This window comes from Ovis canadensis, chromosome 4, assembly GCF_042477335.2.
Source record: "Ovis canadensis isolate MfBH-ARS-UI-01 breed Bighorn chromosome 4, ARS-UI_OviCan_v2, whole genome shotgun sequence".
In the NCBI taxonomy this organism is placed as follows: Eukaryota; Metazoa; Chordata; class Mammalia; order Artiodactyla; family Bovidae; genus Ovis; species Ovis canadensis.
Window position 1 is genome coordinate 81116659 of NC_091248.1, and position 115719 is coordinate 81232377.

The 115719-nt window shown below is 39.9% G+C and overlaps 2 protein-coding genes across 2 annotated transcripts; one reads left to right on the top strand and one right to left on the bottom strand.

Moving 5' to 3' along the window:
- Nucleotides 1–26409: 26409 nt before the first annotated feature.
- On the bottom strand, nucleotides 26410–90986 carry PLEKHA8 (pleckstrin homology domain containing A8). Its single transcript, XM_069588096.1, has 14 exons — nucleotides 90517–90986; nucleotides 66944–67060; nucleotides 65708–65863; nucleotides 62635–62759; nucleotides 57397–57555; nucleotides 56321–56361; nucleotides 54348–54505; nucleotides 51693–51849; nucleotides 51247–51332; nucleotides 47668–47726; nucleotides 47169–47299; nucleotides 46447–46517; nucleotides 33097–33158; nucleotides 26410–27674 (listed from the first exon to the last, which is right to left on the bottom strand). The coding sequence occupies exons 1-14, from the start codon at nucleotides 90554–90556 to the stop codon at nucleotides 27477–27479; spliced, it is 1560 nt and encodes a 519-aa protein (XP_069444197.1). The 5' UTR covers nucleotides 90557–90986; the 3' UTR covers nucleotides 26410–27476.
- A 2282-nt stretch (nucleotides 90987–93268) lies between these two features.
- On the top strand, nucleotides 93269–105274 carry FKBP14 (FKBP prolyl isomerase 14). The gene is made up of 4 exons (XM_069588118.1): nucleotides 93269–93654; nucleotides 96671–96822; nucleotides 99897–100024; nucleotides 102967–105274. The coding sequence occupies exons 1-4, from the start codon at nucleotides 93458–93460 to the stop codon at nucleotides 103123–103125; spliced, it is 636 nt and encodes a 211-aa protein (XP_069444219.1). The 5' UTR covers nucleotides 93269–93457; the 3' UTR covers nucleotides 103126–105274.
- Nucleotides 105275–115719: the final 10445 nt, after the last annotated feature.

Consider the following 115719-nt stretch of genomic DNA (forward strand, 5'->3'; position numbering starts at 1 on the left):
TCCTATTTGGAACCAGTCTGTTGTTCCATGTCCAGTTCTAACTGTTGCTTCTTGACCTGCATACAGATTTCTCAAGAGGCAGGTCAGGTGGTCTGGTATTCTCATCTCTTTCAGAATTTTCCACAGAATGTGGTCCACTGGAGAAGGGAATGGCAAACCACTTCAGTATTCTTGCCTTGAGAACCCCATAAACAGTATGAAAAGGCAAAATAATGGGATACCAAAAGAGGAACTCCCCAGGTCATTAGGTGCCCAATATGCTACTGGAGATCAGTGGAGAAATAACTCCAGAAAGAATGAAGGGATGGAGCCAAAGCAAAAACAACACACAGTTGTGGATGTGACTGGTGATGGAAGCAAGATCTGATGCTGTAAAGAGCAATATTGCATAGGAACCCGGTTTGTCAGGTCCATGAATCAAGGCAAATTGGAAGTGGTCAAATAAGAGATGGCAAGAGTGAACGTCGACATTCTAGGAATCAGCAAACTAAAATGGACTGGAATAGGTGAATTTAACTCAGATGACCATTATATCTACTACTGTGGGCAGGAATCCCTCAGAAGAAATGGAGTAGCCATCATGGTCAACAAAAGAGTCTGAAATGCAGTACTTGGATGCAATCTCAAAAATGACAGAATGATCTCTGTTCATCTCCAAGGCAAACCATTCAATATCACAGTTATCCAAGTCTATGCCCCAACCAGTAATGCTGAAGAAGCTGAAGTTGAACGGTTTTATGACCTTTTAGAACTAACACCAAAAAAAGATGTCCTTTTCATTATAGGGGACTGGAATGCAAAAGTAGGAAGTCAAGAAACACCTGGAGTAACAGGCAAATTTGGCCTTGGAATGCCGAATGAAGCAGGGCAAAGACTAATAGAGTTTTGCCAAGAAAATGCACTGGTCATAGCAAACACCCTCTTCCAACAACACAAAAGAAGACTCCACACATGGACATCACCAGATGGTCAACACCAAAATCAGACTGATTATATTCTTTGCAGCCAAAGATGGAGAAGCTCTATAGAGTCAACAAAAACAAGACCAGGAACTGACTGTGGCTCAGATCATGAACTCCTTATTACCAAATTCAGACTCAAATTGAAGAAAGCAGGGAAAACCACTAGACCATTCAGCTACGACCTAAATCAAATCCCTTATGAATATACAGTGGAAGTGAGAAATAGATTTAAGGGCCTAGATCTGATAGATAGAGTGCCTGATGAACTATGGAATGAGGTTCGTGACATTGTATAGGAGACAGGGATCAAGACCATCCCCATGGAAAAGAAATGCAAAAAAGCAAAATGGCTATCTGGGGAGGCCTTACAAATAGCTGTGAAAAGAAGAGAGGTGAAATGTCTATTTAGTTCTTTGGCCCATTAGACATTTCTCCAAAGAAGACACACGGATGGCTAACAAACACATGAAAAGATGCTCAACATCACTTATTATTAGAGAAATGCAAATCAAAACCACAATGAGGTACCACTTCACACCAGTCAGAATGGCTGCGATCCAAAAATCTGCAAGCAATAAATGCTGGAGAGGGTGTGGAGAAAAGGGAACCCTCCTACACTGTTGGTGGGAATGCAAACTAGTACAGCCACTATGGAGAACAGTGTGGAGATTCCTTAAAAAATTGCAAATAGAACTACCTTATGACCCAGCAATCCCACTTCTGGGCATACACACCGAGGAAACCAGAATTGAAAGAGACACATGTACCCCAATGTTCATCGCAGCACTGTTTATAATAGCCAGGACATGGAAACAACCTAGATGTCCATCAGCAGATGAATGGATAAGAAAGCTGTGGTACATATACACAATGGAGTATTACTCAGCGGTTAAAAAGAATTCATTTGAATCAGTTCTGATGAGATGGATGAAACTGGAGCCGATTATACAGAGTGAAGTAAGCCAGAAAGAAAAACACCAATACAGTATACTAACACATATATATGGAATTTAGGAAGATGGCAATGACGACCCTGTATGCAAGACAGGGAAAGAGACACAGATGTGTATAACGGACTTTTGGACTCAGAGGGAGAGGGAGAGGGTGGGATGATTTGGGAGAATGACATTCTAACATGTATACTATCATGTGAATTGAATCGCCAGTCTATGTCAGACGCAGGATGCAGCATGCTTGGGGCTGGTGCATGGGGATGACCCAGAAAGATGTTATGGGGAGGGAGGTGGGAGGGGGATTCATGTTTGGGAATGCATGTAAGAATTGAAGATTTTAAAATGTAAAAAATAAAAAACTAAAACTAAAAAAAAAAAAAAAAAAAAAGAAGAGAGGTGAAAAACAAAGGAGAAAAGGAAAGATATAAGCATCTCAATGCAGAGTTCCAAAGAATAGCAAGGAGAGATAAGAAAGCCTTCTTCAGCGATCAATGCAAAGAAACAGAGGAAAAGAACAGAATGGGGAAGACTAGAGATCTCTTCAAGAAAATTAGAGATACCAAGGGAACATTTCATGCAAAGATGGGCTCGATAAAGGACAGAAATGGTCTGGACCTAACAGAAGCAGAAGATAATAAGAAGAGGTGGCAAGAATACACGGAAGAACTGTACAAAAAGATCTTTACAACCCAGATAATCATGATGATGTGATCACTAATCTAGAGCCAGACATCTTGGAATGTGAAGTCAAGTGGGCCTTAGAAAGCATCACTACGAACAAAGCTAGTGGAGGTGATGGAATTCCAGTGGAGCTATTTCAAATCCTGAAAGATGGTGCTGTGAAAGTGCTGCACTCAATAGGCCAGCAAATTTGGAAAACTCAGCAGTGGCCACAGGACTAGAAAAGGGCAGTTTTCATTCCAATCCCAAAGAAAGGCAATGCCAAAGAATGCTCAAACTACTGCACAATTGCACTCATTTCACATGCTAGTAAAGTAATGCTCAAAATTCTCCAAGCCAGGCTTCAGCAATACGTGAGCTGTGAACTCCCTGATGTTCAAGCTGGTTTTAGAAAAGGCAGAGGAACCAGAGATCAAATTGCCAACATCCTCTGGATCATGGAAAAAGCAAGAGAGTTCCAGAAAAACATCTACTTCTGCTTTATTGACTATGCCAAAGCGTTTGACTGTGTGGATCCACACAAATACTGGCATACAAATATTCATAACAGCCCCCAAATGGAAATAATCCAAACGCCCATCAACTGGTGAATGGATAAACAAAATGTGGCATATCCATATAATACTTTTCAGCAATAAAGCAAAATGAAGTACTGATATGCACTATAATGTAGATGAATCTCAAAAATATGGCTAAGTGAAAGAAGCTAGACTTATGACTACATATCGTATAATTCTGTTTATATGAAAGATTTAGAATGAGAAAACCCATGGAGACAAAAAGATTACTTGCTGCCTAGGGCTGTAGGAGGGAGGAATGGGGAATGATTGCTTAATGAGCACAGGGTTACTTTTCAGGGTTATGAAAATATTTAAAAATTAGATTAAGGTGAGAACTGCATAACTCTGTAAATGTGATCAAAACCATTTAACTGTGCACTTTTTTTTTTTTTTTTTTTGCCATACCACACAGCATGTGGGATCTTAGTTCCCCAACCAGGGATCGAACCTGAGCCCCCTGCATTGGAAGAACAGAGTCTTAACCACTGGTCTGTCAGGGAAGTCCCATTTGTGCACTTCATGGCAAATAGATGGGGAAACAATGGAAACAGTGGCTGAGTTTATTTTGGGGGGCTCCAAAATCACTCCAGAAGGAAAGTTATGACCAACGTAGCCAGCATATTAAAAAGTAGAGACATCTAGAGATGTCTAGTCAAGGCTATGGTTTTTCCAGTGGTCATGTATGAATGAGAGAGTTGGACTATAAAGAAAGCTGAGCGCCGAAGAATTGATGCTTTTGAGCTGTGGTGTTGGAGAAGACTCTTGAGAGTCCCTTGGACTGCAAGGAGATCCAACCAGTCCATTCTAAAGGAGATCAGTCCTGGGTGTTCTTTGGAAGGAATGATGCTAAAGCTGAAACTCCAGTACTTTGGCCACCTTATGCGAAGAGCTGACTCCTTAGAAAAGACCCTGATGCTGGGAAAGATTGAAGGCAGGAGGAGAAGATGATGACAGAGGATGAGATGGTTGGATGACATTACCAACTTAATGGACATGAGTTTGAGCAATCTCTGGGAGGTGGTGATGAACAGGGAAGCCTGGTGTGCTGTAGTCCATGGGGTTGCAACGAGTTGGACACAACTGAGCAACTGAACTGAACTGAACTGATGTAAATTTTACTCAGTTAGATTACATTTTGAAAAATTAAATGAGATGAGATTAAGATCCTGGATTGGATCCTGGAACAGAAAAGAAACATTTTGGAAAAAGTGGTAAAATCTAAATAATCCTTGTACTAACTTCACTTCTTCACTAACACTAGGGATGATGGGTGATAGTAATATAGGAATTCTATATTATCCTTGCACCTTTCCTATAAATCTGAAATTATTCCAAAATAAAAGTAAAGCAGATCCTTTAGTGCACTTGGTCTAGAGATATGGAGGGGGGTGTAGAGGAAGCATAAATAAATAATGAGGAGTGACACTTGGCATATAAACTATAAACAGTGGAGATGTAATCCTAATATCAAGAAAAATTGTGTACTGGTACTATGCCAGGTAGGTTCTTTCACTGTCACCACTTGTCAGGTCTCTGGGCCCAGGATGGATTCCACAGTGTGACACAGTTTGAGATGAGGAACAAGCCTACTGGGGGGAACCTACAACACAAGGGTCAGCAAGAAGGGATGAGAAACGAGCTTCACTATCTTTCCATCACTGCATGGAGAGTCATGTTAGGACCTGAGTGATGTGCTTGTCAATGGGAGGCAAACAGACTCTTGGCAGAGCGATCTGGGTTCAAGTGCTTGAAGATTGTAGCAGCTGCTGAGAAAGCCAGTTGCCCAGCACCTGGGGACCTGGGGGTGAATGGTGGAGGCCGTGGGAAGTTGCAGCTGCTCCTGCTAAAGGAAGCAAGCTACTGATCCTCTGGGAAGCTGATTTTGGGTGTGACTCCCTCCCTCTAAGAGAAGGTGGGGACAGTCCTGGCTTCTTGTCCAGTCTGTCCAGAGTAAGCTTTCAGGGTTCCTTTTGCATAGCTGTACTTGACATTCACAGTCAATTGAAAATATACACAAAATGCATGGTTTCTTAGAAAAATACAACTTACAAAACCACTCAAGGGGAAATATAATTTAGGGTTAGATTTATAACTTGAACCAGGAATTTTAAAATCCACCTTCCTCTCTTAAAACAAAGAAAGGAAGGAAGAAAGAAAATAATAAAACAGCCCATTAAGCCCAGAAGATTTTACCATTCAGACCCAAACTTCAAAGAACAGATCATTGTTTTCTTAAACAAATTGTTCCAGTGAATATAAAATGAGGAAACACTGCCCATCTCATTCTATGAAGTAAAATAATTCTGATGGCAAAATCAGATAAGGACAGTACGAGAATCCAATCTAATTTCACTTTTAAACATAGATGCAAAAATCCTGAATAAAATATTAGTCATATGAATCCAAAAAGCTTATTAAATATATATCATTACCAAATATGATTCATCTTAGGGATGAAAAACGGTTAAAATGAGAAAGTCTATTAAGAGGATTTATCATATTAACTGGTTAAAGGAGAAAACCATAATGATCATCTCAATAAATGTAGAAAAATTTTGACAATATTTAACCTTGTTTCACAATTAATAGCAAACTAGAGTAGAAAGCAAATTTCTTAGCCTGGCAAATAGTAGCTACGAAAATTATGGCAATTTTCAAAATTACACAGCAAAAATTATAAATAATTGTGAAATGCTGAAAGCATTCCCTTTCAGATCAGGAACACAATGAAGTTTTGTTCTATCACCACCTCTACTCAACATTGTACTGGGGTTTTTCACTAGTGTGAAATTCTTTTTTCTTGTGATAACACAAGAAAAAGAAATAAAAATCATGACGATTGAAAAGGAAAAACTAAGAAATACAAAAGAATCTACAAGCTACTAGAAATAGGGTTTATCAAGGTTGTTGAAGATAAAACAAATATGTAAAATCAGTAACACTGATGTTCACTAGTAACAAAAATGAAAAAACTGTAAATAAAAAAAATACTTTTTTAATGGAAACTCTAAAATATAAAGTAGTAGGAATAAATATAACAAATGATGGGCAAGATTTTTATCAAAAAACTTCATTGAAGAACATAGTAAAATACCTAAATAGATAGAAATAGAAACATATTTATTGATGGGAAAATGCAACTTTGTAGTAACATCAATTTTTCCCCAGATCAGTCTAATCAATTCAGTATGATCACAATAAAAATTCTAACAAGATATTTTTCAGAATTTGAGAAGATGATCCTTAAATTCATACAAAAGAGTAAAAGGTGAAGAACAGCCAAAACTCTTCTTAAGAGGAAACATAAGATATGCGTGTGTGTGTCTAGCGGAGGGAACTGATTCAAGTAGACATCACCACTTTCTTTAGAGAACAGTGTGGCGTCCAGAGAGGGACAATTAAGCATGTGGAATAGAACAGAGTCTGGTACTAAACTCATTTGTATGTGACAGTGGTGGCATTTAAATTATAGGAGAAGGATAACCCCAATGGCACGGAGACAAGTGGCTATCCACAAGGAAAAGGTGACATTATCCAAACCACAAGAAGCTCTACTATTTTGGCCTCCTGATGGAAACAGCTAACTCACTGGAAAAGACCTTGATGCTGGGAAAGATTGAGGACAGGAAGAGAAGGGGGTGACAGAAGATGAGATGGTTACATAGCATCACTGGCTCAAGGGTCATGAATTTGAGCAAACTCTGGGAGACAGTGGAGTACAGGGAAGCCTGGAGTGCCGCAGTCCACAGGGTTGCAAAGAGTCAGACACACCTTAGCAACTGAATAACAACAACAACATTCACTCCATACACAATTTCCAGATGGTTTTAAAGGCCTAAAGGTGAAAAACTATAAAACTATTGGGAAAAACTATCAGTGATGTTCTGTTGTTATCTGTATATGTATACAGAATTATTTTCTAAACCAAATACAACAAACATTAATCATAGAGGAAGATGATATATTTGAGTATGTTAAAATTAAAAACTTATTTTATAACAAAAGGCATAAGATACAATATGAAAAGACAAGCTACTAACCAAGAGGAAATATTTGCTACTCATATGACCAATATAGTAAGCATTAAAAATAGCAGATAACAGCCTAAGAGAAAAATGATTAGTATGAATAAGCAATATCCAGAGAAGAACCCTGAATGTTCAGCAAACCTATGAATGCATGCCCACCAACCCTCTTTTTTTTTTAGACATTTGTATTTCTTTATTTGTTTTCAAACTTTTTTCAAAAAAATTTGATGTTTTCTCTAGGTAGACAGGATCAGAACTGAAATGAATTGAGTTGAATTTCAGGAAACCTGGCTGATGTCAAAGAAGTGCTTTCTGCTGTGAAACACACACAGATACTTGTTGGAAGCATCCAATCAATATCATGTCTTCTAGCCCATAAACGTGGTATAAACTTTAAAATTTAAGTCTTCTGTATCTTGTTTCAGTATTTTTATAGTTTTCAATGTAGAGGTTTTAGACATTTTATTAAATTTATTCTTGATTATTTTATATTTTAAATGGTATGTGGCTCATGTGTTCAGTTGCATTCGACTTTTTGTGACCCCACGGACTGTAGCTCACCAGGCTCCTCTGTCCACGGAATTCTCCAGGCAAGAATACTGGAGTGGGTAGCCATTTCCTTCTCCAGGGGATCTTCCTAACCCAGGAATTGAACCCGCATCTCTTGCACCTCCTGCATTGGAAGTGGATTCTTTACCACTGAGTCATCTGATTTTAAGTGGCACTGTTTCTTTTTTTTTTTGGCACTGTTTCTTAAATTTAATTTTCTAATTGTTTTTTGCTAGTATATAGAAATACAGCTTATTTTCCTACATTGATCTTGTATCCCACAAACATCATATATTCAGCTATTAGCTCTAGTTGTCTGTGTAGAGTCCTTAGGGTTTTCTATATAAATTATTTGCAAATAAAAGGTTTTACTTCTCTTTTCAATCCGTATACCTTCTATTACTTTTGTTGCCTTACTGCACTGGCTAGAACCTCGACTTCAATAATGAAGCAATAATGACAGCAAACATCCTTACCTTCTTCTTGGTCTTTGGGGGTGGAGGGTACTCACTCTTCATACTGTTAGGTATAATGCCACCTAGTGTTATAGGTTGAATTGTGTCCCTCCAAAGGTGAAAAAGTGAAAGTTGCTCAGTTGTGTCCGACTCTTTGCTATCCCATGGACTGTAGCCTGTCAGGATCCTCTGTCCATGGAATTCTCCTGGCCAGAATAATGGCCTTCTCCAGGGGAATCTTCCCAAACCAGGGATCAAACCCAGGTCTCCTGCATTGCTGAGCCACCGGGGAAGCCCGTGTCCCTCCAAATCATAGGTTTAAATCTTAATTCTGGGCAGCTGTTAATTTGACCTTATTTGAAAATAGGGCCTTTGTAGAAATAATCAAGATGAGGTTATACAAAGTTAGGATGGGCTCTAAATCCAATTACTGGTATTATTATCAGGAGAGAGAGATATTTGGAGACCCAAGAAGAAGACAGTCATGTAAAGATAAAGGCAAATATTGGTGTTATGCTGCCACAAACCAAGAAACACCAAGATTGCTGACAACCACAAAAAGAAAGTGAAGAGGAATGGCAGAAAGTGAAGAGGAACAGAAGAGCCTCTTGATGAGGGTGCAAGAGGAAAGTGAAAAACCTGGCTTAAAACTCAGCATTCAGAAAAACTAAGATTATGGCATCCTGTCCCAGCACGTCATGGCAAATAGATGGGGAAAAGTGGAAACAGTGACAGATTTCATTTTCTTGGGCTCCAAAATCACTGCAGATGGTGACTGCAGCCATGAAATTAAAAGACCCTTGCTCCTTGGAAGAAAAACTATGACAACCAGATAGCATATTAACAAGAAGAGACATCACTTTGTCAACAAAGTTCTGTCTAGTCAAAACTATGGTTTTTCCAGTAGTCATATATGGATGTGAGAGTTGCACCATAGAGAAGGCTGAACACTGAAGAACTGATGCTTTAGAACTGTGGCGCTAGAGAAGACTCTTGAGAGTCCCTTGGACTGCAAGAAGTTCAAACCAGTCAATCCGAAAGAAAATCAACCCTGAAATTCATAGGAAGGACTGATGCTGAATGTGAAGCTCCAATACTTTGGCCACCTGATGTGAAGAATGGACTCATTGCAAAAGACCCTGATTCTGGGAAAGACTGCAGGAAGGATGAGCAGGGGGTAACAGAGGATGAGGTGGTTGGATGGCATTACCGACTCAATGGACATGAGTTTGAACAAGCTCTGGGAGATGGTAAAGAAAAGGAGAGCCTGGTATGCTATAGTCCATGGGGCTGCAAAGAGTCGGACATGATTTAGTGACTGTACAACAACAACCAGAAGCTCAGGTAAAGAAAGATTCTTCCCTAGAGCCTTCAGAGGGAGCATGACCGTGCTGACATCTCAATTTTGGATCCTAGCCTCCAGACCTGAGAGCATAAATCTCTGTTGTTTGAAACCAACTAGTTTGTGGTAATTTGTTATTGTTCCAGGGAACTATTATACCTAGTTTTGTAGTAAAAAGGTGTTCATGAATTTTTGAATTTGCTCTCTTACTCTTCTGTTTTTCCGTGGAAATACAGAGACTGAAAACTGTTACTGTTGCCATTCCCGTTTTCGCAGAATCTTTAAGTCAATGACTTTAATCTTGTTTTATGGTTAGTACCTGGTTTAGCTTGATGAGTGTTCCATGTGTACTTGAACTTTCACTTTGTAAATGGATATAGTTTTCTACAAGTGTCAATGAAATTGAGTTGATTGACAGTGTTTCTTGGGTCTCCGGTCACTTGCAACCAAGAGTGCTAACTGGCGCAACATTCCTTACGCTCCCACTTCATTTCCACATTCTCTAGGAAGCCTTTGTGAAGTGCCCTCAACTAAAAGGACACACTCTCCCCTCTGGGATCATAAAGCATTTTGTTTATACTTTTTGTAGAGCTTGTATTACACTCTGATTTATGACATAGTAATTCAAGAACATGACTTGTCTCCATTCCTCAATTGAAACTTCCTGGAGAGCAGGGTGTGGCTCTGACTCATTTGCATGTCTGCAAGGCACCTGTCCTGCACACCACAGGCTGGCATTTGCAGTATTCTGCTTCTTGCCTGGCTGTAGAAACACTTCTGCCAAAAGAACTCAGTTTTACAATGCAGGGACCAGCAAGAGGCTCTGTTAGACAGATCTTAGTTTTGGTGTGTGACTAAACATCTTACTTTCTAAAACATAAGATATTTTAAATGTTTCCTTTAAAAGAAATTTCCTCTCCTCGCAGTCCTGAATATTTAGCAGATCAAAACAAATAACTAAAAGGAAGTTAAAAGAAAAAGCCTTAAGTGAAGACATTTATGGACAGTCAAATGATGTCCTTCCTGAGAATTTTATTTCCTTTGTGTCCTCAGGCAGCTGGAGTGAGCTGAGAAGGAAGTAAGTACCTGTTAGAAACAAGTACCTCTCTAACCACTCTACCACCACCACTTAACTAGTCTCATCATGTGCTGGGCACAGTGCTATGCGCTATAAATATGTTCATCATACATACTCCTCATAACAACACCATATCAGTCTTAAAGATGAGGAAACAAAAGATTCAAAAGGTTAAATGACCCAGAGAATAAATTACAAGAGCAGGATGAGAATCAAGATCTATCTATTCCAGTCCCATTCAGTCTCCATCTTCATGCCCAGGAAGGTAAGGATACAGAAGGATGTGCACAAAACGTGAGTTCCCACCACATGTTCAGGAGATTCAAACGTGGGCCACAATGAAAACATCTACAAGCTTGTACCTATCCAGGTGAGTAAGGCAACATACCAGGGGATTGTCATATGCTGCCTCTGAATCCCTCCAAGGAGCTCAAAAGCAGGGAGTGCCCCTCATTCTCTTGGTTTACAGAGGAGAAAGTGAAGCTCAGAGAAGGTAGCTTGTGCAGAGCCCCGCAGGCAGGGTGCAGCAGAGCTGGGATCCAACTTCAGGTGTCTTCTGTAAACGCATCAGTCACTGAGCACCCAGGATGTGGGCTCTACAGTCTGCCTGTCTGGGCTTCTCAGCTCAGTTCCACCTCTCACACACATGCTCCCTGGACAGATGGAGCAGCATTTCTAAGCCTGTTTCCTCATATATAAATGGTGTTAAAAATAATAGCATGTACTTCCTAGGTAGGGCTTCGCAGGTGGCACTAGTGGTAAAGAACTGGCCTGCCTGCAATGCAAGGAGACTTAAGAAAGCGGATTTGATCCCTGGATTGGGATGATCCCATAAAGAAGGAAATGGCAACCCACTCCAGTATTCTTGCCTGGAGAATCCCAAGGACAGAGGAGCCTGGCAGGCTACAGTGCATGGCGTCGCAGAGTCAGACACAACTGAAGCGATTGGGCACATTCAGTTCAGTCCAGTCACTCAGTCATGTCTGACTATTTGTGACGCCATGGACTGCAGCACGCCAGGCTTCCCTGTCCATCACCAACTCCTGGAGCTTGCTCAAATTGGTGTCTATTGAGCCGGTGATGCCATCCAACCATCTCATCCTTTATCGTCCCCTTCTCCTCCTGCCTTCAGTCTTTCCCAGCATCAGGGTCTTTACCAATGAGTCAGTTCTTTGCATCAGGTGGCAAAAGATTTAGCACATACTTCCTGGTTATTCTGAGGGTTAAATGAGATACTATGTATGAAATTCTTGGCACAGTTCTGGGTGGTACACAAAAATTCACTGCTTGTAACTGAGGAAGGAGGTAAAGGCTAACAGAAAGCAAAAACTCAGCCCAGCATGCTGGTGCTGCTGCAGAACAAAATAGTCATGACTTAATCGGACCTCCGACTGGCCCTCATTTTAGGCACAGTGCTCATTTTCCTTCTATTAACCACAAAAGATCACGTCCATATATTATGTGGAGGCTAAAAGCACTGAGAGAGAATATGGTCATCTAGCCAAAGTCTTGGACTCATTTGAAAATTTCTTAGGCCTCCCACAATTACAAGTGACAGACACCCAACTCCAGTTAGCTCTAAATGAAGGGGGAAGTGACAATTTGTATGTTGATTTGTAGGGCTGGCAGAGATGGCCCCAGACCTGGTCTGACCCAGCACTCAGCAGCGTCTGTCCGCATCTTCTGGCTGTCTAGCCTCTGTGTGGCCATCCTCAGCTCTCTGCTGCGACCATCCCCTCCTGTCACAGGCCTCCACACAGCCAAAGGAGGCAGGCTGCCAATGAGTCAGTCTTCTGCCACCCTAGGTTGGTAACCCTAGAAAAAACGTATGTCTTAGTCAGCTGGGACTGCTATTCCAAAATGCCATACTCTGGCTTAAACAACAGATGCTTATTTCTCCCAGTTCTGGAGGCTGTTAGTCTGAGATTGGGGGGCAGCCTGGTTGATTCTTGGTGGGGGTCCCCTTCCTCCATGGGCTTTCTTGGTCATGGCAGAGGCTCCTTGTCTTCCTTTTATAAGAGCACCCATCCTATCATGAGGGCCCTACCCTCATGACGTAATCTAACCCTAATTACCTCCAAAAGACCCCACCTCCTAATATCATCCCACTGGGGGTTAGGGGTTTCAATATATAAACTTAGGGGGACACAAACATGCAGTCCATAAGAGGGATACTCTCTCCCAGTGTCCAAATACATTGTCCTGGGGAAGTCCCACGATGGGCCTGTTCTGGACCACATGCACTCTGCTGTGGCCGGAGGGCTGGGTACTGTGATTGCGGGCCCAAGCAGAACTCACAGTAGTGAAGGAGCTGTCACTCAAAGAAATAAGTGTTCCAAAGCAAGGGGGGAGGAGATTAGGGCAGAAAAATATATTAAATGTCCTCTGGAGGGAGAGGGAATATCCTATACAAAATGTCAGGTCCACCCTAATGCCCTGTGAGTTCTTCCAGAATCCTCCAACCGGGATATAGCTATGAAGCATCACAGCTGGCTATAGAGCTCAGGCTAGCAGGAGGATATGCCACGGTCTCCATGGAAACGGGAATAGGTGAAGGTCTCCTTTTTGAAAGTGGCGAGACATTCACTGCAGGGAGGGGACCTGCCCTAGAGGCAGCATTGGATCCTCTGTGACAGCAGGGACAAGTGACCCAAGGAAGAAACGGTATATTTGGCCAGGAAAACTCCAGGCATGATGACCTTTTTAATATTTATTTGGCTGCACCAGATCTTGGTTGCAGCATGCAGGATCTAGTTCCCTGACCACAGATTGAACCTGGGCGCCTGAAGCATTGGGAGCATAGAGTCTTAGCCACAGGACACCAGGTAAGTTCCATGATGGCCTTTAAAGTTCTGCCTCCTGTTGAAACAGTAATAATAACAACTATTACTATCACCACTACCATTTTTGGAGCTCTTACCTTCACCTAGACACTGTGCCACCTGACATTAGGCACAATTCCTGATTTGATCCTGATAACAACCTTTTGGGGGTAGTGATTATGACCACTACAGATGAAGGAGTCTTCCAGTTCTACAATCTAGTGATTATCTTTCTATACTAATCAAGTCAAGGATTTGGGGCTTTATAAAAGGGTCCTGCTCTCACACAAGCCATAGTAGAATATCAGGCTCTCATGAATTTCCACTAACATAATGTTGAATGGTTCTGAAAACAAATGCTTACTGAAGACAGGTGACTGCTGCATTCTCCCATCTGCCATCCCTGGCAGCTGAATTTGATGAGCACAAGCTAATACTGAACTATAGCTCTACTGCCCAGCAATTTCACTTGGGCAGAGAAAGGGTTGACATTTTATTTCCAAGCTCAGAAGCACAAAGAAAGAAATCTTTCAGCATCTCCAATGGACTGCAGCCAATTCATGTGCAAAATTCCCAAGTTGCTGAGTCTTTTTGGCTTTCTCCTGTAAGATGACTGTCAGCTACTCCAAATGGCTTCTTTTTCTATTTTTTCATGTTTCAGATGCACTGGGCAAGTCAGTAGGTACCATCCTGCTATTCCATTTTTTCCCCCCCTTAGCCCCAAAGAATATAACACTCAGGAGTTGTATAAGATAGGATATTTAGATGAGTAATATGTGAATAAAGAAACAGCAGCTTACACATGAAAAATAACCAGTGGGAAAAAAGGAAGTGTGGTGATTAAGTGAAAAATTTAAAGTTCCTTGCTTGGAGTTACGAAGCAAATGATGTATAAGGAGCAGCATATACCAGGGGTCCATCCACATTATACAATGCTTTAGATTGTATAAGTCTAGTTTTAGAACAGGCCTCCTGCCCCCTATTTTTAAAATAAAAGGATAGCATAGTTATCAAACAAAAGCAATATAATAAAGAAAAAAATAAAACTAAATCAGTACCTATATAAAACTAACCATCAATAACTTTAGTTAAATATCATTCCTGACTTTTTTTTTTAACACAGACACAGATTTTGCAGAAAATAGAGGACATGTTTATAAACATAGATATATATCCCATAAAAAGGGCTCACGAGTATCGCATTCTTTGAGTTCCTGCATGCTTAAGAGTACTTGATTTGACAACTTGGTTGGCAATAATACACTTAATCCTCAGAAAACTAAAAATAGAACTATCATCTGATCCAACAATCCCACTCCTGGGCATAAATCTAGATAAAACTGTAATTCAAAGATACATGGAGAAGGAAATGGCAACCCACTCCAGTATTCTTGCCTAGAGAATCCTGTGGACAGAGGAGCCTAGTGGGCTGCTGTCCGTGGGGTTGCACTTAGTCGGATGCGACTGAAGTGACTTAGCATACATGCATGCATTGGAGAAGGACCTGGCAACCCACTCCAGTGTTCTTGCCTGGAGAATCCCAGGGACGGAGAAGCTTGGTGGGCTGCTGTCTATGGGGTTGCACAGAGTCGGACACGACTGAAATGACTTAGCCACAGCAGCAGCAAAAAGATACTTGCGCCCCTATGTTCATAGCAGCACTATTCACAATAGCTAAGGCATGGAAACAACCTAAATGTCCATAGACAGGTGAAAGGATAAAGATGTGGTACACAGATACAATGGAATATTACTCAGCTATAAAAAAAATGAAATAATGCCATTTACAGCAACATGGATACAACTAGAGATTATCATAGTAAGTGAAGCTAATCAGAAAAAGACAAATACCACATGACATAACTTACAGGTGGAATCTAAACTATGACACAAATGAATCTCTCTAGGAAACAGAAACAGACCAGAGACATCAGAGAACAGACCTGTGGTTGCTAAGAGGGAAGGGATGTGGGGGAGGGACTAGCAGATGCAAGTCTGGGGTTAGCAGATGCAAGCTATTACATACAGGATGGATAAACAAGGTCCTACTGCATAGCAGAGGGAACTATCTTCAACACCCTGGGATAAACCATAATGGAAAATAATACAAAGAAGAATGTATACAAGTATAACTGAGCCAGTGTGCTACATAGCAGAAATGAACACAACACTGTAAATACTTCACTTAAATAAATTAAAAATTATACCAAGTCACTCTTTTTTCTCCACTCAGAACTTTGGAAACATTTCTCCATTGCCTCTGGCCACTGAATCTGGCAGTAAAGAAGTTTGAGACCCTTTGGAGTTCCTTCCTAATCAGTGAAGAATTTTTTCTTCATTCTTGATGTTCATTAATTTCATCAAGCTATGCTTTGGGGTCAAGCACTTTCTATAAGATTCTCTAGAACATAGTGTAGTTTTTCAATCTGAAGATTCATTCCTTCATTTCAGAAAAAAAATTCTGTATTATTTATCTTTCAGTACTTTTTTCGGTTTCTTTTTTTGGACATTAATGATCGAATATCTTTGTCTTTCTATAATTGTCCACTCAGGAATTAATCTTTGTTTTTTAAATTCTTCATTCACTTGAAATCATCTCAAGCCTTTTCTTGCATGCTACCAATTCCATTTTCTACCATGTTTTTTGCTATTTCTAATTTATTTATATGTTCTATAATAATGCTACTTTGGCCAAGTTGTTTCCTTGGCTCTGCAATCTGACTTTTTATCTCATTCTTGAGAAATCTGTATGCAGGTCAAGAAGCAACAGCTAGAACCAGACATGGAGCAACGGATTGGCTGCCAAATTGGGAAAGGAGTAGTACATCAAGGCCGTATATTGTCACCCAGCTTATTTAACTTATATGCAGAGTTCATCATGTAAAATGCCAGGCTGGATGAAGCATAGCTGGAATCAAGATTGCCAGGAGAAATATCAATAACCTCAGATATGCAGATTACACCACCCTTATGGCAGAAAGCGAAGAGGAACTAAAGAGCCTCTTGATGAAGGTGAAAGAGGAGAGTGGAAAAGCTGGCTTAAAACTCAACATTCTGGTCCCATCATGTCATGGCAAATAGATGGGGAAGCAATGGAAACAGTGGCAGACTTTATTTTCTTGGGCTCCAAAATCACTGCAGAGGGTGACTGCAGCCATGAAATTAAGACACTTGCTCCTTGGCAGTAAAGCTATAACCAACCTAGACAGCATATTGAAAAGCAGAGACATTACTTTGCCAACAAAGGTCCATCTAGTCAAAGCTATGGTTTTTCCAGTAGTCATGTATGTATTTGAGAGTTGGACCATATAGCTGAGCACTGAAGAATTCATGCTTTTGAACTGTGGTGTTGGAGAAGACTCTTGAGAGTCTCTTGGACTGCAAAGAGATCAAACCAGTCCATCCTAAAGGAGATCAGTCCTGAATATTCATTGAAAGGACTAATGCTGAAGCTCCAATACTTTGGCCCACTGATGCAAAGAACTGACTCATTGGAAAAGACCCTGATACTGGGAAAGACTGAAGGCAGGAAAAGGGATGAGACGATTGGATGGCATCACCAACTTGATGGACATGAGTTTGAGCAAGCTCCGGGAGATGGTAAAGGACAGGGAAGCCTGGCGTGCTGCAGTCCATGGAGTTGCAGAGTCAGACACAACTGAGTGACTGAACCATTTTACTGAATTCATGTTCTTTGAGAATACAATACACCTGTAGGAACTTTTGTTTCTTAGGTAACTTCTTCCCTTATCAGTTTCCTCTGCTCCCCACTCTGTTGCCTTTGCTGCCTGTGGCATATTTATGTGGTTACCAGGTCATTTTATTTAAATATGCTCATGCTTAAGGTAGGCAGGTCTGTTCAGACCATTTATTTGCTCTGACACAGTGTTGGTGTATTCTACTTGGCATATTTCCATCTCATCTGACAACTCTTTCTCTTCCCCTGTGTGCGCTTGTATTCTATATACTTTTCTGCATGGATGATACTAAAAATATTTCATAACTAGCATGACACAGACATTGAATAAGCAGGAAAGAGGTTGACCACAGTTCTGCAGCAGGGGCCTTGTTAGGCCACGTTGCCCCTTTACTTTAGATAGTAGAGTGTGGGGTGGTCTGCAGTTGGATGGTTCTCATGAGAGGGGCTGGGGTCAAAGCTAAGACACTTCAGATAGTGATTATTTACTTCCTGTTATAGAAGCATTTCGATATTATAACAGTCAGCACAGTCACACCAGTACCAGCCAAACCCGAGCCCTGCCTGTCTGGGTGCATCTGCATGGGGGAGGGAGGAAGAGCTGTGTATACAGGCTTTTGTTGGAGGAGCTGGACTCTGCTCTGTTCTCTGATGGTTACAGTAAATCCTGCAGCACTGTGAACTCCAAATGGAGAGGAGAGATCTATCATGGGAGACAAAAGACCCTTCAGATGTGGGTTTTTCCTTAAATTAGGAATGGGCTGGTTGCTCCTGTCTCTTGTTTACCCATCTTTCCTCAGCAAAAACCCCTCTTCCTAAACACACACACACACACACACACACACACACACACACACACACACACACACAGACTAGCCCCACTCAGAGGAAGGGCCCAACCCTCCAATCTTCTTTCCAAAATCTGAGATTTTAAGGAAAATTCTGGATTTTGCAAATTTCCCCAATAGGGGCAGCATCAGGAACTCTTCTCATTCTTGCCAGAAAACTTGGTCTTTTTCTTTGGCAATTATATTTTGAAGTTTAGGGCACAGTGACAAGATTGGGCTCCTTCTTTCGTTTCATTGCCGGTGAAATTTTCTACGGGTTAAATTTTTATTTTGGCAGTTCATTTTGTTAGGCTTTAGGGGATGGAGGATATGTGATCCGGCCTTATTTATCCTAAAAGACCCCAAAGCACAATTTTAAAGGCCTAAACCAGCAGTTCTGGAGTTCTCAATCTGGCTGCCTATTAGAATCATTGGGGAGGTTTTAGCAATACAAGCGAAAGGCTGCACTCCACAGATTGATTTAAGTTGTCTGGGAGGGGCCTATACATCAGTGTTTTTAGTTAATTGTTTTTAAATTCTTTTTAATGATTCAGATGGAAGTACTAAACAGGGTTGAGAACCATGAGCCAGATTTTGCCTTCTGATTGTTCATAATTTGATATACATAAGTACTATTTACAAAACATTTTATACCTGTAATAAAGGCAAAATATTTTTTAAAAACAAATTATTTATACTCTGAGTGGTCAGAGTATTACGTGAGCAGCCAAGGAAGCAGGAAGGAATTGAAGATATGTGTATGACTTCGCTTCAAAATATTTTTATCTAACTGGATAACAGAACTAACACACCTGAAGAAAACAGGGAGCACCACTGCAGGTGAGGCCTGACTGCTAAGACAGCTCTGGGGTCCTCCATGGACAGGGAGGCACTGTTGGGTGCTGGGCGCGCTACTGTGAAGGTGAAGGTCATGATTCGGTGAGGGAGGCGGCTAGTCCAGTTCCCATGCAGTCACACTTCCCATCCTTTTCAAGTTCGAATTTATGCGATATTATCTAGAAGCGCAGGATGTGTTTAGAGGTGCAATTGATGGTTGGGATTTATTGTCTGGATAGTTTCTGAAGAGACTCAATCTGGGTTTGCAGGAAGGGGAAAGGGCGTTTCACATCTGTAAAGGAACCTGAACCGTGGCATGGAGTCATCAAGGATCAGGTTTGGAAGACAGTAACAGGTTGAAAGAGCACAGAATTCAGAGATCAAGGCTGTAGCCACTGGGAGTGTAACAAATTAAGTCAAGAAGTGAGGGAGGAGTTTAGGGTGTTTGAATTTCTTGCCTCTGAGACCAGAATAATGGTGGTGCCACTGACTTAGATAAGGGGCAACCATATTTGGAACTGAAGTTTCAGATGAAGGTAGGATATCTAAGGGTTGATGATCAGGAGGTAGGTGGGTCTGGATAGGAGCTCCAAGGCCACAACCCATGTGAGCACCCTGCACCTGAAGTATAATTTCAGGGCTGTCTGCATGGAAGCTGCTCTCTGAAGCCTGGAGATGAGTTAATTTAGCAAGGGAAATGAGTAGATAGCTAGGTCTAAATTAGGAGGAACTAGGCAGAAAATCATCCATCTCCTCTAGTGACTCACAAAAGCCAGAAGAGATTTGGTCAATGAAGCACAAAGGTCAGGGGAATGTCTAAGGTGATCTCATGAAGGCCTCTGAACCAGGATTTGACCCTCAAAACATCCAAAAACTTTTCAACAACAACTTGGACTGTCAAGTCAAAGCAAAAAGCCCTCACACTGATCACATTCAGTGTTTGCACAGAAGTGACAGCCCTGTTATCTGAGGAAGGAAATGTGTTTACAGAGTAAACCATTCACTGTGATCTCAATGCTGATATCAGACTATCAACACTCATCAATTCTTATCAAAGCAAGCCATCCCTGCTCCAAACACACCTCTCCACTGTGTGCTTCTGGAATGATGGTGATGACGAGGGTCAAGATGTGTCTGTGTGAATGCATAGACACATGTGTACGTATGCTCATAAAAAGGGTCTTGGACATCTCTAAGCTACCCATGAGAATGTGAGAATAAAAATATTAACCGTAGGAGGGTTCTCTTCCCACTTGCTCTTTGAGTTTCCCCATTGCAGCCACTAAGCATAGATCTTGCAAGTGTACTCACGTTCTTGCAGAAGGTAATAAAACAGGTAGAAAACGTACCCATATTCGCAGGTTCTGGAAGAAGAGGAAGCAGCAGTTGTTGCTTTTCCTCAGCTGGTTCCTAAAATTAGCACAAGGCAGCTTTACTCCCCCGTCTGCTAGAAATCAGGACAGATGTCCAAACATGGTCTCTTGAACCCACCTTGGTTCATCCTCTAGGAAGCTTGCATTTTCATGGTTTCCAAGTACCCCAGGGTGGAGCTGAGGGTCAGCAGTTGATTCTTCACACTCTCTGAGCATTCTACTCCCAGCAGGTATGGGAGAAGGCAGGAGGTGGTCACCTGGTTATACCACCATCTTCGGCAGAACTGATGCTTATAAGAACAAAGCTATTTCAAAAAGGCTCCTGGAGTTCTGTAGGGGAATTGCACATAATTTAGAATAAGCAGAACCCACAGAAACTGACTTCAGGTCTGGATGGGCATTTCCGTTTTACACAGTGAAAATAATGATAGTGGTGGTGGTTCTTCAATGTATGTTACTTGGGTTTTTGTGGATTTGCCCATATTCAGTGTGGAACAAAGACACACACGCTTGGAACAAAGACACACATGTGCTTTTAGATATACCTCTTAAAAGCAGTGTAAGCAAAAAGGGCTGAGGTCTTATTGTAGAGCCACACAGTTCTCAAGGGGAGGACTTCTGGGGCAGGAGCTAGAAGTGGGAAAGGGAAAGCTGGCCTTCAGGAAAGTTTTGCTGGTGCCTGGTGACTACCTAATTCCTTGTCCCTGCTTCCAGTGTGCAAGCATCATCCTTTCCTTTCCTACTGGCTTTCTCTTCTCCCTTCTCTTCCATGTGACCCAACATGGCCACCCCAGCTCAGACTCCACAGGACCCTTTTGCTCCAACACTACCACACTTCGCTGGTTTCTCTCTCTCTGCCTTCAAACCTCCCTGTCCCAATTCTAAGCAGCCCAGCTCATGTAAAGAGGTGGCTGGAGAAGAGGCCTCAAGTGGGTATAGGCGGGAAGCTTCCCTGAGGAGGTGGTGTGGACAGGGTTGCACTCCAATGCCAGCCACACGCACCTATCTATCTGCAGGCATCCTAACATCCACCAGCAAGTATATGAGAGTGAAAACCTGACAAGTGCTACTTTACCTTAGCACCAACTGATTTAGACAAAAAGAAGTATCTGCTTTGTATGTAAACTAATTAACCAAACAGCAACTCAAACATTTTGCACAGCAAATTCATCTCTTTGGTCTGCATTTGTGGTTTCTCTGAAAACAGAATTAAACCAGGCTGAAGAACACGGCCACCTGTGACAGCAGCTGGTCTTTCTAGCCTGCTTAGAATACCCTGGGCAATGCCATTGTAGCGGTCATTTGATGCTTCAGAATTATTTTTTGTTTAGGTCTAAGTAGTTTGTTATAAAGATTTTGGAGCTAGGCTGCCTGAGTGTGTAGCCTGGCTCTACACATCAGCTGTGGGATCTAAGACCAGGGGCTTCCCCAATCTGCGCCTTAGTTTTCTCATCTGTAACTTCAGGCTAATAATAGTACTGGCCCTAAAGGCTGATTAGGAGGATTAAGTGTATTAATATCTGTAAAGAGCTTGGGATGATGCCCAGCAAGTAGGATGTGTTCCAGTAAATGATACTTATTACTGGTATATTCACTAAACAAAACCCCACACAAAAATCTTCCAGAGAAGCACTTGATAAAATACTTGAAAAATAAGTTTATTATAACTAATGAATATAAAATCTGACAAATGTTTTCAAATACTTTTGCAAAAAAAGTAAATCCCTCCCTTGTTCCCCCCTTCCCACAAAATACAGAGTATGAACTTGGACAGAGTTTTACATGAAACCTAAACATGAAATTCTCATTTATCCAGTTGATCCTTAAAGACTCCAACACATTATATTCTAAGTAAATGTCCATTAAAATTAAGGAATCAACAAACCACCAGACACTTGCTTTCCACTGTCATTATGATGCTCATTCAAAATGTTGAACAAGAACAAGTAACATAGGACTGCCTGTGACAGATATTCAAAGTGCATGGATCTATGAAATCACAACCAACTGAGATGAGAATACTGGGGGCAGAATTAAACATTGACTTTAAAAAGCAATCCAAGGAAATCTATGTACATAGTAGCCTTTGGCATCTGGTCTAATGTGTTTCTTCTTTACAGAGACATTATGTTGTCCAATCTATTAACCAGATTAAATCAACCTTAACACATGTCTCATCTGACACAGATTGTCCACAGCCAATTTTACATGAGGTAGTTGGGCTGCTTACTGACATTCTAGTGAAACTGTCATGACACTGGGGAATCACGCATCAAACATGCCACGAGACTGGCTCATTAGCCTTCTGGGAAGCAACAGAATTACTTCCAGATCACCCTTCTTGTCACAACTGACTCCACAATACACCTATAAATAGACACAGATATGTGGGAATCTGTGGATGAGATCAGCTTTGCTAGGGGTACCAACCATCCCAGAGTGGTTTCTGTTTACAAAGTCTGGGAGGAAATACTGATCAGACTTTAAAATACATAAAATAGAAAGTCTAGTGCTTAGAACAAGCAAGGTCTCTTTCTTGTGTTCTCACATAGTGTAGCTGAGAACATGTGTTCACTCTGAAAGAGAAGTGATTAAAAAGGGTAACCAAAGAACTTGGAAAACTTCTGCTCCGCAGAGTAGTGCTATGTTTCTTCCTTTTGAAATGAAAGGTTATACAGAAACAGTGCAGAAGAAAGATCAATGCTTGTGTCCACTGTACTGCTGAGGGTCACTTCCAAGTGCCCTGAGGCTGCAGTGCGATGAGAAATCGTGCAAATGGCCCCTGTACGCAGGCTACTGCCTGTGCCAGGACAGGTCTGGGGGCATTTCCAGAGGAGGTCCAGTGAACAGTATGCTCATGGAATTGCTGAAAAGACCCTTACACCCTATTAATAGAGAAGCAGTCTTAAAATACTATTAGACAGCTAGTGGGGATTTTTATGTCATTATTATGAACCCCTGAGTAAGCAACTGCAGACAATGAAGGGCTGCCCGGAAGCAGAGTGTGTTTCCAAGTAAAGCATTCTACATGCATGTCATAGGGACGCGGGTTGCTGTTGACACTGAAGCTCATGTACAGATGCCACCAGATCACAAAGAGCGTGGAAGTCAGGCATTTCAAGACAAAACACGTTAGCTCAGCTAACAGAACAATGGCTTAGAATGTACTGTATTCAAAAATTCTAAATCTAAAAAAATTTTTAAAGGTTGACACTTCACTTAAAAAAAAGAAATCAAATGCGAGGTCAGGAAAGCTGAATAATTATTAAAAAAAAAACAAGACTAAAATCAGAAGCAAGTGATTCAGAAATGTACCATCATGGAACCAACTTCTATAGTACACGGTCATTTAGTAGGAAAAAAATGTAAGGACAGTTTTCTTCCAGAAAGCTCCCAAAATCACATCTTGTATTGCTCATAACCCTCTGACTTTCCTTACTGACTTAAATGATATTTCTTCTGATTTTTCATCATCAGATTTGGTTTCTTTAATAAGATACCTCTTGCTTCAGCTCTTTTAGTTTACTTCAAATTTAATAAAGAAAAGTGTAATTTATTTATTGGTCCCTACCACAAGCTTTTCCTAATTAAAAACACTTTTCCGAAAATAGAAAACTAAAAGCATTAACTTTAGGTATGGGTGGGTGGGTGGGTGTGTGTGTGTGTAATTAATAATCAAAAAGAGAAGACTGCAAATCTTTCCAGCAGCATTTATCTAATAACATATCACTTTTCCTAGATGGTACACACCATATGGTCACCTGCTTCACAGCTATACACTGAGACAGGGGTTCTTTAAGAAGCTCTTGCAGACTAAGAGAGAATGCTCATAGGCTGGGCACCTGACCCCGGCTAGGTCTGTGCCAGATGCTCCACATATGTGGTAGAAAGCTGCTGCTGAGGAATGGAGCAAAACAGTTTAAAAAGGGATGGATTTGGTACTCTGATGAGGGTATTATTCACAACAATTAGTAACAGAAGAGGAGAGAGAAGCAACAGGACTGAACTATGGAGTTCAGATAGCCCTCATCATGGAATATGACATTTGGGGAGGATTTATATTCAGAATGATACACAAATAATGATGACAAGGCCCCTGAAGTCACTGCTTATACATCCTAACAAATGCTGCCTTTCAAAGTCAATTTCCTGGGGATAGATGTGCTCAACATTCCAAGAGCCCCGCTTCTAAACTTCCTGTAGAGCTGGATCAAGGGGTGATGAGAAAAATCATCTGCCCTTCACAGACACAAGGTGGTTTCTTCCCCAAAAGGTACCCCCTCTAACTTAGTATTTTTGCCAAGATTAGATATAATGAATCAAATTTGCTTTCAAAGGACAAAAAGTTGCCATCATTGAAAGGATTTTGTTTTGTTCAGTTAGACAAACACACATTAATCCCTCCTAAATGTAAGGCCTGGCTTCTGCCGTGGGAAGAAGTATAGACATGAATGAAATTATATGTATGAAAGTACCCTGTGAGAGATTGTTCAAATGCTACTTATTAGCTTCTAATGATACCTAGAAGACACATTGCCTTCTATTTTCCTTCAAGATCTCTCTAAAGGTTAATCTAGAAAGGGAATCCTAAAAATGTCTGAGCAAGGTGATTACTCCACCAACAACCATAATACCATTTTCCCATCTCCTCTCACTGTCAGAATGAAAGCTTGGAAGCCCCAGGAATCTTGGGAGGATTCTGCAGAGAAAGCCTTAACTAACTCTCTTTTCTCTTTGTCCTCTTCTTAGACAGTAAATGCAAATTAGCACAAATTGTGACTTTAAGTAAAACGGAGAAGCAAATAGTATAGGTTCAGGATAAAGCTCTGACTGTGCCAAGCTTCAGGTCAAAGTGAATTTATCATCTAGTATGATGATAGTTCAATTTCCAGAGCTTTATGCATCTCAGGTAAACTTAACATGCTCCAGTAAGGAAAATGTCTATTAAAAAACATTACCCCCTTTCTGTAGGGCTGGAAAAGTGTTGAGTAGATAATGTGACTTATTCAAGTTACTCAAGCTTCTCTGACCAAAGATCCCAGATAATACGACATCTTCTCCAGAAAACTGGGTCATATATACCAAGGCAGTACCTGTATAAATGTGAAATGGTTACGTTGAGCAGCTTTCTTTTTGTGTGTATTCTGAGCCTCGGTGGAAAATCTGAGGTATATTCCGTGAGCCCACCTCTGCCAGGGACCACAGCAGTTCACCTGAGGTGACACGAAGCACCAGCACTTGCTCAAAATGCTTCCCCACACTTAAAATCTCCAGGGAGCCTCCCCACCTGATGGCACAATAGCTATTGTGCATTCACTCAACAAAGCAAAGGCGGGCGGCTTTTTTCTTCCCTTTAGGAAGCTCTGTGAAGGGCAGGAAGTCTAAATCATCCCCGAGTCCTGCCAGCATGCCCACACTAGCCAGAGAAGGAGAGGCGCATCATTTCTTGTGGGAGTGGAGGAGACAACACACACACCTTGGCAGCTGCCAACAGCAAGTGCTAAGATAAATCAATGTCACTTCAGCACTGTTTCTCTCTCCAGCCTTAAAATACCCGATGCTGTTTTTCTAAAGTTTAAGCATTTTCCACAAGTCCTTATTGTGCAGAGTACCCAATTCAATAATTTGAGCTACATTAACGGCCCACTCATTTGTTTACAGACAGACAAAAAGACCAAATCAGTACCCTTCCCCAAAGCAACCTCTCACCCAAGGAGAGAGTTCTCTTTGCCCTCAGAGCAGCATCCCCTGGGCCCCCTCAAAGGAACACCACTTCCAGCGGGGGAGCTACCTCGTGCTGGACCTTTCCTTCCAGCGACTTTAAGTGAGTAGCCTCTGGCACAGAAGGCACCCATGGCCTCTCCCCCACGCCCACTCCGGGCAGGCTGGCTTCCTGAGGGACTGAGGCCACAGTCCTGGCATCACGTCACACTCTTCGGGTTGTTTCATGAAAGACTTAAAAATCCCACTTTTAAACTGTGACATGATCCCAAAGCTCTTGAGACAGATAAGCATCTGCATTTAGCTCGGTCTGCACTATTGGTGATTAAGCCAAGACTGGTCAGAGAGCACATTCAGAACTGTGGCCCCCGGGGACAACACCAAGGCCTGCTGGTTCAGTTAAGAAAGCTGCTGAGTAAACTCGCTCCACTTCTCACTCTCCTTTTAACTACTTCACTTCAATGATTGCCTCCTACTCCTTGCAAGAAAGGATACAACATTTAGTTCACACAGAAGACTGGGAATTCCATAAACTAGAATTTAATCTCGTAGTTCTTCAACCCTGTTGCACAAAAATACTTTGTAAAATTTATTCAAACTCAAGGTTTATTATCCTGAGTCCTACTCCCACAATTCTGGTTCTTCAGGTCAAGGTAAGGCCTGGGAATTTAATTTTCAAATAAGCTCTCCATGTGATTTTGATGTAGAGGTGGTCCAGGTCACAGATGGAAATCACGTGGTTCCTCCATTTAGTGGCTATGTGACTGAGCCTATCCCTTGACCTCTAAACCTTACTTATGAAGTTTAATAATAATCCCTGAATACCATGGTTTTGCTGTGATGTCCAACTGAGAGGTTGCAGGGGAAAAAGGTGGCAAAGGATGTGTACAGCACAGGGGTCACCTCAGATGACCCACCCACCTCTCCCATACTATCCTCCGGCTTGGGGCAAGGACATACCACTCATCTCTTCAGAGCCAGTCTCCCCACCTGTAAATGGGATGGCACTGCTTGGTCACACCAGTGTACCAGATGTGTTGAATACACAGGTTCTTCTGGCCCACGGAGCCATGGAGAAGAGAATTCTCTGCAGAACATCTAGGAATAGCAAATTCTACATTTTCAATAGCTTCAACAGAGGGGCTTAACTCCCTTGAAAATTTTAGACTAATTCTAAGTTGACTGAAATACCAGCTATGAGTTATAGTCCTTAATACAGAAAATTGCTCATTTTCAGCTTAGGTTTGGGTGACCCATTAAAACTAAAAGCTAAAAACAAAACATTTGTCTAACAAATTCATTTGTCAAATCTGCTCTTATAAATTGCTGTTCATATCTATATAACAGCTACAATTTGGTTTTCCATGAGGCCTTTTGAACTAACTATATAGCACCTTGATTTTTAAACACACAAAACATACAGCATTGAAAAAATTATATATAAAAGCACTAGGCTTTGCCTTCCCCTATCCATTCCCCAAGTAAGAGACTGGAGAGGGCTGGAGCTGCTGCTGGAAATTTAAGTCGGGCAACAAAACGCTTTAGCAAACTTTATTCCCTGAAGTGAGGAGGCAGAGCTACTCTGCAGATGTCATACCACCTCATCAGACTCCAGTCCGTGGACCTCGTATAAAGTGTCCAGTATTGCCAGCTGCTTCTCCATGGCGGGGAGGTAAAGGCTGAGGTCCCTCTGCATCCCAACACTGAAAGCTGCCTTCTGGTGGTCGCCTTCCTTAATGGTTAATGCAGCCACAAAATCTTCATAGGATGGAGCTGCCCTCAGAGCTAACTGCAAAAGAATTGCCTGTGAAAAGCTGCACCATGTCATGCTCTCTTACACATTATACTCAAGCACAAGCACATGCATGCACACACAGTCACACACATACACAGAGCTGAGGCAAGCAAGAGTGAAAAAACAGGCATACATTCTTTCAGTTCATGGACTCTTCAATTATGTTTCAAGAACCAAATCACTTTAATGCTTGAAAAAGCACATATCTTCTTGGGCTATCTTTAGGATGAACAGTCCCATCAAATCAGGGAATGGTGAGAGGAGAACAGTTTGAGAAAAGCTCAAACTTTCTCATTCACAGTGATCCAGACTCTTCCCATGGAGTGCTAAGAATGACCTGCATGCACGCTGCTTGCACAGTCTTTGTTGGCACATGGCCAGCCTGGCGGAGCAGCTCACCATCCTGTTTATATCTCATCTCCACATACTTTCTTTACCTATGTCCCATTAACCCTTATGTAGAGATTTCCTTTGTATTCGTGAATATTTTCTAAAAATGAAGGGGGTTAACACTTATGGTTTGCTTGCATGCTGATGCTTCAACGTATTTTATCCCAGCTAATCTTTGTAAGAACCCTGTACAATCTATATCCCTATTTTACATATGGAAATCACACAGCTAATGAGTGCCAGGGCCAGGATCTGAACTTAGGATCATCTCTCTGCTTTTTCAACCACACCACCAACCACACTGCTTTGCCGAGGAAAGATTTCCTAAGCTCCTTACAGCTCCCCTCTCTCTGCAGGCCAACTGTTCCCTAAGCGTACTGAAATCTGTTCTCTGGCATCTACTGGTTTTGGCTCCACTGAGCTCTCTGGAGGCTTTTAAAATCTTCGATAGATTGTAAAAAATCTTGCAGTTGCTTTCTTGAGCTTCCTTATATTGAAAGTCTTTGAGAATCAACCCTCTCCCTTCCTGCAAGGGGAGAGTGGCTGGCATTATGCAGTGGCTAAAGCATAGCCACTAGGTGAGGAGACCTGGACTTGAACACCAGCTCTTTTGCAGGTCAGCTTGAGGAATTCAAGCAAGGGGGCTAAATCAGAGCCTCAGTCTCCTCGTCTGCAGAAAACGACTGGTAGCACTTTCCTTATTTGAGGGATTAATGGGACATGCAGGATGCGTTTACTCCGCTTCCTGGCACATCATAAACACTCGAATAATGGTGGGGGTATAATGGAGAGCAGAGGACAGAGGAAAAGCAACTGTCTAAAAATATCTTGAGAGAAAATCTTCCAGAACAGAAGGATATGAGTCTCCTGACTTAAAGGCCTAGTCAAATGCTTAGCAAAATGAATGATAAAGACCCAAAGGCAAACATGGTGAAATTTTAGAATGTGGGGATAAAGAATAGATCCTAAAAGCATCTAGGAGGAGGTGAGGAATGGTTTATACACATTACATTTTACAGGTTTTAGAGTAGTAACACTGGAAGCTGGAGGACATCAGAGGACTGCCTTCCAAGTTCTGAGAGAAAATTTCTATTAACCTTGAATTCTGGTGGTTCATGGTAAAGAATCTGCCTGCAGTGCGGGAGACCCGGGTTCGATCCCTGGGTTAGGAAGATCTGGAGAAGGGAATGGACCCACTCCACTATTCCTGCCTGGAGAATCCCACGGACAGAGGAGCCTGGTGGGCTACAGTCCATGGGGTCGCAAAGTGTTGGACACGACTGAGCAACTTTCACTTTAGAATTCTACACCAGCCAAAGCAACACTCTAGGAAAAAGGGGCAGAATAAAGACAATTTCAGGCATGCAAGAACTCAAAAATTTAGTTCCCTTGCACTCTTTTTTTAAGGAAGCTACTAGAGTTTGGATATCATAAAAAAAAAAAAGGGATTAGATCAAGAAATAGGAAGTCACAGGACTTGGGAAATAAAATTAAGGTGAGGTGGGGACTCAATATAGGGAAATTTATGAACAAAAGTTCTAGGACAACAGCAGTACAACAAATCAGACTGGAATAAGAGTTTAGAAAGTTCTGGAAAAAAATTTGTAAGTTCAAAATGATGGTGATGTGAGAGAGTTCATGGTACACGGTGAAATATAAAACTCATAAAACAAAACAAAAAAAGTCACAGAATTTTGGCTCATCACCATCATGCGGACTTGTGATATAATCATACACGGAAAGCAGAGGCAGGGGAGGGGAGGCAGTGGCAGTAAGGTCTGAGATAGCTAAACTCTAATCTATCGCAGAAATCAACATGAATTTAAATGGATAAGGCCACAAAGAAGAGGAAATAGTTCTAGAATTACAGAGGAAATAGCCAAAGCATTTGACAGTTGCAGCCTCTTTTAGTGAGTCTGGGAAGTATGGAACAAACTGCCGTTTTTTGTTATAACCTTTTTGGACCCTGTGATAAAAAGCAAAATAAAACTACGTACATATATTTACATAAAATAAAAAATGTTTAAAGTTTCTCCAGAGTGGAGCCCATGACAATGCATTTCTCAAAGGTTCCTAGGGAACAATGATGCAGCTGAGTCTATTTGGGAAACAATGACAGAACTCAACTGAAGAGGAAGCCAAAACAGCCACAGAAAGAGACAGAGCCTAGACTAGCCATCAGTTCCATAGACCATAACTGTTTGACGATAAAAGTCCAATATTTGGCTGTTAAGTAAGTCAGATTCCGTGAGTGTAAAGATATTTCCCTGAGCAACCAAGATTAGTTAGATCTGCCCCTGATGATTTTAATCAGGACATCAGAAAACTCAATAAACTTCCCGAAGTGGGGATGGCATGGAGGATAACAGGAGAGAGACTGAAAAGAAGCTCCTCTGTTAATAATGCTATTACCAAATGCTCAACAGAATCTATTTCCTTAAAAATCAACAAATTTAAAAACTACTGGCAGTAACATCAAGAGTCTTCAAAATGCTCTTTTCCTATAACTTTGGGTGTTATCACCTCACATCCCTGTGTTTCAGGTTTTGTTTATAAGAAAGGAAAATAGAACCTACTTCAGAGTTATGAGATTAATAACTTTACATAAGTAAAGCACTTCAAACAACATCCAGTGCACGGTAAGTGCTCTAAGTTGGGGTTTTAGTTCTTTGCATTAGACATAGCTATTTACTTCCAGGAACCTATTTTGAGGAAATAACTGTTTTAGTCAAAAATGCATAAAAACAGATGCTATTTCATCTGTAAAAACAAACTTAGAAGCAACTGAAATTTCCAACACAAAGGTTTGGAACAAAAAAATTATGGTACCTCTATACTGGGGGACATATTATGCAATCCCTAAAAATAAGTGGGGACAACTACAGCTAATACTTCTGCTGGATATAGAGCCAACGTGTGAAAAGAGTAAATTCTAAGAATTTACATCACAAGGAGAAAAATTTTTCCTTTTTCCTTTCTTTTTATTGTATTTATAAGAGAAGATGGATTTAGCTGAACCTATTGTGGTAATCATTTTACAATACATTTAAATCAAGCCACCATGCTGTATGCCTTAAACATACAGTAACGTATGTCAATACAACTAGAAAATATAAAAACTAAAAAAGTGGAGAAAAACAATACAAAACTATACAACCAGCTAAGTGTCAAAAAAGTTTACATGCATATACTGAGTAAGTATACAAAATTAAGATAATTATACACATAAAATAAACATAAAAATATAAATATCTAGTAATAGATATTTATATAAATATACACAATGAAATAGAACAACATTGAAAAGAATATGTTAAATATATGAAAATAAGAGCTAAGAAGGTAAAACACAAAAATGTTGAAGATGGTTATTATAGAGCAGTGAGACTGTGGACAATTTTAAGTTTTACCCTTTCTATTTTTCTATACATTTTATTTTTACAATGAATCTAAATTACTAAATTAGATTAATTACTAAATTACTAAATAATCTAAATTATTTAGAAAAATGCTGTAAGTTAAAATGTCCTTTCAAAGACTTATGCTCATGATAAATTCTCTCCTATAGCTTCATTCTTGTTGTCAATGTCTCTTGGATCATCAATATTTCAGGAATAAACTCTGCCCTCTCTACTGGAATAAAAAACAAAACAAAACTACACTTATATTTCTTATAAATGAGGCAACTCAATGTTTCCCTGCTTTTCATCTCACCAAGGGAACTTGGGTGTCAGGCACCTGCAGGCAATCACATATCTACTCAGGGAGATTGATGAATGGAGCAGCATCTTTTGACTAATTTCTCACTAGCAGCTTCTCAGTTATTCTGTCTTCACTGTGGAAAGCTGTGATGTATGGGATGAACACCAGCCTTGGAGACAGATCTGGGTTTAGACCTGGGCTCTGCCACTGCCTTACTTTGGAACTGAAATGAATAGTTCTGAACTTGTAAAACAGTGGGAGCCAATCCTAAGGATTCCCAAAGATAATGAACACAGAAGTACCTGGCACAGTGTCTGATACAGTTAAGTGTCCAATAGCCACACGGAAGCTATTATTACATTATTAAACATCCACTGAAGGTAAATGTGAGCAGTTTGTGGCTGCAACTGGTCTGGCTCCTAGTCCAGTGAACAGTAAAATGTTTCATTTTCACTAAAACTTGATTTCTTCCATGATAAATTCTTCCCACTTTCTTTACCTGTCTCCTAAGAAATCATGACCTGAACAGTTCTTACCTTAGGCAAATTAGTAAAAGACATCATCTGCAAGCTATTTTTAATCCCCTGACATTTCCTGTTGTACCACGACATGAGATTCAGCCTTTTCATGGCTGCATCTCACTGTGGCTGACCTCTCGCCCGACAGGAGAATCACGTAATATTACTGCTGACAGAAAGGGGCCATCTGCTGCAGCTATTTTACAAAGCAGGTGAACTGATCTGTCCACCTGAGAACTACGATTCTCAGGTGTGTGTTCTTCCCAGGTCATGCAAGGAAGGAAGGAATAATAGGTAACAGGAACCAACACACACAAATTCAAACACTCCCACAAGGAAAATAATTGGGGAAGAAGAGATTTCCAGTTCTAGCCACTGGCAACCCAGGTCAGTTAATATTCAAAGATACAATTCAGTTTAGGAAAAAAGACTAACTAAAATCTGAGAATTAACAGGCCTGACCCTGACAGGCAGCAGAGGGAGCTATGGGCTTGAAACCACCCCTGGTTTCCCCTCAGAGCGTGATCTCTAGTCTACACTGACACTCTACTACCTCATCAGAAAGGCAGCCACTTCTGAGACAAACCTCAGGGTCCCTGGAACTAGATAAGGTGAAGCACACTCTAAGTCTTTTCTGTTTATTGCCAACATTTCCACACAACAGACCTACAGATTTCAATGCAATAAGCAACATTTTATTCTTATTCTCAAAAGCAAAGCAAACAGAACCACCACCACACACACAGAGCAAAACAGAACACCTTGCTGTGACCATCAGAACATGAGGAGGCAGAAGGCCTACTTACCGCGAAAACGCCTCGCACTACCCAGCCGTGGTGCTGCCGTAACGTTTTACCATACGCGTTATCTTGAAAAGAAGAAACACTCCATGAGGAACAATGTCATCAGAATTTGATGTGTTATTTGCATCATGTCCTTAATAATGTACATAGCAGCATATTCCTATAGGTATTAAAAACTGAGGGAAAAAAGCTTAATTACAAGATTATATACTCCAAAAGTCCTGAGCAGGAAAAACAAGCCTCCAGAGATTTTTTTTAAAGAAAAATTGAAAAAAAAATTGATATTTCCACTCTTACCCTGTGTCAATATAGCTGGACGGCAGCTTATTATTATGGTTGGAAAATTCAATACATAGAAGGAAGTAAAAAGGGAGGAAAGGATATTGTCATGTGGAGAATATAATTTAAAATACACTATGAAAATAGAAAAATGCAGTTCTTTGAAATGTTGTGTGACCCTGAGCCAGTCCCTTAGCCAACCTCTCTAACCATCTCTTTTCCTCTTTGTAAAATTTTCTCTAAGGTTCTCTTCAATTCTAACATTCTATTCTGGGATGTCAAATGTTAGTCCTAGATGTCCCATGACCTTGGATATACACTGTTAAAGCTAGAACTTTGAAAACTATCATGGAAAGAACAGCTTGAAATTATTAAGCTAGATATAAAGTAACTGGTGAGGCTTATTAATAAAAGTCAATTCATATTCTAGACTTTAAAGATAAAAACCTATTATTTTTTTCCCCAATGAGTTTTAGGAGATTAAAAAACTTCTATATAATAATTTTAATTACAAAAAATAATCTCAAGAACAAGATGACTGCATTTTACACAAGGGATATGTTCCTGAAGGCTTTGAATAATATATTCCAAACTGAAAACTGATTTTTTCTACAGGAATAAACATTCTCTCAGGAGACACAGCTCTATATCACCACAGTGCATTTTTATTTCAATGCTCCATTTTATTTTTTCAGCATCATCTTCAGTGGCCTATAGAGTCCTCACACTGCTAAATTATAGCACAGAATATCATGGGGGTTGTTTGACCTTCTTTATCATGTTTTACCACATCTACATTTTATTCCAAACTTATTTATTTTCATGGGCTAGTTTCAGAACTAGTACAAGCACCACGCCATTTAATCAATGCTTGGGTGACACTATAATAGGATACAAAGACATTTTAAATTGTAACAAGAGCAGAGGTTAAAATAATGACTACAACAACAAAAAAACCTAGACAACAAAACCACAACCACAAGTTCTTATGCAGCAAAACACAGTGTGGCTCACAGAACTGCCGAATGACATCAGGTATCTGCATTTTACTGAGCAAAACAGCCAGGCCGTGTGGCTGCAAGCTTAAACACAGTTTACAATTTATTTGAGCCCTCTAGCTTTGAAATGATGTAATTATTGTCAATGTCTATCGTTAAAATTTGGGTGAGGCTTCATTAATACTTTTAGGATCAGTTCAGTTCAAACTCTCAGTCGTGTCCGACTCTTTGCAATCCCATGGACTGCAGCACGCCAGGATTCCCTGTCCACCACCAACTCCTGGAGCTTGCTCAAACTCACATCCATCGAGTCAGTGATGCCATCCAACCATCTGATTCTCTGTCGTCCCCTTCTCCTCCTGCCTTCAATCTTTCCCAGCATCAGGGTCTTTTCCAGTGAGTCAGTTCTCCACATCAGGTGGCCAAATTATTGGAGTTTACAGCTTCAGGATCAGTCCTTCCAATGAATATTCAGGACTGATTTCCTTTAGGATGGACTGGTTGGATCTCCTTGGAGTCCAAGGGACTCTCAAGAGTCTCCTCCAACACCACAGTTCAAAAGCATCAATTCTTCAGTGCTTAGCTTTCTTTATAGTCTAACTGTCACATCCATACATGACTACTGGAAAACTCATAGCTTTGACTAGACAAACCTTTGTCAGCAAAGTAATGTTTCTGCTTTTCAATACACTGTCTAGGTTGGTCATGGCTTTTATTTCAAGGAGCAAGGGTCTTTTAATTTCATGGCTATAGTCATTATCTGCAGTGATTTTGGACCCCAAGAAAATAAAGTCTGCCACTATTTCCATCTATTTCTGCTTTATTGACTAGGCCAAAGCCTTTGACTGTGCGGATTACAATAAACTGTGGAAAATTCTGAAAGAGATGGGCATATCAAATCACCTGACCTGCCTCTTGAGAAACTTATATGCAGGTCAGGAAGCAACAGTTAGAACTGGACATGGAACAACAGACTGGTTCCAAATAGGAGAAAGAGTATGTCAAGGCAATATATTGCCACCATGCTTATTTACCTTATATGCAGAGTGCATCATGAGAAACGCTGGGCTGGATGAAGCACAAGCTGGAATCAAGATCGCCAGGAGAAATATCAATAACCTCAGATATGCAGATGACACTATCCTTATGGCAGAAAGTGAAGAGGAACTAAAGAGCCTCTTGATGAGAGTGAAAGAGAAGAGTGAAAAAGTTGGCTTAAAGCTCAACATTCAGAAAACGAAGATCATGGCATCCGGTCCCATCACTTCATGGGAAATAGATGGGGAAACAGTGGAAACAGTGGCTGACTTTATTTTGGGGGACTCCAAAATCACTGCAGATGGTGACCACAGCCATGAAATTAAAAGACACTTAACTTCTTGGAAGCAAAGTTATGACCAATCTAGACAGCATATTAAAAAGCAGAGACATTACTTTGTCAACAAAGGTTCGTCTAGTCAAGGCTATGGTTTTTCCAGTAGTCATGTATGGATGTGAGAGTTGGACTGTAAAGAAAGCTGAGCACCGAAGAATTGATGCTTTTGAAGTGTGGTGTTGGAGAAGACTCTCGAGAGTCCCTTGGACTGCAACGAGATCCAATCAGTCCATCCTAAAGGAAATCAGTCCTGGGTGTTCATTGGAAGGACTGATGTTGAAGCTGAAACTCCAATACTTTGGCCACCTGATGTGAAGAGCTGACTCACTGGAAAAGACCCTGATGCTGGGAAAGATTGAGGTCAGGAGGTGAAGGGGAAGAAACAGGATGAGATGGCTGGATGGCATCACCAAGTCAATGGACATGAGTTTGGGTAAACTCCAGGAGTTGGTGATGGGCAGGGAGGCCTGGCATGCTGCAGTTAATGTGGTCGCAAAGAGTTGGACATGACTGAACCACTGAACTGAACTGAACTGTTTCCACTGTTTCCCCATCTATCTGCTCTGAAGTGATGGGACCGGATGCCATGATTTTCGTTTTTGAATGTTGAGCTTTAAGCCAACTTTTTCACTCTCCTCTTTCACTTTCATCAAGAGGTTCTTCAGTTCCTCTTCATTTTCTGCCATAAGGGTGGTGTCATCTGCATATTTGAGATTATTGATATTTCTCCCAGTAATCTTGATTCTAGCTTGTGCTTCATCCAACCTAGCGTTTCACATGATGTATTCTGCATATAAGTTAAATAAGCAGGGTGACAGCCTTGACGTATTCCTTTCTCAATCTGTAACCGGTCTGTTGTTCTATGTCTGGATCTAACTGTTGCTTCTTGACCTGCATACAGATGTCTCAGGAGACAGGTCAGATGGTCTGGTATTCCCATCTCTTGAATTTTCCACAGTTTGTTGTGATCCACACAGTCAAAAGCTTTAGTGTAGTCAATAAAGTAGAAGCAGATATATTTCTGGAACTCTCTTGCTTTTTCGATGATACTACAGATGTTGGCAATTTGATCTCTGGTTCCTCTGCCTTTTCTAAAACCAGCTTGAACATCTGGAAGTTCTCGGTTCACGTACTGTTGAAGCCTGGGTTGGAGAATTTTGAGCATCACTTTACTGGCCTGTGAGATGAGTGCAATTGTGCGGTAGTTTGAGCATTCTTTGGCATTGCCTTTCTTTGGGATTGGAATGAAAACTGACCTTTTCCAGTCCTGTGGCCACTACTGATCTTTCCAAATTTGCTGACATACTGAGTGTAGCACTTTCACAGTTATCATCTTTAGGACCTGAAATAGCTCAAGTGGAATTTATCACCTCCACTAGCTTTGATGCTTCCTAGGGCCCACTTGACTTCGGACTCCAGTATGTCTGGCTCCAGGTGAGTGACCACACCATCGTGGTTATCTGGGTCATTAAGGTCTTTTTTGTACAGTTCTTCTGTGTATTCTTGCCACCTTTTCATAATATCTTCTGCTTCTCTTATGTCCATACCATTTCTGTCCTTTACTGTGCCCATCTTTATGTTCCCTTTTCATTCATTCAAAAGGGAACTTTTGGCATACCTTACTACAATTTTACACAATTAAGACTGCATAAAATACATTATATTTTGTATGAAATACGACTGTACATTTGAATTCTAACAGCAGATTTCCCTGGCTATCTAAAGTTTTAGGAATGGGTTGAAATGCCAGCATCCAGTATTGCAAAGCTAAAGCAGAAATTAGTTAATTCTAGTGTAGAAAGAGCTCTTAGAGAGAGCCTAAAGGAGAAATCAAGAGTAAATTAAATTTTTTTTTTCTTAGAAGAGTCTGAGTAGGCTAAGGCAATGTCAAAGATACAAGACTTCAATGTAAGTCACACTTAAACCCTATCTGATTCTCTAAGGGGACAGATGTTATCAGAGACATTTTAGATGGTACACAAGACCTTAGTAAAGAAAAGGCTGTTAGTACACAAAGCGTACAGGTGCAGATGGGCAGGAAACACTAGGCACAGCCTCTGGGGTAAATCAGCAATACAGTCAACTTTCCAACCATCTACAGAGCCATCTGGGCTGGTAAAATAGTGTACAGGTCCATGGAAAACATCCAGAGGTGAGTCACAGAAGTATAGTGGGAAAACTGTATTTCTTGTGATCCTCATCCATGTAAGGTATTAAATACCATTAAAAAATAGCAGATGAAATTCAGTGCCATTACAATCTGCTCATGGACAGTCACAATGCAACAGCTGCTCCATCAATAAGAATTTAGTGTGAGCCTATCGCATGCCCTTTACTGTGCAAGGCAGCATGGATCTCTGGGTGATTTAAACTCAGTCCCCTATCCTCAGGAAGTTCATGGGCTTTTAAGAGAACCAGCGTTTAACAAATCATTATTATGTAAATTGCCAACTGCTGTAACAGACATCTGTATCTAGTACTACAGGAAAGGAGAGAGGTGAATCCAGCCTGGGAGCATATGGACAGAAAGAATTCTCCAGAGGACTCTCAAAGGCTGGCTAGGGCAGAGAGGAGGGTGGTGGCTGGAGTTGCAGATGGAGGAAGCTACATGGAATTGATGGCAGGAAGGGAGAACCATTCACTAGGGCTGCAGATACTGGGGATGGGACCAAACTGGGAGGACCTTTTAATGCCATGTCAAGGGTTCTGAACTTCCCATCTGAGGCATAGTAGTAGTTTAAAAAAGTATAAAAATTACTGCTTTTTTTTCTGATTTCAAAAATAATGTGTTCATTGTTAAAAATATGGAAAATGTAAAAAGGGAAGGACTAAAGAGATATATAATCATGCCTCCCAGAGATAACCACATAGGGCATTCTAGAGGTATATTCTTTTAAGTCTTCTTTCCTATACAGATAGTATTACTTTCTTCTACTAATAGTCACAATCATTCTAATTTGGAATTGTGGTGAGGAAGTAAAAAGAAACCCACATTTCTTTACAGTATGTAGCAAACACAGGTGCCTCCTGTCCTGGCCTTTGAGCCTTCAGCTCCAGAGCTCACCTGGCACCCAAACTGCCTGTTTACAAGGGCTCTGGATCTAGGACTTCTCCAACCTCAGGGACTTTATACTTTTCCTACTCTTTGCCAGTGAAGGCAAATACTCAAAAAGGCCCAGAAACCTTTCTTCATGCCCCCTTCTATGGGAAAGTAAGGAAACAAGGATGTGTTGAGTCCAAGTAAGAGGGGCAGCCTGGTCTAAGGAAGAGACAGCTTCTACAGCAGCACTATCTCTGTACCCCACCTGGTCCTTCTAGAGGCAGCTGTTCTTTGCTGTGCCTGCATCTTGCCAAGAGAAGAGTTCCACTGGGCAAAACACCTGCCAGGCAGTCTAACAGGAGAAGAGGGAAGCAGAGAATTTTGGCTGGGTCCTGAAACAGGCCTAGGAAGACCACTTCTGCAATTGAAGACCAACAAATAGAACTCATAAAAGATAAAGACTTGACCAAAGTCCTTAGGTGACTTCTAGGGCTGCACATAACCCTGCCAGGTGAGGATGCATTAAATTAGGATGAAGTCCATAAGCCTGACCTATTTTGGTTACCTAGAGAAGATTAGAAAATGAAATACATTAATCTTCACTGAACTACCCATTCATTATCATAATGCATGTTCTATAATCTGGAAGTATTTTTGGCCTCTGAAAGACATAAATGATTCCCTTCTTCCAGTTCTTTTAAATGTGTCAGTTCCTTAGAAACCGAATCAAAATTTCTGAGTAGGAAGCACTGACAATCACCTTGCCCAATTCTTTTCTTTTTATGGATGAAAAAAACCGGAAGACTCAGAGAGATAGTTACCTGCCCAAGGTCACAAAACTAAAAGCAATTAGAACTTAGGGCACTCCTGTTACATTAAAGCATTCTGACAAAACTGATGTTTATTCTTTGTGATAAAACAAAATAATGAAAATGAAAAATGTGCCTTTTCCCAGCCATATCTTGAAAAAAATCGGAAACTTATTCTATTTATGGAAATAACGCTGATCTGATTTTTTTTAATGGTTAGTCAAAACGTTTCTACAAAGTATTTAGAAATGATGCCTCAACCTATTACAGTATCTGAGTACCAACAACCTTTCCATTACTGCTGATAGACAGCTATTCTGTCCCGAAACAGAATGCATGAGAGTGTTTACTGTAAATCTATAACTACTAAGGACTTACAAAGTTACTTTGGATTGGACAAAGGAGAAATACAAATCCAAGTTTTAAGAGAGAGCTCGAGAAGCAGACAAGTAAAGGCAGGAAGTGTGGAATCAATCATTCACTGAGCTCAGGAAACACCAATTATCTCAGTTCTGCAAATGAGCTAAATCAGGAAGTCCTCAGACAAGAATCATGAACGAAGAAAGGTTTGAAAGTGAATAAGCAGTAAATAAATCTGAATATACCGAGTGAAAAAGGAATAGTGTGTATAATGTGACACCATGTATATGAGTTTAAAACATGCAATATATTATAGATACTGTTTATGGACACATAAATATATAGTAAATGTATAAAAACATTTATTATATAATAATAAACTACAAATTCTGGATGAAGATCTTCTCTGGAAGTAATGGGGTCATGAGGTAGTAGGTGGAATTATGTTTATGTATTTGGCCAAATGATAAATATTTGATATAATTTAAATGGGCTTTCCAGGTGGCACAGCAGTAAAGAATCCGCTTGCCAAGCAGAAGACGCAGGAGTCATGGTTTGATCCCTGGGTTGGAAAGACATCTTGAAGTAGGAAATGGCAACCTGCTCCAGTATTCTCACCTGGAAAATCCCAGGGACAGAGAAGCCTGGCCGGCTACAGGCCACAAGGTTGCAAGGAGATGAACAAAATTGAACACACACACCAAAAGACCTACTACTAGGAAAACCCCCCAAATTCTTTACATTGACTAAGTTTCAGGCAAAATGAATAGTGTGGAGAAAAGCTAACTCAATAACCTGTTGACAGAGATGAAACAAGTACCCAGAGATTTCCTCTGTTACCTTCAGGCACCATGGAGGTGAAAACTTGTACTGTAAGCCAGTTCCGCCATTAGAGTACATGCTGTGAATAGTTCTGAAGAGGGCATGACTTCATTCACATGTCCCATACTTTTAGAACAGTTAGATCAACTTATGATTTGATGTCAGATATCTAATTACAAGGTCTGATTTTCTCTCTCTCATACAGCTCTCCTTATTTGTGAAAGCCTTTTATATTAACTGTATAACTGAGTATCCTCTATTTTTTTTTTTTTCCTATTCTGTGCTAGAGATCTTGGTTAGGTTAATGTTTATCTGACATTTATGAAATCATTCGGAGGTGAGGGATGTAGCAATACACTATCCTGCTGAGGGAGTACTGCAGAGCATATAACATTTAGTACAATGGTGCATGAAATGGCAGAGCAGCTTTTCTTCCTTTCACTTACAAGGATGCTTTCTGAAGCCCCTTTTTGATGTGGCATCTGTGAATGGAGGGGCTCAGCTACAAGGCGGATCATTAAACACATTTGCTTTGTGTACCCAACTCTCTCCTTAGAATGATCTCTAGAGAATATCAGAGGACACTGGAGTTCAGAACAGCTCTTGCCATGAGACCACCCAAAACATTCCACTCTGATCATCATTATGGGGGATCTAATAGATGGCTCAAATGCAAAAGGAGGCAGTGTAAAGCTGATGGCCTCCTTCTAGATGCTGAAAACTCATTCTAGGTCACAGAAGAGCAGCAATACAATGACTATACATGCATTTTCCAGAAAGTTGATAGATGTCACTACTTTCATTTTGTCATTTCCAACTTTTACATATCATAAGCCATTAAGACTATGCAAGTTTTATGAGCATTTACCTCAAAACCTGTCTTAAGCAATGGATTTCAAATTTGGGAGTGTCATCAAGGTTTACCCTTAATTTATCCCCACTAATTGTCCTGCTATTCCTAGGTTAGGAAAAACGTTCAGGCATTGGATAACCAGTCCATTATCATGAAAAGGAGGCAAAATTAACTGATACTATGGGTAACTAATTTCAGTACTTTTATTCCTGCTTAATTAATAATCATTTAGAGGCAGTCAAAATTCCCAAGTAACCAAATGTAGCCTAGCCACACATGAGCTTCACCATTCCAGCTCTGGATGAATGGGTTTCAAATTGTAGCATGGATTAGAATCACTTAAATGACTTGGGATCACATGCACTGTTGGGTCCCATCTCAGGAGTTTCTGAGTCAGCAGATGTAAGGTGGGACCCAGTAGTCTGCAATTCTAATAAGTTTTCAGATGCTGCTGCCCTTGGACCACTCTGAGATCCACTGATCTGGATCTGAAACCCTAGGGAAAGTACTTATCTTCTCTAAAGTTTAGTTAATCACTGTAAAAGGGGAGTACTCAGATTAAATAAGATGTTTATGGAGAACCTTGTGTCATGCCAACACTGAGTGCTCTATAAACGAACGGTAGCTGTTATTACTATAACTCAAATTCAATTTTAGAATGAAAAAATGTAAGCTAATTTGCTTATATATGTCATATAAATTACACATACCCACTCTTTAACCTACATACCCAAACCACCTCATTTTAGACAAAAGTTCTATTATAAAGGCTATTATTTAAAAATGAAAAAAAAGAAGCCATTAGTCTAGAAGAAATATGCATCAAGGGGCCTATTGGTTCTGAGTAGTGAATGTGTAACATTTCTTATAAAGCTCTATTTGTTTGTACAAAGCTTGTTGTATCTGTGTTCAGAGGGGAGGGGGTGGTTAGGAGAGCTTTCTCCCTCCACGTTGAACAGCAGCAGGAAACTAGGAATCCCAGTAAGTAATGATGATTTAAATCATGAAAACCTCTGAAATAATCCTAAGCATCAGGATGAAAATCTCAAGTTTACAGTCCCCCTTTCCTTTGCACTAAAAGTAGTCCAGCAGGGAAGAGAAAGAAGGAAAAGCTGAGACTGGCTGTGATTATTTCGGCTTTGAAGCAGCATTTACCCTTCAAGTCTCCTCTCTCCTCACAAAGTCAACATCTCTGGGCCCAGTCTCCAAATAAAGTAAAAGACAGGGGAAAAATAGGAATGGGGCAAGGCAGAAATGGTATATCTTCAACTTCCTCTTGATCTCCAAGGTAAGCAGCCGGGTTCTCCTCTATCTTAGCTCCAGCAGAGGGGTAATGAGATCAGCATCCCGCACTTCCCCTCACACAGCAGTGTGACAATCACAAAGCAGTAGCCTCCTGTGACGAGCAGAGGGCACCACCAGGAACCCAGTGATGAATCCCGTTATCATCTGCATCTTCTTGCAGGTGCAGGTGGTGGCATCTTCCTTCCAGTGTGAAATTTCCATACTAAGTCAGTCTGGAGGGAAATTTCGGGCTTAGCAACTGAGCCTTGTAAACTTTCCATTTCTGATTTGGGAAAAATAAGCCCCATTTTCTGGTAGGTTATTAACTGTGCATATGTCATGATGATAAGAATATAAACAGCAATAGAGTTAACCTCGGTAAGTGTTTACTGGGCTTCCCTGGTGGCTCAGATGGTAAAGTACCTGTCTGCAATGCTGGAGACCCAGGTTCGATCCCTGGGTTGGGAAGATCCCCTGGAGAAGAAAATGGCAGCCCACTCCAGTACTCTTGCCTAGAAAATCCCATGGATGGAGGAGCCTGGTAGGTTACAGTCCACGGGGTCGCAAAGAGTTGGACAGGACTGAGTGACTTCACTTTCACTTTCAAGTACTTGCTATATGCCAAATTTCTAATCTTTTCACATGCACAAACCTACTTAGAAATAGAGTGCCAGATGAACTACGGACTGAGGTTTGTGACATTGTACAAGAGACAGGGATCAAGACCATCCCCATGGAAAAGAAATGCAAAAAAGCAAAATGGCTGTCTGGGGAGGCCTTACAAATAGCTGTGAAAAGAAGAGAAGTGAAAAGCAAAGGAGAAAAGGAAAGATATAAGCATCTGAATGCAGAGTTCCAAAGAATAGCAAGAAGAGATAAGAAAGCCTTCCTCAGGAATCAATGCAAAGAAACAGAGGAAAATAACAGAATGGGAAAGACTAGAGATCTCTTCAAGAAAATTAGAGATACCAAGGGAACATTTCATGCAAAGATGGGCTCAATAAAGGACAGAAATGGTCTGGACCTAACAGAAGCAGAAGATATTAAGAAGAGGTGGCAAGAATACACAGAAGAATTGTACAAAAAAGAGCTTCACGACCAAGATAATCACGATGGTATGATCACTCACCTAGAGCCAGACATCCTGGAATGTGAAGTCAAGTGGGCCTTAGAAAGCATCACTACGAACAAAGCTAGTGGAGGTGATGGAATTCCAGTGGAGCTATTTCAAATCCTGAAAGATGATGCTGTGAAAGTGCTGCACTCAATATGCCAGCAAATTTGGAAAACTCAGCAGTGGCCACAGGACTGGAAAAGGGCAGTTTTCATTCCAATCCCAAAGAAAGGCAATGCCAAAGAATGCTCAAACTACCGCACAATTGCACTCATCTCACACTCTGGTAAAGTAATGCTCAAAATTCTCCAAGCCAGGCTTCAGCAATACGTGAACCATGAACTCCCAGATGTTCAAGCTGGTTTTAGAAAAGGCAGAGGAACCAGAGATCAAATTGCCAACATCCTCTGGATCATGGAAAAGCAAGAGAGTTCCAGAAAAACATCTATTTCTGCTTTATTGACTATGCCAAAGCCTCTGACTGCGTGGATCACAATAAACTGTGGAAAATTCTGAAAGGGATGGGAATACCAGACCACCTGACCTGCTTCTTGAGAAACCTATATGCAGGTCAGGAAGCAACAGTTAGAAATGGACATGGAACAGCAGACTGGTTCCAAACAGGACAAGGAGTACGTCGAGGCTGTATATTGTCACCCTGCTTATTTAACTTATATGCAGAGTACATCATGAGAAACGCTGGACTGGAAGAAACACAAGCTGGAATCAAGATTGCTGGGAGAAATATCAATAACCTCAGATATGCAGATGACACCACCCTTATGGCAGAAAGTGAAGAGGAACTAAAATGCTTCTTGATGAAAGTGAAAGAGGAGAGTGAAAAAGTTGGCTTAAAGCTCAACATTCAGAAAACGAAGATCATGGCATCCAGTCCCATCGCTTCATGGGAAATAGATGGAGAAACAGTGGAAACAGTGTCAGACTTTATTTTTGGGGGCTCCAAAATCACTGTAGATGGTGACTGCAGCCATGAAATTAAAAGACGCTTACTCCTTGGAAGAAAAGTTATAACCAACCTAGATAGCATATTCAACAGCAGAGACATTACTTTGCCAACAAATGTCCGTCTAGTCAAGGCTGTGGTTTTTCCAGTGGTCATGTATGGATGTGAGAGTTGGACTGTGAAGAAGGCTGAGCGCCCAAGAATTGATGCTTTTGAACTGTGGTGTTGGAGAAGACTCTTGAGGGTCCCTTGGACTGCAAGGAGATCCAACCAGTCAGTCCATTCTGAAGGAGATCAGCCCTGACATTTCTTTGGAAGGAGTGACGCTAAAGCTGAAACACTAGTACTTTGGCCACCTCATGGGAAGAGTTGACTCATTGGAAAAGATTCTGATGCTGGGAGGGATTGGGGGTAGGAGGAGAAGGGGATGACAGAGGATGAGATGGCTGGATGGCATCACTGACTTGATGGACTTGAGTCTGAGTGAACTCTGGGATTTGGTGATGGACAGGGAGGCCTGGTGTGCTACAATGCATGGGTTGCAAAGAGTTGGACACGACTGAACAACTGAACTGAACTGAACTGAAATCTACTTAATCTTTACAATAATCTTACTAGGGAAATCAAATGATCATTCCTATTTTATAGATGAGGGAACTTGAGGCACAGAAAAGTTAAGTAAATTGCCTAAGGGCACAACACTATCCAGAAAGTCCATGATCTTAATCACTTCACAAAGTCATAAAATTTGATACTGGTTAGGAGGTCCTAATTGTCATGGTGAATATACTTTTAGTGCTAAAATCAGGATACACAGTGGATAATATAATTGATACTATCTTCGAAATTCAAGGATAAATGAGAAGCCCCCAAATGCAGGTAGCTCAGGGATGGTGGAGAAGACCTTTTGTGGGAAAAATGAAGACCCTGGAGAGAGCAACCCCAAATTGACCCTGCTCCAGATCCTTTGTGGTCTTAGCAAGTCTTTTAATCTTTCAGAATTTCTATAACCTGACCTGCAAAAACAGGCTGATGTTAGGATTAAGTTATCTAAATTTCTTATACAATGTTACAGAAATATCAGCTTTATATTGTTTCATGGAACATCAGCAAGTTTCCAGGCAGGGAAGCCTGGGAAAATTATGTAGGGCTCATGACACATAAGGATTTATTTAAGAAGAACTGACTTCTTTAGAATATTAGGTTTTCCTATTAAAAGACAGTTCTCTATTAATTTAGCTCTTCTTTAAGATAAACTGATTTTTAATAAATTAGATGTAAATTAGCAGGTCACTATCTCAAAGGTTCTTTTTTAACAAAGCACATAAGAAACAATAATAATGAAATAGAAAAGAAACGAAATCAAATCTTGAAAAGCATACCCTGTCTCTTCCTCCAGGGGTCTCCATTCCACATCTGCTTCAATTAATCAATCAAAATGTAAAGAACACTTACTCAGGGCTGTCTGGATGTCCTTTTCTCCATTTTTCACTTCAGTCAAAAATCCTTTCAAAAATTTGAGACCTCTAAAACAAAAAAGAGGAGGAAATATTATTTCCAAAGTTCGCTTATATTGAATGGGTACGAAAAAATGGCAGACCTAAGCTTCTTTTTCAACGGTATCTTGGGCACAGCAATAAACAGATCAAGTCACATGGCTGTCCTTTCTATGTTTCTTCCCTGTGATTTCCTTTTAGCTTGCTCTAGATCATTCTTAGCTGAAATATATAAACAGTGGTTTTCAAAATGTGGTCCCAAGACCAGCAGCTTCAGAATCACCTGGAAACTAGCCAGTAATGCAAATTTCAGGGCCCCACTCGAGACTTGCTGAATCAGAAACTGTGGGGTTTGGGTGGGGCAATCTCTGTTTTTTTTCAATAAGCCCTCCAGGTGATTCTGATGCTGCTACAGATTGTGATCCACTGACTTAAAGACAAATGAATCAGCTTTACTGTCCTTTATGATTGCTATCTTATATATTCTATTAATATAAACAATGTTTCATCACTATCAAGATAGAGGAAAAAACAAAAAGTTGGCATTCTATTCACCAGGCCTTTTGTACAACTGAGTTACAGCCTTCACTTAGAAGTAGCCTCCTTCACCTAACAATTTTATTGCAGGTAACATTTCAACTTGACTAGATTTCACCTGCTGCCCCACCCCAGCCACCTCACCTCTTCAGCCACAGGAGGGCTTCCGTAGCTGAGTTCCTAACCTGGGCTACATCGGCCTCCACTTCGTGTAGCACAATCTTCTGGAGTGTGGTAAACTCTTCTTTGTTGGTGATATACTTCTGGTTTACTTTCTGCAGGAAACGCAGAGACATAAGTTAAAAGTGCTAAAGCTATCAAGCAAGTCTGTTTACATAAGTTTGTTAAGCAGGCCTCTAAGAAATTAAAATAAATTAAGCCTCTATTACCTTCTTCTTTATGTTTTCCAAGTAATCCGTTTTGTTTGAGAATTCTTATTGGGTTTAAGCCAGATTTAAATAGTTGGTTTGAGGATTTTAAGGTACTGTTTTTAAAGTATTTTTTTTTCCTATGAGAAAGGCTCTTACAGCTGACCTATGCTTTTTATCCTGAGTATAAACTCAACAACCATTTGTTTTTGAATATTATTTCATGCAACTACTCCCTCCAAATAAAGTCTTCAGAGACAGGCTAGTATACTCACTTTAATATTTCCAACTAGATCCATCTTAACAGGAGCAAACACCGTAGGGCCAAGTTTGTCTAGAAGAAAAAATTGAGAACATCATTGAAAAAGCAATTTTTTCAAGTGGAAAATAAACTTAATGGATAACACCCCCCAACTTTCATTTTTTGCTTTTAAATCATTTTCTTTGAAACATAAGCTTCAAAGATTTCTGGGACACTGTCATGACTTTTTTCTACTATACTGCTCTTAAGTGAGTAACTACAATGAGGCCTTATGGGCACGTGAGGATAATCTTAAATTGAGAATGTATATTGTAATCCTTAGGGCTGCACTGTCCAATATGGTAGTCGGTAGATACGTGGCTATTGAACACCTGGCAATCAATGTACCTATTCCAAACTGAAATGTGCACGTAAGTATAAATGTACCAGACTTCAAAGACCTAGTATCAAAAAAAGGCTCATTAATGATTCTTTTATACTGAGTCCAAGTTCAGATGATACATTGTATATACCAAGTTAGATAAAATACATTGTTAAAATTAGCTTTATCTGTTTTGCTTTATAGACTTTATATGCCTGCTAGAAAATTTTAAATTATATATAGTAGCTTAAATATTTTTGTTGGATGAGCAAATTAAAAGAAAAAAAACACACAAAGAGTATAGCTAAAAAGACAAAATGTAATAAAATTCTAAAATACTTGACTCATCCAAAAGAAAGGCAGGAACAAAGGTAGCTAAAAAGCTAAAAGAGGAAGTAAAATTGAATATGGAAAAAAAAAAAACTAATTGGCTAGAAATCAAGAAAGGAGTACACAAAGAAAAATATATGAGACAAATACAAAATAAGTCTCCAAGATGGTAGAAACAGCAAGATAGCAGGCTTATTCACCCAAACAATGTAATTTATTACATTAAGTATAGGAAAAAATGATAATTTCAAAAAACACAGAAAATACATTTTATAAAACTAACTCATTCATGATTATAAAAAACTACTCAATATACAAGTCAACTGTATCTGTACACTATTAATGAACAATTAGAAAATGATATACTTCTCCTGATAGCATAAAGAAACATAAAATTTTAAAATCTATTCATAACAAAAGATGTGTAAGAGGCTCATGCCCTACTGACTGAGCTAGCTGGGTGGCTCCAAAAGACGTGTAAGACCTTTACACTATACAAAACCTTGCTGTGAAAATGAAGACCTAAGTAAATGGAGAGATACAGCACATTCATAGAAGACACATTCATAGAAGACTCAATGTTGTTTGAGATATCAATTTCCTAGTAACTGGTTATAGATTCAATTGAATCCCAACAGACTTTTTAATAGAAATTGAAAAGCTAAAATTCATATGGACATTCAAAGGACCTAGAATTGCCAAACATCTTGAAGAAGATGATTTACATTGTCTGATTTCAAGCCTTACAACTGAGGCACAGTAATTAAGATACTATAATTCTAGGGTAACAAAAAACAGATTACTGAAACAGAAGAGTCCAGAAACAGATCCACACTTATGGGATCAACTGATTTTCAAAAAACTGCCAAGTAACATAAAAGGGAAAAGATGCTTTTACAACAACAAAAAAATGGTTCTTGAACAACAAGGTAAAGGAAAAGAAAAAAAGGAATCTCAACCCTTACCTCACACAACATAGAAAACTAATTTCAAGATGGATCATAGAAGTAAACGTAAAAAATAAAGAGTGTAGAAGACAACACAGAAGAGTATTTTCATGACTCTGGGGATAAGCAAAGATTTCTTAGGATACTGCAAGTACTAACTATAAAAGAAATAAAGTAAATCAATTTAATGAAAATTTAAAACTCCACTCTTCAAAAGGCATCATTAAAAAAAGAAGCAAGCAAGCCATAGTCTGGGGGGAAATATTCATAATGAGAATGTCTACAATTAAACATTATTCAGAACACACAAAGAACTCTTTCAACTCAATAATAAAAAGCAAACTAACCAAGTTTTAAAAATAAATTAAAGATATGAACAGACTTCAAGAAGGAAGAGACAGTAATGGTTGATATATGAAAAAGTGCTCAACATCATTAGTCATCGGGGAAATAAAAATTAAAGCGACAACAAGATGCCACTGAACACTCACAGGAATGGCTAAAACCAAAAATACTGACACCATCAAGTGCTAGTGAGGATGTGAAGCAACCAGGATACTCATACATTACTGTTAGAAGTGTACAACAGTACAACCACTCTATGAAATTAGAGGTATAAACCCTAAAAATCAGCAACTCACTGTAAGTTATTAAGAAAAATGAAAACGTGCCCACAGACACAAAAATATCAAGAGCAATTTCACTTATAATAGCCCCAAACAGGGTCTCCTCTGGTGGCTCAGTGGTTAAGAATCCACCTGTCAAGGCAGAAAACACGGGTTGGATCCCTGGATCAGAAAGATCCCCTGGAGAAGGAAATGGCAACCCACTCCAGTTTTACTGCTTGGGAAATTCCATGGCCAGAGGAGCTTGGCAGGCCACAGTCCCTGGGGTCATAGAAGAGTCGGATATGACTTAAGAGACTAAACAACAATAACAAAGCCCCAAATAAGAAATTATCCAAATGTCTGTCAGTAGAAGACTGAATAAACAAATTGGGGTATACTCCCTTAATAGAACACTGTTCAGCAATAAAAAGGAAAGAGTTCCTAATAAACGTAACAACAAAGAGGAAACCTTTACATTGAGAGTGTAACGCAAGAGTACATAACATGATTCCATTTATTGGAAATCTTAAAACATACAAAACTAATCTACAGTGACAGAAAGCAGTACGGTTGCCTTGGGCTCGGTGACAGTTTGGGGACTGATTGGAATAGGGGACATTCTGGGATAATGAAAGCATATTCTGTCTTGATAGAGGAGTGGATTACACCAGTAGATGCGTTTGTCAAAATTCATTAAATTATAACAGTTAAGTTCTATGCAAAATAAACCTTGACTTAAAAAAGAGATACATAGTTAAATGGATTCTACAGCAAACTTTAACACATTAGCAATTCCTGGTATTACTGGCTCTATAAAAAGTCAATGGAATTTAAACTTAAAGTTATATACGTAACGTTTTTTAATCTGAAAACGTTTTAGGTGGTAAAATGCTTTTTCATAGTGTTGTTGTTGTTCACTTGCTAAGCTGTGTCTGACTCTTTGGGACCCCGTGGACTGTAGTGTGCTAGGCTCCTCTGTCCTCCACCATCTCCCAGAGTTTGTTCAAATTCATGTCCATTTTCATACTACTAGTGGATTTGAAGATCTGTTCCTCAACTACTAATACTTTCACTTTTGCTCTTAAATATGATTTCTAGAAAACAGAATTCCTTTTTTTCATTACACACCTCTGGGATCATTATTAATCATAATTAGAAATGAAATGAAAATATGTGATAATGCTTAAGGTCACACAGTTTTAACTGTATGTGGCTGGTGATATGAAGAGGTAGGTAAGAAGGGTCATCTAACTGTACACATAGTTCAATGTATTTCTACTACAAAATAACTTCATTGAAACAGATTCCAGAGACGAATGAATTTAAGGCAAATCTAGCAATCTTACCTAATACTGGAACCACAGCATAACATGATGCTAAGAATGCTTCTGTGGGAATGCCACTGTCTTCCAGAAGTTCAATGTCACTAAAGCTAAACAATTTAGTGATACAAAGGAGGAAAGATTAAAAATACAACATTAGCATGCTCTGCAGTTCAGAGGTAGTCATGAAAACAGCTGCGCCTCTGAGAACAAATCATTTAGCCTTATTCACAAACATGACCCAGTGATTGTTTTCCTATTACAACATGGTCTAATAAAATCACTTTCCAAAGATAATTCACCAAAGCAAGCTAAAACTTATTGACAGCATATATTCTTGCAATCCAATTCCTTCTTATCCACTGCTTCAGACAAGGTGAACAATAAAGCAGACACATGGTACGCCACAATCTCTATTCTGGAGGAAGACTGGTATGCAAGTGTCAGTGATTTGAAAGAGCAGAGAATACCTGGTGTTCATGGTACTAAAGAAAGTTGGGATGACTTCTTGGTCCTCCCAGTGGGATTCTGGAGAGCTGCTTGTGGAGTGCAGTTCAGGCTGTGCCAAGTCGCTGTCATGATTTCCAAGGCTTTCCTCTCCATCTTCCTTCATCATCTCACCTTGGACTGTATAGCAGAAGATACCTATTAGTAACCCTTATTTATTACAAAGATTACGGTATACACATATTCATTGTCGAACATTCCTAACACAGAAAAGTGTAAACAAAGAAAAATCAATGAGTGAAATATTATATATCACACACAAAACTGGGTTTAAATATATGTAGATTGTCACCCAGCTTCTTTTCACTGATATAAATATTTTCATCATCACTCAGTACAATTCAAAACATGATTTTAATGATCATATAATATTGCATCATGCTTATGTGGAGGGCATTTAGGTGGTTTCTAAAATTTTAGTATTATAAATAGAGTTGAGCCTCATTATTAGTGTTTTCTATCTTTGCAGATTTGCTTGCCTGTTGAAGTTTACTTGTAATACTAAAATCAATGCTTATGGCATTCTTGCAGTCATTCGAGACATGTGCAGAGTGGTAAAAAAAAAATTGAGTTACCTCACACACTTGTTCCCAACTGACGCTAAACAAGGTGATACTGCCTTCTTGTTTAACCTTTCATACGGTACACAAATGTGTTTATTTAGTGCCATGTTTTTTGCATTTGTGTGCATTTCATTGTTGATTCTGCTGTTTAAAAGGCTCTCCAAGAGTAGTGCTTTCTAGTGTTCTAAGCAAAAGAAGGCTGTGATGTGCCTTATGGAAAAAACACATGTTATTTAATATGTAAGCTTATATAAGATAAGCTTTGTTCAGGCATGAGTTATAGTGCTATGCTGTGGGTTCAATGTCAATGAGTCAACAATATAAACACAGCCTTTTTTCCCCCTTTGGAAGGAGGGATATTTTTTTCTTTTCTTTTTTAAATTTTTATTGGAGTATAGTTGATTTAGAATGTTGTGTTAGTTTCAGGTATACAAGCAAAGTGAATCAGTTATATATACATATATCCATTCTTTTTAAGATTCTTTTCCCATATAGGCAATGGCACCCCACTCCAGTACTCTTGCCTAGAAAATCCCATGGATGGAGGAGCCTGGTAGGCTGCAGTCTATGGGGTCACTAAGAGTCGGACACAACTGAGTGACTTCACTTTCACTTTTCACTTTCATGCATTGGAGAAGGAAATGGCAATCCACTCCAGTGTTTTTGCCTGGAGAATCCCAGGGATGGGGAGCCTGGTGGGCTGCCATCTATGGGGTCACACAGAGTCAGACACGACTGAAGTGACTTAGCAGCAGCATAGGTCATTACAGAGTACTGAGTAGATTCCTTGTGCTATACAGTAGAGTTTTCTTAGTTATCTATTTTATACATGTGCGTGTGTGCTGAGTCTTTTTATGTCCAACTCTTTGCGATACTATAGACTGTAGCCCCCCAGGCTCCTCTGTCTATAGGATTCTCCAGGCAAGAATACTGGAGAGGGTTGCCATGTCCTCCTGCAGGGGATCTTCCTGACCCGGGAATCAAGCCCATGCCTCTTACGTCTCCTGCACTGGCAGACGGGTTCTTTCCTGCCAGTGTCACCTGGGAAGCTTTCAAGAACCTAACCATGTGTTTCCCCTAGGAGCAACGGTTCAATATTTGCTAGTTCAGGGTCTGCAGTAATGGTATAGAACTCAACTACCACGAATGATGAGAAGTGACTGTAACGTCATAAAGGTCATCCCTGTCCACAGATACCTGTCCTCAGATCGACTATTCCCTGAGGACAGATTCCTAGAAGAAAATTACTGGGTCAGATAAACAAGAGTACTGTCTTAACTGAAATTCTCCTGTCTTTATTATTTACTCAAGGGATAAGACTTCAGTGATGTATGGATTGCTAGGTGCAGATTAACAGCTATAAAGATGCATCTTTTCTTCCCTCTACTCACCAGAGTAGATGAGGAGAAAACTTTCTAAAAAATTGTATTTGCAAACTATTTAATACTTACTATGACACAATAAAAAGCTCTAAGACGGCTGTCATGGACTGATCTGAAGTTGGTTTTAGTGATTAGAGACAATGAAATTAGTAAATCCAAAAGGGCAGCATTTTCAACTACAGGTTATTACTTAAATTTGAAACTTGGTTTGATGAACACAGAAAAGGCCAGGTGAAAATCTGATGGTGGCTGGTGAATTCTGTCATCCTCAGGCCTCATCAGAAATCCGGAGCATGGAAAACTGAATTGCCATAATGTTGCAGACCCTTAAGTTTCACATCATAGTCTATGTTCAAAGGACTGAAATTCTGAGAAGGCTCTAACACTCACACTCTCTAAAAAAAGTCAGCACAGACAGCTACAGCTCACTGAAGCCCATGAACATCACAGCTAAGAACAATGAGTGGGAAAATCCCTCTTCGTTCTGCTTTTTCAAGACGAGGGTCAGACAGGATGGCAGGATGTGTCATGTGACCTGTGTTATCTAACCTCAGGAGCTACCTGGCACACTGTCTTGAGGTCAATCCCTATCAAGGATCACATCATGGATAATGAATCAAACCCCCACGATGCTTTTAGTCAATAGTTTGCTTCACATCTTTTTTGTTTTTACCTGTTATATTATCATCTGTATTTTCTTCACTTGATACGCTGCAATCTGTCTCTGCAGGTTTCAAACATAAGGAGCTCTTGTTTCTCACTAGGATTTCTTCATCATCATTTATTTCCATATTTAAAGATCCATTTTCACAACTGTTTAACTCCATTTGCCTAAAATTTTTTAAAAGGAAAAAAGTCCAATTACTTGGTCATAAATAGACTGCACAGATGATCTTATTCTGAGGCTTGGAAGAAAGGGTTCACAATTACCAACTTCTTTTAACACTGATTAAAAAATAGAATTGTTAAATCAAGCCAAATCTCTCACCCCACCCACCCTCCTGCTTCCAAGACAGGTATCTTCCTGAGTTTGGGAGCAGGCCTGAATCCAGGATGGAGTTCAGAAACCAGGAATGGCTCTTTATGCACCCTAAGCTTATTCAAACTTCCTGCTCCCCACCAGCAACAGGAAATATTCACTGACAGCTCTTTGGTTTTCAAACAGCTTTTCTATAGGTGCCACATTCAACACTTTTCTCACTCTCCTCCGCTTCTCCCTGGGAGGTGTTCCTATTCTCAGGTCTCAAATCACTGACTACTCCCATTTGTTTGCCTAGCAATTAACTGACTAGAAGCCACAAGCTGTGGTCCAGGAAGACAGGGAAAACTTGGGAAGACACAACACATCCTGAGACTCTGCTGCTCTTCACGGTAACACAAAAGGCTACTCAAAATGCAAGCAAAATAGCTGATTCTGTCTAAGGGACAATCATTAACACCTTATAAATAACTAAACTCAGCCAAATTAGAACAGAGACACTTTCTTGTAGGGGGCTTCCCTGGCGGCTCAGATGGTAAAGAATTTGCCTGTAATGCAGGAAACCGGGGTTTGACTCCTGGGTTAGCAAGATCCCCTGGAGAAGGGAATGGCTATCCACTTCAGTATTCTTGCCAGTATTATACTAATAAAATTAAAGAGGGAAAAAAAGAATAAAGGGAAAAGGTCCAAGCTATGTGGTGATTCCAGAAAAACCATTTGTTTTGTAAAAAAGACACTATATTTCAACTCAGTAATTAAAAATATGAGTATATATTGATGAAATACTTTCAAAAGAAAAAAAAAACTACAAAATGTTTCTTGTAGAGATATTTAGGTCAAGAGAAAATTGTTAACCAAACTGAGGAACAATCTTTGTACTAAAGAAGCAAACAGTATATAAAGAGATGAAATATTACATTATAACTTGAAAAGACAGATACACAGACTATGTCAAAATATGGAAATGCTTATATGAAATAATAACCAAGTAAAAACCTTATTTAATAACTGGAACACAACTGTGTAAATATGTACTTTTTTCCAATAATTCAGATTTTTATATTATATCCTTTTTCCAACCTGTGAAGCTATCTTTTTATTTTTAAACAAAATAGCACTGTTTTTTTCTGATAAGTGAAGTGAAGCCACGCAGTCATGTCCAACTCTTTACGACCCCATGGACCCCACCAGACTCCTCAGTCCATGGGATTTTCCAGGCATGAATACTGTAGTGGGCTGCCATTTCCTTCTCCAGGGGATCTTCCCGACCCAGGGATTGAACCTGGGTCTCCCGCATTGTAGGCAGACGCTTTACTGTCTGAGCCACCAGGGAAGCACACTTAAATCAATGCTCAGCTCCTCCACAAGAGAGGAGGTTCCAACACTGAGGCACCAAAGAGATGAAAAGTTACTAGACAAGATGCACGAGATCCATATCCTGGGGAAATGCAAACCTCTTCACTAGTAGTCAGTGTTGAATGAAGTTTGCATTGCTTCAGGCTCACCCAAAAGAGGAAAATCAGACACTGTTTCCCTTGGTATCATCTCAACCCACGAGAAAAACCACCACATGATAAAAATATTATTAAAAAAAAAAAAAAAAACAAGGAATACCAATATCCTTATTTTTATATTTTTAGAATAAAAAACAGAAACTGTTACTGTACCTTTCCAATGAATTATGAATCGGTACAATAGGATGTTTCATCTTTAAAAGAAGCAAAGAAAAGAAAGTTCACATGTTAAAACTCCCAATAGAATATATTTAGAGTTTTATCCCATATAAGAGTGGTAAATATGATCATAACACACCACCTTACTCAAGAGGAATCATTTTAGGTCCTGCCAAAAGAAAGGAGTCACTGAACCCAACCAGTCTTTCATAGTTATTCAAATAAGGGTACTCAAATTTCCAAGAAAAAGAAAAATGGTCTCTTGAAGGACCTAAATACCATATTCAAATGCTTGGCTTTCTTGTAATTACAATTACACTCATTACAATATTATTAAACACCAAACTATGATACAGTATTTTACGAAACACTGGAAATATAAAGGTTCACAGTATAGAGTTCTTGCCCTCAAGGTAATTTCAATACAGACTGAGGCTAAAACAGGGGTATGTGTAGAGGAAGAACTCTTAGCCCAACTAAGGGATTCAGGGAAAGAGATTAAATTTTGAAAGATGAGTAAAAGCTAACCAGGGAAAGACATGTGAGAAGGGCATTCTTGGTACTGAGAAATGGCCCAAAGAAGTGCGGGAGCTATAAGCAGTTAACAGGTTTAAACTTGGTTATGACAAAAGAAAAAAAGGTTGGTGATGTGGGAAGCAGCTACGACATTCTGACTTTAACCTGTAGGTAACGAGGGAATCACCAAAAGTTTTAGGTGGTCCAATTTACACTGCATGAATAGAAATACTGTAGACTGCCTGGAAGAGTAGGCAGAAGGCAGTTAGTTACAAGGTTACCACCAGTCTCTACAAGACTCACTGGACAAGCAGGCTGGAGAAAAGAGGCCAGCTGTATCAGAGAGAGAGAGACATGTCTAGGTGGTAAAACTGCCAACAGTACCTGAGGGGATATGAGGGACTGAAGGCAGATATAAAAGTGCACAGAAAGCAAAGTCCGCTGCAGTTGCCAAAGGGAACTCATCAGTTGCCTTCCTTATATAGCAGCTCAGTCTACCAATTTCTTAACTTTCCATTATGCCCTGCTGCAGCCAAGCTGAGCTGGTCTGTTACCTTGTTGGACTTGAACATGGCCAGCTGAGGTGACCCTGGAGGCGTGCGGTAGAGCAGCTCAGAAGTGAAGGCTGCGTTTGCAATCTGCATGCATTCTTCCAAAGTCTTGAGAAAAGTGTTACAGGTTGATTTCAGCAGAGTTCCCACATCAATTCCCTCCTATGAAACAACCAGAGTGGAAGGTGCCTTTACTTTGCCAAAAAGGAAAGAGCTCAATCGTGGAACAGTCTTAGAGGTTTTATCCACAAAACGACAATAACAACAATCCCATCTATTTTGCTGGACAAATATGTGTACCAGTTATAAAAGAAAAGGACTAAACAAGTCTAGTTTATCTATTATCCATACACAAGCCTTACCCTTAGCCTGCCCTTCATGCTCACCCACCACTCCAGCTGAAGGCAACAACTTCCCTATGACAGCAATATGTCCGGCACTGAGCCCACATGGAGTTTCTAGTCTATAAGGGATGGCAGACACCAAACAGAGTCACATGGATTGATGACCAGTGGGATCAATAGAGAAACATTTTCTGAGTAAAAAACGAGCTTCAAGAACAGAAGCATTAGAAACCAAATATCACACTGTTTGCTTTCAGAATGGGCTTTCTGGCTTTCAGTACAGATAAGTCTAATAGGTTTTTGCAACTGGAATTCTTTAGAGCATCAAATCCTTTTTTTTCTCCAAATCATTTCACTTTCTCAGGGTGGTACTAGATATTGATACTAATACGTTGTTCAGAAAACAGGCCACCCCTAGATTAGAGAGTATGGAAACCACATCTTAGTGGTGTTAAAGCTATCAGATTTGGCCCAAGATGGAGTCACTCATGCTAAGCCTCACATCAGCAAACCAGAAATGTAGCCCCATTTCTATGCTGGGCCTCCCAGAAAAGGCAGGTCTAGGTCAACCAATCAGTGCCTGCCTGCTCAGTGCAAGTTACTGACCTGGCTCCAAGACTTTCCTTTGCTCCGTATAAGAAAAGTAACCTTGCTTTAACCATTTAGGAAATAGCCACTCTAACTTCCTTGTTCCTGCTCACTTTGGTCCACAGAAATCTCTAGCCTGGTACAGCTCTTCACAGCTCCTTTCTAGCTGCTGGATGGACTGGATGCTGCTCAATTCATGAACTGCTGAATAAAGCCAGTAAGATCTTTAAATTTTACTCAGTTGAATTTTGTTCTTTAACCATGGCCCCTATATTTTTTAAATTTATTATTTCTAACAAGTGAGATGTTAATGGTTATGAACCACTATGATTCAGATACCAATTACAACGTATGATTTTTTTCCCACACCACCAAGAAATTCTTGGACACCAGCCAGGTGTCCTCCAGTTCCACACAATTTACCTGGAATAGTGTCAGGTCTCATAGGTTACATGCTCAGTCCTACAAGATTACTTCCTACTCCCACTTCAGACACCAATGGCAAGTTCAGGGTGTCACTTGTGCTACTGACTGACCTACTATAGACTGAAGATTCCAACAACCCTCTCCTTGTGTTTAACTACTTTACCAGAGCAGCTCACAGAACTAAGAAAAACATTTTACTTACTAGATCACTGGTTTATCATACAAGGGTATAACTCAGGAACAGCAAGATGGAAGAGATGCACAAGACAAGGCATGTGGGAACAGGCTTGGAGCTTCCATGCTCCCTTGAGTGTGCCATTCTCCCCAGTCAACACTATTTACCAACTCAAGAGCTTTCTAAACCCCATGCTTTGAAGTTTCATTAAATGGGCACGATTGATTAAATCATTGGCCAAGGGTGACTGAGGTCAATCTTCAGTCCCTCTCCCCTCCCAGGAGGTAAGAGGGTAGGAAAGAAAGTTGCAACACTACTTGGTAGGGTCTACCGTCAACAAGAACCTCCATCTTTAGGCACTGTTCAATAGTTGCCTTATTAACATAACAAAAGACATCTTGATCACTTGCAGCACAGGAAATTCCAATGGTTACTTTAAGAAGTCTGTGCCAAAAACCAAAGACCAAACATACATTTCTTATTATAAACCACAATAGGGCTTCCCTGTTGACTCAGTAGCAGAGAATCCACCTCCAATGCAGGAGACCCAGGAAAGACAAATATGTCTTCAAGAAAATGGGAGATATCAACGGAACATTTCATGCAAGGATGGACACAATAAAGGACAGAAACAGTAAGGACCTAACAGAAGCAGAAGAGATTAAGAAGAGGTGGCAAGAATACACAGATGAACTGTACAAAAAAGATCTTAATAACTTGGATAACCACGAAGGTACGGTCACTCACCTAGAGCCAGACATCCTAAAGTGTGGGGTCAAGTGGGCCTTGAGAAGAATTACTATGAACAAAGCTAGTGGACGTGATGGAATTTCAGCTGAGCTATTTTAATTCCTAAAAGATGATGCTGTGAAAGTGCTGTTACACTCAATATATCAGCAAATTTGGAAGATTCAGCAGTGGCTATGTGCTGTGCTTAGTTGCTCAGTCATGTCTAACTCTTTGCCACTCCATGGACTGTAGCTCACCAGGCTCTGCTGTTCATGGGGATTCTCCAGACAAGAAAATTGGAGTGGGCTGCCATGCCCTCCTCCAGGGGATCTTCCCAACCCAGGGACCAAACCCAGGTCTCCTGCATTGCAGGTGGATTCATCAGCTGAGCCACAAGTCAGTTTTCATTCCAATCCCAAAGAAAAGCAATGCCAAAGAATGTTCAAACTACCATACAGTTGTGCCCATTTCACATACTAGTAAGGTTATATTAAAAATCCTTCAAGAGAGGCTTCAGCAGTACAAGAACCGAGCGCTTCCAGATGTACAAGCTGGGTTCAGAAATGGCAGAGGAACCAGAGATCAAATTGCTAACATTCAATGGATCATAGAGAAAAGCAAGGGAATTCCAGAAAAACACCTACTTCTGCTTCACTATACTAAAGCCTTTGACTGTGTACAACAAACTGAAAAATTTTTAAAGAGATGGGAATACCAAACCACCTTACCTGTCCCGAGAAACCTGTGTGCAGGTCAAGAAACAACAGTTAGAACTGGTTCCAAATTGGGAAAGGATTAAGACAAAGACTGTATATTGTCATCCTGCTTATTTAACTTCTACACAGAGTACATCATGTGAAATGCCAAAATGGAAGAATCCAAGCTGGAATCAAGACTGCCAGCTCAAATATCAACAACCTCAGATATGCAGATGATACCACTCTAACAGCAGAAAGTGAAGAGAAACTAAAGATCCTCTTGATGAGGGTGAAAGAGAAGAGTGAAAAAGCTTGCTTAACATCCAACATTCATAAATGAACATCATGGCATCCAGTCCTATCACCTCATGACAAATAGAAGGGGAAAAGTGGAAGTAATGACAAACTGTCTTTTTTGGGTTCCAAAATCAATGTGATGGTGACTGCAGCCATGAAATTCAAAGACACCTGCTCTTTGGAAGGAAAGCTATGACAAACCTAGACAGTGTATAACAAAGCAGAGATGTCACTTTGCCAACAAAGGTCCATATAGTCAAAGGTATGGTTTTTTCAGTAGTCATGTACAGATGTGAAAGTTGGACCATAAAGAAAGCTGAAGGTATCAGAATTGACGCCTTCAAATTGTGGTGCTGGAGAAGACTCTTGAGAGCCCCTTGGACTGCAAAGAGGATATCAAACCAGTTAATCTCAAAGGAAACCAACTCTAAATATTCATTGGAAGGGCTGATGCTGAAGCTCAAATACTTTGGCCACCTGATGTAAAAGAGCTGACTCACCAGAAAAGACCCTTATGATGGGAAAGATTAAAGGTAAAAGGAAAATGAAGTGGCAGAGGATGAGATGGTGAGATAGTGTCACCAAATCAATGGACATGAATTTGAGCAAACTCCAGGAGATACTGAAGGACTGAGGAGCTTGGCAGGCTGCAGACCATGGGATCTCAAAGAGTCAGATATGACTTAGCAACTGAACAACAACAATAAATCACAATACCATAGCCACAGTTTTATTAGCAAGTTTCCAAGGCACTTACTATAAACACTACTAATACAAACACTTTTGAATTAAACACTTACTATAAACACTTCTGAATTAAAAGTTGCTGCATTCACTTTCTCCTTTCCCTCTAGACCAGGGCTTCTCTTCCTTGGCTCCACTGGCATTTGGGGCTGGCTAATTATTGGAGGAGGAGATGGAGGGGGAATGGCTCTCCTGTCCCTTCCAGATAGCAAGCAGCATCTGGCCATCTGACCTCTCTCCCTTAGAGGCCAACAGCACTCCGTCAGTAGTGATAACCAAAACTGTCTTAGACATGGCCCGATGTCTCCTGAGGGGCAAACTGCTCTGGCTGGATAATCACTGCTCTAGGTTCTAACATCCCAAAAGCAGGACTGAAATGTTTTGGTGGCCCTCCTGCTGCCCTCCCGCAGCACGGTGTCTTGTGCGTAACACGCTGAATTAGTAAGAGACCTCCCCTCACCCCAAAGAATGAACGAAAGTGAGCTAAAACACTTTTATTAGAAAAACTTAGAGCACTATACTATTAGTAGCATAATGCTATATTCCCTAAGTAATTTAAAACTATTAATTATAATCTGCAGATTCTTCATTTTTGTCGGCACCGTTTCTCAGAGAGCTTCTTTGAGAGCAGAGCAGAGACCTCTCCCTGGTTAATGTGAACCATTCAATACATAGATTAACATCAGATACATCTTTTAATATATGTTTTAGAATGAGAAAATAATAATTTCATTAATAAGTGATAAAGGTTTCAATCCTTGCTGACGATGGAGAGAAATAAAGCTGTATCTCTATCTTTGAAAGTGCTAGTCTACACTAAAGCAGAATGTCTACTCTGGTGAAACAAACCCTGTTACAGTCTCAAAAGAGGTAACAGATACACATACCTGACATGCAAGATGCTGTCATCTTAGGAGCCACATCAGTAGCACAGAAATGGCGCTGTCAGACAGTTAAAGCTGTATTTTTAAAAGTTATGCAAACTGAGAAGACACTTATTCGAGTACATTAGTACTAAAATTAAAAGTTCCAAATATTATCAATTAATCCTGAATTTTCTTTCCAGGAAGGAACACTATATGCTTCCATATGCTGAAATGCATACATTTCTTCTCTTTGTTTAAGTCTATCACTTTTTTTCTGTGAAAAACAGCACATTCCGAGGTATGGATTATGTAAGAAGGTGCATCACCAGTAAGCAACACCTGGTGCTACTTTTCAAAGACAAATGGTGTTTTACCTCAGAACTGGACACACCAGCTGCGGTCACTTCTTTCGTTTTATCTACTTGCTGAACAAGAAGATCACAGTAGAGTCTTAATTCTGACATTTTGGTTTTCAAGTTTTCAGTGTTTTCAGCAAACTCTAAATAACAAAATGATGAAAATGCAATTATCAGAATAAATAACTGATATACTAGTTAGTATACTATACAGATAAAATATAATCTATGTTCAAAGTCAGATGTTTATATTATGGGCTACAGATACTATATAACTGAAGTTATGGGAGCAAGAAAAACAGAAAAAAGGAGATTCCTAGCCTTCTGAAGTAATCTACATTATTTCTTGACTCAGCTCAGTTCAGTTCAGTCGCTCAGTCGTGTCCGACTCTTTGCGACCTCATGAATTGCAGCACACCAGGCCTCCCTGTCCATCACCAACTCCCAGAGTTCACTCAGATTCACGTCCATCGAGTCCATGATACCATCCAGCCATCTCATCCTCGGTCGTCCCCTTCTCCTCCTGCCCCCAATCCCTCCCAGCATCAGAGTCTTTTCCGATGAGTCAACTCTTCACATGAGGTGGCCAAAGTACTGGAGCTTCAGCTTTAGCATCATTCCTTCCAAAGAAATCCCAGGGTTGATCTCCTTCAGAATGGACTGGTTGGATCTCCTTGCAGTCTCAAGAGTCTTCTCCAACACCACAGTTCAAAAGCATCAATGCTTCGGCGCTCAGCCTTCTTCACAGTCCAACTCTCACATCCATACATGACCACTGGAAAAACCATAGCCTTGACTAGATGGACCTTAGTCGGCAAAGTAATGTCTCTGCTTTTGAATATACTATCTAGGTTGGTCATAACTTTTCCTCCAAGGAGTAAGCGTCTTTTAATTTCATGGCTGCAGTCACCATCTGCAGTGATTTTGGAGCCCAAAAATATAAAGTCTGACACTGTTTCCACTGTTTCTCCATCTATTTCCCATGAAGTGATGGGACCAGATGCCATGATCTTCGTTTTCTGAATGTTGAGCTTTAAGCTAACTTTTTCACTCTCCACTGTCACTTTCATCAAGAGGCTTTTTAGCTCCTCTTCACTTTCTGCCATAAGGAGGGTGTCATCTGCATATCTGAGGTTATTGATATTTCTCCCAGCAATCTTGATTCCAGCTTGTGCTTCTTCCAGTCCAGCGTTTCTCATGATGTACTCTGCATCTAAGTTAAATAAGCAGGGTGACAGTATACAGCCTTGACGTACTCCTTATCCTATTTGGAACCAGTCTGTTGTTCCATGTCCAGTTCTAACTGTTGCTTCCTGACCTGCATACAGATTTCTCAAGAGGCAGGTCAGGTGGTCTGGTATTCCCATCTCTTTCAGAATTTTCCACAGTTTATTGTGATCCACACAGTCAAAGGCTTTGGCATAGTCAATAAAGCAGAAATAGATGTTTTTCTGGAACTCTCTTGCTTTTTCCATGATCCAGAGGATGTTGGCAATTTGATCTCTGGTTCCTCTGCCTTTTCTAAAACCAGCCTAAACATCAGGGAGTTCATGGTTCACGTATTGCTGAAGCCTGGCTTGGAGAATTTTGAGCATTACTTTACTAGCGTGTGAGATGAGTGCAATTGTGCGGTAGTTTGAGCATTCTTTGGCATTGCCTTTCTTTGGAATTGGAATGAAAACTGACCTTTTCCAGTTCTGTGGCGACTGCTGAGTTTTCCAAATTTATTGGCATATTGAGTGCAGCACTTTCACAGCATCATCTTAATAATCACCAGTTCAGGAAGGAGACATATACCTCTGATTCAATTGTGTCAGAACTGGGAACAGAGTCAAAGGTTCAGAGTTTTGAGCTCAGTTCTGCCACAGTTTTTCTATCTGTAAAATGGGGTCACAGCTATCTATCTGCTGGTGCACAAAACTGGGAAGCAGTGGTCTGTAACATGCAATTACCACTAACAAGGTAGCTCATGAATCAGAGGACTGGTCCAGCATGCTGCCTGGAAAGGCAAATGGCACCCTCTGCACGCCTGCTGCTTCTTCACTAGTTTGGCACTCCATTCACCCTGGCACTAAGGGCTTGGTTATAGTCATTACTGCCTCTGTTTTCTTCTCTGTGAAAAAGCTGGCACATTCTACCTGCTATGAGTCAGAGCTCACAGAGTCAAGATTTTGCTTTTGACTTAGCATTAAAAGGGCTTCCCTTGTAGCTCAGCTGGTAAAGAATTGGCCTGCAATGCAGGAGACTCCAGTTCGATTCCTGGGTCTGGAAGATCTGCTAGAGAAGGGATAGGCTACCCACTCCAGTATTTCAGCGTTAAAAACCAACCAGGAGGCCATTTTACGTGTCTACCTGAAAAGTGAAGCACATCTGCCGTTATGTGTCACGAGAAACATCCTTGAAACACTTTTCCCAGAGGCCCCTCTCTCTCCTACCAATCTTTCCAGGTATACACTCAGGGATACAGGGTCGGAAGGCAGAGCTCAGGCAGTAAGCTCTGGCCCTCGTGACCCAGGACAGATAGAAAGTTATGCCATGGTTCTCAGGAGACCTAATGATGTTGAGTTAATGAGCATTAAGCAGGAATCTGACAATTAAGCAGCCATCCACCCCAGGACAAAGGAGGGGAAAGTGGGGTGTTAGTGCAACAAACACTCAGATCCAAGGCTTCTCTGGCTCAGCTACCCTTTACCAAAAGTCAACTATGTGCCAGACAAGGTACTAGGCAGTTTTATATCATCACTGATCCTCATGGTAATTCTTGTAAGGCAGGTAATTAACTCTTTCTAAAACATAAGGAAACTGAAGATGAGAGAGGTCCTATGCCAAGGTCACAAAGCCAGTACCCTCCAAAGCCATGATTTGAACCCAGTTGTGTCTGGCTCTAAAACCTGCCCTCTTTCTACTATGACATGCTAAGAGAGAAGAGTCAGGTACAGGTTGTTTAAGTTCCACTGAGATGTACAGCACTTGCATGACATAAAAAGCTGGCTGTGGCTAGGTGGTCAGAAGTAAGCTAACAAATATGGGAAGCCAGAGATGCCACCAGGTGATTTCCAGGTTCCCAGGCCAGAGGACAACCAATACTTGCCTTTTTCCTTCTGGGTCCTACTGTCTGTCAGGCAAGCCTTGGCTGACCCCAAGGCTACCAGCCACCGCTGTCTCTCAGCCACACTTCTGGCCTTCAGGTAGAAATACTGCTCCCCAGGGATGATCAGGTCCATGCGTGTGTTATCTACAGAATGAACTGGGAGCAAGGCAGAGGGAGGTCAGAAACCCAGAAGAGCCCTGTCTGGGTAGCCTCCACTCTACCCAAACTCCTGAGCTTTACTGGGGCCAGTCACTGAGGACTTCTTCCAAAAGAGGATGCCAGCCCTCACAACTTCTCCTGGTTTATTTATCTCTTCCTAGAGGTCTCTGCTGATGAAGGAAAACTTTGCAATTGGCTCCAAGGTCTCACCAAGACTTTGGCCTAAAAAAGAAGCACTTAAATTTCCTCAGTATCTTTTAGAAGCGCAGAGAGGAAAAATCTCTCATTTGGCCTGTGTGTGTGTAAAGCATGCTGCTCTGAAGCCAAAAAGGCTTGATGCAAACAAGTAAGGATGTGCTCTTTATCTCCTTGGGTTACTGGAAAGCAACTGAACAGAGTGTTTTTACTCTTCTACCTTCCTTTACGTGTCATATTAAAAATGTGACAACTGGAAAGCAATCAAAAACACAGTACTTTTCCTTTTCTACCTTTCTTCACTCATTATGTAAAAAATGTGACAATTCCCTTAGAGCCTTTAGGAGAAGAAACAAGCAAGCCACACTCTCCTTCACCCTCCAAGTCGTGTGCCCCTAATTCCGTTCTAATCAGTTTCTGAGCCACACCCTCCCAGCACATCCTAAGATTCCTAAAACCAAGAAGTAAAGGCTGTTGGTAGGTCTGCTAGGTGTTTGCTTGTTTAGTTTAGAGTATGGTCGTGGTGGTGAGAAGGTAGGTGTGTGTCCTGATTCAAACACAGAAGTGTTTGATGTTACAGTAAAAACACAAGGTTAGAAAACTGCCTCCAGTGCCAGGTGAGCAGGAGACTATGAAACGGTACTAGATGTGTGACTAATAAACTGCTCTCACTTATTTTCACTACCTCTTAACCAATCTTCCTGTAAAAACTGCCTGCAGTTTGAGGTCTTCCTTGCAAGGTTTTTTTTGAGGGGGGAAACATAACATATCTTTGTCTATACTTTGGAAGCAGCACAGAAAGGCCTAAGAAACCAATGCCTTTTTTTTTTTAATCTTGGGGGAGAAACAAAAATAAACCCTGCAAATCTCTTGGCTTCTCACCTTGAATTTCACAGACTGCCATCTGGATGCTCCCTTTGCAACCTTTCCAGGCATCTTCAGGAGAATCATAGTAAGATAATATCCCTCCACAGAGAAGGAACCACCGAGGCTGCCAACCTGCAAACAGAAGCAAGAGCATGGTCTCAATTACTGCTTCCCAGGACACAGAATAGGACCTAACAAAGGATGCTGGATTCCAGCTCCAAGGAACTTACCTTCTGGGGGAAAATTCTATGGGAAAAAAGAAGCTAGAAGAGATCTGCATATCTGATCTCATTTTTGCATAGACGTCTAGAAGGAGCAGCAATAAATATAGTGATGATTCTCTAAGTAATGGGATTACTGATGATTTTTATTCCTTTCCCCCCCAATACAGTACTAGTAATCTTTGGTTTTTAATTTTTCTAATATTAAAGATAGTTGTTTTCCAAACATTATTGTTAACACACTTGCTCTCTTCCCCTCTGGTTAAGAAAAATTATTCTGAACCTAAAAATGAGACAAAGGATTATACTGACCTTTCAACATTACACAAAGTGCTGTCTAACAGGCCTGCCTAGGGTCATATGATTTCTAGGAAAAGACAACTTTAATTTACTATTTGGTACTGATCCACTGAAATGGAATAATCTTAAAACATTCATGAGCTTAACTGTTTTTACTTCAGAGAATTTCAGAGGACAAATCGTATTCAGTGGGAACTCACATCTTATCTAGTCCTCTTACACAACCTATATTCTAGTCACACCAAACTCACTTGTATTCTTGCTTCAGAGCTTTCGCTCAAATTGGACTTCTTCCTAAAATGTCATCCCTGACTATCTCTTGCGTAAGCCTTGTCAGTCTCCTCTGTCAGATTTTTTTTTTTCTCTCTCTCTCTGAAATGCCACAGCCCTTTAAGGATACATTTCTCTCACTGGACTCTTCTATGGCTGAGACAGTCAGAGAGAAGGTTGGTAGGGACTTTGGGCAGGGCCCCAAGGGCGGCTCAGGTACATACCTGATGGGCCGTTGGGGACAGATTCACACCAAGTAAATACGTAAGTCATCTACTGATGTCAAAATAGTAATGTCAGAGAACCACTGACAGGGAAGGACCTAGACCCTTTACTAGACGTCAGGAGTCCCAAGGCCTTAACTCAACACCCACACAAGTCAATTATTGGATGGAAAACCTCTTGGGATGAACTTGTAAATTTTGTTTCAGAAAGTGATGCTTCCTGGCCCTGGTTTCAAATTCTACGCAAACAAACCTGAAAGCTACTGTTCTTGACACAAACATTACAGTTCAAGAAATCAAACTGATCAATAAGCACTCCAGGAGCTGCATATTACTGGTGATACTGGAGCCCTCTGCAAGTCATTATTTACACCTTATGCATCTCCCCTCACTGAAACAGAAGAATCAACTGCCAAGACTGAGAAATGAAAAGGGAGTTTGAAATCACCTAGTCCAACCAGCTCTTTCACAGAAAAGGAAAACAATCCCAGACAGATTAAGTGACCTACCTAAAGTCACAGAAGAAGTATACAACAGAGCTGGGAAGAAAACTGTCTTTGTAACACTGTCCCTCCTGGCGTAACAACTCCCAAACCCTGACTCCCCATTGCCAGATAGCTATCCTGGTATAGAACAGCAGCATCTTCGCACTTACAACTGAAGTTCCATGATTATGTTCGGTGTGAAACATTCTCCAAACCCACCATGACTCTCAAGTAGAGGGAATTCAACGTACCCTCAATGATCATATTTTATCAAATTTCGGACCTCACCTACATTAGTCTTCATTCTCCAGAGAAAGAGAACCAATAATATGTAGGCATATCTACACACAATTTATTATAAGGAATTTGCTCATCCTTATAGAGCCTGAGAAATTCCAACACCTGCAGTCAGCAAGCTAGAGAATCAGGAGAGCCAACTAGCAATTCCAGTCCAAAGTCAGGAGGCTTGAGACCCAAGAAGAGTTAAAGTTTCAGCGAGAGTGAAAAAACAGGAAAAGACCAAAGTTCCTGCTCAACTGTCAAGCAGGAAGAGCTATTACCCCTTACTCCTTTTTCGTTCTATTTATGTCTTTGGATGGGACCCATTCACGTTAGGAAAAGCAATCTACTTTACTATGTTTACCAATTCAAATGTTAATCCCATCCAGAAACACCCTCAGACACAACCAGAATGATGATTCGTCAAATGTCTGCACACTCCATGGCCCAGGTGAGTTGACACAAAAAATTAACCATCAGATACCAACAACGCGACTGAACTGAACTGAACCATCAATTTTAAGATAAACTGAAGTATTTGCATATGATATGATTGACAAGGCTTAATTTCCAAAATATACAAATAGCTCATACAACAACAAAAACCAAACAACCCAATCAAAAAATGGGCAGAAGACCTAAAGAGGCATTTCTGCAAAGAAGACATATAGATGGCCAACAGGCACATGAGAAAATGCTCAACATCGCTAATTATCAGAGAAATGCAAATCAAAACAGTAATGAGGTACCACCTCACACTGGTCAGAATCAGTTCAGTCACTCAGTAGTGTCCGACTCTTTGCAACCCCATGGACTGCAGCACACCAGGCTTCCCTGTCCATCACCAACTCCCGGAGCTTGCTCAAATTCATGTCTATCGAGTCAGTGATGCCATCCAACCATCTCATCCTCTGTCATCCCCTGCTCCTGCCCTCAATCTTTCCCAGCATCAGGGTCTTTTCCAGTGAGTCAGTTCTTCACATCAGGCAGCCAGAGTACTGGAGTTTCAGCTTCAGGATCAGTCCTTCCACTGAATATTCAGGACTGATTTCCTTTAGGATGGACTGGTTGGATCTCCTTGCAGTCCAAGGGACTCTCAAGAGTCTTCTCCAATACCACAGTTCAAAGGCATAATTCTTCAGCACTCAGCCTTCTTTATAGTCTAACTCTCACATTCATACATGACTACTGGAAAAACCATAGCTTTGACTACACGGACCTTTGTAGGCAAAGTAATGTCTCTGCTTTTTAATATGTTGTCTAGGTTGGTCACAGCTTTTCTTCCAAGGAGCAAGTGTCTTTTAATTTCATGGCTGCAGTCACCATCTGTGGTGATTTTGGAGCCCAAGAAAATAAGATCTGTCACTGCTTCCATTGTCTCCCCATCTACTTGCCGTTAAGTGATGGGACCTGATGCCATGATCTTAGTTTTCTGAATGTTGAGTTTTAAGCCAGCTTTTTCACTCTCCTCTTTAATGGCTATCATTAAAAAGTACACAAATAATAAACTGTAGACTGGAGAGGGTATAGAGAAAAGGGAACTCTTGTTACACTGGGTTGGTGGGCATGTAAATTGGAACAGTCACTATGGAAAACAGTATGGAGGTTCCTTAAAAAAATTAAAAATAAGAGTTACCGTATGATCCAGTAAAACCACTCCTGGGCATATATCTGGAAATAACTCTAATTTAAAACAATACACGCACTCCTATGTTCACAGCAGCACTACTCACAACAGCCAAGACGTGGAAGCAACCTAAATGTCCATCGACAGATGAGCGGATAAAGAAGATGTGGTATGCGTACACAGCGGCATACTCCTCAGACATAAAGAAGGACGAAATAATGCCATTTGCAGCTACATGGTTGGACCTAGAGGTTATCATACCAAGTGAAGTAAATCAGACAAAGACAAACACCATATGATATCACTTACATATGAAATCTAAAATACGAAATGAATGAACTTACTTACAAAACAGAAACAGACTCACAGACTTAGGAAACAAACTTTTGGTACCAAAGGGGAAAGGGGGCGGGGAAGGGATCAATTAGGAGTTTGGGATTAGCCGATACAAACTGCTATATAGAAAACAGATAAACGGCAAGGTCCTACTGTTTCATACAGAGAACTGTTTGCAATGTATTCTAACCACCTATAATGGAAAATAATGTGAAAAAGTGTATATATATTATATATATATAACTGAATCATTTTGCTGTATACTAGAATCTAACACCGTGTAAATCAACTATACTTCAATTAAAAAAAAAACAACTTAGGAAGAAGAAGATGGTGAAGGAGTAGGTGGATGTGAAGTACATCTCTCTCCACAGATACATCAGGAAGACACCTTCAGAAAGTGCATGCAGAACACCAGCTGAGAGTGGACAGGAGTACCTGACCAGCGGAAAAGAATATGCAGACCTACGCAAAACTCGGCAGGATGAAGGAACCAGGTGGAAAAACAGGAGAGTTAGCAGGACTGGACCTGCCCTCGGCGGGTGGGAGAACTGAAGCAGGGGGCAACTGTCTGAGTCAGAGGAGAAACATTAACGCTGAAACAGTTGACCCGGGGCGGCCTAAACGTAATGAGAATCAGACAGTCTTGCCGCAGCCACACATTCCGCGGACAGGGAGGAGGGCCTTCTGGGAGCTGGGGTTTGGGGACTGTGGAGCAACGCCAGGGCAGGGGCTGATGTTGACTGTGGAGAGACGGATCAAGGGGATGTGAAGGAGGAGGTTGTGGTGGGAAATGTCGGTGGAGGAAAGCCTGGCAGCCATGGAAGCAAGGCGATATTGCTGAGTCACGCATAGCGGGTGGAGCCATCACCATAGCCTCTCTCTCCCCACAGGCCAGCATCCGCAGCTGAACAATAGAGAGCCTGGCCTATCAAATGCCTGATGCACTGAACTACAGAGCAGAACGCCACCCAGCGTGCTCCTTTAAGTGCCTGACACGCCAATCTACAGACTAGGACCCCAGCCAAGGGGGCCCCTCTATGTGCCTGATGCATGGAACAGAGAAGGAGCCCGGGCAAGGGAGTTCTCTAAGTGCCTGAATGGGAGGAGCTATAGAGAAAGACTGGCCAAAGACGCCTTCTTATTGCCAGCTACAAGAGGCTCGAAAAAAGACTCTGATAGGGCCGTAACTCCTGCAGCGGAGGCAGTCCCTGTCCCTGCATACTTGGTGCCGCCAGAGTCCCCGCAAGCCAAGCAGCTGCACCACCTGTGCGCTCAACTTTCACTAGGGCAGAGCTGCCACAGGCAAAAAAAAAGTCGAGTCTATGCACAAAGGGTCGCTTTGGTCATGTTCAGCTCTTTGTGACCCTGTAGACTGTGGCCTGTCAGGGCAGGGGATTCTCCAGGCAAGAATACTGGAGCATATTGCCCAATACTGGTTGCATACCCTTCTAGAGCACTATATTTCCTGCTGCCCTATCCGCCAACTCCCCTGAGTACCTGCTGCCGCCAGAACCCCTGTGACCAAGCAGCTGCACCACTTCCACACCTGACTCTCACAGGGGCAAACCCAAGTCTTTCAGGGCAGCCTCAGGAGCAAACCCCAGTGGATGACCCACATGCAGAGGTGGAAATAAAACCACAATTGAAACCCAGGGGCAGTGTGGCTAAGGAAGAAGACCCAACTTTCCCACCAGCTGTGCAAGCTGCAGATTAAATCCACATGACCAACTAGGCAGACTCTGTCCATGGAATATACAAAAGATCATTGCGAGCTCCCACAAAAGAAAACGCGCTAGTTCTGATAGCTGTGGACATCGGAGGCAAGAACACATAGGAGCAGGACCAGATTAGAATCTCAGATGCCCCTATAGCATGTCCAGAGATCAGCACAGTGTTGGAGGGCATCCTAGGGAGGTGAGGTGGACTGTGACTCCCAGTGAGGGAAAGGACTCTGACAGCAGTGACTTAAGAAAAATATTTATTATTCTTATGTTTTGACTTGCTCTGTAGATTCTTTTGGATTTTTTTCTCTTGTTTTCCTTCCCCCACCCCCATCCCGCCCCGTTGTAGTTGATTTCACTGGCACTATGAAATCTAATTAAGCTTTTGAGTTTTCTACCTTGGGCTTTTGTAGTTCTGTGAAGTTTTCCTTTCTTGCTTTAATTTTTAAAACCTATTATTATATTTTAGACATTTATTCCTTTGCTTGCTTTTCCTACTGTTCTCTCCTCCTTGCAGTTAATCTTTACTGTATACAATCTTATTTATCTAACCCTATTTAACTCTGCATATCTATTGTTTCCTTCTTTTCTTTCTTTCCTTTCCTCTCAACATATTTGTTAGTTTTATTTTCATTGCTTTATTCCCCACTTGGCTCCTTGCTCTAGCTTTCTTTTCCAGTTTGTGCTTTAGTTAGTTTTGTTCTGGTAGATATAATTTTTTATTTCCTTTGTTCGCCAGTCAATCTATTCTACTTTATTTTTGTTGGACTATTTTGATTTTGCTTATGGGTGTATATGTGTATATTCAGTCACACTTTTTATTGTTGTTATAAACCACTGCCTCTATGTTGGGCTTTGGCAGTTCTGTGGCGTTTTCCTTTCTTTCCCTTTTTTTCTTTCTTCTTTTTTCTTTTCTATAATTTTAATTTTTAACTTTTTAAACCTATTATATTTTTTCTACATTTACTCCTGTTTGTCTTTCCTACTGTTCTTTTCCCCTTGCAGTTAATCTTTAATGTATATAAATCTTCATCTACCACTATTTAACTTCACGTACCTATTCTTTCCTTTCTTTCTTTCCTTTCCTCTCAACATATTTGTTAGTTTTATTTTCATTGCTTTATTCCCCAATTGGCACCTTGCTTTAGTTGTGTTTTACAGATTGTGCTTAAGTTAGTTTTGTTCTGGTAGATATAATTTTTGGTTTCCTTTGTTTGCCAGGTCGGTCTATTGTACTTTATTTTTGTTGAACTGTTTTGATTTTGTTTATGGGTGTATATGTATATGCGTATATTCAGTCACACTTTTTATTGTTGCTCTAAGCCTCTGCCTCTACATTGGGCTTTTGCAGTTCTGTGGAATTTTCCTTTTTTTCCCTTTTTTCTTTCTTCTTCCATTTTTTTTTCTTTTTTATAATTTAATTTTTAATTTTTTGGAAAAACCTATTATGTTTATTCTACATTTACTCCTTTGTTTGCCTTTCCTACTGTTCTTTTCCTCTTGCAGTTAATCTTTAATGTATATAAATCTTCTTCATCTACCTCAATTTAACTTTGCATATCCTTTCTTTCTTTCCTTTCCTCTCAACATATTTGTTAGTTTTATTTTCATTGCTTTACCAACTTGGCACCTTGCTTTAGTTTTGTTTTCCAGTCTGTGCTTTAGTTAGTTTTGTTCTTAAATAGTAATATAATTTTTTATTTACTTTGTTCACTGGGTCAATCTACTATACTTTATTTTTTTGAACTGTTTTCACTTTGCTCATGGGTGTATATGTATATGTGTACATTCCATTATTTTAATTATTATTTGCCTGATTTTGTAACGGCCATTTGTCTGGGGTTCATCTTTGGTTTCTCGTTGTTGGATATTTGTTTTAATCTCCCTTAATGCCATAACAAACCACTTGTGGAATCTTCATTGCTGACCAGAGATCAAGCCCTGAGCCTTTGGAGCGGAAGCACTGACTCTAAGACCGAGACTACCAGAGAACTAACCCTAGGGAGAATCAAATAGTGAGAACTTAACACAAAGGAAACCACTTGAATACAAGACCCTGCATCACCTAACCACCAGTAGCACCCTGTGCACAACGCCTCATCCATGCAATAAACAAAACCAAAATACAAACCCAATCATCAGCAAACAGGATTACCACCTCACTCAGCCTTGCACATCAGAGGGAAAATAAACAAAAACTCAGCACAAATCTCACCCTATAAGAAGCTCACACAAACCACTGACCATCCCTAGGAGGGCAGAAACCAAAAGGAAGAAAGAATTCAACCTTGAAGCTTGGGAAAAGGAGACCTCAAACACAATTAATTAAAAAAAAAAATGAAAAGGCAGAGAAATGCTACACAAATGAAGGAACAAACTAGAAACAGAGAAGTCCAAATAAATGAAGAGGAAATAGGCAAACTACCTGAAAAAGAATTCAGAATAATGATAGTAAAGATGATCAAAAACCTTGAAAACAAAATGGAGAAAATGCAAGAATCAATTAACAAAGACCTAGAAGAATTAAAGAATAAACATACAGAGACAAACAACACAATTACTGAAATTAAAATATTCTAGAAGGAATCAATAGCAGAATATCTGAAGCAGAAGAACAAATCAGTGACCTGGAAGATAAAATGGTGGAAATAACTTCTGAAGAGCAGAATAAAGTAAAAAGAATGAAAAGAACTGAAGACAGTCTCAGAGACCTCTGGGACAATATCAAACACACCAACATTAGAATTATAGGGGTCCCAGAAGGAGGAGAGAAAAAGAAAGGGTATGAGAAAATTTTTGAAGAAATAATAGTTGAAAATTTCCCCAACATGGAAAAGGAAATAGTCAATCAAGTCCAAGAGGCACAAAGAGTCCCATACAGGATAAACCCAAGGAGAAACACTGCAAGACACATACTAATCAAACGAACAAAGACTAAACACAAAGAAAGAATATTAAAAGCAGCAAGGGAAAAGCAACAAGTAACATACAAGGGAAACCCCGTACGCTTAACAGCTGATCTTTCAGCCAAAACTCTTCAAGCCAGAAGGGAATGCCAGGATGTATTTAAAGTACTGAAAGGGAAAAATCTATAACCAAGATTACAGTACCCAGCGAGGATTGCATTCAAAATTGATGGAGAAATAAAGTTTTTCAGACAAGCAAAAGTTAACAGCATCATGTACCACCAAACCAGTTTTACAACAAATGTTAAAGGGACTTATATAGCCAAGAAATACAAGAGAAGAAAAAAGATCTACAAAATCAACCCCAATTAAGAAAATGGCAATAGGAACATATATATCAATAATTACTTTAAATATAAATGGATTAAATGTTCCAACCAAAAGATACAGACTGGCTAAATGGATACAAAAACAAGACCCATATATATGCTGTCTACAAGAAACTCATTTCAGATCTCAAGACACATATAGACTGAAAGTGAGAGGATGGAAAAGTATATTCCATGCAAATGGGAAGCGAAAGAAAGCTGGAGTAGCAATCCTCATATCAGACAAAATAGACCTTAAAATAAAGAAGATTACAAGAGATAAGGAAGGACACTACATAATGATCAAGGGATCAACCAAGAGGAAGACATAACAATTGTAAATATCTATGCACCCAATATAGGAGCACCTCAATAAACACTAACAGACATAAAAGGAGAAATTGACAGTAACACAGTAATAGTAGGAGACTTTAACACCCCACTCACACCAACGGAAAGATCATCAAATCAGAAAATTAATAAGGAAACACAAGTCTTAAATGATACATTAGATGAGATGGATCTCATTGATACCTTCAGGACATTCCATCCAAATTCAAAAGAATACACCTTCTTCTCAAGTGCACATGAAACATTCTCCAGGATAGACCACATCTTGGGTCCCAAATCAAGCCTCACTAAATTTAAGAAAATTGAAACTGGATCAAGCATCTTCTCTGACCACAACGCTGAGACTAGATATCAATTACAAGAAAAAAACTGTAAGAAACACAAACACATGGAGATTTAACAATACATTTCTAAATAACCAACAGGATACTGAAGAAATCAAAAAGGAAATAAAAAAATTTCTAGAAGCAAATGACAATGAAAACACAACAACTCAAAACCTATGGGATGCAGCAAAAGCAGTTCTAAGAGGGAAGTTTATAGCAATACAACCCTACCTCAAGAAACAAGAAAAACACTGAATAGACAACCTAACTTTACACCTAAAACAACTGGAAAAAGAAGAACAAAAAAACCCCAAAATTAGTAGAAGGAAATAAGTCACAGAGATCTCAGCAGAAATAAATGAAAAAGAAATGAAAGAAACAATAGTAAAGATTAAAAAAACTAAAAGCTGGTTCTTCGAGAAGATAAATAAAACTGACAAGCCTTTAGCCAGACTCATCAAGGAAAAAAGAGAGAAGACTCAAATCAGCAAAATTAGAAATGAAAAAGGAGAGGTTACAACAGACAATGCAGAAATACAAAGGATTATAAGAGACTACTATGAACAACTATATGGCAATAAAATGGGTAACCTGGAAGAAATGTACAGATTCTTAGAAAAGTTCAATCTTCCAAGAATGAACCAGGAAGAAATAGAAATCATGAACAACCCAATTACAAGCACTGAAATTGAAGCTGTGATCAAACATCTCCCCAAAAACAAAAGCTCAGGACCAGATGGCTTCACAGGAGAATTCTATCAAACATTCAGAGAAGAGCTAATGCCTATCCTTCTAAAACTCTTTCAAAAAATTGCAGAGGAAGGAACATTTCCAAACTCATTCTATAAGGCCACCATCACCCTGATATCAAAACCAGACAAAGACAACACAAAAAATGAAAACTACAGGCCAATATCACTGATGAATATAAATGCAAAATCCTCAACAAAATTTTAGCAACAGAATCCAGCAACACATAAAAAACTCATATATCATGATCAAGATGGGTGTATTCCAGGAATGCAAGGATTCAACATATGCAAAATCAATGTGATATACCATATTAACAAATTGAAAGATAAAAACCATATGATAATCTCAATAGATGCAGAAAAAGGCTTTTACAAAATTCAACACCCACTTATGATTAAAACTCTTCAAAAAATGGACATAGAATTAACCTACCTTCACACAGTAAAGGCCATACATGATAAGGCTACAGCAAACATTATTCTCAATGGTGAAAAACTGAAAGCATTCCCCCAGGAACAAAAGATCAGTAACAATACAAGCGTGCCCACTTTCACCACTGGAAGTCCTAGCTACAGCAATCAGAGAAGAAAAAGAAATAAATGGAATCCAAATTGGAAAAGAAGTAAAGCTTTCACTGTTTGCAGATGACATGATACTGTACATAGAAAACTCTAAAGATAGTATCAGAAAATTACTAGAACTAATCAGTGAATTTAGCAAAGTTGCAGGATACAAAATCAATCCACAGAAATCGCTTGCATTCTGATATACCAACAATGAAAAATCAGAAAGAGAAATTAAGGAATCAATCCCATTCACCACTGCAACAAAAAGAATTAAATACCTAGGAATAAACTTACTTAAGGAGACCAAAGAACTGTACACAGAAAATTATAAGACACTAATGAAAGAAATCAAAGATGACATAAACAGATGGAGAGATATCCTATGTTCCTGGGATGAAAGAATCAATATTATGAAAATGACTATACTACCAAACACAATCTACAGATTCAATGCAATCCCTATCAAATTACCAATGATATTTTTCACAGAACTAGAACAAAAAATTTCACAATTCATATGGAAACACAAAAGACCCTGAATAGCCAAAGCAGCCCTGAGAAAGAAAAATGGAGCTGGAGGAATCAACCTTCCTGACTTCAGATTATACCACAAAGCTACAGTCATCAAGACAGTATGGTACTGGCACAAAAACAGAAATATAGACCAATGAAACAAGATAGAAAGCCCAAAAATAAACCCATGCACCTGTGGGTACCTTATCTTTGACAAAGGAGGCAAGAGTATATACAATGGGGCAAAGACAGCCTCTTCAATAAATCATGCTGGGAAAACTGGACAGCTACATGTAAGAGAACGAAATTAGAACACTTCCTAACACCATACACAAAGATAAACTCAAAATGGATTAAAGACCTAAATGTAAGACCAGAAACTATAAAACTCTTAGAGGAAAACAGGCAGAACACTCAATGACATAAATCAAAGCAAGATCCTCTAGGATCCACCTCCTAGAGTAATGGAAATAAAAACAAAAGTAAACAAGTGGGACCTGATTAAATTTAAAAGCTTTTTCACAGGAAAGGAAACTATAAGCAAGGTAAAAAGACAACCCTCAGAATGGGAGAAAATAACAGCAAATGAAACAACTGACAAAGGATTAATTTCCAAAATACAGAAGCAGCTCACACAACTCAATGCCATAAAAACAAACAACCCAATCAAAAAGTGGGAAAAAGACTTAAACAGACATTTCTCCAGAGAAGACATACAGATGGCTAGCAAATACATGAAAAGATGCTCAACATTGCTCATTATTAGAGAAATGCAAATCAAAACTACAAAGAGATATCACCTCACACTGGTCAGAATGGCCATCATCAAAAAGTCTACAAACAATAAATGCTGGACAGGGTGTGGAGAAAAGGGAGCATTCTTGCACTGTTGGTTGGAATGTAAATTGATACAGCCACTATGGAAGATGATATGGCGATTCATTAAAACCTAGGAATAAAACCACCATACGACCCAGCAATCCCACTCCTAGGCATATACCCCGAGGAAACCAAAATTGAAAGACACATGTATCCCATTGTTCATTGCAGCACTACTTACAATAGCTAGAACATGGAAGCAACCTAGATGTCCATCGACAGATGAATGGATAAAGAAGGTGTGGTACATACACACAATGGAATATTACTCAGCCATAAAAAGGAACGCATTTGAGTCAATTCTGATGAGGTGAATGAACCTAGAACCTATTATATAGAGTGAAGTGAGTCAAAAAGAGAAAGCTAAAAATTGTATTCTAACTCATATTTACGGAGTCTAGAAAAATGGTACTGAAGAATTTATTTACAGGGCAGCAATGAAGAAACAGACATAGAGAACAGGCTTATGGACATGGGGAGAGGGGAGGAGAGGGTGAGATGTACAGAAAAAGTAACATGGAAACTTATATTACCATATGCAAAATAGATAGCAGATGGGAATTTTCTATACGGCTCAGGAAACTCAAACGGGTTCTGTATCAATTTAGAGGGGTGGGTTGGGGTGGGAGATGGGAGGGAGGTTCAAAAGAGAGGGGATATATGTATACCTATGGCTGATTCATGTTGAGGTTTGACAGAAAACAAGAAAATTCTGTAAAGTAATTATCCCTCAATTAAAAAAAAAATTTTTTTTTAATAACGTGCCCATTAAGCAATGACATGATCTCATTCCCAGATGCTTCCTGGCTTCAGAGCTGCTGGAATGTGAAAAATGCCTAAAAATTGAAAAAATGTGGTAAAGACTAGGTTTATCTTACAGGAATTTGAAAACTGTTAAATAGCGCAAATACACACACACACACACACACACACACACAGAGCACAGCTACAGTGTATTTTAAAAGTAGCTTGTAAATGATAACAGTAACTGTAACAATACCTTCTCTGTAACAGGTTCTGTATTTATCTAGGAAAAGTTATAACAACAGAAGGGATTCAATTATTTTATTCTGTAGTTCGTAACTAGAAAAACTATGACCAAGAAAAACTTTCCTTTAAAGCATAAAGTTTCTAGAATTTCACACGGCATGTTAAGAGACCACAGAAGTCTCATTCTCATTATCTAAGACTTACTGGCAGAGCAGTGGAGAAACCGTGCTTCCCTGGGTGGCTCAGTAGTAAAGAATCTGCCTGCCAACGCACAGACATGGGTTCAATCCCTGGGTCAGGAAGATCCCCTGGAGAAGGAAATGACAACCCACTCCAGTATTCTTGCCTGGGAAATCCTGACTCTGGAACTAAATAACAAAGAGAGAGCCCAGAGTAGTGTAAAGAACACACTCTTTCAAGATGTCCTGCCTTGGGAAGCCTGTATATACCTTAGGAATGATGGATGAACTGCATGAGATAAGAGGCACGGATGATGAAGAGGCCATTAATCCACTTCCTGCTTTAAATTAATCTGCTGTTACCTTGGTTTACAGTGATGATTAATTTCATATATCAGTTTGACTGGCCTACCGATGTCCAGATTGCTGGTAAAACATTATTTGTGGTTGTGTCTATGAAGAGGTCTCTGGGAGACATTAGCATTTGGATCAGTGGACTGAAGTGACTTAGCAGCAGCAGCAGCCTGAGTGAAGACTGCCCTCACCAATGCAGGTGGACAGCATCCAGTCTAATGAGGGCCTGAATAGTACAGAAAGGAGAGGAAGGCTGAGTCTGCTCTCTACCTGAGATGTGACCACCACCCTCGACTCTCAGGCCTGTGAACTCTGACTGAATTGAGCTACCAGCCTTCCTAATTCTCCGGCTTGCAGAGAGCAGACTTAGGACTTTACAGTCTCCATAACTGCATGAGCCAATTTCTATCATAAAACTCCTCATATGGAAATACACAGTTCTGTTTCTCTGGAAAACCCTGATTAATACACTTGAAAATAATAAACTATTCAAGGTAACAAAAGAGTGGTTAAGAACTATGGGTCTGTACCAGTCCCTGATTCACTCAATTACCATTAGACTATCTTCCCATGGAACCCCACTCCCTTTTTTTGCCATCCCCTACTGGAGATGGAATGGTGTGTCAGCCAAACTTCCTGCTAGGAAGATTAGCTGAGAAACTTCAATGAGTAGGAATAGTTTTAGAACCTACAAGCTACTGCTGCCAGGGATGGGGTATTTAAGTGCCAATTTCACACATTTTGTATTATCTTGGATTATTTCACTGTAGAAGGTAAAGTGGACATTTAGTTTTGGCAACCAGGCATCCACCTCCTACATTTCTGTTACTGAAGACCCCCTTCTCCACACTCTATCCATGTAGTTTCAATGGGGCTGACAAGCCCCAAGGTGGGCATGTGATTCAGGCTTAACTAGAGCTTCACATCCTCTTTCCTCAGAGCTATGTTCCAAGACAGGCAAGTGGCGCAACCAGAAACAATTCTGGGACTTTTGCTGGGACTGGGGAAAGGTGGAAGGAAATGGAGACTCTCTTTTCTCTTTGGTCTCAGGTGTTTGCCTGGGGCCACCACTGGCAGTCACTGTGCCATCACGTGGACATAAACACGTTTACAGGTACAAGGAAAGGGGGTGAAGGGACAGGAGGGAGTCAGGAAAAGGAAGCAAAGCTAGATGACAGTTTTTGAACACCTCAGTCAGACTGTGTCATACCTACAGATAAGATACCTTCTGGACTTTCCAGTTACATGGAATAATAGAAGTCCACTTCTTTCTTCAAACCTGAGCTGGATTGTTTTGCAAATAAAATATTTCTTAAAAGGTATCACATGATTACCTCAGTAAATGTAGGAAACATACTTGACAGAATCTAACACTCTTTCATAAAAATTCTTTTTTAAAAACTAGGTATAATGGGAACGTCTTCAACCTGATAAAGACATCTACAAAGACCCAAGGCTAACATTATGTTAGTCTCTCAATCTTGTCCGACTCTGTGATCCCATGGACTGCAGCCCACCAGGCTCCTCTGTTCATGGGATTCTTCAGGCAAGAATACTGGAGTAGGTTGCATTCCCTTCTCCAGGGTATCTTCCCAACCCAGGGATTGAACCCAGGTCTCCCGCATTACAGGCAGATTCTTTACCATCTGAGCCACCAAAGACCAGATGCTTTTCCCATGAAACCAGGAATAAAACAAAGATACTTACTCTCACCACTTCTAAGCAACACTGTATTAGAGGTTCTAGCCAGGGCAATTAGAGTACAGAATTATATAAAAAGCATTCAGACTGGAAAGGAAGAAACAAATATACCTCTGTTCTCAGACATGCTAATGTATATATATATATATTTTTAAAAAAGGAATCCCTTTTAAAACTATTACAATGAGTTTGGCAAAGTTGCAAGATTTAAGACCAACATACATATATCAAGTGTATTTCTATAAAATTACAATGAATAATCTTAAAATTAGGAAAATAATTTCATTTACAATAGTATCAAAAAGAACAAAACAAGAATAAACTTGACAAAAGAAGTGTAAAACTAATACTCTGAAAACTACAAAACATTATTCAAAGAAACTAAAAATTTGAAGATCATTATTGCAAAACTGTTAGCAGCTTGGTTTTTTCCCCACATAGTGCAGATGTCTTTTTATGTTTAATCGACAGTAATCATTTGCACAATTCATTTTTCAGTTCAAGTAACAATAGATGGTATATATATTTTTTCAATGAGAACAATTTTTCTTTAAAAACATGCACTTATATTTGGATATAAAAGGGCATAGCTCAAGTTAATTCTGCACTATAAATATACATTTCTTTTTTATTTCATAACAGCCATCATTTTTAAATCAAAATTTTTAGAGATCTCATTTCTTTAAAATACAAATCAAATGATTTGTGAGTCAAACATACATCTGACTAAAACACACTGTAGTTTCCCTTATTTTTTACTCAGCAGTCTTGTGACGAGCAGTTCATCCAAACACATCACTCAAAAAAATTTTTAAAAAATTAAAAACTGCACTCCATTAAAGACTTGAATTTTTTAGTATTTTAAAATTTATGCATAGTGAAATTTCTTCTTTGGTTAACAGTTCTGTGTTTCAATAAACACATAGTCCTCTAACAACTCAAGATACAGAAAAATTCCATCATTCTCCTCTTAAAATTCTTTTGTGCTACTCGTTTTTTTAGCCAAGCCCTTCCCCCAATCCTTTACCCCTGGCCAACCACTGTTATGTTTTCAATTTAAATTGAAAATATCCTCTAATTTTCTTGGAGTCTTCTTTGACCCACAGGTTATTTTGATGTATTACTGTTTAATTTCCTAATGTTTGGGGAGTTCCTGCATCTTTCTGTTACTGATTTCTTGTTTACTTTCGGTAAAGACACATAACATTATTTTAAATTGGGCAAGGTTTCTACTATATCCTAGAGACTCCCTACAACACCAATTTGAAACTCTCAGACTTGGTTTGGTTTAATAATCTAATCTAATACTAACAACACCCCAGTATATCCTCCTGCTCCCAGAAAAGAACCCTCCTTTTTAGTCCTGCTGGTTTCTCCACTGAGGGTCTCTTCTGTTCTCTCACACGTACTCCTGTCCAAGCCGATCTCACCAATCCTTTGGTCCCTCCTTTTCTGTGAAGCTTTCCCTGAGGGTGATTGGTAGCATCCAACTACACCAAGGGACCAGTTATATGCAATGTGGTCCCTCTAAGCCTCGTCAAGCCACAGCCTCAGAATAACAACATAAAAGCTTAAAGGTCAAAATCACAAATTTAGCTGGAAGGGCATTTTCACCACCCTTCGGTCCCTTCTTTTCTGTGAAATTTTCCCTGAAAATGATCAGTAACATATAACTATCCCAAGGGACCCACCACATGCAATGTAGTCCCTCCCTCTAAGGCCTGTCAAGACACAGCCTCAGAATAACCATATAAAAGCTTAAAGGTCAAAATCACAAATTTAGCTGAAGGGCATTTTCACAGTTGAGAAAGATTTCCACTAGACCATGATCTTCTTGGGGCTTCCCTGGTGGTTCAGATGGTAAAGAATTCACCTACAATGCGTAAGACCTGGGTTCGATTTCTGGGTTGGAAAGATCCCCTGGAGGAGGGCAAAACATATACCATTTACATGGGGGGATAAGCAAAATTGAGCTTTTTTGCTCAATTCTAAATCAGACGAAAGGGTAACAGCAGTGGTAAGGACTAAACACTGAGAGTGCAGTCTGAGAACAATGGCCCCCAGGCTTCTTTCATCCATAAACCACTTCAATCACATAATACTCCATGGATCACTCTTAGTATATCCAATCAAACACATCCAAATCAAGAGGAAGACAGATATTGCTTCTGGTAGAGTGCTAATGAGGCAACAGTTTCACATCTCTTATGTTCCTTAACAAATTATTAATTAATTTTTGCTGGGAGCAAAAGTACAGAGACAAGTGGTACACAGAACTACGTGATCTGCAATAATCATTCATCCACAAGGATGACTGTCATAGGACTGCAGAGTCAATTCCAAAATTCCGGTGGTTTATTTGAATCTTTTCCTTTATAATTTATACCCTTCCAACTTCCAAAAGAACGATTTAAGGAATTCAGGATACATATTCTCTCAGAAACCATGAGAAACCACAATTTTCATACAGGCAATACAAACTGATTTTTTCCTAGCATTATTAATCAAAACTACTATCCAATTAACCTACCCTTAAGTGAACTATGTACCAGGCAGGTTCATATATGCTATCCATTTCATCTTTATAACAAACCTTGTATAGCTATTATTCTTGCTGTCACAAAGCTAAAACTCATGGAGATTAAGAAGAGCTAAAACTATTAAAAAAAAAAAAAAAACTTCTAGGAAAAAAAAAGGACCTAGGGTTAGGCAAAGTGTTAAGATTTGACACTAAAAGCACAGGCAATAAACAAAAAAATTGATAAATATCAAAATTAAAAAAATGTTATGCTGCAAATGATACCATACAGAAGTGAAAGACAATCTACAGAACAGGAAAATACATTTGCAAATAATATATGTGATAAAGAACTTGCATCTAGAATAAAGAACCCTAACAATTCCAAAATGAAAAATAAATAATCCAATTAAGAATTGGGCAAAGGATATGAACAGACATTTCTCCAAAGATATACAAATGGCTAAATAAGCACGAGATGATGAGCAACATCATTAGTCACTGGGGAAATATAAATGAAACCACACTGATCTATCACTTCACACTCACTAGGATGGATATAATGAGACAGACAATAGCAAGTATTGGTGAGGATGTGAAGAAATAAGAACCTTCTTTCATTACTAACAAGAGTATAAAACAGAGAAGTCACTTTGGAAAAGTTTAGCAGTTCTCCAAACTGTTAAAGTGTTACCACATGATCCAACAATTCTGCTTCTTTGATTAATATTCAAGAGAAATGAAAACATCCACACAAAAATCTGACATAAATGTTCACAGCACCATTACTCATATTAACCAAAAAAAATGACCAGTCCAAATGTTCATCAATGGATGAGTAGATAATCAAAATGATATTTCCATATAGTAGAATATTATTTCTTAATAAAAAGGAATAAAGTACTGATGCATGCCACAGCAATGATGAACCTAGCAAAAACACATTATGCTAGGTAAAGGAAGACCACATAATGTATGATTCCACTTACTGCATTTATATGAAATGCCAGGAACTGACAAATTTATACAGACAGGCAAATGTATACAACCTTGGTGGTTGCCAAGGGCAAGAGGGGGTGGGGTGGCAACGGTCACTAACGGGTACTTCTCTTCAGGATAAGGCGAATATTTTAAAATTGATTGTGCTGATGGTTGTACTCTGTGAATACATAAAAAACACTGATGAGTATACTTTAAATGGGTAAAATTCATGATAGATTAATTAATTATTTTCTTAGTAAAGATATTTAGAAATAATTACAACAGAAAAGGTTGACTAGTGGTTGTGAGCCCATGCTCTGGATCACTCACATTCCAGATGACTTCTTAGTGCTGTCTACCCAGCACAAACATACCTGGACAAGCGTCACCTTCTACCTGGGGGGATAAGCAAGACTGTAGCACCGTCTCAGACAATCATCTGGCGAGCATGATGCAAGCTTCTGTTATTTGTGGAATGCAGTACTGCAATGCGCTCGTGCCCTAACGCACTGGAGGGGCCCAAGAAGCCTGCAGCTGGCCAGAGCTCATGACAGCAGCCCTCCTGTGTGCTGAGTGGGCAGGAAAGCGGACTGGAACTGAAAGCAGAAAGCTCGGAGCACAGTCCTGAACATTTCTTAGTGACAAAACACATGCCCAACACTAGGCATAGTCCTCCTTGCTCCCAGACTCCCCCCCCAACCTCCCATTCCCAAATAAAGTCTGCTATTCCAGGCCAACATACTTTAAATATAGGTACATTATGAATCAGCTAGAATTATATAATGACCAAGCAGGAAGGACCTTTGCAAGTATTATGTAATGAACGGAGCACTGACGCTGGAGGCACTTACTAACTCTGTAACCTTGGGCCAGTTCCGTCCCCCATCCTTCGGTGCCTCAATGTCTTCATCTGGAAATAATAAAAGTCAACTGCTTCCTAAAATTGCTGCAAAGATTAAGTAACTTAATCTGTGCAAAATGTTTAGAATAGTGTCTGGAACATCAGAAGTGTTTAAGTCTTTTTACTATTGTTACAATTATTAGTGGGTAAATCTCATCACTCTTATGGAGGAAGATATTAAAGCTCAGAATGATAAAGTGACTTTGCACCTGGCAGCGACAGAGCTGGCACCAGACTTCAGGTTTCTTTGACTCCTCAACTAGCGTTCTACTATGGAGCATTAACGAATAACCAAGTAGGTGTAATACCCCTGGACTAATGTTTAGAGCTTGAAAGATACAAATAACAAACTCATAGTGGCCTAACATTATGTCTCATACAACAGAGATGTTTGTGAAATGTTTAATCCATTCCCTTTCCATTTCTGGTTTAATCCTCTAATATGTGAAGATAGGGCTGGACACTAAATCCCAGAATACCCAATGTTCTGCTGCTCAAAACTGGGTAGCTCAAGAATGTTAGAGAAAATACACAGACACTCCTTTTCTTTTCCTTTTCTCTGATGGAGCACAGGGTACTTGAGCATGCCTAATATATTAGGTAAAAGAGACTTTTCTCTTTCTGTATTTTAGCAGTACACTCATGCAAGCAATTAAGATACAGCTATTCTCAGGTCTTGATGGATGTTTACAACTTTCAGTAATTGAAACCTAAACAATTTAATTCAAGAGGCAAGAGAAGCTCACGAAATAACTACAGTATTTGACAAAATACAACAAATGTAGCCAACGTAAGCTTTTAAACAATCTCATCATTTCTTTCTTACTTATACATGCATACTCGCACATCTGTGTGCACACACACACACATGCATGAACAATCACTCTGCAGTGCTTAAACCAGCCTATGAGGCCGTGCAATTTCAGGCCTGCCCCCCATCTCTGCAGTCTTGTTGGAGCCTCTTCTCAACTCTCCAGACTTTTGGGTCTTCTTTCCTTAAACTCACCAATCTTTATCCAGCTTTACGGCCTTCACACTGATATTCTCCGTACCTAAAAGGTTTTCCTTTACAGCCTCCAACTGCACCTCTGCCTTGGCCTCACCACCTACCCAACTTTTATTTAACCTTCAGGCTCTGCTTAGATATTTTCCTAAAAGAAGCCTTCCCCAATGACCCAGACTTGCCTTTCCCTTCCTCCCCTCTCAAATCACACACACTTGAGCACCTGCTTCTAACCACTTATCCAATGAATGCCTGTCTCCCCCACCAGACTGTAAGTTTAAGAAAGGCAGGAACACTGTCTTAACACTGCTTGCCCTGTGCCCAGAACAGGGCCCAGCACACAGCAGCTGGTGAATGAAATTAACAACATCCTCCAAGGATTCAAAGGATTGGCTGATAAACTGATTTGCTAAGTCTCCACTCAGATGTGGACATAAGGTATCCCGTATCAAGCTGTGCACATGACAGAAATACACAAATGGGTTAAGTACTCTCTTTGGAGAAAACTCACAACGAACAAAAACTTAGATATTACATGTATTTTTAAATTACTATGTGCAAAACCATAAGAAAAAAAATGTTACTTTAAAAAAACAGCTTCAGGAGAAGAAAATTAATGGTGTCTTCATTAGCGCTTGTCATTAACACTCACACTATGCTCTTTTGGGGAGACTAACTTGCACAGGCGAAGGAAAGAAACTAGGATGCATTTGCTTCGCCTAGGTTGTTACCATTCCTTTCCAGAGTAAATGTATCTCCTAAGGAAAGAGAATGCACTGGACAGTAATTTTAAATATACCTAGGGAAGGCTTCCCAGGTAGCGCAGTGGTAAAGAATTCGCCTGCCAATTCAGGAGACATGAGTGAGAGACTCGGTTTTGATCCTGGGACCAGGAATATCCTCTGGAGTAGGAAACGGCAACCCACTCCAGTATTCTTCCCTGAAAAATTCCATGGACAGAGGAGCCTGGGAGGCTACAGTCTATGGGGTTGCAAAGACACAACTGAGCGCGCACACACGCACCCATGCACGCAAATACACACCCAGGAAAAGTCCCCCGTGGTGTCATGGGCTTTTATGCACAGTGTGTCCACAGTGAGGTGGCTTGTGAGACAGGGGACCAAGCAGCATAATGTAAAGCCAGCCACTGGCAATGGCGCCAATGTTTCTTTTCTTTAGGGCTTTCACCATGATGGCATCACTCACAAAATTAACTTCTCTCACTTGGGGCAGAAAAAAGTAGACTTTTTCCAACAGAACAGATGGTACGGGCACCACATGATGAAGATTCCAAAGATCCTTCCAGAGAAATTTAGCTTTTTTGAAGGATACATAAAGAAAGTCAGGGGGGAAAAGGCATTTCATGAGCAGGAAGTAGGTACAGTAACAACAGACTAAACTTGGTAAAAGAGGTAAACTTGGAGGAGAAGAGTAAAGAAGGAGAGGGGCAAAAAGAGGGCAAAGGGAGACAGGGGGGAAAAAAAGGAGCACTGAGGATGAAAGAAATAAGTTGAAAGGCATGCGTGATGGAAAGGGGTGAAAGAACCAAGACCAGTGACTAAATTTCACTCAGGGGCATAAGATCCTACATCTCAGAGCTTAGAGATACCTCTGAGGCAAATCACTTGATCCAGCATCCTCCCTAACATTCAGCCAAACCCAGTCATGAGGTATCTACATCTAATACATCAAATGAAGGTCCCTGAAGCAAAGAGCAAGTCTTCTAAAACACTTCTCCTCACTCAGTTTCTACTAATGATCACAAGAAAAATAAACAGAATTCACTTGTAATCACTATGCATAGGGAAGAGATTCTGGGTGCCACCAACAGGCACACTTTCAGCTGTGCTTTATAACCTCATCAAAGTCACTACTGCCAACTGATCCTCCCAGACACAAACGTCCTTAAAACACCCCAGAGAATCATACTACGACCCTAAAAAAAAAAAATCCTAGCCTCCACAGGATGGGAAAATACACCTCCACCACTTAAGAATCACTGGGAATATTTCTCATTTCAAATACATTGCTGTTAAAACTGTAAGAGCCTGCCTACCTCATTTTCCATAATAAAAAGTTTAATTTCAAAAAAGTGCCTAGCACAGTTTTCAGCGCACAGAAGGCTTTTATTTATATACTCATTTATGAAAATGCTCCTTCTGAATCATATTCACAGCTGAAAAATAGTTATGATCTTCTCAAGATATGAAGTACTTCCACAAATTGGAAAGGGTACTATTTTTAAGCCGTTCTGTTCAGCAGGGCAAGAAAAGAGTTGCTAATATTTGCATCCTATTTTACGGTCATTTCCGAGTCTGTAAAACAAAAAGAAATGTTCGGTGAGAAAACCAAAAATGTGCATACTTTGGAGCTGAGACTCAGATACCCTGGTCTGCACTCAGGTAACTCTGCAAGTGACAAAAGGAACGTGCTCGTACTGGGGACTTTGAAAAAGAACCTTTGACCTCTGCTCGCATTCACATGAAACCTTCCCGAGGCCAGCTCCTTCGCCAGAATTCGAGACTCCCAGAGGACCCCACAGTCGGAATTAGCATTTCCCTCCCCCTGACACCGAGGTCATTGTGCCTTTCAAGTCACCCCAAATCTCAGGATTCGGAAGTGAGGAGAGCTGCCGCTCCCACCCAGCCCCCACAGGGGGCTGTGTCTGTACCGCAGGGGAGATTGAGAACTACTGTGGAGAAACATTCCCAGTCCACGCAGGCCTCTCAGATCTCAGGAGAGATCGTGACCCCGACACCCAGGAGGCGAGTCCCGACGCCGCCCTCCCTCGGCTCAGACAAAGGACCGGAACCCTGGCACGCCCCCTACTCACCGCTCAGATAGTTGGTCCACTTATACAGCACCCCCTCCATGGCGCCCGCGGCCACCTCGCCCTCGCCTGCCAGCCCCGTCACTGCTCCAGGCTCCAGGAGGCGAGGATCACCGGCAGCAGGGCCATCGCCCGGCGCCGCCGAGCCGGTCTCTCCCGGCGCCCAGGCCCAGTGCGGGGACGCCCCGCCGGCCTCACATCCTGGGCCCGGGGGCGGGGTCACTGCGGCGGCCTCCGCACGTGAGAACGCGGCCGGCCGGTGGTCCCAGGCGCCGCAGGCGGCGCGCTCTCCTCAAGGAGGCCAAGGTACTGGGTGGGTCCGAGGGGCGACTGAAGTCACCAAAGTGTCGCGAGTGAAGTAGCCGGTCGCTCGGCGCCACGGCGCACTACCTGAGTGCTCGACCCACCGGGCTCAGGGCCCGCTCGCGCATGCCCAGTGCACCGCCTGCACGCCGGTTCCCAAAATCCACCCCGGAGTTTAGCTGAGATTCCGGCGTGGCTGACCTAGTGATAGAGGCCCGCAGGGAAAATGAGTCCTGGGAGGCAGGCTTGAGACTTGAGAGAGGGTGAGAAGGGAGTAGGGAGGCCTCTCGGACAAAGGGGAACACAGACTTGACTCTATGGTACCATAGATGGGTTCCACTTCCCGATGTTTGGGAGCAACCGTGGCCCCTTAGGGTGCCCGCTGGATTCTAGTCTTCAGAGTCTCTTATTTCAAGGCTAATTGATCCTACACACTTCCAAGCTATTGAGGGGTTATCCAACCACAGGGCGTCAGGAGATGATGGGAATTTCACTATAGGATACTGTGAGTGACCAGGGAGCATAAACAGATGTTTAAACTCTAAAACCCCCGCTGCACGAAGTGTGGTCCGTGTACAGCTGCACTGAAGGCACCTGGGAGCTTGTCTGAATTGTAGGATCTTGATGCAAGGCCCCAAACTCCTGAAGGAGATCTCCAGGGGGGATTCCCATGCATATTAAAGTGTGAGAAAGTTATGTGCTAAGGATATTTGACTAGGCAAAATGTTAACTATAGATTCTGTGGTAAAAGCAGGTTACAAAAGTGTACAGTAGGATCCTAATTATTTTAGGCATATGTCACAAAACCATGTGCCAAAATGTTTATGACTATTTCTGCATGGTGGTGTTACAGAATTTTTTCTTTTTCTTTAGTGTAATCGAAAGAATTAAATAAAATCTTTTATTTGCAAAATCTGTTGCCAGAGTTCACAAATAAAAACAAAAATTAATTTGCTATTTATCTGAAATTCAAATTTAATTAGGCTCCTGTATTTTTTTAAATTATTTATTTTTAATGGGAGGATAATTGCTTTATAATGCTGTTTTGGTTTCTGCCATATGTCAACATAAGCCATAGGTATACACATATCCCCTCCCTCTTGAACCTCTCTCCCACCTCCCACCCCATCCCACAGATGGGTTGTCACAAAGCACTATGCTGTGACTCCTGTATTTTAACTGGAAACTCGAGTGTTTTCCAGTTTCTTCCATGTCAGCTTCAATGAACAAGTATTGCTTTTGAAATTATGCAAAAAATGTAAAAGAAAATCTTGAAACTTAGCCTGTATAATTCATAACTGTGATTTATATTTCTGCTTTAAAACAGAGGTCTGTACATCCTTATCCTTGATAGAGGCTATTATTGACCCTCTACACTTTTGTTGTTCAGTGGCCAAGTTGTGTCTGACTCTTCAGGACTCCATGAACTGTAGCACACCAGGCTTCCCTGTCCCTCACCATCTCCCAGAGTTTGCCCGTTCATGTCCATTGAATCGATAATGCCATCCAACCATCTCATCCTTTGTTGCCCTCTTCTGCCTTCAATCTTTCCCAGCAGCAGGGTCTTTTCTCATTGTTGACCCTCTACACTAAGGTCATCTAAAATTATTAGTGACCATAATATTGTGTGGTGGTGTAGAATGAATCAGAAGATGGTTGGATGATGGAGCTCAACTGCTTTTGGGGCTGAATAAACTTAAGCAGGACACTTAACCTCTCCTAGCCAAAATATTAACTTATCTTTTAGAGGGATAGAAGAACTTGCCTTACCCACAGAGTCGTGAGGTTCACGAAGAACCAGAAAGCACTTTGAAACCTAAACCACTGTTACATGCCTGCGTGCTCAGTCGCCTGAGTCTCTTCGATTCCAGGAACTGTAGCCCACCAGGCTCCTCTGTTCATGGAATTTTCCAGGCAAGAATACTGGAGTGGGTTGCCATTTCCTACTCCTGGGGATCCTTCCCAACCAGGAATTGAACCCGAGTCTCCAGCGTCTCCTCCTCTGGCAGGCAGATTCTTTACCGCTGCTCCACCTGGGAAGCCCCCTTACCATGCTTTTTGGTGTGCGGGGTTTTGGGGGAAGGGGGCGGGCTCTCTCACCAACCGTAAGACGAAAGCAGTCTTTCCTGAGACCTGTGCCATTTCCCCTGGACCCAGGACTTCACAACCCTGCGGATTCTTTACACCTCTGAATCTGTCTGAGGTTTCCGGTTAGCTTTGCTCCCTACCCCTCGCTCCAGTTCCTAAATTGTGGAATTCTGCACTCCCCGGGCCTTCAGGACCACCCCGGGTGATTTGCTTCTGCGCTACCTCCCCTCAGCGGAACAGAAAATTGCAATACTGTGACATCATTGGCTTGAGAGGCTCCTGAGGGACAGAATCACAAGCCAATGGGAGGCCGTCTTTCCAGGAGCCCCCGTTGTAAGAGCCAGTCAGGGCAGGGTTTGGGCTTAACTCTTTAGAGGTGAGTCCACAGAGCGTGGGAAAGTTGTCCGTGGTGAATGTGCCACGTCTGCTAGGAAGGGGGGAGTCATGACTTGCCAGAGGCTGTTGTCTTTAAGTCTTCAGCTACTTTCTTAACTCTATGAGGTCGGGGGCCCTTTCTGTGTTTTTGTAGCAACTTCTTTCCTGCCCTGGCAACATGAGGCTTTTCTTGTGGAATGCAGTCCTGACACTGTTAGTAACTTGTTTGAGTGGGGCTCTCATCCCAGAACCAGAAGTGAAGATTGAAGTTCTCCAGAAGCCGTTCATCTGCCATCGCAAGACCAAAGGAGGGGATTTGATGTTGGTCCACTATGAAGGCTACTTAGAAAAGGACGGCTCCTTATTTCACTCCACGTAAGTAATTATACCTTCCGGGTAAAATAGTAAAAGAACCCAACCCACATATGCCAGCTCTTGGGCAGGGATAGTGTCGCGTACCAACTTTATCTCTTTAAAAAAACTGAAATATCTAATTTCTTTCTATGGGGAAAGGAAGTTGTTGAAAGCCAATCTTATATAACAAGGCCTTTGAAGATCTTATTGGAAATATGTGCTCAGGATAAAGCAGTAATTTTTTAAATTATAAAAATTAGAACTAGAATTTCTGAAATACTGTAGAAATATGTAGGTGTATAATTAGGCAATAAGTAGAAAAGACTTAAAGGAATTCTCATTTCTCAAACTTTGATCCCAAGGGAAAATAACTTTGGTGTAGGTGAAATTTACTTTAACTTTTCATAGCAACCTCATGAGCAGAATATACCAGCATTTATTTGCTTGTTATAGGATATGTTAACGTTAGTTCATTGACTTATTTAAATTCTGTTCTGATAGATGACACTTTGGTCAAGGAACAGGACTGTGATTCATTTCATTATTTCTTTCTGGAAATCAAAGACTTCATTGACGGGTGTGGGTATGGTTATGGAAGATTAATCCAATACCTACAGTGAAGGATTTTCAGGTGGTTACACTATCATTATTTCTGTTTCATAAAAAAAGAAATTGCAAAGTAGAAATCTTTTACAAGTATAGTGATTTCCAATTAGGCATTGAATCTCTGATTCCATTCCAAACGTATTTACTGAACATTTCTTTATGTTAGCCCTTTTGTTTGATAGTAGAGAAAATTTAAATATCTGACTTCTTTCCAGCCTCATCCATTCATTCATCTATCCATCAATCAAATCCTTACTGAGCGACCACAAGTCAGGCCCTAGGGTACAAAGATGACTAAGAGTGGCTTCTTCTCTAGCAGGACACTGTCTACAGGGGGGAAGGAAGACAAATAACTGATGTAAAGGACAGAATGTTCGAAGTGCTCACAAAGCATAATGGGCTCTAGAATTAATCGTGCTCTAAAGGTGGGGAAACAGAGCGACTTCCCAGAGATCATAATTGAGATGGGTCTGGAAAGATGGATGGAGGTTTTTTGGTGGAGAATGAGGAAGGGAGGGCATCCAGGTAGAGAGAATGATATGAACTAAAGAAGCAAAGATTCATGGCCCTTCCTAGACCTTGTTTTCTGATAAACTGCCTTTACTGGGCATTCCGATCTGGTCTGTCATGACGTTCTGAAGTCAGTGGCACTCTTCTCTGAACTCTGTTAGCCCTTGAAAAAAGTTCCAAGATGGTGGCTTGCCACTGAATTCTCAATAGCCCTATCTTTTTTTATCAATGAAGCCAGTGCCACGTTGGACATTAAACAATATTATGATTTGCATTTGAAACTTTCAATTACATTTTTATTTTAGTCTGATCTGTTTTAGATCCAGCCTTTCAAGTCTCAGAACCAAAAGCCTGTGTGGACTTCAGTGTAAACGACATTATTTAACACTTTGCTACTGAAGTTCTAGTTCCTGATCAGGGGAATATTGTCATGCAGCCTCCAAGTAAATGGCCAAAACCTGCTAACTCTGAGTATTATAATGAAAGTACCACCAGATGATCAGTTTATAAAGCACGTTCATCATTTCAAGAACCGTAACCTATGTGGTAAATGGCCTAAATCCTTTAGCGTGACAGTAAACATGCAAAAACTAAAACAGTACTGGGTACTGGATTCTTTCTTCTTTCTTTCTTCTGTTTTAGCTTTCCTCTATGTTCTACAGTTGCCATTTTGCTACTTTGATCATGGGCGAAATTCAGGAAAAGAAGTGAGGGCCTTTACCTACATTTAGTAACCATGGTACTTGGGAAGCTTAGTAGAACGACTTCCAGTTCTCACCTACAAGAGAATAGGGCAGTTCCCTTATTGCACTGAAGTGATGTTAGTCTCTCAGTCATGTCCAACTCTCTGGGGTCCCGTGGATTATAGCCTGCCAGGCTTCTCTGTCCATAGAATTCTCTAGGCAAGAATACTGGAGTGGGTTGCCTTTCCCTTCTCCAGGGGATCTTCCTGACCCAGGGGTCGAACCTGGGTCTCCCACATTGCAGGCAGATTCTTTACCATCTGAGCCACCAGAGAAGCCCCCTTATTGCACTAAGAGTGAGTAAACTGGGTTAGATACTACTCAGCCCACAAGCTCCTCCAGTAGTCCATCAGATTGGCTTTCTTAGGCTGGCCTCTCGTGAGCCAGGATATCTTAACCATTCACTTCTTCTCCAGTCCTTGAGGGGCCACTCTTCCAGACTGCCTTGCATAGCCCCACAATAAACACCTAGGGAGAGAATTAGGCCAGGGTCTGAGTGGGGATTCAGGGCTGAAGAGCAGCCTCTTGCACCTGTCAGAACCATCAGCAGGCTGTACATCAGGAAAGGTTGTAGAGAGGATTTAAGATGCTGTGCTCTCAACTCTCTGTTGTCTATGGGAGTATTCTTAGCCTCTCATCCTCCTTCCCAAACTCATCCATATTCCATTATTTTATCCCTCTTCTGCACCCTAGTGGTCTCCCAGGGAAAGCATCACTGTGTGATTAGGACTTTGAACTTTGGAATTCAACATTTGTACTTTGACCTTTGGAGTTAAGTCAGATACTGGCACACTTAACCTCAGTTTCCTCCACTGTACAATGGTATAATAATGGTACTTATCTCATATGATCACTGTTAGACTTAAAAGAAGCAAAGCATTTAGGTAATACTTAGTATACAACAAGGCTTCCCAGGTGGCGCAGTGGTAAAAGAATTTGCCTGCCAGTGCAGGAGACGCAGGAGACACAGGTTCCATCCTTGGATTGAAAAGATCCCCTGGAGAAGGAAGTGGCAACCCACTCCAGTATTCTTGCCTAGAGAGTCCTGTGGACAGAGGAGCCTGGTGGGCAATAGTCCATGAGATCGCAAAAAGTCAGACACAACTTAGCGACTGAGCATGAGCAGAAGCAATGATAAGGTTACTAAAGAGCCCAAATGTGTTTTCTTTCTGTTGTAGTCACAAACATAACAATGGTCAGCCTATTTGGTTCACCCTGGGCATCCTGGAGGCTCTCAAAGGTTGGGACCAGGGCTTGAAGGGAATGTGTGTAGGAGAGAAGAGAAAGCTCACCATTCCTCCTGCCTTGGGCTATGGAAAAGAAGGAAAAGGTAATAACAATTCTACATTTGTACTACAGCATTATAATTCTTCCCTGGATTAGGCATAGAAGGTAGTATCTACTGTGTATTTTTTTTAAGAAGTAAATACAGGACTTGTATATCTTAGGAAAATATAATTATGTCTTGATTATCATTTGAAGGGGCCAATTAATCATAATATATAAATGGTCAACTGAACTATCAATGAAAAAATGTTCTGTAATCTCAACTTTGTTTACTATTGCTCACCAACATGGTGGGTTTTTTAAATGGTAGTATTATATACATAACGTACAGTTTACCGTTTTGAAGTATATAGTTTAGTGGCATTAAGTACATTCACATTGTTGTGCCAGTGTCACCGTTGTCTCTCGGACTTTTTTATCCTCCCCAATTGAAACTTACTGATTTGTTTTTTTTTGTTTGTTTGTTTGTTTTTTTCTTTCTTTTTCTTTTTTTCTGATTTGTTTTAATAATGCAAAAAGAAAGACTACTCAATATAAGTGTTTTGATGAGTTGAACATTTGAAATATGGATTATTAAGGCATTAAATGCAATTTTAGATGTGAGCTGTGTATGAGTCACAACTGACATCTCCCATGAGTCACAGAGCTTTTATTGGAGGTTCTTTTCATGTTTGTTTTAAAATTGTTTGATAATTTATTTAAATAAATAATGGAATGACATTAAATGAGTTTAATAAAGCAGAAGCAACTGGGCTAGTTGGTCCAGGGAGCCTTGGTGCTAGTATTCTGGGGCAGGCAATAAAACCTGTTGTTTAGATGGGAGACCATGCAGTTTTCCAAAGGGCTACTTATAAGAAGCCTAAAGATGTGTATATGCATGCATCCTATAACTCCTTCATTAGAGTCTAACCTAAGGGAATAATCTGGTGTTGGGGAAAGATTTATAAACAAAAATGTCCATCACTATGTTGTTTTTAATAGCTAAAAGACTGAAATCAACTTCAGTGTATAATAACAGAGGTATAGCTAAATAAATATGACCCAGTTATTTTAAAATGGCATTTCGGGGCTTCCCTAATAGTCCAATGGCTAAGACTCCAACACTCTCAGTGTGGCGAGCCCAGGTTTGATCCCTGGTCAGGGAACTAGATTCCACACACTGCAACTAAAAATCCTGTATGCCACAAAAAAGATCAAACATCCTGTGTGCTGCAACTAAGACCTGGTGCAGCCAAATAAAACTAAATAAATATTTAAAATAAAATAGTATTTTTAACATTTAAAAAAATTATATCTAAAATATGTATGCTGTAATGTTATATATAAAATTAGAAAACAAAGATATATGTAGTATGATAGTAAGTATTAGGAAAAAATATATGCACATACAAAGTGAATCACAAAGAAATAGAATGTTGATAATGGACAGTGGTTCTGGGAGTTATTTTTATTTTTGGTTCTGTCTTTTCCATATTCTGTACATAATGAAGAAAAAAAGTTTAAGAAGTCATTAGCACTAGACATAAAACCACTCTGATGTAGTAAAAATACAGATTTCATAGCCTCCAAGCTTAACCATTTATGAGGTGGGGACTATGGTTTCCTAGCCCAGTTTCCTAAGAAGAACATAGGTGCCATATATGAAGTATTACATATTCTAAAATGGACCTTGCTATTCAAATCTTCTGCATTGAACAGGATTTATTACAAAATTCAATTCTTGTTTTAATAGTCATCCTTTTGGAGAATAAAATGAAGTACCTTGAAAATGTTTCTCTGATGTTCAACAAAGTTTTAACGTTTCTCCTTTTAATATTTATGTAAATCTTCTGCAAAGAACAGGATTTACTAACAAAATTCAATTCTTATTTTTAATAATGATCCTTTTAGAGGATAAAGTCAAGTATCTGATGTTTAACCTATTCTTTCACTTTTCTGTATCTTTATTGTTTCACCTTTAATATTTATATAATATTAAATGGTATTACTCCATTTCTGTCTATATAAGTGATATTAGTATATTAATATAAATACTAAATGGTATTAGTCCATGTCTCTTTCTCCATACTCCATTTAACTTGACTTTACTTTGTAACAAGTTAGAGATCTGAATTTGAGTCATTTCCTTCAAACAGAATCCCATGAAACTAATCCTGCTAACATGTACTTAAACACGAATTTTGTAGTTTTTTAGTACCATGTTTGCATGCCTCCCTTTGGAAAGATACCAGTTTTCTCCATGACCGCTAGTGCATGCCCTTCTCTGCCTAGATCTGGAATGGTAAGCTTCAGCACATAGTGTAAGTTTTGTTCTTTGGATGCTTACGAATGCTCTTTCATGGGAATATGTGGGATGAGGGAGTGGGGCACTAAGAAATATTTGTAATCTTTACCTAGACCTGTATGTTAATTATACGTATAAGAAAACAAACTGGGGGAAAAAAATAATGTCAGTTTCCCAGAAGTTTTTGGTTTTGTTTAGTTTTTTTTTTTAAGGTCCCTGGAACTCTAACAAAGCTCTTTTCACTTTAAAAGAGTTTTTTCTCCCTTCTCAGCAATTTGTTTTAATGTCTCCCCCTCCCATGGAATTTCCTTAACGTGTTAAATTTGCTTCCAGACGAGAAAACTGAGACTTAGAGAAAGGCAGATGTGTTTTGTCCCAGGGTGAGCTCACCTTGTTATATACTGCCTCCCAGTGGTGGAAATGTCCATGCTTGGTGTGTTTCTAGGCCAGGAGTTTCTGACCCAAAAGTTAGTAAATCACTTCTACTATGATTAACTCTGAATGAAAGCCCATTAAGTCATTCTTGACATATAATATGTAATCTCTTAATTATATTTGAAATTTAATGCTCAGACCATGAGGCATCTGTGTGTGTACAAAACAATCTTTAATTGCAAAGTCAAAACACTCTCTTTTGGATCTAATAATTTGTTCTATCTTTATTCTATTTGTTTGAATAAACTATAAGTAATTTCTCTATATGCGATAGTCTGAGAAATGGTCTTCATTTAATTCAGTTAAAATAGTATTTTGTTAATTACTGCAAGTTTTCTATCATCTGAACTTTGTGATCTTTTTAATAAAACTTAACCCCCACCCTCTCTACGTGTCAGGTAAAATTCCCCCAGAGAGTACACTGATATTCAACATTGATCTCCTGGAGATTCGAAATGGACCAAGATCCCATGAGTCATTCCAAGAAATGGATCTTAATGATGACTGGAAACTCTCTAAAAATGAGGTGACCTTCCCTTTCTCTCTCTCTTCCCTTTTTCCTCCCTTCCCTTCCTTTTTCCTTCCTTCCTTTTAACTCACTTTTTAAGAAATATATTTTTAAATAAAATTTATTTTTATTGTGTAAAATGTTATTTATAAGTTTTCTTAAATACTGATGCTTTGAAAATTGCCTTTTTTTCATAAGAAATCATTGTATTGGAGAAAAGTATATTGAGACTTCCCATTCTTTTGCTTTTTTGCTCCTTAATGTAATAGGATTCGCTGTATCTTGCTCTTGACTTTTTTTTTTAACCTTTTTTTTTTTTTGTATTGTGGTGTAGCCAATTAACAATCAGATAAATAGCAAAGGGACTCAGCCATAAATATACATGTATCCATTCTCCCCCAAACTCCCCTCCAATCCAGGCTGCCACATAACACTGAGCAGAGTTCCATGTGCTATATCGTAGGTCCTTGTTGATTGTCCATTGTAGATATAGCAGTTTGTAGCATATCCTCCCAAACTCCCTAACTATCCCTTCCCCCTTCCCCAGAGTTTTTGAAGATCTGTTTTACCGAGATAAATTCCTGTTTTGCAGTTACTGTGTAAGAAACATAGATGTCCTGCATAATATCACTGGTTATTAAATGAAGTTGTATAGTGATTGCCTAGCAGTTAGCAGCAGCAAGCAGATCACATGCTCAGTTTTGCTCAGGATAGGAGACCCTAGTCTGGATTTTTCACAGAAGCAGACAGACCTTTCCCAGCTGCCTCAAGGTCCTGGTGTTGAGTAAGGGGAAAGGAAGAAGACTTCTCTCTATAATTTATTTAGGCTTTTGCAGCCATTGCTACACATACGTGTCTTAGTCTGGCTTCTGTGGGGAAAGAAATGGAGAAAGATCTGTATCCTTAAATTTTTTGTCTACTCATGTTCTCCATTATGGGCTTCCCTGACAGCTCATTGGTAAAGAATCCACCTGCAATGCAGGAGACCCTGGTTCAATTCCTGGGTCGGGAAGATCCTCTGGAGAAGGGATAGGCTACCCACTCCAGTATTCTTGGGCTTCCCTTCTGGCTCAGCTGGTAAAGAATCTGCCTTCAATGCGGGAGACCTGGGTTCGATCCTTGGGTTGGAAAGATCCCCTGGAGAAGGGAAAGACTACCCACTCCAGTATTCTGGCCTGGAGAATTCCATGGACTGTATGTATAGTATAGTTCGTGGGGTCTCAAAGGATTGGACATGACTGAGTCATTCCGCCCATTCTCCATTATGGCTTGGCTGGTCAGAAATCAAAACCCTTTTTGTCCTTTCATCCACTTCTTTCCAATGACCAGGAAATGATTGAGTCTTGAATAGGATATGTTGTTATAAACCACAGGATCATGATCCACAGTTACTAAATTTATAACACCTCAGAGTGTTTATCAGTCACGAACTTGTTTCTACCCAAGATAAATTTGAATTCCCTTTCATTTAAAAAATCCTGAATAAACAACACATTCACATGGTTCAAAGAAATCAATTCAGTATAAAAAGATTTTTTTAAGAAGTCATTCTCCCACCTATATCCTCTTCTACCATGTGACCTTCCCTTTCCTATCCAGTTTTATTAGTTTGACTCATTGGAAAAGACCCTGATGCTAGGAGGGATTGGGGGCAGGAGGAGAAGGGGACGACAGAGGATGAGATGGCTGGATGGCATCACCGACTCTATGGACTTGAGTTTGAGTAAACTCCGGGAGTTGATGATGAACAGGGAGGCCTGGCGTGCTGCAATTCATAGGTCGCCAAGAGTCGGACACGACTGAGCGACTGAACCAAACTGAATGTATTCTTCTAGGTATTTCTCTATCCAAATACTAGCAAACATGAATATACAGTTTTATTTCCCCCTTGCTTACACAAAAAGCAGCATACTGTGCATACCGTTTGGCATCTCACTTTATTCACACAATATACCCTGGAGACGTGTTCTACATTAGCCCGTCTATTATCACTGCCTCTCCTGCTTTTTTCAACTACATTACATCCCCTTAATCTTAAAAATAAATGTGCACATTATGTTTGCATATTGGTGGTAGGGGGAGGAGAGAAGGCTTGAAATTGCTCATCTAACAGAGGAATAATAAGGGTATGGTTAAAAATGAAAATACAATTGAACTGCATTATGGTGAATCTAGTAGGTAATTGGGGGCAATATTTTGTTTATATATTCAAATATCTGTGTAGAAATGGAAATTTTTAGTCTAAATACTCATCAGTCTGGATTTTGCTTTAATTTCTGACATCAAAAGGTCAAGTGGCATGATCACACCAAGGTCCAGAGCAGCTACTGTTTCTAGTCACCTACTTAAATTGTAAAAAGGCCATCACTTAGTCTGATTTTAAGAGAAATACCTGGAATTCTGATCCTTGTTAGAAAACAAGATCTGGGTAATTGAGTGGATTGAGGGATAGCGGTCTTTCAAATCCTTGACTTTATGTGGACTGGGATTAGTATGCTGTATTGTGTGTTTTTCTCATGCTATAATCCTTCTGTTTGCCTCTGTGCAGTAGTCAGTGTCTCTGCCATAGCACTATTTGTTGTGGTTTACTTGTGTCCAGCTCTTTTGAGACCCCATGGACTGTAGTCCGCCAGCCTCCTTGTCCATGGGATTTCCCAGACAAGAATCCTGAAGTGGGTTGCCATTTCCCTCTCCAGGCAATCTTCCCGATCTAGGGAGAGAACGTGAGTCTCCTGCACTGCAGGCGGATTCTTTACCACTGAGCCACCTGGGAAGCCCATAGCATCGTAGAAACAGCTTTTAAGGGGAAAAGTTCTTTATGACTCTTTTACTATCATATGTAGTTGTTTAGTAGTTGTTATATATAATTAAATGCACTACCCATCTTGTCTATAATATTGATTGGGTCAATGTGGGTGTCTTATGAATCTGAATTATTAATGTGACCCATTATTTTGTAGGTTAAAGTGTATTTAAAGAAGGAGTTTGAAAAGCATGGTGCAGTGGTGAATGAAAGTCATCATGATGTTTTGGTAGAGGATATTTTTGATAAAGAAGATGAAGACAAAGATGGATTTATATCTGCCAGAGAATTTACATATAAACACGATGAATTATAGACACACGTCTCCCATTTTACATGGCATCCATCCTTAAAAGCAAGGGTAATCATCCTGAAAGAAAGTCTTATTTGTTAACTATGTTCTGTTCATGCTTTGTTTTTTTATTTTTATATATTTTTCTGAATATTATTTGAAGAACCCCTTAGGGCTTCTAAGTACATTTATTTCTGGTAAGTTATTGGGGAGAAAAAGTTGATCTGTTTTTGAAGAGAAGACTTCTGGATCATTTTTCACTTTCACATGTGAAGCCGTATGTTTTACTTGCATACATATAATTTTAAAATATTGCAACCAGGAGCATGCCCAACATAAGAACAGGTTACAGCACAGGTCAGCACCCTCTATTTTTCCCTCATCTCCAAGTTAGATGCTGATATTTGAAAAGCCTTTAGCAATAACCCAAGGCTTATTATTTTCATGTTGTAATGAAACAGTGTGCCTGTTACGGCTTTTGAGTCTCTGCTTGAGGAAAACAGGAAAATGGTTGTTGAGCTCTACTTTTAAGTTACTGCTTTACTGAAGACATGTGCAATGCTGAAGTGAGTAACAAAATTCATAATTTATAAATGTTTACATTGAAATATTCTGCCTGGGATTTAAGCTACATAACTAGCAATGAATGACCTACCACGATTAACAGAACAAATTATTTATGTGTTTATTTCTTCATAATAAAATGTGTCAAAATATTGAAAAGGAGGTGAAGAGTTCGATTGAGTCACTGTTTACTTTTTAAGGCTAGCAGATTGCCCTTCCTCATTCTTTAACTGATAAATGTCTATAACTAATGTGTTATACTATAGTAACATTGTCTTATAAGAGAAATTAATGATACAATTTAAAAAATCCCATTTCTGCCTCATCAGAAAAAAAATGAGGCAGACCCACAGCAGCTACTATTTTTTTTAATTTTTATTGAAGTATAGTTACTTTACAATGTTGTGTTAGTTCACAGCAGCTACCTTTGAACAGAGGTCTATCCTGAGTCAAAAGTTGATGATTTTATAATTTTATCTTAAATTGGAATTCTTCCCTAATACTTTTTAAAAATACCCAAACCTCATTTGCTAAGATGAGTAAGTTTACAAAGTGATCTCAAGTGCATCATTGTCTGATTCTCACTAAGCCTATGAAAAAAAGAGATCTTACTGTACCTATTTTTTAAATGAGGAAGTTGTCATTCAGAGAGATTGATTGTTGTGCCCAAGGTCAATCAATAACTAACTTGCAGACCCAGATTTTAGTCCCCAAGTTAAGTATCTTTCTACTGCCCTCTAGTATTGAAAAGGATTCTCTCTTCAGTTTGTTCTCCTAGTAGTCAACTCTGGTTTTTGTCCTTGGATCCTTATCCTTTGAAGATAGTTAACTGGCTGTATGTGGCGCTTTTGAAGTCCCATGATCCAGAAATGTCTCTGGCCTCACTGAATAATCTTAGGGTGAGCACTGAATTGCCTCAAAAACCCTCGGGGCGAGAGGGTCCAGGCATGTGTCTTAGTGCTTTCATTCCTGTTTACCTCTGGGTGGTTTGTACGTTATTTTAATACTTATGAACAATTACTCCATCATATATGGACTTTCACCGATTATATTATTGACATTTTCATCACCAAAACAGGAAGTTCTTGGGAAGAACATAAATAACACCTTTCTCTGATGAAATCACCTATATTTAGAAAACTCTTAAGTTGTCACTGCTGTTTTCGTCAACTTGAAGGACTTACAAACCACAATACAAAAAGCTTTGTATTGTATTATTGAGGGAAAGAAAGTAGCTTGTCATCCCATGCTATATTGTATAAATATTACTGATGATGCTATCTATGGTGAAGGAGGAAAGGAAAAAGAATTTTGGTTATTCAGGGAGCATATTATTTATCTTGTATGAATTTGGATCAATTCCCACCTAAATATTTAGATACAAGTATGAAATGACAGCATGTAAATAGGTTATGGTTGTTTTTATATTATCTGCCTGTTTAGTGTAGCAGCATCTTGGCACGTTTTGATTCGTAAGAATAATCAGACATGAACTGTGACTCCACTTGTATATAATTTGCCTCAGCAATACTGCTGAGATGTGTTATATTTAAATTTCTACAACTCTGTTGTGGTATTCTTTTAAAAATAAAGTTTATTTGGGAAATAATTGGTTTTGTGAAAAATTCTTTAAGCCCCAGGTGACTCAGCAGCTTTATTGATTTTCTGTTATTCTAGGTCTTACATTGAAACTAAGTGAAGAAAATGAACAGGTAAAGTAAGGAGAGGGGTGTGATGACATTTTGAATGTGTCTTTGGTTATCCACTCTGTTTAGATATATTTGTAAAGAAAGCTGTGTTGTGGTTTCAAATGTTTTGAAATTAGCATCAAACTATTGAGGGCAAGAAAATTAGAGATACCAAGAGAACATTTCATGCAAAGACGGGCTCAATAAAGGACAGAAATGGTCTGGACCTAACAGAAACAGAAGATATTAAGAAGAGATGGCAAGAATACACAGAACTGTACAAAAAGGATCTTCACAACCCGGATAATCACGATGGTGTGATCGCTCATCTAGAGCCAGACATCCTGGAATGTGAAGTCAAGTGGGCCTTAGAAAGCATCACTATGAACAAAGCTAGTGGAGGTGATGGACTTCCAGTGGAGCTATTTCAAATCCTGAAAGATGATGCTGTGAAAGTGCTGCACTCAATATGCCAGCAAATTTGGAAAACTCAGCAGTGGCCACAGGACTGGAAAAGGTCAGTTTTCATTCTAATCCCAAAGAAAGGCAATGCCAAAGAATGCTCAAACTACCTCACAATTGCACTCATCTCACACTCTGGTAAAGTAATGCTCAAAATTCTCCAAGCCAGGCTTCAGCAATACGTGAACCATGAATTTCCAGATGTTCAAGCTGGTTTTAGAAAAGGCAGAAGAACCAGAGATCAAATTGCCAACATCTGCTGGATCATGGAAAAAGCAAGGGAGTTCCAGATAAACATCTATTTCTGCTTTGTTGTCTACGACAAAGCCTTTGACTGTGTCGATCACAATAAACTATGGAAAATTCTGAAAGAGATGGGAATATCAGACCACCTGACCTGCCTCTTGAGAAACCTATATGCAGGTCAGGAAGCAACAGTTAGAACTGGACATGGAACAACAGACTGGTTCCAAATAGGAAAAGGAGTACGTCGAGGCTATATATTGTCACCCTGCTTATTTAACTTATATGCAGAGTACTTCATGAGAAACACTGGGCTGGAAGAAGCACAAGCTGGAATCAAGATTGCGAGGAGAAATATCAATAACCTCAGATATGCAGATGACACCACCCTTATGGCAGAAAGTGAAGAGGAACTAAAAAGCCTCTTGATGAAAGAGGAGAGTGAAAAAATTGGCTTAAAGCTCAACATTCAGAAAACGAAGATCATGGCATCTGGTCCCATCACTTCATGGGAAATAGATGGGGAAACAGTAGAAACAGTGTCAGACTTTATTTTTTGGGGCTCCAAAATCACTGCAGATGGTGACTGCAGCCATGAAATTAAAAGATGCTTACTCCTTGGAAGAAAAGTTATGACCAACCTAGATAGCATATTCAAAAGCAGAGACATTACTTTGCCAACAAAGGTCCGTCTAGTCAAGGCTATGTTTTGTTTGGCTGTAGTTGTCATTAATGTTTTGGTTTAGACATTTATTGTGTGTTATGGGTAGGCATTATGATGATTAATGCCTTCTAAGGGACTTGCCTGGAGGTCCTGAAGCTAAGACTCTGGGCTCCCAATGCAGAGGGCCTGGGTTTGACCCCTGAAAAGGAAACTAGATCCACATACTGCAACTCTAAGAGTTCACATGCTGCAGCTAGGACCTGGCACAGCCAAATCAATCAGTAAAACAATAATGCCTAGTGAGTAAATTAGTGCTATACAATTCCTTATGTACTTAAATGAGATTCTGAGTTGCTATAAAGATAACAAGAAAAGATGATTCTGATTCAGATGGGTCATTAGCCATTTGAATCTTTCCTTGTAAAAATGAATTTGTACTTTCCCTATTATTTATGATATAAGATATCGCTTACATCTATAATGCTATTTAGATATCAGCATGCTATCTGTCCATTGAATTGAGGACACAGGTGACTTCTCAGTGTTGTTTGGAAACTACAAGAGGAGAAAAAGAAACTTGGTGAAATGTTATGGGCAAAAGTAATGCCTTTCACCTCTCATAAAAAAGCAAGTTGTTTGGATAGACCTAGAGATTATCATGCTGCTAAGTCACTTCAGTCGTGTCCCACTCTGTGCGACCCCATAGACGGCAGCCCACCAGGCTTCCCCATCCTACTGAGTGAAATAAGCCAGACAGAGAAAGACAAATAGTATGTGATATTGTTTATATGTGGAATCTCAAAAATAATATAAATGAATCTGCATACAAAACAGACTCACAGACATAGAAAACAAACTTGTGGTTACCAAAGGGGAAAGGCAGGGAGGGATAAATTAAGACCAAGGAATTAACAGATACATACCGCTGTATATAAAATAGATAAATAAAGATTTACTGTATACCAGAGGGAATTATATTCATTATATTTGTAATAACCTGTAATGAAGAATAAAAAATATATATGTATAACTAAATCATTTTGCTGTATACCTGAAACTAACACAATATTATAACTCTACATTTCAATTAAAGCAAATTGTCATTACAGTGATAACTCTGGGAAAAAAATAACAAAGGACTTATTTTCCAGAGACACAGAGCACCCGGACATGAGTTTTGTTTTAATTTTTTTCTTACCCACTTTAGTTTGAATTGAAATCTGAAATGTCAAACATTAATATAAATTAATATGCCCATTTAAAAACATTATAATTATAGTACTTCTATCTCTTAATATCTGTAGCATTCTAATTAGAAGGATTTGCATATTCCCTTTTAGTACAAAGAAATCCATAATTGTTACATATGGATTTGGAGCCGTTGTGAAAGTTGCTCAGTCATGTCTAACCCCTTGTGACCCCATGGACTATACAGTCCGTGGAATTCTCCAGGCCAGACTACTGAAGTAGGTAGCCTTTCCCTTCTCCAGGGGATCTTCCCAACCCAGGGATCAAACCCAGGTCTCCCACATTGCAGGAGGATTCTTTACCAGCTGAGCCATGAGGGAAATCCAAGAATACTGGAGTGCATAGCCTATCCCTTCTCCAGTGGATCTTCTCAACCCAGGAATCAAACCAGGGTCTCCTGCATTGAAGTCAAGATTCTTTACCAACTGAACTACCAGGGATTTGAAGGTAAATTCTTTTCTCACTTTAAAACACTATTTTGCCTCTGCTTTTTGCTTTACCTATGCAACTTCCTGCTCCTTGCTCCACACTAGTAACAGAAAGAGACCTTGGCAAACGCTGGTTTCATAGCTCAGTCTTCAGACATAATGAGAGGCATGCTTCGGTTTCTAAACCCTATAGAAATGTAGCAATGATTCACATTTCATGTACACTACAATCATGTGGGATTTGTGTTTAGAGTGCAGATTCCTAACTCCTTCCCTAGAGATTCTGATTACTAGGCCACGAATCTTCGTTTTAGCCCACTTGCTAGATGATACTGATGCAGGTGGTGTAAGAACCTTAATTTGAAAGACAGTTAATTTCATTCATTCTCTGCCCTTGAATATGCAGTCTCCTATATTTTTTTTCTTCTATAAGTTCTGCTTTTTTTTTTTTTTTGCATTTTGGAAAACATTAGGCACTGGGGCAACTAATTGTGCCTAAAAAGGAATATACTGATAAAGGATGAGTTGTGTGGAGATACCACTTTTCCTAGGGTTAGAAATTTTTTATGACTAAATTCTTACAGCAGAATGTTAGATAGTTAGTAAAGCTATTTTATGTACATTTTGTCTAATAAAAGGAGAAAAGAGCTCAGACTTTCCCCCAAATTTATTCTTCTATTTTTTTTTTTTCAGAATTATCTATAACCCCACCCTTTTAGAAGAACATACAGTTGAGATTTAGGGAAAAAAAAATTCTCTTAAATATATATAGATATATATATGTGCATATATATATATTTATATAGTGCAAACTACTGTGTATAAACTATAAACGATGTATATATAGTATGTGTATGTATATAGTGTGTCTGTGTGTGTATATATATGTGTGTCGCTGCTGCTAAGTCACTTCAGCCGTGTCCGACTCTGTGTGACCCCATAGACGGCAGCCCACCAGGCTCCTCCGTCCTTGAGATTCTCCAGGCAAGAATACTGGAGTGGGTTGTCATTTCCTTCTCCGATGCCTGAAAGTGAAAAGTGAAAGGGAAGTCGGTCAGTCGTGTCCAACTCTTCGCAACCCTATGGACTGCAGCCTACCAGGCTCCTCCGTCCATGGGATTTTCCAGGCAAGAGTATTGGAGTGGGGTGCCATTGCTTTCTCCAATATATGTGTGTATGTGGCTATAGTTTTGTACCAGTCATTGAAAGGCTCTGTCTAGTACATGACTTCCTCTCTCTGGAAACTTCTTTGCCATTCAGGCAGACTTCATTTTTGTCAATTTGGAGCCTGTCATTCTCTACTTAGCTCACTTTTCTGTGTTTCACTTATAATTTAGGTAAAATTTCCCAGTAGTCCTCTATGTAAAACCAACAATCATCTTTCTTGACCCCTTTTGCTTGAGGGTTGCCAAAGGATTAAGTGGCTCCTTTTGATATGCATAGATTACTTTTAGGGAAAGGATAAAAACTGCAGAAAGACTTCAGGAGGTCTGTAACACCTAGCAGTGTCTGTGGATTCCTTTGTTTATCAGTTCTTTGTGTTCCTGTACTGCTAATAAAGCCTCTGGCATAAAATGGATGCTTTTAGTGAGTATGAGTCAGCCAGTAATTTACAAAACCAATCTAAGTGCCTGTGAGCTAGACTACCATCAATTTTATTTTATGATCTAAAAGCAAATGACATGAGATGTTTGCTGAGGTCTTATTCTGAAAATCCAGAGTAAAGTTGAATGCTGTCACCTTGGGGATTTCTGGGAATTTACTAATCATTTCATTAATTTAAAATTCCACACTACAGTAGGATAATTTCTTTAGTAAATGGTTACAATAAAAACAATTCCATATACAATGTAAATTGTGGTATTGAGGGATAGTTTTCATTACAGTAAAGAATGAAGGGCAGGGAGATCCTTTGGGGCTTACTTCCAGTTTCCTATAGCATTTTCTTGTTCATTTGTTGGATTTACTCTGCTAGAGTGCACTTTGTGTTAATATAACTCTGAATTTAATTTTTTCCTCTGGATGTGACAGAGTAGGGGCTTCCCTGGTTGGCTCAGTGGTAAAGAATTTGCCTGCCAATGCAGGAGACACAGGTTCAGTCCCTGGGTAGGGAAGATCCCCTGGAGAAGGAAATGGCAACCCACTCCAGTATTCTTATCTGGGAAATCCCATGGACAGAGGAGCCTGGTAGGCTATAGGCATGGGGTCGCAAAGAGTGGGACATGACTTAGTGAATGAACAATAACAAGAGTAGGACATTATGACAGTCAGTCACATATTGTTGACTCTTTACGCTTATGATCCCATTTACTGGGACTGCTGTGCAGCTTTTCTGTGTGGTATACATTCTCTTTCAGACATCCTAGGTTTTAAAAAGTTGGTTCTTAAGTTAATAGCTAAATTTAATTAAATGGGTAATTATACTTTTGTGGAATAACCAGGAGGAGAAGTTGTACAAGTACAGAAGATTTGCCCTAAAATGAGAAACAGCGTCTTACTTGTGGGAAAATAAGGAAGAACTTAAAAAGGATTTTGCAGTGAAATCCTCATTTGAATGGGCAGATTTCCTCCCAGGATAATTGTTCTCTCCTGTTACCTCTATACCAATGGTTCCTGGAGACTAATCACAAATTTTTCCTACATTTTGGCTACATTTTATAAGATCTTTTTACAAAATGTCATACCACATCCAGTGGTAATTCAAGTTTTTGGTTTAAATCACAGGCTCTAAAGAAAATTAAACAGCTTACTAAAGTTAATTGATTCTTTCTCACATTAACACTGAACAGTAAATCAATTCTAGGATTTTTTTTTTCAACATTTTACTACTATGGCAATAATTCCTTAAATTTATTAACTCTTTGGTGTTCCCCTATTTCCCTCAAACTGGGCAATGTTCTTTGGTTTTCTAATATTTCTTCTTTTTTTTTTTAGGTGAGGTATATTATTTCATTTTTTATAAAAATTAATTCATAGTACACAGATTTTTTTTTTTTTTTTACATTTCAAGAAATCCTAGTACATTTGCAGAGTTATATTCATTACAATTTTAGGACATTTTCATTACCTCAAAAAGAAACCCTATACCCAATGATAGTACTTTCCCCCCAGCCCCTAAGCTAACAGTGTACTTCCTCTATGTGTTTGGCTATTCTTGAAATTTTCTAATAATTTTTAAAGCTCAATCCTTTCTTTGTATTCATGGTAAATAAAAATCAGTAAGCTGAGAAATTCATATGATGGTAAAATAATCTCTGCTTTTAATTTTTGTTTCAAAAAATATGAGCAGTGCTTTTTGAAATTCGAATAGAACCAAACCCAGATTCCAGTTCTCAGGAATAAATCATTCTACATATGCAAAAGGTCAGATCCTTTGGACATGTAAGAGCTAGAGCCAATGGTATAAAGGATATAATAAGAAGAACAGTATGATGGTATAAGCAATATATAAGAATAGTAAAAATGTAGAACTTGGTTTATGATTAAGGTAGAAAGTCAATGGAAAAGAAAGAATAATCATGGATTTAAAAACTAAACTATCTCTATATATCTAGATTATTGTCAGTTCTCTGAAATTAAACTGACAAAAAACGAAATACCAATTTTTTGGTCTTTCATAGAACACAAAAGAGCACCCCAAACAAAATACTCTTTCTCTAGAATGAGAAATTTCATAAATTCTCTCAATACTGGGCTTCCCTGGTAGCTCAGACAGTAAAGCGTCTGCCTACAATGTGGGAGACCCAGGTTCGATCCCTGGGTTGGGAAGATCCCCTGGAGAAGGGAATGGCAACCCACTCCAGTACTCTTGCCTGGAAAATCCCATGGACTGAGGAGCCTGGTAGGCTACAGTCCATGGGGTCGCAAAGAGTCGGACACAACTAAGAGACTTCACTTCTCAATAGGTGAAATCATTGTTTAATCACTAAGAGTATGAAGGAAATCTTTTAATTGAAACCAAAATTTCTATAGCAATTTAGACAGACTTTGTTTTTTCCGAAGAACTGGAAAATAACTAATAGTAACTTCTGATACAGTCATATATTATCTCAAGTGAGCAGTGATGTTAAAATTGTCAACATAAAAGGCTCAACATTTACAATTCAAAATGAGCTTTCATCTATTAAATGGTGGCCACAGGTGTCACTAGAGTATTAAAAGCAAGCCCTACTTTAAAACCATACACAGCATGAGGTCAACCTTTTCTACGCATTGTAAACTAAGAAAACATATCAGCAAGAAAGGATTAGGCTGAAACTCCTTAAGTCTGATTATAGAATCTTCTAGTTTGCTCTTTGATGATCATAAGGTGAAGTTTCAGCAACTGTCCTTTAAATGATCTGCTCTGTCGGCTAAACCCATGAATGAGTCCTAAAGTTGCTGCAATGGATGTCAAGCATATATAATTTGTTTCTAAAACCAGGTCCTGAACGAACATTCATGAACTGCTATCTTATTCAAAATTAAATAGGAGCCACTCATTGAAATGACACATTTGAATAATTGAACTTACAAGCCCATCATCTAATTATATGAGTAGGATTTTACACCTTCTCGCTAAAATACAATTTATGGCTTTCTAAACTACATATCTAAAAGGCCAGATTGATCATTTAAATTCTAAAAATAATTTAAAAATAGATATGCATACTTATAATCTCTCAGTGTTGCCTATATTCAATACGGGAGTCATTCTGTAAATTGTTTTAAGGGCATTCTAAAGCTTTGTTACCATGGTAACCAAATTCAGAAAACTAACCACCTAAACATGGTTGTCATAGGATTAAAGCAGGTGGCTGACTAATCTTAACTAGTGCTTTTCATTCTCTTTTTCCCATGGCATCCTGTCGGCTCCTTTCTTTGGTTCTCATAAGATTACAAGCAGTTACACAGGCTTTCTTACCCATACATAATTGTCTCACTCACATAATATTGTCTGTCGTTCATCCTCATGAGAGTTGCCCAATGACAGATCTTTTTCCTCCTCCTATAATTACACTAAAAGAAGTACTAAGTAGAAAATACCTCTGCATGCAATGTGTTAAATGTATTTCTCAATTACACATGCACTTCAGCTCCTCAAAATCACTGCATTGGCTTCTTTAGACAACCAGTAACACTGGTTGAAGAAAAGGCAAAATCATCATCAATATATATTTTTTAAAATAGTCATATTTATTTATTCAGCTATGCTGGGTTTTAGTTGTGGCATGTAGGATGTAGTTCCCTGACCAGGGATGGAACCCGAGCCCCCTGCATTTGGAGCTCAGAGTCTTAGCCACTGGACCACCAGGCAAGTCCTATCATTAGTGTATTTTTTTAGGTGGTCTGGGTTTGGTTAATCCTCATTTATGATTATCTTTTAAACTTGTTTATATTTCCCAACATGTTGGATTAATGTATTTATCTATGCATAACTCTTATGTTACTCTGACAGCAACATACAATATATGCATATATGACTTCTATACTTAATTATTTCCCTGCTTGCCTCTAACTTCTTGAAAGGTGGGGCTGATACACCTTTTTCATCTTTGCTGCAATAGTCCATTCCTGGTACAAGTGTCCAATAAATGTTCCTTGTTTTATCAGTATGTTGAAGAAGTTCTGTAAGTATAAACTATACATTTACAGTTCTTAGGGCTTCCCTGGTGGCTCAGCTGGTGAAGAATCTTTCTGCAGTGCGGATGAGTCTAGTCGTATCCGGACATTTGGTTCCTTAGGGGCATTAAGATTAGTGTTCCTTGCCTTCCACATCTGTCCATGAAGGAAGAATTGCTATGGGACTTGCTATTCTATTGTGAACAACTAGAAAACTGGGCAAAATATATGAAACAAATTCTCTCAGACATTGGACAACCTATGAGCAACTAGAAAAACAGGACTGGGATTCTCAAGAGAAAGGAAACAAGATAAGAGCTGCTGCTGCTGCTGCTAAGTTGCTTTAGTCGTGTTCGACTTTGTGTGACCCCATAGATGGCAGCCCACCAGGCTCCCCCATCCCTGGGATTCTCCAGGCAAGAACACTGGAGTGGGTTGCCATTTCCTTCTCCAATGCATGAAAATGAAAAGTGAAAGTGAAGTAGCTCAGTTGTGTCCGACTCTTAGCGACCCCATGGACTGCAGCCTTTTAGGCTCCTCTGTCCATGAGATTTTCCAGGCAAGAGTACTGGAGTGGGGTGCCATTGCCTTCTCTGATAAGAGCTGCAGTTACCCCAATTTTCTTCTGTTTGGAGGCAATTCCTGAACCATACATGATAAAAAAAGAAGGAAAACAAAACAGAGCCCAGTTGTCTTGTAGGACTGAAGAAACAGACATCAGAGTTGAAGGTCAAAGCAGCTAGAATTTGTCAGCAGAGCTCTGAAGAAGAGAAAACTAAACAGAAAAAAAGCCCAGAAATTTGCATAAAGTTTTTCCTTGAGTCACTGAGAGAAGACCAATCTGTGCATGCATATGGTAAGTCACCACAAGGGAGGGCAAAGAATAACTCCTGAGGAAAGAACAACCGTTGCATAGCTATGCAACAAAAAATTACCAAAGCTCGCACAAAACTGAGAATTGTCCAAATTCCTGCCAGCCAGAATCACCTTACTGATTACATGGAACACTCATTAGAGCCAACAGGTGAACCATACCTTCATAAAAACCAGAGTAGTCACAGAGTTAAAGCTACCCTGTGTGCATGCTCAGTGTGTCCGACTCTTTGTAACCCCATGGACTGCAGCCCACCAGGCTCTTCTGTCCATGGAATTTTCCAGGCAAGAATACTGGAGTGGGTCGCCACTGACAGGTGGATCCTTTACCACTGAGCCACCCAGGAAGACCAAAGCTACCCTAGGAGGTTCTAAACATGTCTCGTGTGAAAATGATTCTTAAGAACTAAGTCCAACAACCTTTAAAGAAATATAAGAAAAAATCCATCACTTGACGACATAAAATTCACAAAGACTGATATCCGATGAAAAATTACAAAAGAGACAAAGAAGCAGGAGATAAAACAACCAATAAAAGACTAAAAATAGAAATGATGGAATTAGCATATGAGGACTTTAAAACAGCTATTACAATATATATGATCTGATATTTAAAGGAAAATGTGTATGAGAAATGGATAGTATAAAAAGAACAGTAGAGTTTAAGAGAGATAAAGAATAAAGTATCTTACATAAAACTTTCATTGACAGGTGGCATTTAATCCTTTTACTGTGCAACTTTGCTTCACTCCGCCTGGTTTCTGAAGCCGTGAGAGATGGTCAGGTCCGGATCTCAACCAGGCCAAGTGAGGTCTATAGACCTGAGATATCTACTGTGGGGATGGAG

What these genes read in the sequence shown, in the direction of transcription:
- PLEKHA8 (XM_069588096.1), bottom strand. Translation starts at nt 90,556, where the DNA reads ATGGAGGGGGTGCTGTATAAGTGGACCAACTATCTGAGCG. An exon ending in CCATGTTCAAGTCCAACAAG is followed by an intron (nt 56,362 to 57,396) that starts GTAACAGACCAG and finishes CTTCTTTTAAAG; the next exon opens with ATGAAACATCCTATTGTACC. An exon ending in TGCTGTGGTTCCAGTATTAG is followed by an intron (nt 47,727 to 51,246) that starts GTAAGATTGCTA and finishes TTTTTCTTCTAG; the next exon opens with ACAAACTTGGCCCTACGGTG.
- FKBP14 (XM_069588118.1), top strand. Translation starts at nt 93,458, where the DNA reads ATGAGGCTTTTCTTGTGGAATGCAGTCCTGACACTGTTAGTAACTTGT. An exon ending in GGCTCCTTATTTCACTCCAC is followed by an intron (nt 93,655 to 96,670) that starts GTAAGTAATTAT and finishes TTTCTGTTGTAG; the next exon opens with TCACAAACATAACAATGGTC. An exon ending in GGAAACTCTCTAAAAATGAG is followed by an intron (nt 100,025 to 102,966) that starts GTGACCTTCCCT and finishes ATTATTTTGTAG; the next exon opens with GTTAAAGTGTATTTAAAGAA.